The 112,876-nt window shown below is 39.8% G+C and overlaps 2 protein-coding genes across 7 annotated transcripts; both read right to left on the bottom strand.

The window, feature by feature from the left end:
* Positions 1–10,375: 10,375 nt before the first annotated feature.
* MSMO1 (methylsterol monooxygenase 1) lies at positions 10,376–25,610 on the bottom strand. Of its 3 annotated transcripts, none has more exons than XM_028152114.2 (6): positions 25,500–25,610; positions 19,538–19,823; positions 15,967–16,115; positions 15,101–15,227; positions 13,256–13,410; positions 10,376–11,472 (listed from the first exon to the last, which is right to left on the bottom strand). In XM_028152114.2, exons 2-6 carry the CDS (start codon positions 19,790–19,792, stop codon positions 11,280–11,282), a joined length of 879 nt encoding a protein of 292 aa, XP_028007915.1. In that variant the 5' UTR covers positions 19,793–19,823; positions 25,500–25,610; the 3' UTR covers positions 10,376–11,279. The 3 variants fall into 3 exon arrangements, with proteins under 3 accessions (XP_028007915.1, XP_054573648.1, XP_054573649.1); XM_054717673.1 differs by lacking the exon at positions 25,500–25,610 and adding an exon at positions 20,926–20,944; XM_054717674.1 differs by lacking the exon at positions 19,538–19,823 and having other exon boundaries at positions 25,500–25,606.
* Positions 25,611–27,598: 1,988 nt separating this feature from the next.
* On the bottom strand, positions 27,599–110,391 carry KLHL2 (kelch like family member 2). Of its 4 annotated transcripts, XM_054717668.1 has the most exons (15): positions 110,103–110,391; positions 96,574–96,699; positions 88,430–88,536; positions 81,797–81,918; positions 62,592–62,754; positions 55,961–56,070; positions 52,434–52,550; positions 50,551–50,700; positions 45,403–45,520; positions 37,602–37,799; positions 37,062–37,163; positions 35,661–35,789; positions 34,516–34,656; positions 29,873–30,016; positions 27,599–28,718 (listed from the first exon to the last, which is right to left on the bottom strand). In XM_054717668.1, the coding sequence occupies exons 1-15, from the start codon at positions 110,126–110,128 to the stop codon at positions 28,690–28,692; spliced, it is 1,782 nt and encodes a 593-aa protein (XP_054573643.1). In that variant the 5' UTR covers positions 110,129–110,391; the 3' UTR covers positions 27,599–28,689. The 4 variants fall into 4 exon arrangements, with proteins under 4 accessions (XP_054573643.1, XP_054573645.1, XP_054573644.1 ...); XM_054717670.1 differs by lacking the exon at positions 29,873–30,016; XM_054717669.1 differs by lacking the exon at positions 37,062–37,163 and having other exon boundaries at positions 110,103–110,390.
* Between the last annotated feature and the right edge of the window lie 2,485 nt (positions 110,392–112,876).

Below are 112,876 nucleotides of genomic sequence, written 5' to 3'. Positions count from 1 at the left end.
TTGTTTAGGCCCGATCCCACAGGGATCCCAGATTGAAGAGGGTGCAGGCTGGGCTAAGGGACACCCCCCGCCGTGCACGAATTTTGTGCACCAGGCCTCTAGTCCTATATAATAAAACCCTAATATGCAAATTGACCGAATGGTGGAATGACCGGTCGCTGTGATGTGTACTGACCACCAGGGGGCAGACGCTCAATGCAGGAGCTGACCCCTGGTGGTCAGTATGCTCCCACAGGAAGACCACTGTTGAGCCAAAAGCACAACCATGGTAGAGGGAACCTCTTCTGCCTCTGCGGCAGGTAGACATCCCTCAAGGGGTCCCGGACTGCGAGAGGGTGCAGGCCAGGCTGAGGGACCACCCTCCTGCCCCCAGTGCACAAATTTTGTGCACTGGGCCTCTAGTAATCAATAATCATATCTACTTGGATCTTTAATACTCTGGTCAAAGGCTAGATCATTGCTCATGTCCACTCTTATTCCCCCCATCCCCACCCCCCCAAAAAAATAATAAAAAATAACCAGCTTTTCCTCCCAGGCTAATTCATCTCAGAAATGGCCTCATTATGTATTCATTTAATAAAATTTCAATTTACCCCCTTGATCTGCCTCCTTTCCCCATGCCCCCATATCAGCACTTTCTATATATATTCCATCCCTTATTGCCAAAGCCACTGCCAGTACCCTAATCTAAGCCACCATCCTTTTCTCACTTGGACCATTGCAATTGCTTCCTAACTCATCTCCCTGCTTCTACACTTGCCCCTACAATTTATTATTCACACAGCAGCCCATTTTCAAAATGCAAATCAGATTATAGCACTCCTCTGCTTAAAACTTTCCAACAGCTTTCCAATGTTCTTGGAACAAAATCCTAACCTCTTACCATGGTTTTCAGTCTTATGAAATCTGTCTCCTGCCTGCCTCTCCCATCTCCTCAAGTACCACTCTCTCAGGCTCTGATATGCAATAGGCACTCCCAAGTACTACCTATCATATCTTCCTATTCATTTACCTCATCATGCTGATTACAAAATAATGTTTCTTCACTTATGTGTTTTTTTTTCCTTCTAGAAGATGAGCACCTTGAGAGTAACCCATAAAAGAGAGTCTATAATTACTTGTTAAAAAATTGGAACATATGTCCTAACATTTTAATTTGAGCCTATAAGAATTATATGCCTTTTAAAATTTAAAGATTTTTTAAAAATAACCAATATATCTCTAAAAGAAATCATTCCTAATAACCTTAATATCTCTAAACTAGGCATTGTACTAATTATTGGCTTTAATCTTCCACCTTCTGAACACATTTTACGAATAAGAAGACTAAAATTTAGAGGTTAAATAATGTGTACACTGTCCTATATAGTAAAAGCCTAATATGCTAAGTGTTCAGTCGTCCAGCCATCGGTTCAACCAATCAAAGTATAATATGCAAATGGTATGCTAAGGCTGCTCAACTGCTCACTATGACATGCACTGACCACCAGAGGGCAGACGCTCCAATGGATAGGTTAGCTTGCTGCTGGGGTCTGGCTGAGAGGGACTGAGCCCTCCCTCAGTCCCTCCCCCATTGCCCAACCTCCCTCGTCAGTCCCCAGCCCCAATTGTGCACCGGTGGGGACCCTCGGCCTGGCCTGCACCCTCTCCCAAGCCGGGACCCCTAGGGGGATTTTGGAGAGCGTTTTGGCCCAATCCCACGGGCCTCTTGTATATAAATAACAACTGATAAAGTCAGAATGATGGAGACATGCAGCATTATTTCCATGGTATATTGCAGAGCTTCTAATTCATTCTTAGTCATTCAAAAAAGTTTTATTTAGAACCTACTATATGTCAGGTATTTGGTAGTTACTGGGTGGGATGAGGAATATAAAATGGATTAGCATATAGATCCTGCCAAAGAGGAGCTCAGAGCTCAGTCTCCACTATGGAGACTCAAGGCTGCCTTGTCCAATGACAAGCGTGTTCTCTCAGTAGAACCAATCACCACACATAGGAAAACTTACTTCAATTGGGATTTAGCAGAAATGAAGTCTGGAGAAAACATACGCTGTTAAAAGTGACTTGGTGAGTATTTATTGTACTATATATACAATAGATGTCCTAGAACTAGATTGGTTAAATAATCAGTTCACAGATTCAGAACACACCACACCCCAGATTCTTGGAAACCCACTTTTGGCAAGAAGTGTTACCAAACACACTGAGTCATTACATCTTCCTGGTTGTGTAAAGAATTTAGGTTCGGCTGACACACTGCTCAGAATTCTCATGAAGGATTCCTCTAGGTTTCAACATTTTACTTGTTCTGTCTGTTTCCTTGCCTCAGCAAATAGTCTGACTCCTTGACTTGGCTTATAATTAACATAACACTTTCAGAAACTCTAATAGCCCAGCTGCTGTCCCTTCTTTAATCTAGTTTCACCTCTTCCTAGGAACTAGTTTCTTATCTCCTTATCTTGTTCAAGCTGCTTCCCAACCCCTTTGGTATTCATTAGCCATTGAGTTCATCCATCCCTGGATGTCTATGTCTAATCTATGCTTGGTTGGATAGCTAACAGCAGTGGTTCTCAACCTTTCTAATGCCGCGACCCTTTAATACAGTTCCTCATGTTGTGGTGACCCCCAACCATAAAATTATTTTTGTTGCTACTTCATAACTGTAATTTTGCTACTGTTATGAATTGTAATGTAAACATCTGTGTTTTCCGATGGTCTTAGGCGACCCCTGTGAAAGGGTCGTTCGACTCCCAAAGGGGTCACGACCCACAGGTTGAGAACCGCTGGCCAACAGAGGCCAAGGCAACAGCACCACCTGGGAAAGAGGCCCAAATGGTTCCTTGAAGTGATGGGGATTACCTAGAAGAGGAAATAGAGAGCAAGTGAGAATCAATCACAGGTGCTCTGATGGAAAATAAGCCACAAATCCCCATGGTCCTCCATTCTTCCACCTGGGCTTGCCTCTTATTCATGCCTCACAGCAGGGAAGCTCCCTCGTCTAAAATGCTTCAGAAGCAAGCTTCAGAAGCAAGCATCAGGAGCCAGCTTTATTTCTCCAGCTTCGCTCACCATCATCCCATTCATGCAGTATGTGTGGTATTCCATACTCTCTTACCACCAGTTCTCAGCACAAGCTGTTCCCTTTACTTGAATTACTCTTTCCTTTCTGCTCTCCTCCCTCCATTTCTGAGTAACTTTTGCAGTCGAGGTCTCAGATTAAACATAACTTCCTACAAGAACTTTCCCTAACAGCCTCCATCAAGCAAGAAAGATCCTGCTGCTATGTGATCCCAAACTCTCTTGTGCCTCTGTTCCTTCTTAGAGATTTTTGATAATTACCTAATCAACCATAATCTCCCATATACTAGAAACATTGAGGGCAGTAATCATGTCTCTCACGCCCCCTAGTGTAGCCTAGTGCCTAGCAGAGTTCATACATTGAAACTAAACAAATATTTCTTTGCTGAATGCATATATAAAGAGAGATCAAGTTATGCTCCTCAGTTAATATCTGATACTCCATCATTTAAGTCGAGCCTCAACAATTCAAAAACAACCGGCTCAAAATCAACATTTATCCAGCTGAACTCTTTTGAGCTTGAGGAAGAACCCATCACCACTGCCTACTTCTGTCGGTTCACATGGAAACACACCTTGTAACCAAAGGAAACCTGGAATATAGCTCTACTGACTTGAAGTCCTGAGCAAGAGAACCAGTCAAGAAATGCTTTGTTGCAACTAAAATAAACTAAATTCAAAATGGTATAATAAGAAGAGAGGAAGGACATAAGAAGAGAGGAAGGTATAAAAGGGAGAGAGGAAGGACACTTGTTAATTTACATAAAGAGAGCTGGCCTCTTTCCTAGTTCTTCCCAGGACTCTGCCAGCATTAGGAGTTTCCACCTGTCTAACCATCCACCTAGGTTACTTTCTTGCCTCAACCTCTGTGTTAGCTTCAATCTATTCAGTGAGAGGAACATTGACAGGGTTTTCTTTAGACACTTTCAGCACTCTCTCAATGTTCATACATAAAATCCCAAAGAGCCCTGGACAGTGTGTCTTGGTTGGCTGGAGTGTACACTGAAAGGTGGTGGTTCGATTCCTGGTCAGGGCACATATCAAGTTTCGGATTTGATCCCTGGCCGAGGTGCGTGTAGGAGACAAACTACCGATGTCTCTCTCTCTCTCTTTCTCTCTCTCTCCCTCTTCCTCTCTCTAAAATATCAATAACTTTTTTTTTAATCCCAAAGAAAGATTTTGGGATCAACCTGGTTGACTTGGGACAGGTGCCTATTCTCAGGCTAATCACTGGAGATAAAAAAAAAAAAAATGGGGTATTATGACAGATTATACCTAAAATTTGAGATCTAAAAAACAAGAACAAGTAAAATCTCAAACAGAATATCTATAAAGGCAAGAAACATAGGTAAAGATACATTATTTCACCAAGCACATATTCAATCTATCTATAATAATAGAAGCATAATATGCTAATTAGACTGGACGTCCTTCCAGATGACCTTCCAGATGAAGCCGGGGTTGCGAGGGCTGAGGCAAGCTGCTGCAGCTGCAAGGGCTGAGCCCCTTGCACAAATTTGTGCACTGAGTCTCTAGTCTATAAAAAAATATCATCTTTTTCCAGACTTTTAGACTTCTTAATATGCTTCTTAGACTAGAGTTGTTCTTTTAAATAATCCTACCTAATAAAAGAGTAATATGCAAATTGATCATACCTTTGCTACACCCACCAGCCATGCCCACCAGCCAATCAGAGCGAGTATGCAAATAAATCCAACCAAGATGGCTACAGCCACAGAGAGCAAGGTTTCCCAGGCAACGGAGGAAGCCAAGCTTTCCGCCTGCCCTTGCCGGCCTAAGCCTCCACTCAAGGCTACAAAGTTTCAATTATAAAAGGTAAACAAATCCAAACAGAAATGGCGGCAGCCACAGAGTGAGCAGGAGGCTTGGCTCCGCTCCAGGCTACGAAGTTTCAATTGTAGAAGGTAAATAAACCCCAGATACCGGGGCCTCCGCTTGGGTCACCAGGGGGCATGGCTGGCCTGCAAACCACCACAGACCCCTTGCTCAGGCCACCCCACGCCCCAAGGGAACCTCCATCCTGATCCGGGTCACCCTTCAGGGCAAACCAGCTGGCCCCCACCCCTGCACCAGGCCTCTATCCTATCTAATAAAAGAGTAATATGCAGATTGACCATCACTCCAACACACAAGATGGCAACCCCATGTGGTCAAAGATCCTGCCCCCATGTGGACACAAGATGGCCACCACAAGATGGCCAGCAGGGGAGGGCAGTTGAGAGGGACCAGGCCTGCAAGGGAGGGCAGTTGGAGGTGATCAACCCTGCAGGGGAGGGCAGTTAGGGGTGACAAGGCCAGCAGAGGAGGGAAGTTAGGGGCAAACAGGCTGGCAGGGTAGTGGTTAGGGGGTGATCAGGCTGGCAGGCAGAAGCGGTTAGGGGCAATCAGGGAGGCAGGCAGGCGAGCAGTTGGGAGCCAGCAGTCCTGGATTGTGAGAGGGATGTCCGACTGCCCGTTTGGGCCTAAACGGGCAGTCGGACATCCCTCGAGGGGTCCCAGATTGGAGAGGGTGCAGGCTGGGCTGAGGGACACCCCTCCTCCATGCACGAATTTCGTGCACCAGGCCTCTAGTGTTCATTATATAAGTAAAGATCAAGATATTTTTGTGACTTTTTAAATTCTCACCTGTGGATATGTTTATTTATGGGAGAGAGGGAGAGAGATTGAGAAAGAGAGAGAGACATTGATGTGAGAAAGAAACATCAATCATTTGCCTCTGATACACTCCAGGACAGGGGATCAAACCCGTAACCTAGGTGTGTGCCCTGACCAGGAATCGAATCTGCAACCTTTTGATGTATGAACCAATGCTCCAACTAACTGAGCCACCTGGCAGGGCTTTTTGTGACTTATTTTTATCTTGCTCTTTGTTTTGTAAAAGAACCACTTTCCTCAACCATCCCATAGCCAGTATTAAATGTTAATCGTTGCCAAATTCTCAATCTGGGCTGTTCAGGCTGTAAGCAAAGCTGCAGAGCTCAAGGGCTGCCATATTAAAAAGGAATATTTCTTTCTTTCTTTCTTGTTAATCCTCACCAGAGGATATTTTTCCTTTTTTTTTTTTTTTTTTTTTTTTTTGAGAGAGAGAGAGTGGAAGGGAGGGGGAGAGACACAGAGAGAGAAACATCCATGTGAGAGAAACACATATATTGATTGCCTCCTGCACATGCACCCACCAGGGCCAGGATTGAGCCTGCAACAGAGATATGTGCTCTTGACAAGGAACTGAACCCTTTAGTCTGCAGGCTAACGCTCTATACACTGAGACAAACTGGCTAGAGCAAAAGGGAATATTTCTTTTTTTTTTAATTCTTTATTGATTAAGGTATCATATATTTGTCCTCAAACCCCCTCCCCCGCCCCAAAGGGAATATTTCTTAAAAATGAAGTTTCAAAATGCTGTTGCCATCCTGTTTCATGCCCTCACTACACTGAATTAGTGCTTTCAAAACAATTATTAGTTGATCCTCACAGTCTTGTGTAAGAAATTTTAATGTGTAAGATTAGTGCAGTAAACTAAGGGATGGCTAGAGATTACCCTTGGACTAAATGGTAAAAATAAACTGAAATAGAATGAACATAATTTAAGAAGATCATCCACTTTGATAAACTAAATTATCTGGAGGAATAGCCACCTGGACCCGGATTATTTTATGCTTTCAATCCATCAGAGTACTTCTCAGAGCAGGGAAACCAATTTTTTTTTCCCACTGTTTACTCTTTTACTGATTTTGATTTTTCCCTCCTGCCTCTTATCACCAATAACCAGAAGGGTTAGGAAAACCAATTTGACAGATGTTAGAAGATGCTGTAAAATAAAACGTGTTTCATTTGGACTAAACTAAAAAAAAAAAAAAAAACTAAAAAAACTGATAAAATGGCTGATAAACACCATTTCAATGTAAAATTTCTAATCAAGTTGAAAAAAATTTTAAAGTCTTTGTTCTTAATAAATCTGCTAAGTTATGGTACTATGAACTACTAGTTATTTTAAGTTTAAATGTGCATTTGGTGCTTAATCAATTTATTTTATTATCTTTACACACATCTTACAGAAAAAAAATATTTGTAAAAGCTGTATTTATCATTGGTATGCACATGGAAAAATACGTTTTCAAAGAAATGGATAAATATGGCTCCAAAGTTTCCATATCCTTGACAGTCCACTTAATAAAATATTGGTGAATTAATTCAGAAAAACAAAACATTGGATGCCTTCTTTAATTTGCAGCTTTTTGTGGCTGCTGTTTCTATTATGTGTTAGGCACTTGGCCTGTTTTTGTTGTTGTTGTTGTTGCTGTTTTGAGAGCTGTGTTTAATCCTTGAAACCTTACAAGGTAAGCATTAATATTCCCATTTTACAGACAAGGAAACAGAGACTCAATTAGGCAACCTGCCCAAGGCCACCAGGCAGGCCACTCAGAAAACAGCAGTCTGGCTCCAAATTGAAGTCTATGCAGCTCCTGTGCTGTCTCTTTAGGCCTCACAGCTTCAAGCAAAACAAATATCATGAGCTGGCAATTAACTACTACTGCATGGTGAATTTCCTTTCCAGGGCTCAGCTCCAAGTCCCTTTTCATGTCTATTATAAAAAGGAGATTCATGTCTAGGTAGATGACTAAATTAAATGGCCTTTAAGGCCATTTTGAAGGACACAGAAACATTCTGAAATTTCAAAAACCTTGGAAAATATCCACTTTTTTCAGGTAAGTGTTCAAGCTAACAGCAGGTGAAAAATATTATCTCTCTGTATTAGTGTTAGTCTTTTATAAACTTATTTTTTTATTGATTTCTGAGAGGAAGGGAGAGGGAAAGAGATGGAAACATCAATGATGAGAATCATTGATTGGCTGCTTCCTGCGCACCCCACACTGGAATTTGCAACCTGGGCATGTGCCCTGACAGGGTTCGGGGAATCGAACCGTGACCTCCTGGTTCATAGGTCGATGCTCAATCACTGAGCCATAGAGAGAATGAGGTATGTTTTTTGGTTAATCTTCACCCAAGGATATTTTCCCATTGATTTTTAGGGAGAGTGGGAGAGGGAAAGACAGAAACATCAAATTGGGGAGGAACTTGCAACCAAGGTACACTGCCTTTGATTGAAATTGAACCTGGGACCCTTTGGTCCTCAGCCAATGCTCTATCCACTGAGCCAAACCAGGTAGAGTAATGGTGAGTTTTGTAATAAAGAACCAAGATTCTAGCATCATGGTCTATTATACATTTTTAAAAATATGTTCATAATACTTCTTAAGGGTTGAAATGTGTTTCCCCAAGATAGTCAAGTCCTACATGTACCCAGCTATATTTAATAAAGCTGCTCTACACTAGGCCTCTATATTTACTTATTTTGTGTATCATTGCTAGATTTTAAACTATTCCTGGTTATCTTAAATATTAGTCAAAATATGAGATAAAAAAAGATAATATGCTTTTCCATGTGCAGTCAACCAAAGCAGAGTAAAATGAGACCATTAACTTCTCTGCAATTTGTTTGCCAATAATTCAGCCTAAGATTGTCTATAAACGTTTGGGTATTAATAATCTACTAAAATTCTTCAGTTTTTCAGACGTATTTTGCTATTAATTCAGGCATCCTCCACTGTGCAGCTGAATTTTAAATGAAGACAAAATGTTTGTTGAATGGTCATGTAGAAGAAATCTTCTTTCCCTTTGCCATAATCATAAATTTGACTAAGCTTGCCTTCAGTGGCTCATCACAGGCAAAGCCTCATGTCACTACATGGGAAATTTATTAGTCAGGATAGTCTGGATTCAGTTGTTAAACCAGCTAAAAATTTAACTATTCCTGGTCAAAAGTGGAAAACTATATTCCTAGTAAAAACTGATAAAGGAGGTACACAAGTTTTTGATCCAGGTAGTAATTACATGGTTGTGATCATTCATCAATCTGTGTGCCTTTCTGTTTGTAAAATACACTTCAATTAAAAATTTGACACGGTATTGCAAAATACTGAAAACCAGCACTGCAATCTCATTCAAAACTGTACAAAGTCTTCAGGTCACAGGTCCCTTCCCCTAATCTGTATGGTCCATCACCCCTCCCATGGCATCAGATTTATTCTGTAGAGAAATTGAACAGAAGAGGCTCAGGACTCTTCAGGTACTGGGAAAGCCCTGGGTGAGGTGGGCTTAAATCTGAAAACAGGGATTCTGTGAAAGGGCACCTACTAAACTGGGGAATCTTAAGCCACCTTTTCATACTTGATTCCCAGAATTGATGGCATCTGGGCATATTCTTCCCCAGATACAGGAAGGTAACTCTCTGGAGAAACTGAACTTGAATCCAACCTACAGAAAAAGACAAAGTCTGAAATTACTAACGTGCTGCCTGATCATCTTAAATGGCTTCCCAATCACATTTGCAAATTCTTTCCCTCCTCAGCAATTCATTTGAACTTGGAAACTTCAAAGTTCATTTAAGGCTAATAGGATCTTGACTAAGTATCTCCTCCTATTAGGATGTTTCCTTTTTATTTTTATTGATTTCAGAGATGAAGGGAGAGGGAGATAGAAACATCCATGATGAGAATCATGGACCGGCTGCCTCCTGGACGCCCCCTACCGGGGATCGAGCTCACAATCTGGGCATGTGCCCTTGACAGAAAATCAAACTCGGGACCCTTCAGTCCGCAGGCTGACTCTATCTACTGAGCCAAACCGGCTAAGGCTGGTTTCCTCTTAACAACTATTTTGCTTCCTTTCAAAAAGAAGGGAGCCCTAGCCGGTTTGGCTCAGTGGATAGAGCAGCAACCTACAGTCCAAAGGGTCCCGGATTCAATTCTGGTCAAGGGCACATACCTCAGTTGCAGGCTCAATCCCTGGTCCGGGTTCATGCAGGAGGCAACCAATAGATGTGTTTCTCTCACATGGATGTCTTTGTTTTTCCCTCTCTCTTCTACTCTCCCTAAAATCAATATCCTCAGGTGAGGATTAAATGAATGAATGAATGAATGAATGAATGAATGAATGGAAAAGGAACTTACCAGAAAAATAATTCTAAATTTCAAAATAACGATTCAGTAAGTTAGAATTATCAACTTTCGATTTGAGTTAGAATCTACATAAGTGAGATTAAATCTGCCTTAAAAAGTTTATCTCTATTCTTCCATACATTTTCTAAGTACAGAAAAAAACTGCTTCAATACCCTCTACTGAAACAGGTAAATGGAATTTCCCACAACACACAGTCCGATAAATACATATTGAAACTAAAGAAAAGTTTAGCAAATAAAACACTTACAAAAAATAAAATCATTCCTTTTATTGCAAAACAATAATTTAACGATCTCTGTGCTTTTCCTTATAATAATAAAATAAGAAGTGACAGCTGATGTTCAAAACTGGAAACCAGGTAATCAGACAAAAAAACAGACATTTATTTTAATAGCTCAAAGTGCAAATACAAGTCAGTTCACAAAGTTTCAAGATACAGCTTTAAGTGTAATAAAAACCTGATTTACAAAAATTAAAGGGTAAAGAGCAGAAATAAAGCTTCATTTTTAAAAAAAAAATTCAAGAAGCATGAAAACCTTTACACGAAAATATTCCATATACATCAATTCAGAAATACCCTAGTTTACAGAGGCCAGTAGTACATTGGAATCCCAAAGGCCTTCTAAAAGAAAGAAAATCACCTCAAACTGGTCAGCTCCAGAGAAGATTGGAAATTCTTGGTGCTGGCTAGTCCTAATTTTGCAGCCTCATTCAAATTGTATCAATTGATGTCATTCAACCTATGATATTTTGATCTTTAGGCAAACTCTAAAAAATGTCACAAGTTCAATATAAGGCCAACATCCACTATTAATAGTTTTTGAAGTGGTCTCTATATATTTAAAAGATTTAAAGAGCTATTTTCACTTCAGGCCTATGGTGTTACTGGGGAAAAGACATAGATTAATACTTCTTCTAAAACTTAAAACCTTTTGGTAAGGTTAACAACATGGCCTTTAAAACTTCCTTACTTATTCCTACACATACAGAACTGGAATGGAAAGTAGAAAAAGTTCCCACTAGGAAGATAAAGGTTGTTAATTTTTAAAATCACTCAGCGGCCAAGACACATGTTTATTTCTGCTCCCCAGAAGCAATGTTAGCTACTAGTTTTAATTCAGGAAGATCTATATCTTCAGGAAGATTTACATAAATATTTATTCAGTCTTTTTCCCAATCTTCATCTTTTCAGTGTAGGCAACAAATTGAGTGTCTGTTCCAAAAATTCTGTCCCACCATGTGAATGTTGAAGCATAGTTTCCAATGAAGTTCATGTGGTGAAAGTCATGATGCCGAGAGCCAGCATAGAAAGGGATGAGGTTTAAAGGGTTGAGAGGAATATCATAACCACTGCAATAAAAATAATAAAGATTATGAAGCAATAATTGACACTTTCATTGATAGTCATATGTTTGTTAACTAATTCAAACAACATTCCACTTTACCTAGGTCACTTTATTTCTGACATGTTTACAAAAGACACAAACAACAGAAAATAGTGCAAATTCTAGAAAACACTAAGACATTTTTTAAAATGTAAAAGAAAATCTATGGAAATTATATGTTATCAGGAGATGAAAGAGAGGCATTATAGTAATGAACAGATTTTTCTCAAATTCTTTTTCTTTTCTGTTTTAGAGGAGGAGCTTTCTTACCATAGCCTTTGGGGGAAAATTATATGAAATCAGTATCAAATCTATGCTTGATGGACCTGCGAATCACTATTACAACTTCTTTTACTTTAGTCAATGACTAGCTGGAATTAAATGTACCAGAATTAATGAAAATACGAGTGTGCTTTCTGTAGTTGGAGGGACACATGTGATTTTAAAAGAATATCATTTAGAGTATCTTCCTTTTTCCTAGTATATATCTGAAATCTGACAGACAGAATTATACCAGTCCAAATCACCCCAATCTCTCTCTTTAGAAGGCTGAGAGGGAATAAGAGAGAAAAGAACAATGAAACGAAAGAAAGAATGTAAGAGACATCACTCATCATTTATCTACAGAAGAATATTCTCTGCCTAGAATTAGAAGAATTGCTTTGCTAATTTAGTGGTTTAAAAATAATTCTTAGAATTTAATATTCTGCTTTCATGGGTATAGTAATAAGTCCCAGGTCAAAATGCAATGAATGTATAATTTTAAAATAATAAAAAATTAGAATATTAGGCATATTAAAAGGCATTAAATATAAATAACTTACCACAAAATATCTTCCAATCGATAGAAAAGAGGTGAAATAATATTAAAAGCAGTGATTTCATCAGTGTTAGGCAGTGAGACTAGAAATATTCTTATTCAGTGAAGGCTAAATGATTCAATGTTTTTTTTTCAAATAAGAGGCTTAGATTCATTACAGAAGGATAAAGTAATTGCTAATCCTGAATTATGGTATTTAACCAAATCTTTAAAAAAACCACACAAATAGTTTCAGTTGAACAGTGTTTCAGGAAGACCTAAGCAAGGTGTGAAACTCAAGAGTCATAAAAATGACTCATTTTACTACAGGAAAATTAAAACTAGAAAAGAATCATCAGAAGTTAAAATTCAAATGACAGATGCAGAGAAATACTGAGAACATATATAGCCAATAAAGCTTACACAAACCAATAAGTTTTAAGACATATAACAGAAAAATAGGAAAAGGACATAAAAAAGTAACTCAAAGAAGAAAAAATACTATTGATTAATAAGCACACAAACTGATGCACAGCCTTATGGGTCCCTGGAGAAATACACACCGACATAGCACTCAAAGCTCTTTGCTCTCTTATTGACAAGCATGAAAAAGAGACTGCCCAGGTTTGGAAGGGTGTTGAGGGAGGAAAAGAATTCTTACATATTTCTGCTGGGAATGTAAACAGGGACCCTTTTAAAGAGCAGCTTTGAAGTACCCATCAAAATTTCATTTCGTTTAACCAAAAGAACTTATTCTCCCTGTAAAAATGACCACAGCCATAGACAGGGATATAAAAAAAATCTAACCAATCATTATGTTTCTTGTTTTCTTAAAAAATAGCAATATTAACAAGATTAACTTCTATTAGCCTACTTACATATAATCTTATGACCATGAAAATAAAGACATTTTATGATACCTCATGCCAGAACAGAAACTAGAGCTCACCTGTGGACATCAATAGTTTCCATCAAACGAACGGTCACCCATGCCCAGAGAAGAATTACATGATCACATAAAAGCATGATTCCAATGAAAAACCCAGTTCCAAGAATTAGGGTTTCCAGGGGATGTGCATATTCAGCTTCCATTCCAAATGGAGCCTAAAATAAAGAACAATTCCTTCATATATTGTGATGGTTAATGTTATACATCAGCTTGGCTATAGTGCCCAGTTGCTTGGGCAATCAATCTGGATGTTGCTGTGAAGGTATTTTTTAGATGTGGCTAACATTTAAATCAGATTACCCTTCATCTAACCAGTTGAAGGCCTTAGAACAGTGGTTCTCAACCTTTCTAATGCCGCAACCCTTTAATACAGTTCCTCATATTGTGGTGACCCCCAACCATAAAATTATTTTCGTTGCTACTTCATAACTGTAATTTTGCTACTGTTATGAATCGTAATGTAAGTATATGTGTTTTCCGATGGTCTTAGGCTCTACAGCAGCGGTTCTCAACCTGTGGGTCGCGAAAGACCATCGGAAAACACATATTTACATTACGATTCATTAACAGTAGCAAAATTACAGTTATGAAGTAGCAACAAAAATAATTTTATGGTTGGGGGTCACCACAACATGAGGAACTGTATTAAAGGGTTGCGGCATTAGAAAGGTTGAGAACCACAGCCTTAGAAACAAAGACTTAAGGTTTCAGAGGAAGGAGTTCTAAAGACTGCAATACAGAAACTCTGCTTGAGTTCCTAGCCTGCCACCCTGTGGAATTCAGATACAAGACTGGAACATCAACTCTACCTCTATTTCCAGCCTGTGGTCTCCCTGTCAGGATTTCAGACTTGCCAGCCCCCACAATCTGAGTGTGTATGTATATTTCCTATTCTTTCGTTTTCTCTGGAGAACCCATATACATATATTCTAATTTATTTATGAATATAGTTTTATAAATATATTGTTTCTATATATAAAATAGTATATCTAGCCATACATATGTAAATAATAACAATAATTCTCAATTTTAAAAAAAATTAGTTCCTACCAAATATCAAAAGGTCTAGTAGGGATGCCCTTAAAAATTTCTTAATGTCTTTGACGTTTAAGATAAAAGCATTAAACACTGACTTGAACTCTAATTTTGGTTTATGCATTTGAATTTGTATCCAGAAAGGAATACTTTCCCTAGCTGGTTTGGCTCAGTGGATAGAGTGTCAACCTGCGGACCAAAGGGTCCCGGGTTCAAATCCAGTCAAGGGCATGTGCCTCATTTGCAGGCTCCTCCCCAGCCTGGGCCCTGGTCATGGTTTGTGCGGGAGGCAACCAATCGGTGTGTTTCTCTCACACCGATGTTTCTCTCTGCCTCTCCCTCTCTCTAAAAATCAATGGAAAAATATCCTTGGGTAAGGATTAACCAAAAAAAAGACAGAAAAGGAATAGTTGATTTAGAATACCAATGTAGAACATAATAGAACCAGTTTGACAAATCTACGTCAAAAGCAGTTTTGATTAAAAAAAAAAAAAAAAGTCACTATTTTTAAGGCTCATAAATACAGAGAACAGACTGCTGGTTGCCAGAGGGGAGGGAGGTTGGGGAACTGGGTGAAAAAGGTGAAGAGACTGAGGAGTGCAGATTGGTAGTTACAAAATAGTCATGGATATATAAAGTACAGCCTAAGAAATATAGTTAATAATATTATAATAATGATGTATGGTGCCAGGTAGGTACTAGAAATATCAAGAGGAACACTTTGTCAAGTATATGATTTTCTAACCCCATGCGCACACCATGACATTTTGCCTCTAATAGAAAAAAGTATTAAATATAATCCTAACATACCTGAAACTCATGATGAACTTTATGAATATACTTATATATTTTTTTGTGGTGTAAGAGCCTGTGTAGGAAATAGTGCCAGGTATCCTCAATCACTGCACAACCAAAGCATCTTGCCAAAAGCATATACCTATAAGATGAAAACACTATCATGAGTATGAAGTACAATCTAGACTTTGTATCACTGCTTGAGATATATATAAAACCAAATACCTACTTTACAGTTTGATCTAATTGGATATATTGATAAATAAATTCTCAAGTGTTTAGACACAAGGTAGCTATATTATACCACCCAGAAGAGTTGAATAGAACAGACTGGCCACTACATCAATTCTAACTCATTCAAAAAAAAAAACAACACACAAATCACAGGTATAAAATCAATTAAGAAACAAAATTCATACCCAGAGAATCAACGATAGCCTGCCTCCTGCATGCTTCCACTGGAGATCAAGCCCACAACCTGACCAGGAAGTGAACCGTGACCTCCTGGTTCATGGGTCGACACTCAACCACTGAGCCACACGGGCCGGGCAACACATTTTTTTTTATAAACCTCTCAAACTATTCTCAATGTTTTCATTCACTTTAGATTTAAAATGTAATTTTTTTCTTAGTATAAGCACCTTCAAATAAAGTATTGCACTAAAATACTAGTAGAGAAAGACCTAAAAATGGTAATATTCTAAGTTTCTACTATGATTTACTTTTCTCCATTTTATTTACTTCCAAAGTTTAGAACAAATGAACATTAAACAAATAAAGAAAAAAGATAAACATTAAGGATATTTTAATTGGACAGCAAACGGTGACTGAGCAAACAAATCAAATCTTTACATATTAAAGTATTGTTTATATCTACATACCATCTTGGCATTCTTTCCCACCCATAAGGAATGTTGAAATACTCTGTAAAATAGTAAGTTCCACAAATCAAAGGAAGCTGGATACAAAAGTGATTAAAGAGAAGTACTTTAAAGCATTTCCATTGGTTTTCCCATGTTTCTGGTTTATCCTATGGAAAAAAAGCACAAATATTTAGTTAGTCTGTTATCAGTAGGTTAGCCTGGTATCCAGAAGTAAATTCCTAATTTTTTCTCTAATGGTTAATGAGACCTTAATTCTGTTTTGTGAATTCTATATTATAGTTACTATGTTACAGTAACTAAAGCCCAGGAATCACAACATCCTCCCCTCTAAATTCTTGACAACTACCATTACCAATTTAGGTGAAGAAGTTGTGAATAAACAAACTCTCGAATAACGAACGTAACATCTCAAACCTAAGAAGCATCACAGAATGAATAACTCCCGTCTTCCCTACCCACAGATCATTCACTTCTCGTATCAGAAATGTCAGAGAAGAAATGTGTTATGCAAAGATTATGGTTGGGTCTTCCAACTATTGAAGCAATTGTATCAGCAGCATTGAAAGCCATTATTACACAGGCAAACTGATGCTTCCAGACATTTGGCAGTTTTCATTCCCAAAAATTAGTGCATTTTTATTTGTATACAATAACAGAATTATAAACTCTCTGAGCTGGAAGAACTTCAGAGATGTGTCCCGTGGTTTCCAATGGAGAGTAACTGCCCACAGAAGTTCTAAGATTAAAGTCAAAATGAGTGAGATCAATGTAGTAAAATGTTCATTTAAATCTCATCAGGATACCTACTCACCTAGCAACTCATTTTAAAAACTAAATTTATTCAATTTAATGGGCTACACTTACAAAGGAAAATTGTTTTTGGTTTTATAAAAAGGTGATGCTAATAGTTACTTTGTTTTAAATGTCCTTACTTAAAAATTCAGAAAGCTGCTGATGGAATTTTTTTTCAACTGACCCACAATATCTCAAGTATGGGAAACATTGTTCAGCAGAAGCCCAAAGAGGTCCACTACCTTGCCCAGAGTGAGATAGGAACTGCAACTAACTAAAATCTAGGTCTCCAGTTCTGTTCTTGAAATTCTTTATCTTCCTTGACCAAAAAAAAAAAAAAAAAAAAAAAGGAAAAGCATTAAATTGAGAAGCAATCCAGAAATATAGAGTACTGGGTGGTCTCTAATCTCAGGGACACCACTAAGCAGTCAGTTTTATTAACAATAAAATGAGGAAATTAGATGAGATCATTTATAATTGTCTATTTCTGTTCTGAACATTATCACCCTACTCCTCCAAACTTTCAGTCTGTGATTGGGGACAAAATAAATGGGAGATTCCGGTTTGGGCCTGCAATGGCACTGTTTCCTATAGAAACTATGTTTAACAGACGTAATATCCTTACTAGAATCTGATACCTATGTAGTACAGAAATTAACACAAAAATTAATCAACTATAAAATCACTCACTATACTGTTTAAAGTATACACAAATTTCTTTAAAAGATAGTTAATCAAAAACTCACACGTAGTGGAATATCAGAGTTTACCATATAATACTTTATATATAACTGCACCCTAATATGAAAATATATTAGGCCATGGACTTCAGGAAGAATATTTTTAGTATGTGTATACATATATATAGTAGTATCTATACTAATAAAATAATATGCTAATTAGACCAGGAGACCTTTGGACGTCCTTCCAGACAAAGCCATGGTGGTGGGGCAAAGGCACAGGCAGTTAGGGGTGATCAGGCTGGGGGGGGGGGGGCAGTTGAGCAGGGCGAGCAGGGCAGCAGTTGGGGGGGCAAGCAGGCTGGCGGGATGGGGGTGGGCAATTGGGAGCAAGCTGGCCAGCAGGGGGGGCAGGTGGGGGCGAGCTGGCCAGGAGGGGTGGGCATTTGGGGGCAGGCAGGCAGGTGAGTGGTTAGGAGTCAGCGGTCCCGGATTGCAAGAAAGATGTCCGACTACTGGTTTAGGGTTGTACATCCCCCGAGGGGTTCCAGATTGGAGAGGGTGCAGGCTGGGCTGAGACACCCCCCCCACTCACCCCACCCCGTGCATGATTTTCATGCACCGGGCCACTAGTGTGTGTGTGTGTGTGTGTGTGTGTGTGTATACCAGTGAAGAAAATTCCTAGAGAATTATTAAAATGTGTGACTTTGTAAAAAGAAATAGATTCTACAAGGTATATTTTATTACTTGTTTATTCCTATAAAATTAATTCATAAATCTATAAGTAACTTGCAGTGATTTTTTTTTTTACTTGTTTTTAAATCCCGGCATATTGTGAGAACTTGTACTGATTTACCATTTCAATTTATTTTAGTATCAAAAAAGCTCAAAGCTTTTTGGTTGTAAAACTTAAAGGAAGAAATGCTGAGGACAGACTTGAGGCCACACTACCCAGCCTTTAAATCTGTTTATAAATAACTACCAGTAATCAACTACTGTAGATGATTGCTTATCCTTTCTTTGGCCATATTTTACTTTCAAACCAATCATAAAACAATGACTCGAAAAGGTTTTCCTCTCTTTGAAAAGGTTAACACCTCTGACCAAAGACTCAACTGTACAGGGATATAATGAATCAGCCATATGAACAAAGCAATGGGTGATACAGGGCAGCCTGAGTTAACACCCATGAGAACGAACTTAAGACATCCAAACTGAATCAAAGCATTTTGGAACTTCTGTGTCCTCACTTTAGGGTAACAGTATACTCTCTCTTGGGCCACATTCTTTATTCCCTCCCCCTTTTACTTTTGTTGTTCTGTCCTTTGGCTTGGAGTCTACAGGCACCTGACCCCTTGTACTTATCCCCAGAGAAGATTAATACCAGTATTGGCTTAAAGTGAGACTCACTGGGAGAGGCAATGAAACTGAGACTGTGAGAGACAGTGTGCACTGATTGCCAACCCACACAGATTCAGTGAGTGCAAATTTGTCTCTATAAACACTCTCAACATATCTACTCTCTACCAAGGCTATGTGTGCCCTTAAAAATAGTTTGGCATGATATATATATATATTTTTTTTTTTGAGAGAGAAACAGTGACTTGTTCCACTTATTTATGCATTCATGTTGCTTCCTGTATGTGCTCTGACCTGAGATCAACCCCCCTTGGCATATCGGGACGATGCTCTAACCCAACTGAACTACCTGGCCAGGGCCTGGCATGACTTTTTAGAAAAGTAAACAGTAAGCATTAGAAACTATCATAGGTTCACCAAGTACTGATAAATCCTTTCTTTAATAAGCTGGTCCAGATTCTTTCCTGGGAGCTATCAACTCATTAAGTACTTTTTAATTCTGATCACTTGTTGAAATAATAATAGTTTAGATTTACTGTGTTAAGTAAAATATTATTTTAAAATTAATTTTCCTATTTCTTTTCATGTATTATAATAGAAAATTTTAAATTTCATATGTGGCTTAATTATATTTCTATTGACAGACCTGATCTAGAGTCTCTCAAAATAAAGTTACAATTACTTTAAAAATATTCAACACTAATGATAATATTCCATTGCAAGTCCATCATACTCACCTTTTGAATTTTGTACTTTTTCATGTAAGGTATAAATTGAAACAAAAACCCAGGTAAACAGAACAAGAAATAAAGGGCCTCGTGAACTATCAGGGATCCCCATGTTGCTATCTGGAACTTTGTATAATTGTCCAACATATAGTTCCAAGCATTCTTAAATGGTTCTTGTAGAGGATTCTCGGGTAAAAGTGAATCTACATACTCCACAGCCAAGGATGCTGAACTAAAGATGCTGACACTTTCATTTGTTGCCATTTTTCAAATCTCTGCACACGGCCTTTTAATTCTGTAAATATAAATAAGTACACAAATAAATAAGCAAATTAAACAATTCTAAGAAAGTAGTTTTCAAAATACATCTTCAAATAATTTTAAAAATAACAATTAGTAGCACTAATTTCTCGGGTCCTAAACATGTAGTTAAAAAAAAAAAAAAAAAGTTTACTGGATGTCATCACCACCTTCATTTGTAGATACTGCTTTAAAAGACACATGTTAACTCTCCAGAGTAGGATCAAAGAGAACAACAGTGGATAACGAATTTCAAGCTATCCTTAAAGAGGCTTGTCTGTGTGGTCCCCATGGAAAAACTTGTCATTTCAGTGGGGAGTTTAAAAGTGTCACTTAATACCAAAAGAACCTATAAAGAAAAAGCCTGCCAAATAGGACCACACAAAAATTATTTACTTCTGATTGAGGAAGAAAAAGATAACCTATAATAATAAAAGTATAATATGCTAATTAGACCATACGACCTTCTGGATGAAGCCGGGGCTGGGAGGGAAGCCGGGGGAAGGAAGGCCTACTCTTGCACGATTTCGTGCATTGGGCCTCGAGTTATAAATAAAGTCAAAGATCAAATGACATATTCGAAAAATAACTCTACCACTTATGACAAAGGGCTATAAGGAAAAGTCAAAGGCCATTAACACTGGTTCACAGAAGAGTAAATGCAAATGCTCACTAAACAAACAAGCAGTTCAATTGGACTCAAATAAGGAAATGTACCCTAAAACAAAAATCTTTACGTTAAATAGGGCTCAGTACCCAGTACTGGTGAGGATGATAATTTGAAGAAACAGGAATCATTACACATTGGTGATGGAGTGTGTGGGAGGGAAATCACAGTATCTATCACAATTCAAAATGAATACACCCTTTGACCCAGCAAGTTTCTCACTCAAGTGTACAAAGACTGGTGCACTAAGGCAGAAGGAAGTGCTGACTGTAATAGCAAAAACAAAGAGAAAAGTAACAAAATAAAAACAAGTCCACCAACAAGAAATAAGTTAATAAATTCTAAGTCCTTCCATAGAGCATTATACAGCCACTTAAAAGTAAGTGCTTTATGTTCTACATAGAAAGATATCTAAGAGTCAGTGTTAAGCCTTGGCCAAAGTGGCTCAGTTGGTTGAGCATCATCCCATGCACCAAAAGGCCACTGGTTTGATTCCCGGTCAGGGCACATGCCAAGTTGCAGGCTCCATCCCTGGTATGGGTGTATATGTGGGAGGCAGCTGATCAATGTTTCTCTCTCTCCCTAAAATCAATAAAAACTATTTTTTAAAAAAGATTAAGTATTAAGTGAAATAGCAAGTTGCACAATATATATAGCGAGATCCCCACTTATGTTTTTGTAAAAAAAAATATGTATTTTATCTATGTACTTTCATGTGTATGTATGTACATACAGAGACATACACACACAAATATAGAAAATGAACAGAAGGATGCACAGGGAACAATTTAGAGTAGTGATCTTTAGGGAAAAGGATCAATAGGTATTAGGGGGTGTGTGTGTGCGCACCCCTATTATGCACACACAATGAGGGGTTGCTAGGAAGGAGAGGAAGGAAATTTTACAGCTTCTTAGTTTTTTTCAGGAGCATGTTTACTTATAAAATAAATAAGCTTAATAAGTTACCAAATAAAAAAATAGGGAAACTTATGAAGAATATCACTCTTTTAAAAATGCTCACTGCTATTCCTGATTAATGAATAATGATGGACGGACCAAGAAATATTTGAAACCTCAGAAGCACTCTTTTTTTTTTTTTTAATATATTTTATTGATTTTTTACAGAGAGGAAGGGAGAAGGATAGAGCTAGAAACATCGATGAGAGAGAAACATCGACCAGCTGCCTCCTGCACACCCCCTACAGGGGAGGTGCCCGCAACCAAGGTACATGCCCTTGACCGGAATCGAACCTGGGACCTTTCAGTCCGCAGGCCGAGGCTCTATCCACTGAGCCAAACCGGTTTTGGCAGAAGCACTCTTATTAGTGTTTAAAATGCTACCCCACCCCAGTTTATCTCTTATCCCACTCCTCATAGAGGATATTGGGAAGCTTAGCCAACTTCCTCAGGTCTGACTTCACTTTGCATCCTTATTCTTTTGTCTGACTAATTCTCAAATGACTTATACCATGGAGACTATTGTGTTACACCCTGTGCGTGCCAAGCTCAAAATTTCTCTTAGGCCGAAACCGGTTTGGCTCAGTGGATAGAGCGTCGGCCTGCGGACTGAAAGGTCCCAGGTTGGATTCCGGTCAAGGGCATGTACCTTGGTTGCGGGCACATCCCCAGTGGGGGGTGTGCAGGAGGCAGGTGATCGATGTTTCTCTCTCATCGATGTTTCTGGCTCTCTATCTCTCTCCCTTCCTCTCTGTAAAAACTCAATAAAATATATTTTTTTTTAAAAAAATTTCTCTTAGGTCACTCACCCTCTCCTCTAAGACTGACTAGGCTGTGTTAACTGACCTCATCAAGAACTCACCCATCACTCACTTTACCTTTTTCATCTTTTGTCTTTCCCTCTTCACAGAGTCTATCCCCCTTCAAGTTTAAAAACATATCCGCCGAAACCGGTTTGGCTCAGTGGATAGAGCGTCGGCCTGCGGACTCAAAGGTCCCGGGTTCGATTCCGGTCAGGGGCATGTACCTTGGTTGGGGGCGCATCCCCGGTGGGGGGTGTGCAGGAGGCAGCTGATCGATGTTTCTCTCTCATCGATGTTTCTGGCTCTCTATCCCTCTCTCTTTCTCTCTGTAAAAAATCAATAAAAATATATTTAAAAAAAAAAAATAAAAAAAAAATAAAAACATATCCAAGTCTTCTTTCTTGAGGAAAGCTTTTCTAACTTCTATCACCTTTCCCCCAAGCCAATGTCCCATTTCTCTTTCTTTGAACCAACCAATCAACTTCTTTCTTAAAGAATTCAATAGCCTCTGACGGCTTAATCCTCACCCACACAACTTGCTCAACTACTTGCAATCTAGCTCCTAAATCATGTCAAAATCTCTTCAAAGATCTTCTATATTGCAAAATAAAAGTAATTCCAATCCTGTATTCATGAGGTCACACTAGCTGTGTGACTTTGAGCAAGTTATGTAATTTCTCTGAGCCTGTTTTATCATCTGCAAAATATAAAGAATAGTAACTAGATAGAGGGAATCTTTTCCCAATGTCAAATCACCACAATGTACACTTAACATATCTTATAATTTTATCTGTCAATTACACCTCAAGAAAGCTGAAAAGGAAGGGAAAAGGAATAACAACAGTTCTTCCAATGAGTTCAAGAAAGAATGCATGTGAAACACTTAGCACAGGACCTGACACACAGTAATTCTAAGAAGCTACCAGTTATTGAGCATGTTCTATGTGCCAGGAACTGTATTCTAAGTGTGCTACATGTCCTCTACATATTAAAGACTTTAATCCTTACCACACTTTCATGAACTAGGTACTTTCATTATTCCCATTTTCTAAATGAAAAACTCAGGTTCAGAAAGATCATGCAACTTTCCCAAGTTACCAAAATGTTAAGTGGAGAAGCTTACGCTCTCATCCATTAAGCTATACTTTAATCATACATAATAATGAACACAATAAATATTATAGTAAGAGGAGAATTATTCCTACAGTTTACCCATCTCCTGAAAGAGTATTCTATACAGGCTGTCTTCCTTTTCCCACTTCCCATTTACTCTCCAGCAACTACAGTCAGCTTTCTATTATCATCACACTGAACTTACTCTTACTAAAATCACTAAGGATCTTCTAGTTGCCACACCCAGCATACATTTCTTCGAGTTTATTTTATTTAACCAGCCTGGAAGATTTGGTACTTCTCTCCTTGAAATACTTTCCTTCCTTGGTTCTTGGAATTCCCATGTATTCACTCCGACTGAATTTGTGCTAGCGTCTGCTCTCACCTCTGACTTCACAAACATAAAAATCTAGTGAGGGAATCAAGGAATTCACCACACTATCATAAAAGTATGTGATGAGAACAATAAAGCGTTAGAAACACAGAGTGCTATGAGAACACGGAGGACCAGAAAGAGTTCCTAGAGAAAAAAACGATACTATCTAAACTGGACCTGGAGCATGACGGGAGGAGACCAGATTAAAAGACAGTGAAATGGGGTGAAGTGGGAGGGACTAAGAGGATGTTTAGATTCGAGGGAACTTCCAAAGACCAAACCAGGACACGGGCAAGAAGACAGCACTTTCTGGTTCGGTATGTTTGTGGTATATAGCTTTTAAGAAAGGAAGACTTGAGCATTGAGGCTGGAAAGCTTCCAATGATGCTTCCCTTACTCCTTTTTCCTAGTATTCTTAACTATGTCCTGTTTTTAAAAATCTCCTAATATCCAAAAATCTCTATTTCCAGCCCTCTCCCCTAAACTCCAGGTTCTGTTTCTCCAGGCCAGCTCCAGTGAGGCAGTCCAGAGGCACAGAGAACTCAACACATCCCCACGTTCAGCAGCTGCGCCTCAGAGCCGGGTCCAGACACTCCCTACGCCTCCCTGAACACCTAATTCTGTGACCTGCACCTTCCCCTGTTTAACCTTCACCTGTGTAGTCATCGCTGACAGAATGCTCCGAGTCTTTCCCTGCTAACTAGGGTAAAAGTCTTCAAACTCTCACTCAACAGAGGGACACCTGGTTCAACGAACATTCCGGAGCGTACCCTCCATCCGCAAGAGAGGAAAACGGGCAAGCTGCTGTCAACCGAACAAAAGCAAAATAGAGGAAGGAAATAAAGAGGAGAGGGCAAGGGAAATCGTGGATTTCCTTTTGCTTTTTTTTTTTTTTTCCCTCCTCCTTGGACAACCGGATGGACTGGAAACCTGCTCTGAGCAGACTGACCAGGTCCTCAGAAAAAAAAAAAAAATAATAATACATTTTAGTTCCTTGTGGACTCTTTGAGAAGCCTCGAAGTTTCTCTTGACTCCCGCCAGCTAACGTCGTACCCTTTACCTTCGTAGGTAAACCCAGATTGCACCGGGTCCCTCATTTGGACTCGCCCTGCCTCCGGCGGGCCCTTTCGAACCCGACTTCTAAGGGCACCTGCCAGGGTCTATCGAAACCGGAGAGTCAACCCTCTCACAACACTTCAAGTTCAAAGTGCCTCCCCTAGGAACGAAAGACCGAGGCCTTCAGCTGTGGACACCAAGCAAAAACGGCCCCGCCACGCCTCCTGTCTCCTCCTGTCCAGCCTACACTTACAACTTCCACCCACGACATCCGACTTCTCCTGGCTCCTGTTGCTTCACCTCTCCCTGCCCACGGGAACAGCAGCCCTTTACCCGCGACGGCCTCGCTCCCACTCCTACCTACCCGCCGGGAACCTCCTCTCAGAAGCCTTCCCAGCCCCATTACCCCATCGCACACACACCCAGATCTAATCTCCCCGGCAGTGCTTCCGTCTTGTAAAGCTTTCAGCCTGTGCGGTCACTACCGTCTACCTCCAGTCTCCGGGGGACCGTAAACTCTTAAAGGGCGAGAAACAAGCCTCAGCGCAGATCCATCACCATTTTGCCTCCGGCCCCTCGCCGCCCTCCCCTAGGGGAAGGGTGCCCCCACCCGGCCCTGAGCGCGCACCCACGCCCGACCTCGCTCCCCTCAATCCCGCAGCGTTCAGGGCCGGATCCCCGACAATCCCCCTTCCTCACCTCCGAGCCGCTCTTCGGGATGCTCGCGCGGAGACTGCCGCTCACCGTATTCCACCTGGTGCTGGGGCCCAGGCAGGAACCCGCCTCCCCGTGTGAGGGAGTGTGGAGCGGCTCTTCCTGTGGTTATTGGCTTGCGAGGGCTCCCGTCCCGCCTTCTCCGTGCTGTGATTGGTCGGTGTGGTTGCCGGCATCGTGCGACTCGCGCAAGCGAATCACTGGCGGTCCCAGCCATTGGCTCCCCGGATGGAGTGAGGATAGTAAGACCCACACGCCCAGCCAGTGATTGGCGCCGCAGCGCGCCTGGAGGCGGGGCAGAGCCAGAGGGGACGGCCCTGATACCGCTACGTGCGGGCCGGGAGGAGTCGTCGCCATAGCAACTCGGGATTCCTCCAGCACTTTAGCGGGTGCGGGCACCGTTCCCGGGGAGGCAGGTTTACTAGCATATCACTCTGTAAGATTATGCTATCCTTTTACCTAATAAAATAAGCCTCCTAACTCATCATCAACTTAGATGATAAATACTTGGGTGCTCATGCTATCTATTAGTTTTATAAGGAGAAAATAAACCTGTTTTAAAAGCAAATATATATATATATATATATATATATATCCTCAAATAATTACATTAAATGGCCTATTGAATTTGGTTTTTTTAACCCTCACCACAGGGCATTTTTGCCATTGATTTTCAGATAGAGGGGGAGGTGGGAGACACACACCCATGGATTGGTTGCCTGCCGAAGCACCCCAACCTGGGCTGGGGATCGACCTCACAGCCAAGGTATGTGCCCTTGAATCCAATCACAACCCTTTGGTCCGCAGGCCAACACTCTAACCACTGGGAAAACTGGCCAGGCCAGTATTTTCCAAGTGCTGCTGAAATTTGTATGTGAAAAATGAAGATTTGAGTCTTGGCATACTTGATATTGGAGTGTTAATTTCTGAAGCAGTTGATCAACAGGTTACTTCTTGTGGTCTGGGGTCATTAGCAGAGGGGAGGGTTTTTGCATTGTCATCTTTTGTACCAGGATCTAGATCAGACTGTTTAGGTGTGGTTCAAGCTGAGGGGAGCTTTGGAAACAGTTGTATTAAATCCCTTTGGGGGTTAGAATATGCTCTGTGAAGTGCTCGTCCCTTCCTACTCCAAACATCTCTCCAATGGCCAGACAGTATGTTTATGTTGCCCCCAAATTCAACATAGGAATTTGAGGGAGACATAATCCCCAAAGTAATGGTATGAGGCACTGGAGCCTTTTGGAGGTGATTAGCTCAGGGGGACTAAGAGTCCTTATGAATGGGATTAGTGCGCTGATGAAATTGACCACAGAGATTCCCTTAGGTGCGAAGACACAGCAAAAAGACAGTCTGTGAACCAAGTGGGTTCTCACTAGACACTGAATCTGCTGGTGCCTTGATCTTGAAATTCTCAGCTTCCAGAATTGTGAGAAATGCAATTTTTGTTGTTATATAAAATGAATAAAAAAATATTGTTCTATGTTTAAATGTGAATACTCTATATTAAATAGATATTATATCACAGTTATAAATCTTTCCTCCCAACTGTTCTAGCAACAAGCTCATGCTAACCTTTTAAATTCCTCTCCTGAGGAATAGCCACCATATCCCACCACCTCCCGTCCTTCTCCCTTTCTTCTCTGCCCCTCTTGTGTCCAGCACCTCACCTGTCCACCCCGCTCCCCAACTCCCGTTTCCTTAATTCCTTTTATTTTATATCAAAATTAGTTTCTTTAGAGTATATCTTTTTTTCTTTGATTTTTTTTGGTTCAATGCTATTTGTGTTATCTTTACCTTGTGTCCTGCCCATTTGAGGGACAGAGGAATATAAAAACTTAAAATATCACCAGTCCTTGGGAGACTTCTCCTTGATAGTTGAGGTAACTTTTTCTTGGAGAACAATTTTCAGTGACTTCAGTTATTGATTTAACAGACTTGCCTAAGACGTTACTTTGGCAACAAATAAAAAGTATTGATTTGTGAAGTTAGAAAATGCAAATTTTACGAAAGAACAGAGAAACTGAGCAGGCAACTTTCTTAAAATCAAACTAAATAGATAAAAATTAAGGACAATGTAAAACAAATAATATACAAACTTTTATTCAAAGGTAATTCCAGAAAGACATGTTTTGGTCATTTTTAAAGTGAGATTAATTGAAGACCTCAGAAAAATTTTATCTGATCAGCACACATGGCTACTCACAGAAAGTTCTCTCTTCTGGTAATAGCAGCTAAATTTATACACACAGAAAAAATTCTTAAGACCATGCAAATTCAATTGAATTCCATACATTCATTATATTCATCAAAAACCTGCAGTAATGATCATGCCAAAGTGTTACTTTAAAAAAAATTTAAAAATACACACCGAAAACATGACCAAGATTAAACCAAAGGAAGGAAATAATAAATAAGCATAATTTACATTTTATTTTTAAAAAGTTTGGCATCACACATATTCAAGTGTGTTACACCATGTTCATTCCTCAGAAGTGGCATTTTAAAGTGTTAAGCATTGTTAAATATCAAAAAATACAACTCTGTTTTACAATGTAGTACTGGCATAATTCAAAGTACTGTGCCAATTATAAATAGTATAATCAAGTTTCAAACATCTTTTCAAACATATTTAAAGGAAAGCATATACACACACAGTTATATGCACACCATTTATTATACTCATGTAATCAAAGAATTTTATAAAAGCAAACAGTTTTATCCCTCAACTAGTTTGTATACTTACATAGAATTTAATACCTGTCCAAAGATTTTCAGTTCCTGTGTATACAGATTTTTAGGAGAAGGAATAAAGAAAAAATTAATTTTACAACACATATTCTTTTGTCCTCCTTCACAAAATAATCCATAGTCGTTCAAGGTTGATAATTAGTCTTTATGAAAGCAACTGTTGTCTAAAGACTCAAGAGTAAGTACTGCAGTCCAGGTTTTTTATTAAAATTCAGTCAGCTGCTGCTCATTGCAGAAAAAGCCTACACGGTGCTTCTACCAAAAATAATCTTCAGAATCTGAGGCCTCTAAAGGCAGCCGATCTTATTTTCTGCGGAGACTTAAAGTGCAGCTACAAGTGGAGAAGTGCTGGATTCTCAAGTCACTTCAGAAATACTTGTTGAAGTCTGTTTCTCATGTATAAATATGCCAAAAATGTCCTTCGGGCTCATAACGGTTTATCAATAACTGTGACCCCTAAGCAAAGAAATGAAGAAATAAAACAGAAGTTACAGGCAGCATTCTGTATATCTGAGAAAATACTGAATTCTTTATTACTCAAGCAACAGGGTCTGAACAAATCATGCTGTATCAAAAGTACTATCATTTTAATTTAAATTGCAGTGAAATCTGTTTAGTTATAGACCAAAACGTCAGACTATTTAATCCAGATTACTCTTTCGCTCTTTGTAGTTACAAAGAAGGAAAAATAAATTTACTCAGGAAATACTAAAATCCACCTAACACCCAAAGGGCACAAAGAAACTTTCAGGGGTGATTAATACTTATTTTCATTATTTTGACTATGGTATTGGTTTCATGGGTATATACATATGTCAAAACTAATAAAACTGTATGCTTAAATATATGCTATTTTTCCTATGTCAATTAGATATCAATGAAACTTTAAAAAATTTTCCTAATTTTCAGTCATGTTATTCTGGAATCCTATTGTATATAGTTCTATTAGATGTTGTTTGGATGATACATAAACAATAGTGATGGTTAATTAGTATAAACTTCTTTTTTCTCCACAACTGGATCAATATTAGCATGTTATTGAAACATTCTAATATTTAAAGTGATATAAATTCCTGTCATCAGAGTAATTAATATGAAACATACAGTTTTGAAGGCTCATCATTATATTTAATAAAGAGAATTACCATTTCTCTTACTAAGAGCATGGACCAAAATTATATTTTATAATTCAACCAGTGCTATTCTAAGTAAGAAAAATTATTTCACAGCCTCACTATAATACTATCACACAAGCCCTGCCAGGGGGATGTTGTAGGGGTCAAATTTCTTGTATCTGAGTAACGAAAGCCTCGCTACAGAGTGAATTCCACTCCACTGCATACAGATATTAGCCATGTTAAGTTTTAGTATATGATTCTGCAATGGAAAGATTTATAATTTTAAATACAAAGGACTGTAGAATGATAAAAGAATACCACTGCTTTATTTCAGAAAATACACATCCAATATTGTTTTAAGAATAAGAAATAAAATATACTTTGAGAAAAGACTTTCTTCTTATAACATTAAAAACTTTTAATGTAAAAATCATAATGGTGAAATTTTCTATGTTGTAATAGAAGACTGTAAGAAAAGTAGACAATTATTACCTGCATAACTTCTCCCTGTGCTCATACAAGATGACACAACTGTCCATTTATCAGTTGTTGGGTTATAATATTCTACTGATGCCAAGTTACAGGAGCCATCATCCCCTCCAACTACATATAACAGGCCATTGACAGCACAAACGCCTTTAAAAAAAATTAGAGAAAAAAGCAATTATTTTAAAAATTTAGATGAATATGAATATCCCTGCACATTTGGTGAGGTGATCCAGAAACACTTCCTTAAAGGAGGCAAGAAAAGAAGATGGTGAAGAGAGAAGGAATTGTTTTTATATGGGAGAGTCTAATACCACTTCTAAGCTCCTAGGGTGTCATTTATGCAGTAGCTGCTTTATTTTTTATATTTTTAATTTCAGATTTGCTGTTTCTTTTATGTTTTTGTGTTTGCTTTTTTAATTTTTATTGATTTCAGATATGAAGGGAAAGAGAGAGAGAGAAACATCAATGATGAGAATCATTTGTTGGCTGCCTCTTGCACGCCTCCTACTGGGGATCAAGCCCGAAACCCAGGCACATGCCCTTGACCAGGATCAAACCTGGGACCCTTCAGTCCTCAGGTTGATGGTCTATCCACTGAGCCAAACCAGCGAGGGCTAGCTGCTTTATTTTTGCATACTTTATTTAATCTTCACAATAATCTTACTTATAGGTTAGAAACAATGTGAATCCACATTTTATTATTAAAAATAAAGAAATTAGGGTCAAATAAGTTTAGTAACTCAAAGTCAATTTGTTAGGGAAACCTAAGGAAAAACTATAAAGGGTATCTCAAAAAACATGTATACACACTTTAATAGCTGATGGCTCAATTGATATTTTTTTTCTTTTCATCTAGACTAAGCTTTGAACAAAGGAAATTCATCCTAAAATGCTACAGGAAGTTTGAAAATACAGTTTAAGTACTAACACTGCCTTTATAATTATTCAAAGTGTGTAGACATTTTTTGGGGACAGAGGGTATATACACACTTTAACATCTGATAACTCAATTTTCACGCCTTTTCATGTTTAACTGATTTGAAATAATGGGAGAAGCCAGACTAAGCTTTGAACAAATAAAATTTATCCACTAGACTTTTTTATGGGGATACATAAAAGATAAAGTTTATGGTACAAAACCAGCAACAGTTGATTAATTTGAGGGCATACAAATACCGAACGAAACGATTCTTGATGTTTGCTATTCCAGTGCTTCGTATTATCAGCAGTGCCTGGACCAAAATGGTCATCAGTTTGAAAATAGGAGTTGACAAAAATATTATTCACTTCTGTGGATTCTTTTAAATTTTGAAAATGAACTGTATGTTAAAAAACACTGACTTTATAATCAGTCAAAGTGTTTATACATTTTTTTTGGTATCCTATGTTTTAGTAGAAGATAAAAATGATTCTAAATTTTAATTACTATACTCACTGGTTAACTATTCTTTCAAAAAGGGAGAGCAATATTTTTTATTTCATTATTATTAGATAACTCATGGGTTATTTTTTTTGCAAGAATTTAAAACATTTAAAAAAGTATAAAGAAAAAAAGATCACCTCTAATCCTATACTGCTTAGAATAATGACCATGAAATTGTGATCTCTACTCTTACCAACTGTTTTCTATGCATAAATACTCAGACACTTGTATTAAACCCCAAAGTAGCTCATAATACACATGCTACTTTATTATTCACCCATTTCCTCCAAATAATATACCTTGGACATAAGTTAATAAATATAGATCTCCATAATTTTAAGTGACTGCTTAGTACTCCATGTATGATAATACCATAATTTTATTAATTGTCTTTGATGGACAAATATTTACTAATGGATAATAAGTTATTCTTAGGGTTTTTTTACTCTTATCAATGATGTTGCAATGAATAAGGATCTCTCTTGCATACTTTTTTTCATCCTTGTGCAACTATTTTCTTAATATAAATTTTTACAAAAAAATTTCTGAGTTAAAAGATAAACACCTTTATTTCTGTCCTATCTAATAAGAGTAATATGCAAATTGACCATACCTCCACTACACCCGCAAGCCATACCCACCAGCCAATCAGGAGCAAGTATGCAAATTAACCCAACCAAGATGGCTGTGGCCACGGAGGGAGCAGGAGGCTTGGGTTTCCCCGGCAATGGAGAAAGCCAAGCTTCCCGCACACCCTGGCCGGCTGTGGACTCTACTCAAGGCTACAAAGTTCAATTATAGAAGATAAATAAATCCCAACAAAAATGGCTGCGGCCACTGAGCGAGCAGGAGGCTTGGGTTTCCCCGGCGATGGAGGAAGCCAAGCTTTCCACCTGCCCTGGCCTGCCCTAGCCTCCGTTCAAGGCTACAAAGTTGCAATTATAGAAGATAAATAAATCCCAGATACCAGGGCCTCTGCTTGGGTCACCAGGGGGGTATGGCTGACCTGCAAACCACCACAGGCCCCTCGCCCAGGCCACCCCATGCCCCAAAGGAGCCCCCACCCTGATCCAGGACACCCTTCAGGGCAAACCAGCCGGCCCCCACTCGTGGACCAGGCCTCTATCCTATCTAATAAAAGACTAATATGCAAATTGACCATCACTCCAACACACAAGATGGCTGCCCCAATGTGGACACAAGATGGTCAGCAAGGGAGGGACCAGGTCTACAAGGGAGGGCAGTTGTGGGGGATCAGGCCTGCAGGGGAGGGCAGTTAGGGGTGACCAAGCCAGCAGAGGAGGGAAGTTTGGGGTGACTGGGCCTGCAGGGAAGGGCAGTTGGGGGGAACCCAGGCCTTCAGGGGAGAGCAGTTGGGAGGGACCAGGCCTGCAGGGGAGGGCAGTTAGAGGCAATTGGGCTGGCAGGGGAACAGTTAGGCATCAATCAGGCTGGCAGGGAGTGGTTAGGGGTGATCAGGCTGGCAGGCAGAAGTGGTTAGGTGCAATCAGGAAGGAAGGCAGGCAGGCAGGCGAGTGGTTGGAAGCCAGCAGTCCTGGATTGTGAGAGGGATGTCTGACTGCCTGTTTAGGCCCAATCCTATTGAGAGGGCCTAAACGGGCAGTCGGTCATCCCTCGAGGGGTCCCAGATTGGAGAGGGTGCAGGTTGGGCTGAGGGACACATCCTCTCACCCCCTGTGCACAAATTTCGTGCACTGGGCCACTAGTATTTTTATAAAGTGTATTTAATAATTCTGAACAAGATTCAGAGCCATTACGAACTAGTACTAAAGGGCATCAAAAAATCCAGAAGAATGCTCACACACTGGTCTTTATAGTTGCATAGATAGTTTTACTGGTATAATTAATAGATGTTTACAGATTTTTATATTAACAAAATAATGAGACAACTCTACTTGTATATACAGCACTCAGAAGTGCAAATGGAGTGAATCTTCTGTACTAACACTAAATTGTGTTACTACACTAGTCTCTTGACAGGAAGTAAATTCATTCCATTTTAAAGTAGTTCAAATATTTGAAAGGCAAGAGCAAGGCAATGATTGTTCTACATAGTATGTCCTTATTCTTCTGGCTAGCAGAAATGAGCTTATTTTGATTTGAAAATACAACATGAGTAGAGGAAAATAATAAGATTATTCCAATCTTCAGGAAAATAATAATGAAAGTTCAAATTGCAGTATATGTCCTAATCTAGGGAAGGCATGTGCACATATTACTTTGATTTTTCTAACTTAATACCTATATACTGGGGTCAAGCACTCATTCTACCTATGGCCCAGATCTGTGGGTCTTACCATGATTCCGGATAATCTATAGCTGAGAGGTTTCTAGGACATTACCAAATACAATGATCGAATGAGGTGCAAGTTCATTGTTGTAGACAGTCCTTGCAGTCCCATTTACTAACATTAGGTTCCCCACAGTAATCACATTTAAATTGAGAAATTAAGAAGAGCATTTTGGAAGGTGTGGAGCATGCATCTTACAACATCATCCAATGGTATATAGTGAGTTTGAGATTCGTCAGGAACACATTTTGGATTATGGGAAATGGCATGAAGATAATGGCATTTTAAAGAAGAAAAGCATTTCCCAAAAGACTGGCTTTCCTGAATCTATTTCCATTTCCCTTCCATGGATTTTCTTTTCAAGGAGTTTAGTTTCCTAATCTGGAAGACCTCAGTTTTCTTAAAATTATTTGTTGTTGTTTTAGCTTTTCCACTTCATAGAAATCCTGAACCGTATTAGATTAGGGTTAGCTTCTTTGGGCTTCCCTCCAGATTCAGATAAACACTAGCTTTTTAACCCGGTATGAATATTTACTCAACTGGACTAAATTTCCTAAGAACTGGGTTTTGTAGTATGTGATACATGGTAGGCACTCCAAAATGTTTGGGTGAGAAAGAGTGAATCAATGTCAAATAAAGAGGGCTCTTCTTCTAATATAGTCTCTACATTCATCCCCCAAAATAGCCACTAGGACAAACTGTAAGTTAACTGACGTGTCACAACAACCTGCTACGTTCCAGATCCTATACTAAGCATTCAGTATATAGGATTATTACATAAAATTATGCTTTTAAAGACCTAGTCCATTAGAAAACCCAGATCAATAAAAGAACAATGGAAACACACAGGGATACTATACAACTGTAAATACAATTCATATATATTTTACAATTGTGAACTAGACAGATACCTGCATTTCTTCTGCACATGTTCATATCTGCAACCTGTCTCCATGTATTGGTGGTGGGATCATACACTTCAACACTTTTTCGCACTAAAGGGCCATCATGACCCCCTACAGCATACAATAAGTTGTTTAACACACCAACACCTATAAAACACAAAGAACCAAACTATAGAATAAAAGGAGCAATAAATTTATAGCATATTAGGGTTTATTCAAATGATTTATAACTAAAATTTTTGAAATTATTATTCATAGTAAAAGTAAGTGGATATTGTTTAAAGTGGATATTAAAAGTATACAACCTAAAAAAGGGAAATAAATAAAAATGGACAAATGAGTATCACAATAAGAACTATTATTCTAAAAAGAGAGGCCATTAATCATTTTGAAAACAACTTTCATGATAAATGCAAACCAGTCCTGTTGAGAGAGACTGTTCCCTGAGGTGACTGATGTTGGTGACTCTCTAGTCAGAAGATTACTTCTCATAAATTCCTTCAGGGACTGCTGACCCCTCCCCAACACCCCAAATGTGCTGCCTCTTGGAACATGTCTGTACCCGAGCCCAGGCAAACATGTAAAGCATTTTCTCCTTATCAGGGGTAGGTCATGCCCCAGGAACCCTATCCATCCTACCCTGTCCTATATAACCCCTTAGTGCCTGCCATGTGGCAGGGTAGGTATCCATGTCCTCTTGCTGCAGCCCAAGACACACCTTGTATGTAACCCCCCTTAATAAATGCGTAATGCTGGATTATCAACCTCTTTCTTTGGTCTCGCAACCCTGGGAAATTTTACATAACAAGTATTAAAGCACAACATTTGTAAGAAATGGATATGAAGAGACTTGATGATGAAACAAGTTCTTCATGAGCACTAAAAACAAAAAACTAAAAGAAATGCCAAACAATGTAAATAATTAACTGAAACAGAGAAGACGCCTTTAAGTAGCACTTGGAAATTTTACAAAGTGAAATTTAAGTGCAGCTACCTACCACTACCTGTGTAATTCAAAGGACACTTTAACAATGTTATTAGAATCAGTATATATTTTCTGAAAACATAAAAATATGTCAGTGAATCATTTCACTTGTTTAATTCTTTTCCATCATTTTCTACTTCAATTGCTAAATGAGGTTCCTATTCACCTGCTCCGCTCCGCCTGGTACTCATTTCTGCTATATAGGCCCACTCGTTGGTCGTAGCATTATAGCATTCGACGGTGCTGAGACACTGACGGGAAGCTCCATCATAACCCCCTACGGCATACAGCAAACCTAAACATGGGATCACAAAGAAAGCCATATTCACACAGAGCTTTTTTTTCAAGTCAGAAGGTAATATATTTTCCTCCATGGTAGCAGAGTTTCCCTTTAAAGTGTTACTGATTTGCCTAATGGTGATATGTAGAGTTACCAAATCATATTATGAAGATCTGAAGAGTATATATTATTGTATTAATGTAACATTTTCATCAATAATCTGACAGACAGAACAGAAAGTACACTCATTATGTCTTAGGGTAACACTATTTGGTAAGTAAACAATACCCTGGCAAAAAATTAAATATCAAAGTTATCTTAGTAAATTTAAAAAAAAAAAAGTTAAACCAAGAGTTAGTAACAGTGTAAAATAAAATGTTATTTGGCAACAAAAAGAAATGAGGTACCAGTAAATGCTACAGCACAAATGAACCCTGAAAACTGTCTAAGTCAGAGAAGCCAGTCACAAAGGACCAAATCCTGTGAAATGTCCAGAAATGGGAAATTTATACAGAGACAGAAAGTAGAGCAGTGGCCGCTGACAGCTAGAGAGGATGGAGGTGACAGTTAAGGGGAGTAGGGATGCTTTTGGGGGTAATAAAAATGTTCTAAAATGAATTGTGATGGATACATGCTGAATTGTACACTTTAAATGGATGAATTGTATAATGTAATTTATCTTTCAATAAAGCTGCTAAAGAAAAATAAGGTAGTGCAAAGAATTATATCCATAGTGGGGAGGGCAAGGCCACCCAAAAATTTACCCAAGCGGGGGGAGGGGGGAGACGCAGAATTCACACCAAAAAAATACTTACAGCCTTTCTTAAACTCCGCTGGGAGACAAAGTACAATACAAATAAATAATTGTGGCAATCCATCCCTTAAACGTTAAACAGACCTTCTCTAGATATAGAATTTTGCATATGTGCCATCTGATTTGTTCTCCCAAATAACTGCATTAATATCAGTTAACAGTTTTATATAGGTTACATATGCAAAGAGACAGAGAAGGGAGGAAAGAAGAAGAGGGAGACTCTGACAGAGGGTGTGAGGGTGTAAGAGCGGCTAGAGTGGGCATGGGAGGGCCATATGTAGGTTATATAGACAAGCTAACATTTTTTTTAAAGGATAATTAAAATTTTACAATACTACGTTCCCTTTTAAATGACCACTTGCTTGCCCATTTAGAGACTGGTGTTTAGATTATTGGAAGAACCGAACCGCTCCTAACAACCAAGAAGCCACATGTACCTGAAAACGCTCCCCGGCAGAAGCGTCTGCACCTACCTCCAACAACGCCGACGCCAACACTGCTCCTCCTCGTGTTCATGGGAGCCACGTGAAACCACTCGTTAGACTTTATGTTATACGCTTCCACCGACGATAAGCCTGTAATGAAACACAGTGCTCTTCCTTTCCTCCTCTAGAAAAAATGTAAGGTGGTTGCTCTTTTATACATATGTTGTTAGGAAACAATAGTTCAGGTATGTGAAACTGGGTTAAAATTAAAAGAGAAAAATGATGAATGTCAACGTATCGATTAAGTGATAAATAGGAATGACTTCTTTTCCAGAGGGCTCCTACCCAAACTAGTAACATTTTATTAGCTTTTTAAACTTAGTGAGATGACTGATACTAATGCATAGAAGGAAATTTTACATACTTACCACTCTTATATCACTTAAAAGAAATTCTTGATGGAATTTTTAAACTTAGCTTTATAATACCTGTTAAAATGCTCAGATATCTCATAATTGTGCCATGATTCGCTCTGTAAACACTATATTAATTCTAACAGCAATGTGAAAAAAATGCCAAGGAAATCACCTGTACTCCCATCAAAGCCTCCCACGGCATATAACAATCCATTTAATACAGCAGCCCCCAAAGTGCTTCTCCGGTCTCGCATGTTAGCAACACTGGTCCACTGATCTTTCACTGGGTCGTAGGAATCCACAGTGCGGACTCGTAAGGAACCATTAAAGCCACCGACAGCAAAAACCAGCCCAGCCATGTAGACCATGCCTGCAAAAGAAACACAGCAGTTTACGATGACTGTGTGACCACACTACCACCACTACCTAAAGACTGCTTTCAATTATGTCTACAGCTGTTATTAGAATAAGTTATTCTTAAGAGAATCCTGACTGAATAAATAGGTCCTAAGAAATGCTATTCATTAGCAAGACTACATAATGAATAAATGGTCCTCCTTTCTAAGATTATTAAAATGCAATGGGCCTGGCAGATTGAGCATCGACCTATGAATTAGGAGGTCAGGGTTCAACTCCCGGTCGGAGCACATGCCAGGGTTGCAGGCTCGATCCCCAGTAGGGGCTGTGCAGGAGGCAGTCGATCAATGATTCTCATCATTAATGTTTCTCTCCCTCTCCCTTCCTCTCTGAAATCAATAAAAATGTATTTTTTTTAAATGCTGAGGTCTAGGCTTTTTCAAAGACTTATTTACAGACTTATAACCTTTTGCACTCGGATGTCGAGTGCAAATTACTCTTTGAATGTATCAATAATTTGAAATATAAAAAAATCCAAATAAATAAGTTTGTATGAAAAGAAACTCCAGTTTTTTATTCTACTGCCACGCTTTGTAAAATCTGGGGTATTTAAAAAATTAAATCCCGAGTAGAATAAAGCAATCGAGAAAAAAGCAAGCGAGTGCAAAGGGTTAAAAATTGAGCCAACTCCTCTAACCTGTGTACTTATCCCATCGCTTTCAATTTTGAATCTTCTACTCTGTATGTCTGTACTTAATTTGCAGAACGTGCTCCCAGTTTGTCCTGCAGTGGGCTAAATCAGGAGTCAGTAAATTACATCCTGCAGGCTATTTTTGTAGAACCCGGGAGCTAAGAATGATTTCGCATATTTAAATGGTTGAAAAACAATTTTTAAAAAAGAATGTTCTATGACACATAAAAAATTATATGAAATTGAAGTTTCAGCATCCATAAATAAAGCTTTATTGGAACACAGCCCTACCCATTCATTTATATAGTGTCTATGGCTGTTTTCACACTACAGAGACATTTTAGTAATTATAGCAGAGACCATATAACCCACAAACTCTCTGATTCTGTAAGAAAAAGTGTGCTGATTCCTGGGGCTAATGAGATGTTAGGTGATCTCTGGACAGAAAAACCACATTGCTAAAGTTTTCAACCACCTTTCCACTTCCTGAGCTTTTTCTTCTGCTGTCCTTATCTGAGAAGCACCTCTCACTTAGTGATCTTCAAGTTCAAGACCCAGCGAAAGTCCCACAATCTCTATGAGGCCTTCCCCAACCACCTGTGCCTGAGGGATTACCTATAGCTCCTGAACCCTTACTGCAAATACACCTATTTGAAGTTTAATAAATCTTATACAGCCTATAATATCATTGCTTTAAATTGTTCAAGTTTTTGTTGTTCTTAAATTCTGTAATGTTTATGTTGCTAGCCCAGCTTGAGGGCAGGCACTGTGCCTCCGTTCTCTCAATCCAGTGGAGAAAACAGGAATCACCAGCGCTAAGTGTTTGACTAGCTCAGTGTTTCATATGATGTGATCAGGCAGGGTGTGCACCACTATCCGCGACTGTCTTATCCTCTGGTGCTTTTTCTCCCCAGTCCCCTAAATTACATGGATGTGCAATCCTTTATATGCCATCAAGACTCATGAACACAGATGCCAAAATCCTCAACAATATTCTAGCAAATCAGATCCAGCATTACATCAGAAAGATTATACACCATGACCAAGTAGGATTTATCCCGGGGATGCAAGGATGGTACAATATCCGCAAATCAATATATGTGATACATCACATAAACAAATTGAGAGATAAAAATCACATCATATCAATTGATGTAGAAAAAGCATTTGACCAAATCCAACACACTTTCTTGATAAAAACCCTCAGCAAAATGGGAATAGAGGGATCATACCTCAACATAATAAAAGCCTTATATGACAAACCTACAGCCAACATCATACTCAATGGGCAAAAACTAAAATCATTTACCCTAAGAACAGGAATGAGACAGGGATGTCCACTTTCACCACTCCTGTTTGACATAGTACTGGAAGTGCTAGCCATAGCAATTGGACAAGAAAAAGAAATAAAAGGTATCCAAATTGGAAAAGAAGACGTAAAACTGTTATTATTCGCAGATGACATGATACTGTACATAGAAAACCCTAAAGACTCCATCAAAAAATTATTAGACTTAATAAATGAATTTGGCAATGTAGCAGGATACAAAATTAATGCCAAGAAATCTATGATATTTGTATACACCAATATTGAACTTACAGAAAGAGAAATTATAAAAACAATCCCATTTACCATCACACCAAAAAAATTAAGATACCTAGGAATAAACTTAACTAAGGAGGTAAAGACCTGTACTTGGAAAACTACAGGACCCTGGAAAAGTGACAGAGGAAGACATAAACAGATGGAAGAAAATACCGTGTTCATGGATTGGTAGAATTAACATCATTAAACTGTCCATACGACCCAAAGCAATCTATAAATTCAATGGACTCCCCATTAAAATACCAATGGCATATTTCACAGACCTAGAACGAACTCTCAAAAAATTCATCTGGAATGAAAAAAGACCCCGAATAGCCACAGCAATCCTGAGAAAGAAGAACAAAGTAGGAGGAATCTCAATACCAGATATCAAGCTGTATTACAAAGCCACTGTTCTCAAAACAGCCTGGTACTGGCACAAGAACAGACATATAGACCAATGGAGTAGAATAGAGTCCAGAAATCGACCCAAACCACTGTGCGCAATTAATATTTGACGAAGGATGCAAGAACATACAATGGAGTCAAGATAGTCACTTCAATAAATGGTGTTGGGAAAATTGGACAGATACATGCAAAAAAAATAAATAAAACTAGACCACCAACTTATACCATACACAAAAATAAACTCAAAATGGATAAAGGTCTTAACCGTAAGACAGGAAACCATAAAAACATTAGAGGAATCTACAGGCAGCAAAATCTCAGACTTATGCCGAAACAGTATCTTCACCGATACAGCTCCTAGGGTAATGGAAACTACAGAGAAAATAAACAAATGGGACTACATCAAAATAAGAAGCTTCTGTACAGCAAAAGAAACCATCAACAAAACAATAAGAAAGACCACTACATGGGACAACATATTTGCCAATGTTATCACCGATAAGGGTTAAATCTTCAACATTTACAGGGAACTCATACAACGTAAAAGGAAGATTAACAACCCAATCAAAAAATGGGCAATGGACCTAAATAGATACTTTTTGAAAGAGGACATAAGGAAGGCCCAGAGACATAAGTAAACATGCTCAAAGTCACTAATCATTGGAGAGATGCAAATCAAAACAACGAGATACCATCTCACACCTGTCAGGATGGCTATCATCAACAAATCAACAAAGACAAGTGCTGGTGAGGATGTGGAGAAAAAAGAACCCTCCTGCACTGCTGGTGGGAATGCAGACTGGTGCAACCACTGTGGAGAACAGTATGGAGTTTCCTCAAAATGTCAAAAATGAAATTCCCATTTGACCCATTAATCCCACTTCTAGGAATATATCCCAAGAAACCAGAAACACCAATGAGAAAGGATATATGCACCTCTATGTTCACAGCAGCACAATTTACAACAGCTAAGATTTGGAAACAGGCAAAGTGCCCATCAGCAGATGAGTGGATTAAAAAACTATGGTACAGCCAAAACCGGTTTGGCTCAGTGGATAGAGCGTCGGCCTGTGGACTGAAAGGTCCCAGGTTCGATTCCGGTCAAGGGCATGTACCTTGGTTGCGGGCACATCCCCAGTGGGGGGGGGGGGGGGGGGGGGGGGGGGAGAGGTGTAGGAGGCAGCTGATCGATGTTTCTGACTCTCTATTCCTCTCCCTTCCTCTCTGTAAAAAAATCAATAAAATATATTTAAAAAACAAAACAAAACTAGGGTACATCTACACAATGGAATACTATGCTGCTATAAAAAAGAAGGGACTATTACCTTAGCATTATGCTAAGCGAAATAAGCCAGTCGGGGAAAGGTAAATATCACATGATCTCACTCATATGTGGGATATAATGATCAACATAATTTGATGAACAAGAATAGATCCAGAGACAAATGGCAGGGGATAAAGGGGGTTATAAAGCAACCAAAAGACTTGTACGCATGCATATTAGCATAACCAATGGACACAGACACTGGGGAGGTGGGGGCTTGCCCAGGATGGGAATGGCTGGTGAGGCGGGGGGTCAATTGGGGAAAAAGGAGACTTAAGTAAAACTTTAGATAATAAAAAAATATCTATAAAAACAAAACTGTGGTACATCTACACAATGGAATACTTCGCTGAGATAAAAAAGAAAGAATTCTTACCATTTACAACAGCATGGATGGAACTAGAGAGCATTATGCTACACTCATTTGTGGGATATAATGAACAACATAAACTGAACAAAAACAGATCCAGAGACAGAGAAGCATCGATCAGACTGTCAAACCTTAGAGGGAAGGTAGGGGAGTATAGAGGTAAGGGGGAAGAAATCAGCCAAAGGATTTGTATGCATGCATATAAGCCTAACCAATGGATACAGACACCAGGGGGGTGAGGGCATGGGTGGGGGTTGGTGGACAATGTGGGGATAAGGACACATATGTAATACCTTAATCAATAAAGAAAAAGCAAAGATTCTTCACAATTCAAATAAATCTGTGCATTGACAGCTCCCTTTCTGGGAAAGAAATGACTTTTCAGTCCCTGGTTCAATCAGGAAATGAATACTCAGGCCATTTCCAGGTAAATCGAGAGTGAGGGGAGCTGTGGGCAATGCACTATTTAGGTAGGCAGAGAACTAGCAAATGATTAAGGATAGCCACTAGATTTCCTGAGCACCCCCGATAGCAGGAAATGTAGTAGATCTCCTCAGAGAGCCTGGGCACTAGTCAGCAGTGACAAAGCAAGCATCATATTTCAGCACGAAAATGTTCTATATCCAAAATCATAAGTAACACTGGGGAATGTTCACTGTGAATCTGGGCCACTGAAATATTCATTTTATTTTCTCTACAAACAAAACAAAATAAAAATCTATCATAGTGACAGTATGGTATGTTTAGCAAGTGACAAGGAAAAATGAATCAATGTATGATATGAGATTCCCACCCCCCCCTCCAAACATTCTGGGTGGAGAGGGGTTTGAACTAGAAGAACTAGTTCCCCCAAAGTTACAGGGGACCAAAGCTCCCAGACGTGAGAGTAATTTGGCCAAGATTACAGTTAAAGGGCATCAGGTCTAATGTGAAGGAGGTGGGGGCCTGATGACATAATAAGGGTGAAATTTACTCATGAGCAGTACCCTTTGGAATGGGTCCAGTTCAATGACTTATGGTGCAATGAAAAACAAACTAATTCCTAAAACCAGGAATAAGATATGAATTAAGAAACCAATTATAAATATCATGGAAGATGCCATATCCAACAGTAACAATAAAGATAAAATATATAGCCCTAGCCAGTTTAGCTCAGTGGATAGAGCATCGGCCTGCGGACTCAAGGGTCCCAGGTTCGATTCCGACCAAGGGCATATGCCTGGGTTGCAGGCTTGATTCCCTCCAGTAGGGGGTGTGCAGGAGGCAGCCAATCGATGATTCTCTCTCATCATTGATGTTTCTATCTCTCTCTTTCCCTTCCTCTCTGAAATCAATAAAAAATAAAAATAAAAGAAGATAAGATATATATAAGAATAAATCTGTCAAGGAACAAACAGAAACCATATGAAGAAAATGTTAAAAATCTACTGAAGACATAAAAGACACGAGTCCTATCACTATTCCTTCTGACTGGCTTATTTTGCTTAGCATAATACTCTCCTGGTCCCTCGATGCAAGAGACATTCTTCAAAATACCTTCAAAAGAATCAAGGGAATGAAAAACAAGGAAAGACTAAGGAAATGTGACAGACAAGAAGAGACTAAAAAAGTATGACAACATGCAATGTGAAACCCTGAAACAATATGAACATTAATGGGAGAACTGTTAAATATGAACAAAGTCTATAGTTTGGTTAACAGTAATGTACCAATACTGATTTCTTGGTTTTGCAATTGTTTCACAGTTACATAAGAGAGGGAAACAGTATACCAGATCTCATTGTACTATATCTACAACTCTTCTGTAAGTGTAAAATTATTTCAACACAAAAAGTATATTTAAAAACATGTATGTATTAAACACACACACAAATACACATACACACATAACTTTGAAGTAAGGCTTTTTACACAAGAAACAAATTCTTCAGTCCTAGGACAAAACTCTGATGTACAGGACTCCATAAAGTGATAAAAAATTTTATGTGGTAAAAATAACAAGTCAAAAGAAAAAAGGTTAATACAAATAAATATCCACAGCATATATGATAAACAAAAAGGCTATGTTCCTTAACATAGAAATATATCTGTCAAATCACTAAAACAATATAATAAAAAAATGATAAAAATCATGAGCTGACAATTCAGAAAGATGTTTAACTTTCCTCGTAATAAAAGAAGTACAAAGAAAAATGAGGTCACATTTTTCACCTATCAGATTGGTGAAGCTCAAAATATTCATGACAAGGTGTTGTTGGGAATGTAAGGAGACTGGTATCTTCATATTTTACTGTTAGTGTAATAATTGGTGTATCATCTTAGGATACTTTTTAATTCCAATTCTAGAGTGTTTTATCTTGCTTTAATATATTAGCATTTGTACACAATGATGCATGTATAAGAAACTCATTTTATCATTGTTTATAACATAATATTATAAACAATCTTAATGTTCAATTAAAACCCAGTAAAATTTGTACTACATCCAGATCCCCCTCCCCCCAAAAAAATATTAGACGGTTCTTAAAGAATGTGGTAACTCTATGCTGATATGTAGCAGCCTCCAAGACGTATTGTTAAAAGTACTACCATGAGAGAAATGTTCCATTACACTTAGAATTTATTTTGCTATGGGAACTATGAATAAGGGATCCAAATTTGAGCCTCAGGAAGACTCCTTAGAGTTTGCAACTGCCTTTTCTGATTATAGTTTTGCTAAATAAGGTCTATTTTAACAAATGTTTATAAAATGGAGACTGGGAAGAAGGCAACTGTGACGTAGAGCTAAGTTGGGAATCTCCTAAAACTAAAGGTCCCAACCTAAAGATTCTTTCTCAACATGCCAGCAAAAGTCATTAAGAAAATTCCCAGCCATTTAAAAATTTCTCCAGGATCTAAAGTAGATTATGTGTGATCATGTGATTCTGAAACAGAAAGGACCATTACAACTTGCAAATTCTTAAGCTTCAAAAAGTGGATAAACTAGTAAATTTTCAAAAAAAAAAAAAAAATACCCAGCAAATTGCTACCTACTACACCTTATACTAGAGAAATCAGAAAGATTTGTAAAGATACAGGCAGAGCAGCTATTCACATCAGTGAGTTGTACGAGTCTCCTGAATCACTGTTTAACCATGTAGCCACTTTATCAAAGCTTCTCTAATAAAGATTCTTCTAATGAATAAAACAAGACCTGAGCAAGAAGCTCCCAAAGACCCGGCAGTAGGAAACTGCTTACCTGCCCTGCATCTCCTGGAAGGCAATTCTGCTACTTGGTGCCACCGTTCTTCTTTAAAGTCGTAGCATTCCACACTTCTGATAGCCTTTGGTGCCTGGCCCCCAACCACCACCATCAACTGGAAGGGCAGAAAGGTAAGCACTTGAACAAACAGCCATTGCACATTCTGGGATTTAAAAAGTCTTACGAAGACACTGATGTGGAGAGTGTTAGGATGAAGATGGAAGGGTGAGCTGGGGGATAACAACCACCTAATCAACATTTAATAAACATCAACAAAGGGGGCACAAGTTAGAACTACAATTCTATTCTGTAGCACATTTAGTCAAAAATAAGGATTTCAGAAACTAAAATAAGTTTCTGATCCTTCAAGCAAAAGCAGTATTTAAGCCAAAAAACAGCAGGCAGTCAGCACTGGCAAGGCTGCAATATGTCACAGGGCTTGCTATAAACCAGATCCTGGCCTTGTAACAATCAGGGATTAGACCTCCACAGTCCAAGAGAGCACACAGAAGTGAAATGTATGTTAGTGGGCAGGTGAGGTGCCAAAGACATCAGGTATTAAAAGAAAGATGGAAAGGGGTGGGGGAACTATTGAAAAAGAGAAGTTGAATTGGAGTTCACAAGAGAGCACAGACTCCTGGGGTGTCCAGTCAAGAGACCTCCCTTGATGCCCCACAAATAAACCAATAGGACAGATAATGGAGATACTAGAAATCATAATGGATGAATGAATGCACAATAATCTAGTGCTAAGAATAAATGAGGTCTATACATTTCTTCAATCAACTCAGTCCAACAACTATTTACTAAGTGTCTATCATCCGTAGTTGTCCAAACTGTGCCAGGTATTACACACAAGAAATATAAGACATGGACGCTTCCTACCAAGAGCTTCTAGGAGACAAGACACATAAAGTTACTCAAGGACAATATACAACTATATATGACGAAAAAGATATAAAATTACTATAGGCATTAGTTGCTACTGCTGATCAGAAAACGGAACACCGCCATAATTTAGTGAAAGGTTCTGGGAGGACTGGAACCTTGTGAGATAGATGGAATTTAGTAGTCACTGTGTTTGTCCTTTACTGAGTACAAGCAGGCACTTTGGCAACACTGAAAACACAGCCTTCTAATCAGAAGAACATAAAAGTTAAGGATGTCGTGTACGAAATACCGTAAAGAATGGCAAAGGACCTTGGGGGAAAGATGAGGTGATGATAGAAAAAACAGATGTTCAAAAGACACCAAAAAAAATCAAACAAACAAAAGATGGAATGAGTCACACATACAAAAAGGGGAGGTCTGCAACCTTGACTGAGCCATGACCTACCTGAACTTAGAACTATAGAAAGATGCACACTCAGAAAACATCATTCCTGAATCAGAGTAAATCCCGTTTCCAAAAAGAAGCCTATTTAGTAACTTATTAACTGGAGAGTAGAAGGAATTTTCAAGGTTTTAAAAAGAAGACAACATAGACCAAATTATATGATTATTTTTTCCCAGATCTGCCACTCTTCTAGTGTTGAATGAAAATAAATAAGAGAAAGAATTGACAAAGAAAATCTGCACTACCCTCCTATCCAATCACCAAAGGGGAAAAATCGCAGAGGTAATATACAACAGTAAGATGAACCCTGTATGTAGGGATTTATATAAGATCTATCTGTGTTTAAACTTCTAAACTCTGCTTGGAGGTTAGACAATAGTTGGCAGAGACTTGGTTAACATCTCTAATAAAAATCAACCTAAAAAAAAATTCTGAAGGGAATATTTTTCAAAATAATCATTGAGAAACAATACTGATTCTATTTCTTTGATTCTTAAGCTTTGAAGCTCATAATTTCCATGTAATAGTTCACTTATGCAACATCAAAATGAGAATGGAAGGGAAAATGTGCTGCTGAGTACAGAGAATGGTAGTAATATCTGTCCTTCACTCACCTAAGAGAAGAAAACTGAGGTGAGGTTTTGGGACTTCAGAAATCAGAAATAACAGAGACAAGGAAGAATGTTTAATGGGAAGACAAGAGAGCAGGGACAGTTGCATGAGATCAAGAAACTGCTAAAAACCACTGTGGTACTACCATCAAAATAGGTTCTCATGACTTTGACACCCCAGTTATTTGTTAAATATACCTGATCTCATTTGTAAAACACCAGACTACTTATGCTAATTTAAAGGAATAGAGATTTGGGAAGACCTGTTTGTATGGAGAAACTAAATGTGACATACCTGAGGAAGGCAAGGGGTAGGGAGTTAAACATATTCAAGTGACTATCCTGAATGTAGGCCAATTGAACTTCATTCTTTTATTTTCTGCACCTAGCAAATATTAGTTTAAAAACCTGTCCCCTAAAAAAAAAATCAAGTTCCATAATTTCCCAATTGCAAATCTCAATAAATATTCTGAGTAAAACATAAAAAAAATATGCAAAAATAATATTATAGCATTTGTAAAAATACAGATTACAAAGAGAAAAAGAAGCTAACAATGAAATCCAGTAGCAAAACATATATGGTTTTTCATTATAATGCCCAAATCCAAGAGTGCCTTATACAATCCCAATACTGTTTACTGAAGATGCAAACCTAATGTTTCATATAAAAAAAAAATTATCCATGTAAATTAGCATGAGTACACGGAATCAGAGCCTAATATAAAAGTACTAAGTCACTGTTGTGATAGAGATATCAAAACATTGCAATACTTTCCTCAGCACTAATGCCACAGTTGGTCTGATTTGACTGATGATTACTATGAAATATGTAAGCATAAGAAATCAATCTTTGTTTCATTCTTACCTACGTCCTTAGAATTCATCTTGGATATAACCACTCTAAAATGACAAATAGTGCTGTTGAAAGAGCATCTAACACAAGCACCTTTTCAAAAATACGTGTAGGTAAATAAATTCTGAGACGGATCGTGCAAGCACAAAGTCACAGCAATAGTGTAGCTCCCTGAGTGCTTTCTGCCACTTCTGCTGCTCCTCCTCCCTCGCCACCCCCTGAGAAGCAGAATAAAAGAGAACCTCATTGATCAGCATAACCACCACAAAATAAAAGCTAAGAACTGAGAATCCAAAGGTGTAATATTGGAAGGGCCACTCCAAAGCTACAACTAGAGAAGCCCAGAAACAATGTCAACTTAACAGATGATCACCACTCTAAAAGGAGGAAACAGAATACATGATGGGATTTGGCCAAAAACTTTAGAAGGTTTCAAAAGTGACATGTTTATTTCAGAATTTAAAAAAGAATTAGTTTTTACCCCCAAAATCTGCAGCATAGCTAATGATAGATAAGCTAAAGATTTCTTTAGAGGGCATATTTAAGTTAAGAAGAGATCTTTTACAAAGATGAACTGTTTAAAAAGTATTAAAGATAAAGCAAACTATTGAGAAGGAAGTTGAAAAGGCTAGCATTTTAAAAAAGGTCATTTAAATGAGCCAAAACTATGAATACTTTTTATAAATCTATAGATCTATTTTTTAAGAGCAAAAACTGACATTAAATAAAATGAACAAATATGAAGTAATGAAGACTTATATAAATGGCTAATTATAAAAGCAGGTAAAAGGGTATTTGGAAAATGTAAACATTTATTAAATCAGCAGACCCAGATGGCATGCATACTAAGGTGTTAAGGGAACTAGCTAATGTACTTACTGAGCCACTTACAATTATTTTTGAAAAATCTTGGAGAACTGAGGAGAGATCAGAAAATTTAAAAAAGGCAAAGACCAATTTTCAAAACGGTAGGAAGTGAATGCCTTGTAAATACCTTTAAAATTGATAATAATTGTCAGTAAAATTTAGAATATTTTGAGAAAAGCATTCAAACTTCTAGGTTCCAACAAAATGATGAACAACACACAGAGGGATGTTTAAAAAAATCATGCCAAATTAGAATCTATTTCACCCTGAATCTCATTAGACATTATATGCCAAATCACTTCTTTTTGGCTTTGATAATAAACATAATCATATGGACTGAAATGTTCTATAAATGGACTATGTCAGTGAGTGGCTATTTTTAATGAGGTGTCACCAGGCAGAGTGTTAAGGTCTATTCTAAATTAAAATATTTACTAATGATATAGAAAAAGTAAATAGCACACTGGCAAAATATGCTGTTACTTCTAAATTGAGAAGTGTTGTTAACACTGGGCAAAACAAAAAAAACACAATGATATAAATTTGAAGCAATTAAAAATGTAGATTCCAAAAATAAAAACTTGAAAAAACACTAAACAAAACATTAAAGTTAAATAATTTAAAGGACATAATTTAATGGAAAGGATAGAGTAATAACTAAAGATGAGGTTAAGAAAACAATGGGTAACAGATTAATTCTTATTTCTTCATCCATCATTGCCCAAACACACACACAAGAGCTAAAAATAAATGCATAAATAAAAGCATGATATCATGGATCATTCTGATTAGACCACACACAAAATGGTGCTTAGAGTGTTGGTCTTCTAGTACCAAAGAGAGGAGGAATTACAACCAGAGAGACAGAAATGATGGAGACTTAAAACAGTAAAACACGAATGGCTCCAATTAAAATATGAAAGTAGAGTATGAAACTTTCATACAGGAAAACATGAACACTGGAAATCTGGAAAATCATATGGGAAATCTACACTGAAATGGCAACATATGATGTATGGATGAACCATCAAATAATATACAACAGGGAATAGGATGGAAATGAACTAAACAAGCTGTTTTAACATCCTTAGTTCTAATATGTAATTCTGTGAAATTACTTAGTTTTCAGTTATTATCCACCCCATGTAGCTTACAGAGAATTTCTACCTAGCCTGATTTTCCTTTCTACTATAACTAGAGATAATAAAACTCTACAGGGACAAAACCCAGCTGCCATCTATTCCAGAAGAGTGACATAATGCAGCTTATAAAAATTAAATGAACCAAGCAATCCCCAAACTCCAGAGACAAAATTAATAGAGAAGTTGAATTATATACACAGAGATGAATTTCTAGGTACATTGTCTGTTGCCTGGAAACTAAAACAATAAAGCATGGAAATCCAGATGAGTAAAAATATTAACACCTCACTAAGCCTTTTAGATGAAATAATAACAAGTATAAACAATAGATCCTACTTTGGGAAGGTTCATGGGTGTCCTCAGCCGGGTCCGGACACTCTTCATTAATATACGCTGCTCTGTTGGCAGCAAATGATACTTCATGGCTTCAATGAGGTAATCTTTGCAAGCACTGCTATTCTTGACCAATGCTTCCTCTTCCACCCTCTGTGAGAAGAAATCACACAACCCCATGAGGGGACAGCTATTTCATAATAAAAACTGCCAAAGAAACAATAGTAAAGAGGAGGAAAAAGGCAAGTAACTATCCTCTCTAATTCAGTCTAAAAGTTACAGTTTAAATATCACTGAGAGAAATAAATGAAGCCAAAAATATGCTCAAGTCTGGTCTGCAGAGAAAAACATATCCTATATAATAAAAGACTAATATGCAAATCGACCGAACAGCAGAACGACCGGTCGCTATGATGTCCACTGACCACCAGGGGGCAGACACTCAACGCAGGAACTGCCCGCAGGCCACAGGCCAGCCAAGGTGGGTGCCAGTGGGGGCCCCCCCCAATCGCCCTGCTGGTGGCCCTGCAGAGGAAGGCGACTGGTGGTGGGGGGCGGGGCTGGCGAGCAGATGGTGCCAGGTTGGCCAAGGTGGGTGCTGGGGGGGTGCCCCCTGATCGCCTTGCTGGTCGCCCCACAGATCAGCCCTGATTGCCAACCAGGCCTAGGGACCCTACGCATGCACAAATTTCGTGCATCAGGCCTCTAATATAAATAATAAAGAATTGTAATGAAAATTATATGTCAATATCAGTTATAGACTAATCTTTAGATAATGCTATATCCACCTATTTCTTATCTTTAAACATCAAGCCAAATAGTACCAAAACAAGAAAAAATAATTTGGATGAGTCCTTCAGGAGGGGTAGGCAATAGTAATAAATTAAAGACAACCTTTTTCAAACTCAAGATGGCAGCTATTCAGAAAAGGGATTCAAAATACTTTATAACAATGGGCCTATACCACAAATAAGTCTTGTCCTTGCTATCCTTGACCTCAAATGCAGAACAGGTTTTTTCTGTTCATTTTCTTAACAGCAGAGTACCAATGATTTCACAAATCACAAAAATAATGAGGCTCTGAGAAAATCTAAAATGCTCAAATCTAATCTCTTAATAAAAAATGCTTCTTTAGATGGGTTCAATTATAAAAACGTGGAAATGTACCTAGTAGGATGCCAACAACAAAAAAGTAAACTTAAAATTTGTTTAGAGACTACTAAAGACCCATTTATACCTATTTATTTCAAATAACCTGGTTTTTCTCAGCTTAGGAATAAAGATAGAAATCAAAGGCATGCCACTGTGAAATTACGAAGTAGAATTTAACAGTATCGGTATAGAGCAGGCGTCCTCAAATACGGCCCGCGGGCCACATGCGAGTGTTTTTGCCATTTTGTTTTTTTAACTTCAAAATAAGATATGTGCATTATGCATAGGAATTTGTTCATAGTTTTTTTTTAAACTATAGTCCGGCCCTCCAACGGTCTGAGGGACAGTGAACTGGCCCCCTGTTTAAAAAGTTTGAGGACCCCCGGTAGAGTGTCGAAATTCCCTTTCTGCACAGCAATTAGAAGAAGCTATCAAAGGGAAAAAACAAGATGCAGAGCAGCTGGGCAGAGCCATAGGTTTTTATTTACATATGTAAGTAAATGCCCACAAATACCACCTGGATAAGCTCTAGTACTTGTTTACCCAATTAGAGAGAGGGCAAACGAACGTACAAGAATGGGGTTGGCCTAAAAGAGAGCAAACCAAGGACTGCATGTGCCTTGACTGCTCTCTGTCCTTCGCCCCACCCTCACCATTTTGTAACAGGGATCTACATGCAGTCAGCCCAGTGCCACGGTGCCACGTGTATTCATGTGTTCTGCAAATGCTTTTACCTGAACTAAATATTCCCGAGGGAGCAAAGGTAACCGTACATGTTCCATCAGCCGAGCCATAAATTCTTGCCTTACATCCTTGTCGTGGTTTACCCAAGCTATTACTGCTTCAAATACCTTGTGGAAAATATGGGGAAAAGGAAAATAAGTAATGAGTTATGTACCAAGGCAACTGAATAAAATACGATAAGACTACATTTCATAACACAACTTTTGCATATAATCCAAGTTTAACCCATGGCTCAGTTTTTTCCAAAATCCTGACTTGTGATACTTAAAAAGCCATTCACTCGAATTCTTTCCTTTTTTTATTTGTTGTTTAGCAAATACTTTATTTTTCTGGATTTACTGAGATTTTGATAGATAACATTGTATAAGTTTAAAGTATACAATCTTAAGGTATTGATTTGATATATTTATATATTGCAAAATGATTTATATATTGCCGTAGCTTTTGCTAATACCTCCATCATATAACACAATTACCATTTCTTTTTTTGTGGTGAGGACATTTAAGATCTGCTCTTAGCAACTTTCAAGCATAAAATACAATATAGTTAACTATAATCACCATGCTGTATATTATATCCCCAGAATTTATTCCATCTTTTTATAACTAGAAGTTTGTACACTTTAACCAACATCTTCCCATTTACCTTCCACCCAACCCCTTGTAACCTTCACTCTACTGTTTCAGAGTTCAACTTATTTAGATTCCACATACAACACAAGTGATATTATACAGTATTTGTCTTTCTGTGTGACTTATTTCACTTAGTATTATAACACTCTCAAGGTCCACCCATGTTGTCACAAAAGGTAGCAGTTCCTTTTTTCTCAGGGTTAAACAATATTCCATTGTATATATACACCACATCTTCTTTATCCATTCATCTGTTGATGGACACTAAGTTGTTTCCATTATCTTGGCTATTGTGCATAATGCTGCAATGAACATGGGAGTGCAAATACCTCTTGGAGACCCTGCTTTCATTTTCTTTGGCTATATACCCAGAAATGGGACTGCTGGATCAAGTGGTAGTTCTACTTTTAATTTAATAAGTACTTTAATAGTACTTTATATATTTAGTGAGTACTTTTCATTTGATATTTACTAAGCCAGACAAATGAGTGAAGGACCATCTTGGATATTCCAGACACAGGATACAATGTACAGAAAGGCTACAGCCCCAGATATATGGCTCCAGTAGGACCATGCCAGACATCTGAGGCCCCCGACACTGTAGAGCAGGGACAAGCTGTATATGCCCTGTATGAATTCTGCCCACAGAATTGTAAGCATACTAAGACAGTTATTGTTTTATGTCACTATATTTTAGAGTGGCTTGCTATGCAGCAACAGAAAACCACAAGAGCCTTCATTTCTCTAACGCAAGTATGATGATGGTACTCTCTTAGTGCTTAAACTTTTTAAAGGTTCTGCATCACTAGGATGAAGTAATTTTCTTTAATATGCCTGAAAAGATATTTTATTATGTCATGTTCCCATCTTATCTCCTACCATTTGGCCAAACATATTCTAAACTCTAATCCTACTATATGAAATTATTCGTTCACACCTCTTTAAACCTACATGTTCTGTTCTCTCTACCTGGAATGTCCTTCCCCTTCCCACCCATCCTCAATTCCATGGCAAACTCATACTCATTTTTAAAAACTTGAATCATGTATCTAGACCAAGCTGAACTCTCACTACCATCCCCATCACAGGAATAATTAAATACTACTATAGTACCCTCTAAAGCAAGCATGTCAAACTCGCGGCCAAGCCAATATAAGGGTACGTAAGAAACGTTTTAATAAAAATTTCATAACTTAATTTTTACAATATCCTGTTATACATAATCCTACCTAATAAAATAGTAATATGCAAATTGACCACACCTTCGCTACGCCCACCAGCCAAAGCCATGCCCACCAGCCAATCAGGGCGAGTATGCAAATTACCCAACAAATATGGCGGTTAATTTGCATACGCTGAGGGAGGGGGGAGTGAAGACTGAAGACAACTTAGAAGAGGGAGGAAAAGCGGAAAGCAAGGTGGCTGCCAGAGGGAAAGCCCGGGTGGGGCGGGGCGGAGCAGGGCAGAGCGGGGCGGAGTGGGGCGGGCGGCAGAGGCTCATGGGGGAGGCCGCTTACAGGATTCTTCCTGCAAATGGGCTACTAGTTATTAATAATGAGCTACAACGTTCACTAATGACTGATTACTACAATTGTGTTACATTCATTTCCCTTATGCACCTTACACACAGGTGCACCATTTCTCTCCACTAATACTGACAGCGAATATTTTAGCAGCTGACTGCCATGTCATTAGTCTTGTACTGACTTGCTTGGTGTGCGCAACAGGAAATACTTCGCTTTTAGAGAACAAGAAGAATAGGTTTACTTGCATTACACGTATTAATTTGTGCAGTTATTCAGTGTCTGGTAAGTTAATGCTCAAGAGAAAAATAATTTTATTAAAATATTCTATTATTTTATGTTAACGATTACTCATATATTTCAGCCCTCTGTATTCAGCATATCTCTATCGAAATAAACCTATGTTTCTATGAAAATTGAAGCTTTTGTTTTTTTGTGGCCCACATAAACTTAAACGTTGTTTATTTGGGCCGTGTTAGCCTTTGCGTTTGACATGCTTGCTCTACAGCATTCTGTACTCATTTACCCCACTGGTTGTCCCTCTAATCTATAAGCCAAGAATTCTATGTTGTTCATCTTCTTGTACCTAAGGCTCTATGACAGTTTCTGGTATGAGGAATAGAACTAAAGTTTACACAACTTTAGATGCAAAGTACACAAAGAAAAAGTTCCAGTTTTACTTCCTCCAAACATAGTATGTTCACAAACTTTTGTGCCCTGATTCTCCTAGGCTACAAAACCTACCCAAAGGGAAAACCCACTAGGAGAAGCTGCTCCAACCCCCCCATAAGAACGGTGCAGGTGGCTGACAAAAACAACCCAAAGCGTGGAGAGACAGAGGCTACAAGCAGATGAGGCGCTGCACGGTGCTCTGGAAGGGAGGGCAGAGCCCCGGGAGGGCTGGGGTGTAAGTGACAGGGGACCACTCTAAAGGAAGAGGACAGTCAAGGATGTTCAGTCTGGAAGCAGCTAAACCTTGACACCCAGGGTAACTTCTTCCAACGTACATGATGGTACAATTACTTTGGTTTGAGAAATATTGCCTTTAGATCACAATTCTTACAGGCATCTAGCTGTGGGAAGAAACCCAGTTCCCAAAAGGCACTTGTTTTAGACAGTTTAATGTGTGTAAGTCCTTCCCATAGAAGTCAAGTACAAAACTCTAATGCCTAACAGTTTTCAAAATCTCCTAAGAGTGAAGAAACATAGTAATTTACACAGACAATCAACAAATTTTGTAACTTTCAGATCAGAGATCACTGGCTGGCACTACACATACAGGATCACAAAGTTACCGAAGTGAAATAAAGAAAAGAAAAATACGACATCACTATACACTGGGGGGGAATATATATACTTACCTTCTCTTCTGAGGATATGGTAAGTTTGTCGCTTGAGATTAAGCTGCATACTTGTTCAATGCCGAGATTGAGAAATTCTTCACTAAGTACAACATCTGCAAAATGTTGCTCTGTTTAGAGGTTAAAAAGAAAATCTATTAACACCAATATTCCATTATCATACTTTCAAACTGTTGGAAAAAGAAGGGGTTTTGCTTAATCTAATCCAATAATGAAAAAACAACAACTGTTCTTCCTCAAGGCAAATGATCTCAACTTGGGTGCCAAGACCCCTGAATGGGAAATGAATACTCTCTTCAACAAATAATGCCGGGAAAACTCGATATCCACATGCAAAATAATGGAGGAGGGCTCTTATGATGAATTTGATTGGTGACTTATGAGCTCCATGAATTTAAATATCCAAACCTCTTCCCAGATTTGGGAAGCTGTCAAACATTTTTCTTTCAATAAGCTTTCTTTCAATAGCCTTCTACTTCTAGAACTCAAATGATTCACAAATTGGTCCTTTTGGTATCCCATAGGTATCAAAGGCTTTCTTACTAATTGTCAATGTTTTTTCTTTTTTCTCCTCTGACTGGAGTTTCAAAGTTCCTGTCTTCAATCTAACTGATTCTGCTTGATCCAATCTGCCACTGATGCTCCCTAGTGCAGTTTTTATTTCATTCACTGAATTCTTCAACTCCAGATTTCTGTTTGGTAAACTTGTCCTTTTGTCATGTACTGTTTTCCTAATTTTGTTGAATTGTCTTTCTGTGTTTTCTTGGAGCTGATTAAGTTTCCGTAAAATAGCTATTTTGAATTCTTTATTGGGTAAATCATAGATCTCCATGTCTTTGGGTTCAGTTACTGGAAGACTGCAGTGACTTTTTTGTGGTTATAGGTCCTTCATTTTATGTTCCTTGGAGATTTGCAATGCTATCTTTGCATTTAAAGTAGTAGTCACTTCCTCCAGTCTTCACTAACTGCCTCCGTGAGAGAGATGCCTTTCAACTGCCCTGTTAAAGATTCTGAGGCTTCCCCTGGGATTCAGTTCATCCATCTCTCTCAAAACATGTAACCTGAAAATGAACTCGATTTCATAGATATGATCTAATATGGGCAGAACAAAATGTGACAATCATTTTACACCTTTCGGGACACAATTACATTATCGATTTCTGTTGAATACACTATGAACTAAAACCTTAACATCTTTGGATTGGTTTGGCCAATTGAAGTCTAATATTTGTCACAAAGCTGAGATAAGAAATTCTTTCCTTTTACTAAATGAGTTTTTATTCAGCTTACCATACCTCAGTAAGGTACAGTCAAAATTAGCAGCTATTGTATACTGGCAATACATACACACAAACTAAAATGTAGCTAACAAAGCATTTACTTAAAATGTAATGCTAAAGAGCAAGTCATCTCAGCATTTAGTCTTTTTCCTCTACTTATAGCCAGGGTTAGTTCCCATATCCACAATCTTGCTTCAGCCACCTCCTATCTTCATTACACCAGTTCGGTTACCAACCTCATCTATTGTTTCCACTCCTTTCACTCCCAAGTTGACAGATTATTCTGTTTCTAGCACAGAGCTTTCATGGTGACACTAGTAATTTGCCTTTAATGGTTTACCACTGTCACTAAGTAAAGCCAACCTAGTTATACCTCCATTCAATAATCAATTCCATCTCTCTGAACAAATCCTATCATTGCAAAAGGACATAATTCCCATAAATATGTAAAATGCATTAAATACACACACACACACACACACACACACACACACACACACACACACACACACATATGCATTCTTCCTTATATAGAACAGAAGGCTTCTCCTTATTCTCTACAGCTGTTGAATGTTCCTGTTTGCTTCCCTTCTGAAAATAAGATAACCTTACCAAGAAATGTAAGACAGCCCTGGCCAGTTTTGCTCAGTGGAAGGGTCTCGGGTTTGATTTCCGTCAAGGGCACTTGTGGGAGGCAACCAGTCAATGTGTCTCTCTCATGTTGATGCTTCTCTCTCTCTTCCTCTCTCTTTCCCTCCCTCCCTTCCACTCTCTAAAGATCAATGGAAAAAATATCCTCAAGTGAGGATTAAAAAAAAAAAGAAAGAAATGAAAGACAATCCCTAGGATTTATCATACCAAGTTAGGTCCCTTATCCCAAATTAAGTCAATGAATTCAACAACAGAAGTCCAAAGTTTTGCTTGTTCTGTTTTGTATATACCTGGTGATAAGGTACAAATACTCTGATTTCTAAGCACCTTTTTTATAAAAATTAAATGCCATGTGGGATTTCTTAATTCCTCTGTACTCCACCTAGATTCTCATCTGAGAAGTGAGGGTAAGTGCATGGATAACAACAGTATTTTAGACCCACAAACAGCTCACCTCTGAAAGACAAAGTGTTTGGGGGAAAATAAAGATATCTCTAGTCTTCATTTTCCTAATTAATAAAATGTAAGTGTTAGACTAGATAAATGCTAAGGTTCCCTACAAGTGCTAACACACTATAATTCTTTGATTATGAATACTATTAGTTTCTAGGGGGAAAAATGCATTTATGTATCTCTAGCAGTTTCATTAACAAAAAACAGCTCACTCATCTCAGCTAGAAAAACTGTCAACAAAGAAGAGCAGAAATAATGCATGTGGTTTGCTAGGGCGTAAATGAGTGCCATAATGAGTGAGAGAATATAAAAATGATTAATCCTTTTAAGAAGTGCCATTCAAGTCTACAGGAATTCAATCTAGAAGTGCTATATATCAAATGCGTTCACAGTTCTCCAAAGAATCTTCTGTATCAGTCAATTAACATTACAATAGACCCTTGAATAATCAGCACCTATTCTTTGGTATGCTGATTATTACTAATATCACACCGTGAAGATCAGTAATGCTGTTATTAAAACCACTCTTTCAACATAGAGGGCAGCTTTCAAATGCATGAGCTTGTTTTGACAGGTGTTTACCTCACACAGTGGTTCCTAGACTAAATTATGGAAAGGTGGCACATGATTGAAGTAAACTGATTAAAGAAGAAAATAGGGCACAATCTGAATATACTAAATTTAGGTGTGAGTTGACTATTACTGGCCTATAAAAATCCTTGTAAGCAGAGGTTAAATTGTATTGAGCCTGTTATCACCCACAGCCGTTTGGGTAATGCCAGGTACATAAAGAAGGTAGCTAAGCAATGACTGACCATTGGGTCCCGGCTGAGCAGCTAAGAGATAGCTGAGCACAGGTTTATGAAGAAACACAAGCCCGGGAGAAGGGAGGAATATGGTCAGGACAAAAGATGAGACCTTGGAATTCCAAATCCCAACCAGGTCCTTTGTGACCTGAAACTGTGGTCTAAGGTGGCAAGTATGTTTGTGGAGGAAAGACGGTGGTCACAAGGAACTAGGAAAGGGGCAAGAGAGCCAACAGTACAGATGTGGAAGTTGCTGATGGCAGGGGAAATCAAGTACAGTGGGAAAAGGCAATCTAAGCATCAAGGGCAAGTATGCCTGGAGGCCTAGAGAGAAAACAGGCTGCAGAGAGAATGCTGCAGACTGAAAACCAGCCAGCCAGTGCAGAGCCCAGGATGGTGATACTGACAGAACAATAGACTGGAGGTGATACCCTTTGACCCACCTCCCCAGTACGTTAATATTATCCATGAGTTGACAACTCTTAAAATTGGATAATGAGTATTACTCTATTTTTTATGTGTTGTAGCTTTTCGTAATAAAAGATATTATAAAATATTGCTTGTAAACTTAAGAAATTCAAGCAAATTTAAGATTCTGGAGCAGCTTCCTACCTGGTGAACATGTGGCGATGTGGGTGCACCCCGAGAGGGAATGGAAAAACTCTGTGCCCTTTCCCCATAACTTGCCCAGTGCATTTCCTCCATCTGGCCTGTTCCTGAGTCATACATATCCTTTCGTAATAAACTGAATTCTAGGACCTAACTCAAAAGATACAGACTCTGACCTTCAGGCATTCCAGCTCTGGGAGACTTGCTGACCTTCAACCGTAAAACCAGGATGACATGCTGCACACCAGACCACTGCTTGACCAGTTTCGGGTCTTTCCTTATCCGAACAGACTGTGCTGCTCTGCATGCAGAACTTTTCAACCCTCTCTCCTTAATCTCTCTGTCCTGTTTTCTCTCTCCCTCCTTATAAGCCTCTACCTGCATTGAGATGTTAAGATGGTCATTGGGACAAGAGTCCTCATCTTCTCAGGCTGCTGGCACTTAAATAATCATTATTCCTTACACCAAAAAACAAACAAACAAAAGACTCAGGAGCATGGTTTAATAGCAGCACATCCTTTAAGACTAGACTTTGATTGAAAAGAGTGCATTCAAAAAGAAAATCCAATTTTTCTTTATAATTTAGCTGAAAGTGACAATAATTTTTCCACAAAAAATTCTTGGCATAATTACAAAGAAGGACTCTAGAAACTAAGATATGGAGGTGTTTTAATATTGATGGAAAACTGTTCATCTTTTATAGCATACTGTAACCAATTTAAGATTTTAAATAAAAGAATTAACAAAATCTGTTTCCTGAAAGCACAGTACATGAGTTTTTTTTCTGACAGAGTAAAACTATGAGATCTAGTAAGTACATCATGTAAACCATGTATGGACATCTTTTGCATTAATCCTGCTTTATTCATTCTCTCCCTAGCCCCTCTCCCCATCTCTTAATAGTCAGTAATGTTTATCAAGCACTTTGGAGACAACTAGCAGCCCATGGAAGATACAATGTTAAATAGTGATTACTTTATGCAGAAAAATTATCAAAAAATATATATGCTTCCTTGGTTTATCTGATATAAATCACTTAAAACAGGCACATTATGTCTAGTAGTTGATGGATCTTATGGATTTAGAAGAAATATTTTCTGTTTAGCTGAATAAGAGAATTGGTTGTATGGAAACACATCAATGGATTCTAATTTGTCTTTGGTTTTTCTTAAAATGCCTCATCCCACGGATTTCATGAATATCATTATACATTCCAGGCATTCCCCAACTTACAAAAGGTTTGTATTCTAAAAGTTTATCTGTAAATAAGCATTCTGGAACTCAGATCACATTTTCCTACTGAAACAATTTTTTAAAGGGCAGTCAGGCCAATCTACAGAAATCTATAAAGCTCAAATTTATTGGACCTATTATGTTTTACTGAAGCACTGTGGCTTTTTGTTTTCAACTAACCACCTTATACCATTATTTCTTGGATAAATGCAAAAGGAGTTCTGTGACTAATTCTCCTTTCCAATGCTCTGCATGTGCATGTGCACGTGCACGTACACATACCCCCAGACTCCCCCACACACATACCCCTTGCCCAGATCCATGTGCCAAAATGTCCCTGACTCATCAAAGTAAACACGATGGAGCAGAGTTTAGATGAAGGGCTCTCGCCTTTGAAGGCTAGAAGAAGTAGGGGTTACAGAGCTAATTAAGGGGCAATGGTTATGGAAGGTCCTATAGTAACTGTCCCTATTGGTCTCACAGATACATAGGACTGATGGTGGACTGTAACTTCCACAAGGTTTATCTTCCAGAAAGATGGTTAAAAAAAATACAAACTTCCTAATAATCAATTTTAATATATATATTTAAATGTTTATAAACTCAAAGCAAACTAAGTTATTGGTTACTTTTGTGTTCTTTAGCTACATCCAAAGCTATAACAAGAATCTCTCCTCCCCAGAGAGGGGGATCTGAGGGTCCTGCATAGCAACCAAGCTATGGCTTCCTTGACAACAGCAACAAGCCCTTCCTCTGCCAAGGGAGAGGATGCCAGCACAAGATCCTAGAAACCACTGTCTAAGGAGAGGGCTGCCTATGTTGGATCTACTTTTCTTTTCTTTTCTTTTTTTTTCTTGTTAATCCTCACCTGAGGACATTTTTTCCATTGGTTTTCAGAGAAAGTAGAAGGAGGGGAGGAGAGAGAGAGAGAAAGAGAGGGAGAGAGAAACATCAATGTGAGAGAGACTCATTGACTGGCTGCTTCCCTCATGTGCCCCGACCGGGTGGCAGGAAATGAACCCACAACCCAGATAGGTGCCCTTGACCAGGAATCGAACCCGATACCCTTTGGTAGGCGGGCCGACACTCTTAACCACTGAGCAACATGAACCAGGGCTGAATCTACTTTTCTTTTCTTTTCTTCCCAGTTTTTTGTTTTTATTGGACCTACTTTTCTACTCCACCCAAAGGCATCTAGATCTTCATTGCTTTAAAGATTTTTAAGCAATAAGGTTGTTTTCGTGTATTCAAGAGGAGGGTGTAAAAAGCCACAAAGATAAAATGACTTCATTTCCTATGCAAACAATGACTATTAATTTGAAAATTTGAAAGACAAATACATAGGGATTCAAAACTTATATAAAATCAGCTATTCTATTACTTAGGCCCAATACCAATTTATAGTGTTTTTCTTCTCAAGTTCAGAATTTTATGAGCATGATTCAATTATACTGCGCTACCATTATAACATTTTAAATGTCTTCTTATAAAGTCCAGATCCAGAAACAGGACATGACTTTCCAGAAATCACTATAGATTCACTTCAAAATTCAAGTTTTCCAGATTCCTCCTGACTCAGCAGAGGTCTATTTGACTTGCCTGCATAGGTGTTGGCCTTGTTCAGGAGGTCTGTGCATGCATGCATATCAGCAAAAGCCCGGATTCCTAAGCAGTTGACAGGGTGAAGCTGAGATTCCAAAAATTCACAGCAAGTCTTCTTCACATCCTGTAACTGTAACAAACCAGCAGCTGGAAGAAGCACCTGTAACACACAAGTAAGCATGGTAAGGCAACTGGCTGGAGGAACACTGTCACTATTTTATTGCTTCTACAGAGGGCACAAGAGGTCCAGCCATAGCTTATGATTTGCATCCAGACCCATACACAAAAAAGTAATCTAAAGGTAATTTGCAACAAAAAGAGTGATGCCTCTTTATATTCCTCATAATTTTTATAGAATCTGTCAAAGGTCCTTTCTTAGTCATAAGAATACAAGAGCAATTAGATCATATTAGATTTAATGGTTCCTTTTATAAGCATACAAAATATTCTTTTGAATTTTAAAAATATAAGTTGTTAGGATGCTAGGGGGTGCTATGGTTCAGTGAAAATGATTTTGTTCCCTTGGTTGGAGCAGTCATAGGATGAGCTTCAGTGATTTGTGGAGCAGGCATGAGCCCAGAGGAGTACGTACCATAACAAAGCCTCATTTTGCTCATCCACTGTCTGAACGACAAAACAAATTGCTTCCCTTGGGGGTAGCACAATTTTAAATTCAACACTCTCTAGCTATAAGCAGACAGTGTCTCTAGAATGTAATACATGTGCTAAAAAGGAAAACATAAAAGGTAAGTGCCTGGTAACTTTTTAATTAGTTTTTATTTGAATAACTCCAAGGAATTTTCTTTAATTATAGGTTATTCTGTAGGATTTAGCTAGTATCTTCACTATAAGTACTATATCCAACACTACAACTGCTTTTCAAATAGGTCAATGATGAAAAAGTTTTTCCTTGTAAGTGAATTAGTACAGTGCTATGTTAAGGACCACATTTGAAAGTCAAATTTAGGAGAAAAACTTCATAAAAAGAAGTTCTTGAGCATCTGTTTTTCTTTTATAAAAGCCAAAAGGAAAAAAAAAAAAAAAACCAACCTCAACTGAACAATGGTCAGTTTTAGAAAAGATCACGTTAGCATAAAAATGAAATAAGACCTCCCTAGCTGGGTCGGCCTGCGGACTGAAAGGTCCTGGGTTGGATTCCAGTCAAGGGCACATGTCCGGCTCGATCCCCAGTGTGAGGAGCGCAAGAGGCAGCCAATCAATGATTCTCTCTCATCACTGATATTTCTATCTCTCTCTCCCTCTCCCTTCCTCTCTGAAATCAATAAAAATATTTTAAAAATAAATAAATAAGACCTAAGTTACTTCAGTAATTGACTTTCAGATATTCCACCGAGGAAAAAGAAATAATAATTTTGAATATCTTTTACAATTTTCCTAAATGTATGTTAGTCATCCTAAATGTGGGAGAGTGCATCGTGTCTTTCTGTAACACAAACCACTTTATTTTCTTAAAGAAACCATGTAAGTTTTAACTCTCAGATCTATAGACTGTGTATGTGCCCACATGAACTTAATCAAATGGTCATGAATTAAGGACTAAGAGGATAACTTATGTTTCAGTCCAAATCCATCAACTAATATTCGTTTTTTAAAAAAACACACATAAAACAGTTGTATAGGTAATGACTTTTCCTTCTAATTTAAGAAAAATAAAGTGCAAATAATGCTGTTTACAGCCAAACCTTTTGTGTAATATGGATAGTGTGTTTCATTATGTTATGAGAATGAATCTCCATGGAAGACTTTAGTCGAGATAATTTGCAAACTGGAGGATTTCCTACACTGGTATAATTGTGCTCTGAAGCAATGTAAAGTGCATTCCAAGATGCTTAACAAATACAGCCATTTAATTCAACCAATACGAATAGTTAAGAAAGTGGTCTTCAGCGTAAGATTCAATCTCTGTGAAATTTGCACAAATAGCAATGAATACCCATCTAGTCAGCATTTTCCCAGAAACAACACAGTGTAGTACAGTAGTAGTCAAATTGTTTGGCAATACAGAAAAAGAGATATTTGGGGGGGGGGGGGGGGGGCGGGGGAAAGTGGCTGAGCAGAAACAGGCTCACTCATACATTGCTGGTGGGAATGTATACAGGGGTTGGCAGAAATAGGTTTACAGTTGTGAATACATGAAACACAGTTTATTCTTGTATTATTATTTCTTAATTATTGTATTATTTTCCATAAAAACAACTGTAAACCTACTCTTGTCCACCCTATATTGGTTCAGCCCTCATGAAGAGCAATTTGTCCATTTCAATTAAAATTACAAATGCCTATATCCTCTGACCCAGCAACTTAACTTACAGGTACACTAACATATGCAGAAAATCTCACATGTACAAGACATTCATTAGAGCATTATTGTGGGTAATAGCAAAAGTTAGAAAAAAAGCCTAAATGTCCATCTTAAAGAGACTGGTTACTTATAATAATCTATTCAATGGACTATTCTGCAGTCATTCAAAATAATAAGAATGGGATATATGAATGAGATAATTTCTAAGATATGTTAAATGAAAAAAAAAATCAGTGTTCAGTTCATAGTATAATAACATACACATATAGACCCACATTTACATATGTATCCATCTTAAAAAAAAGGCAGCTACAACGGGCTTTAAAATTTTTAATTCTGAGTAATTTCAACATCACTATCAAACCCAGGTCTACCTTATGAAGAGACTGAAATTTATAAATTTGTAGAATCTCAGATCTGAAGAGGATAAAACAAGTCAGGTAGGCCAGGAATATAAAAGTTATTTATCTGTAGGCCATCAGTCAGAAATTCACAAATAGTTTTTTGTTGATGTCAATAATGAGTCAAGTGCCTCCATGCTTGGCAAACATATATTAAATATAATTGAAGTGTTAGTCAAAGGTATAAAACAAGTTTATTCATCTTTTCCTTTTGTCACTAAATCCTTTAAAAATACCTTGGTTTTATGATGTGATTTTACTAGGATTAAACTTCAACAGCTCATAATTATGAAATTCATGACATACAGCTTCAAATACAATTAATAACTGGTCCAGGCTTACTAACATGACCTCTGGTGACCATCAGTCACTCATGATGAAAACAGGAAAGCAGCTGGGGACACATCAAATTTCTAATTACTTTGCATATTAGTTGGATAGCCAGCTAAAGAAAAACAAAATAAAAAATGCTCCATGGGGGGAGGGGGGCGTGTTGGGAGGGAGGACGGACATATGTAATACTTTCAACAATAAAGATTTTTTTTTAAATGCTCCAAATTTGAAATGACACATATCCCATAATCAGAACCACTCAAAACAGCTGGCAGCCTATGAGCTTGATGCCCTGGAATCAAATAAAACCAAACATCCTACTTATGTCTGATAAAGAAACCAAACACTAGAGAGGCAAATGAGTTGACCAAGTCATGTAGCTGGTGAGTGGGAAGCTAGGGCTACAATCAAACTCACCAACTCTTCTGTCTATTGTTTGTTCCATTATCTTGAGGCCCTTCTCAAGGTGCAGAATAGAAGTGCTGACCTAAATTCTATTATTCTTTCAGCAAGAGTAATAAAAGATAATAAACACCTCCACAACATGTTCTTACAGCTGTTTCCATTTACTGAGTATTTAAATGAGTTAGGCACTGTGCTAAGCACTTGGCAGATAACAATATCTCATTATTCCCATTGTATACAAGTGAATACAGAGGCTTGGAGAAGTTGGGTAACTTGCCCAAGGCCACAGACCTAGTCTAGGATAGGCCTGAGTCTGCTATGAGTACAGTATTAACCAAAGCGGGTAAAATGTTTTTAGAGGACACACAAACATTTCATGTTAATAGTTAGGAATATGTTTTGCAGTTACCTTCTATTTATTTTAATAATATAAATTATTTCTTCAGTAGATTAAAGCGAAGATTGAGTCAATGTAAAGAAAAACATTAACTATGTAATAGTATCAGCAGTATAGAATACAGCAAAATCATGGAGGTGACACACAAATTATGAACTTTAGAGAGACCTGATTTGGTAGATGATGAAAGGAATTTTGGGGATAAAATAGGCAGGTTTAGGGAATCTATAACCTATAATAATAAAAGTGTAATATGCTAATTAGACCATAGGTCCTTCCTGACGAGGCCAGGGCTGTGAAGGAAGCCTGGGTCCTGGGTGCCTGCTGGTGGCCGGAGGAAAGCCGGGGTCCCAGGTGCCTGCCAGCGGCCAGAGGGAAGCCCGGGTCCCGGGTGTCAAAGGGAAGCTGGTGCCGGCAGCCGGGGAAGGAAAGCCTCCTCTTGCACAAATTTCGTGCATCGGGCCTCTAGTTTTAGGAATAAAGAGGGTCCATGGGGTAGGAATGCATAGGTGAGGGCTTAGAGCCACCAGAAGGCACACATTCACAGAGAATAAAAAGGGTGCCCACAGGATAAGGGGAGAGGAAGACATACATTTACAAAAGATAAGGAAAAGCCACAGAGTGTGGGAGAAGAAGGAAACAAACTTTCACAAAGGATAGAGAAATGCTGACATATGGCAGAAAGAGGAGAACAGGAGCTAGAGAAATGTTACAAGATAAGAGGGAGAGAAAGAAGGGAGCACTACATGGGTTTGGGGCTTTGAAGCTGATATTCTACAAAAAGAGTGACCAATTAGAAGAGGATCTATAATAATAAAAGCATAATATGCAAATCGACCAAACGGCTGAACAGTGGAATGACTGTCCAGTCGTCCTTGCAGATAACCTTCCAGACAAAGCCAAGGCTGCAGCTGCGGGATTGAGACAGCCACCGGGGCTGCGAGGGAGGGACTGAGGCAGCCGCCGCAGCTGCCAAGGCCTACTCTTGCATGAATTTCGTGCATCGGGCCTCTAATCTATATATATATAAGGCTAATATGCTAAGTGTCCGACCATTCGACCGGTATCTACGATGCACACTGACCACCAGGGGGCAGACGCTCAACGCACAGGCATGGAAACACGGAACAGACTGATGAATCCAGAGGGAAGGGGAGAGGGGCGTAGACGAGAAGAGATTAACCAGAGATCTTATATGCATACTAGAGACCCGGTACACGGATTCGGCCTGCAGGGATCAGGCCAAAACCGTGCACCGGGCCTCTGACATCCCCTGAGGGGTGCCGGAGTGCAAGAGGATGCAGGCTAGGCCAAGGGACCCCACCGATGCACGAATCTGTACACCAGGCCTCTAGTAGGATCATAAAGTGAGGAAGGGGTCCCAATAGAAGAGAGCATGAAGTGACAAAGAACTACAGCCTTTATAAACCTTAGCGAAAGACAGCTTAAGTGTTTACCCCCTTGGGACTCCCTCCCTATGTGGGAGTCTGTATTTGCTTCCAATAAATTTCCACCCTTTTCATCTACCACCTTTTGTCCTGCCTTCATTCTTCGAATACATCTGGACAAGGACCCAGGAAAGAAATCACCCTTCCATCCTGCTCAGGAAAACAACCTGAATCAATTGATTCCCTTGAATCAATGAGATTTAGTATTCTAATCTTTCAATATCTGACATCATTCTGATTCCAGAGGTTTCTACATAACACTGGAAAGGAAGAATGTGCTTTAATCTTGGGCTATCATAATCCCATCACTTATTTTCTATAAACTATATTATTAGTAACAAATGTGGGAAACACCTAGCAATGTAAAGAGGTGATTTCTTAATTTTCTATTTAGGTCACAAAAATATCTGTAACCAAGAGGTCTGAAGAATTACAAAAAAACAAGAGGTCTGAAGAATAATTTATGTCTTTAAAACTGATTTTTCAAAGCTCTGTAGAGCAAAGAAACAGTTGAATTAGTGCTGCTTCTTATAGGAAGTGGAATTATTTTGATACAGTAAACCTCAGACACAGAGCATTATGATCTAACTGGTGCAGGAATTCGTGCACATTGAAAGGAAATTAATTAGAAGGTGGCCGGTGGGGCCAGACTGGGTGAGATGGGCCGGACACACCCTGGAGCCACCTCCCGTGGTCCCTCCCTGGCTGGCTGCACCTGGGGTGGCGCCGGGGCTCGAAGGGCGTCTGCGGACTGAGCGGGATCCCTCTGGCAGGTGGGGGTCCCTTGGCCTGGCCTGCAGGAATTGGGCCGAAACCGTGCACTGGGCCTCCAACATCCCCTCAGGGGTCCCAGAGTGCGAAAGGGCACTCTGCAAAGTTGCTGCCGCTGGGCAGCTCCTGCATTGAGCGTCTGCCCCCTAGTGGTCAGTGCACGTCATATTGGCCAGTCCCTTAGCCTTTTATATATAGAGATGGAAAGTTCCAATTGGCTTCATTTTCCATATGCTTCACTGGTATTAACCCTGAGCCTGATGAAAACAACCTTAAGGCACTCTTAGATCCTGAAGTGTATTCCAAAACATCAAAGAAAAAGCAATTATACTAGCTATGTATTCTGAATGTTAATGATATAGTTTAAGAATCAAAAAGTGGTTTATTCTTATATAGTGTATATACTGAGAAAGGGAGGGCCACATTCCAAAAGCTAAAACATATCTCTCCAGTCTGTGGAGCCCTAAGAAAAAATGTAAAGCAGGCAGTTGGCCTTGGGGCCCAGCCATCATCTCCCCTTCCTGTAGCCTCCTCCCCACAGTAGACCCTCCTGTTCTCACCATGGTCTCAGACACCTTCTGGTCACTACTAATAGCATTGCTCCATTTCATTTGCTTCATAGCACCACTCTCAAAACTGACCTTATGCATTTGCTCCTATGTTTATTGTCTCTCTCCCTGCAAAAGAATATCCACTCTATGATAGTGGGGCCACATCTATTTTACACCTAGAAGAATATCTAGGTGCCTAATAAATGAATCAACCTGAATGTAAATTAATTTGTTACTCTTGTGAATGTTTATATTTTAAGAGATACAATTTTAGATGGCCTTTGACCCAGAAACACAAAGTGGATTCCTAGAATGTATCCATACGAGACTCTTGTGTCCTAATGCAAAGCCTCATCTCCTACTCAAGTTGACACTACAGCTACCAGGTCCAAGTAGGCTTTGATGAACTGTGTGAAGAGGTCACCTACTAGTGACTCACCAAACCCCTACCAAACCTCTCTCTGGCTTCCCACCCAGAATGCACGGAGGATTCACACCTGCCCAATCTAGAAGCTCAGAGGACATAATGCTTGTCGAACCACTCTTGACCAATCAAGGATAGTCCAAAGAAGATGACAGATAAATACTCCCCTTTTTTATACTCTAAGCAGATAGTTCTGAGACAAACTTCATAAAGCTCCTCAAAAGGTCCTGGTCAGAATAAACTTGTTACATTAGCTGTGGCCAGATTTATACCACATTTTGAACTGGTTTTCCCTCCTTTCCAATTCAAATCCTCCATTCACTCATTATTGCTCTTTTGGATCACTTTCCAAATAAACTAGCTGCACAAAAGCCTTTGCTTCTAGGGAAACCATGAGACAAAGTTGAATATGATTAGTTATAAAAGTAAGAATATTATAGTGCTGTGTAATCTATCGAAAACTGGACGAACTTAATGTCCAATAACAAGAAGCAGATGAGGTAAATTCTATAAATATCAATAAAATGGAAGATTTTGTAATAAAAGAGATTGTAGATAAATATTTAAGACTTGAAAAATGCTGATTTCTAAACAGAATATACAGCATAATCCCTTTTTGTAAACACATATGCACATAAATAGAGACAGGATTAGAGAAATATATCACAGTTGTTAATAGGAATTATCTCTGGATAGTGGTAGCATGAAGGCTTTTTACTTCTTTCAATTAATTAATTAATTAATTTATTTATTTATTTAAATCCTCACCCAAAGATATTTTTTCCATTGATTTTTAGAGAGAGTGGAAGAGAGAGAGAAAGACAGAACTATCAATGAGAAAGAAACACATCAATTGGTTGCCTCCTGCACGTGCTCCGACCAGGGCCAGGCCAGGGAGGAGCCTACAACCGAGGTAAGTGCCCTTGACCAGAATCAAACCCGGGACCCTTCAGTCTGCAGGCCGATGTTCTATCCACTGAGCCAAACCAGTTAGGGCTACTTCTATTTATTTATTTTTATTTTCTAAATTTTTTATAATGAATATACCCCATTTAAATGATCACATATTATGTAAAAGAAAGTCAAGAAAAAGAAAATAAAGGAATGCCTTTCTGGATCTCTAGGATTCCAGCCAATATAGAAATGGATAAGGGGAAGCAATTTATTTAATGACCATCACCCACTTCTCACCAGAGCCTGCCTCAGTTTGGCCTTTCTTCTGAGTACTACAAGTCTCAACTGTTTTTGATCATCAAGCTAGTGTTTTACCTATATACTACAGGCCCAGTGCACGAAATTCATGGTCCCCAGGCCTGGCCGATGATCAGGGCCAATTGGGGCCTTCCGGCTGCCAGCTGGGGCCTTCCTTTATTCCGCACCACCCCTGGTGGTCAGCGCACGTCATAGCGAGTGATCGAACTCCTGGTCTCCCAGTCAAACTCCTGAGGGGACACTTTGCATATTAGCCTTTTATATAAATAGACTACAGGCCTGGTGCACGAAATTCGTGCACAGGGGTGTGGGTGTGTGTGTGTGTCCCTCAGCCCAGCCTTCACCCTCTCCAATCTGGGACCCCTTGAGTGATGTCCGACTGCCCATTTAGGCCCGATCCCAGGATCGGGCCTAAATGGGCAGTCGGACATCCCTCTGACAATCCAGGACTGCTGGCTCCCAACTGCTCGCCTGCCTGCCTTCCTGATTGCCCCTAACCGCTTCTGCCAAAAAGCCTGATCACCCCTAACCACTCCCCTGCCAGCCTGATTGATGCCTAACTGCTCCCCTGCCAGCCTGTTTGCCCCTAACTGCCTTCCTCTGCAGGCGTGGTCACCCCTAACTGCCCTCCCCTGCAGGCCTGGTCACCCCTAACTGCCCTCCCCTGCAGGCCCGATCGGCCCCAACTTCCCTCCTCTGCCAGCCTGGTCACCCATAACTGCCCTCCCCAGCAGGCTTGATTGCCCCCAACTGCCCTCCCTTGCAGGCCTGGTCCCTCCCAACTGCCCTCCCCTGCTGGCCATCTTGTCGCAGCTATCTTGTGTCCACATGAGGGCAGCCATCTTTGACCACATGGGGGCAGCCATCTTGTGTGTTGGAGTGATGGTCAATTTTCATATTACTGTTTTATTAGATAGGATAGAAGCCTGGTGCATGGGTGGGGGCCAGCTGTTTTGCCCTGAAGGGTGTCCTGAATCAGGGTGGGGGTCCTCTTGGGGCATGGGCCAGCCTGGACGAGGGGCCTGTGGTGGTTTGCAGGCCGGCCACGCCCCCCAGCGACCCAAGCGGAGGCCCTGGTATCTGGGGTTTATTTATCTTCTATAATTGAAACTTTGTAGCCTTGAGTAGAGCCAAGCCTCCTGCTTGCTCCGTGGCCACAGCCATTTTTGTTGGGATTTATTTATCTTCTATAATTGAAACTTTGTAGCCTTGAATGGAGGCCTGGGCCGGCCAGGGTGTGCGGAAAGCTTGGCTTCCTCCATTGCCGGGGAAACCCGAGCCTCCTGCTCTCTCCGCGGCTGCAGCCATCTTGGTTGGGTTAATTTGCATACTCATTCCTGATTGGCTGGTGGGCATGGCTTGTGGGTGTAGCAGAGTGATGGTTAATTTGCATATTGCTCTTTTATTAGATAGTATATAAAAGCCTAAACGACCCGTTACCACCAGTCGACCACTCGACCCGTCGCTATGATGCGCACTGACCACCAGGGGACAGACACTCAACACAGATGCTGCCCCCTGGTGGTCAGTGTGTTCCCATAGCAGGAGCACAGCTACAGCGGCGTGAGCCTCTCCCACCTCCACTGCAGCACCACCACACAGTGGCAGCGGCAGGCGCAGTGGGCTGGTATGAGCGGGAGCGGCAGCCTCCCCGGCTGCTTGCCGCTTCACACACTGCTACATCCCTCAGGGGATGTCGGACTGCCAGTTTTGGCCCGATTCACAGAGGGATCAGGTTGAAACCAGCAGTCCAACATCCCCTGAGGGGTCCCAGATTGCAAGAGGGCACAGGCCAGTCTGAGGGACCTCACCGGTTCATGATTCTGTGCACTGGGCCTCTAGTAGAACAATAAATAAACTCTACACATTACTCTTCTTGTTCATGTCAATAGCAATATCTTAAGCACTGGAGAAACATGAAGCAAAAGAACATGGCCAGCTAATTAAATAAACAACTTCAAATGCTATCATTTTGTTAAATAGAAAAAAAATATTTTCTTCTAGATATGTTGATTTCCAACGTAAGGAGACACATAAAAGCCTGAAAATTTCGTTCTATGGACTTGTTTTCTGCAATGAACAAAGAAGTAGGGGGAAAGCTACCAGTGATTAGTGAAGACAAGCTGAACATTAGACATGGAAGGTAGCCGAGCCAAATGATTAGCACCCGGTGACACTCTTACACCAGCTGCACGTTGTAAAGTAAGATGCTTTCATCCTACTTCATGTTGTTTGACAAGCCAAATTACACATAAGATGTTTCACTTAGACAAGTACACTCCTTCTGCTTAGCTATTAGAATCTGTAGTTTATTTTCAGCTGGGGTATTTATTTACTCCATTGAGGGAAATAGTTTATATAGTACGTCTTTTAAATCCTGAGCCATTAGCCGTATATTTAGAGAAGATATGACCAATGGGTCTGAGTGCTCCATTATGTAAGATTTCCAGATGTCTATGAAAATATGCAAACATGAAACTAACAACTCAGTCACTGTTAACTTTACAGTAAGTGCAGATTTTTATTAATTTCCAAGCTATTTTATATTCATATCAGAAGCACCTGTTTATTTAAAGTGGAAGGACCTTGCATGCCAGCAAGGACCTGAAAAGAAACAAGGAAATAGCTGTCCAAAGGGCATGCATGAGCAGATAAGGAAGCTATTTGTCACTGAATTTAAAAAGTCTCATTGTGAAATATAACCTATAACTTTCATTAGCATACATCTTCTAAAATCGGCATTAGGTCCCCAATTTACAAATAAGTTATGTTTCACAAGTTTATTTTCTCAGTTGGCTGCTTGATGCTCATTGCACACTTACCCACAGAAACCGTATTACAAACAGTCATAAACTGAAATATCAATGAACATAACACTGCCACCTGACTGCTGTGACCTCAGGGGTGCAGCGGAGAAGGAAGAAGACAGTTTCCTTCCTCTTTCTGGGATGTAGGCCTCGCCGAGTACAGTTTTGAAATAGGAAGTGTCTGTCCTTGGCATCTGGCCACCTCATTCGCACTTGCACATCTCACAGTCCTAAACCTCGGCCACCAGGAGCCAGCCCTCTGCTCTGTGCACCCAGCAATGGTTCTCTACTCAGATCTGCCTTTCCTGGTTGCAAGGGTTTCATCCTCTAAATACACCTACCTCACCTTCCCTCCCCGACACCCGTACCCAATGTCCATCCCTCGGGATAGCTGCTGCCAGCAAGGTCAGAAAGAAAGCCATCTTATTATTCACTCACAAGGTTAACAGCGCATCACCTCCAGGACAAATCCCTTCCAGAGGTAAAGTTTTAAGAGAGACTAACCCTTATGCAGAATACATCTGTAATTAATGTCATTCCCAACAGTATAAAAATGAAGGGGAAATGCCAAGGAAAAAGCGGGGGCCCTGCCTGAAAGCCATCTCTCCAATATTATCTTTTTACAGCTGTTTTTCCATTATTTTTAACCCAAGGTTTCTCTAAATCTCCAACTTATTTAACAGTGGCTCAAATGTATATTGAAAATAGCACCGACCTTACAGAATGTTGAAAAAATTAAACAACATGGTCAACCATTCAATACAGTGCCTGGCACATGACCAGAGTAGTGCATTAGTTCTAGTTCAAGGATTTGTTTCTTGGATTGAATTGAACATTCAACCCTTTGACAATGAATGCCAGGATTTCCTCTCTCCCTCACAAGGTGATATTCTATGCTGGTTCATTCACAATAAACATAGATTGTTTTCTTTTTTGATCAAATATTACCAAAGTCAAAGATATAATCAGGGCCAATTTGGAAAAGAATAAATACAGAATACGAACATAGGGAAAATATTTGATACCTTACTAATTATCAGACAGACATAAATGAAAATAATGAAAGAGCACATTTGATCACTATAGATACAATTTTTTTTAACAACATCCATTCAGGTCAAGGTATAGTAAGCCTTGGCCCCTAGCACATTTTTTGCTACCATTGTAAACTAGCCAACTCTCCTAGAAAGCAAACAGGCAACTTTCATTATGGGCTACCAAAAACATATATATACTAGAGGCCCGATGCACGACATTCGTGCAAGGAGTTCAGCCCTGGCAGCGGCAGCGGCTTGCCTCTGCCCTCACAGCCCTGGCCTCGTCCAGAAGGTCGTTCGGCTGTCCGGTCTAATTAGCATATTACGCTTTTATTATTATAGATATAGCTAAAATGCAGTGTCCCCTCAGGAATTCAAGAAAGGAGGCTCCAGGTGGCAGCCGGCAGCCGGGAAAGGGAGGCCCCAGCAGCTACTAGGGACCCTATCCATGCACAAATTTCGTGCACTGGGCCTGTAGTAAAAGTTGAAAGCCTTTGACCCTGGGAGTATGTTTCTGAAAATCTACCCTGAGAAAATAGTTCACAAATTGGAATAGGCTACAATCCATGAATTTTATTTTAGCATTACTTATAAGGTGGGGGGTGGGGGGGAGACAGGAACAACTAAAGATTTAAACAATGCAGAAACATATGCAGCAAAAGCACACTTTGCCAACCTTTGCTCATCTACCCACCTGATTAACCAACTCTCCCCATGTCCTCTGTAAAGTATACTCTTTAATATGCGTGCACACTTCTGCCCCTCCATCTGAGTTGCACTTTGTTAATTCATACATGTTGAATTTGCTCACAAATCTGTTTATGACACTTGCACTTGTTATTGAAATTATATAACTTAAATAGATATGTGTAATCCAATAAAATGTGAGTGTAAAAAGAGAGCTGTTCCTATGGAGACTAAGTTGATTGCTTTATAATCACTTGACCAATGTGTTAATGCAAAAAGGAATGTTTTAATCAAATTAGACGTGAGAGTAAGGAAACAGAAATTGTGTAATTTGAAGATGACTTCACACTGATATTTCTTTTTTTTTTTTAATATATTTTATTGATTTTTTACAGAGAGGAAGAGAGAGGGATAGAAAGTTAGAAACATCGATGAGAGAGAAACATCGATCAGCTGCTTCTTGCACACCCCCTACTGGGGATGTGCCTGCAACCAAGGTACATGCCCTTTACCGGAATCGAACCTGGGACCCTTGAGTCCGCAGGCTGACGCTCTATCCACTGAGCCAAACCGGTTTCGGCTGATATTTCTTTTTAAGTCTCAGTTCTTGCTGTAGTTAAAAAAAACTAGAAAAAGAGAATCAATGCATTATTATGATGTGGTATGTGTGTAAGAAAGAGTAGCTGACCATACTTAGTTTTACAACAAAAGACTGGCATGCAATTGTACGGTTACATGTTTTAGGTTAATATAAAATATTTAGCCTGGCTGGCATTGTTCAGTGATTGAGCGTCAACCTATGAACCAGGAGGTCACAGTTCGATTCTGGTGAGGGTATGTGCCTGGGTTGTGGGCCCGTTCCCCAGTGTCGGACATCCCCAGTGTGGGATGTGCAGGAGGCAAATAATCAATGATTCTCGTCACTGGTGTTTCTAACTCTCTCTCTCCCTCTCCCTTCCTCTCTGAAATCAATAAAAGTGTATTTTTTTAAAAGAAAGAAAGTAAAAATATTTAGAGTATACAGTACATGTATTATTTTTTAAATGGTTTCTCCACTTTACAGCCTTTTTTGATTAAGTGGTCAACCACATCAACAGGCCTCCTTCCAAGGGAGTCCCTCCCTGGGGTGCCCTGCTTTTAGGAATGACTCATGGTTTAAAACACTATAAACCAACATACTACTGGCACTTCCTGTCTACAACAAACAAAACCAACCTGTTCTACACCACCAATAAAGTGGACACACTATATTGAATTTTCTACTGTACTGAGATTGTGTTCCTTACCAAAAATTATTTTTAAAGGTCTCTTGGAAAACTCTCATTTAAATACTGTTCCTTTTCTAAAAGGATGAGATTTCCTACCTCAAATCATTTCAATTTATGCAACATATAAGTTTCATGAACTGTTTAAAACTCATCCATTCAAAATTACAAGATGCTTATTAAGATCCTCTTGAGATAATAAAAGTTCTAATGTAGATAGAACCTGTGGCTGAACACTCAAAACACTTGGGCATAAGAGCATTTACTTACATTTTTCATTGTCTATTAACATCCTTACCTTTGTTTTTCACACTGACATCAAGTGAAAAGCTCGTACCTACTTTTAGCAAGCCAAAACAAATACCCAAAGCTGAGAAGTAAAAACATATGTTACAAAACCACAAATTTAGCAATGAAGTAAATGTTTTTAAAAATTCCAAACTCCTTTAGAATTTTCCAAAAATGTTCATCAGCACACCAAATAAAGAAAAGTAAATCTTCAATAATTTTTGGAAAATAAAAAAATACTTTTTAGTTATAAAAGTATTTTTATTTTTGAATTTATAAGCTCTCTTTTTAAGCAACACTAGTTAATTACAACTTAATAGTTGTCTGATTTGAACTAATAAACCTTCAGAGCTTCCTCATTTGCAAAATAGAATAATACCTACTTAATTTGGTAGTGAATATGTAAAATGCCTAGCACATAGCTGAAAATAAACCCATGTGAAAACTCTTCAGATGTATATAAAGCCAAGTATTCTTAATATTGAGGGACACAGAGAAACAACCAAGTACATGAATTCTCTCAAAGCGTGAGCAAACCTTGTGATATGCTTACGTGCACTTGACTTGGGAAAGGATCCAGTTTTTCTTCAGATTCTCAAAGGAGTCCATGACCCCAAGAAGTTTGAAAGCCTGCTTGATAGTTGCCTTTGGCTTTATTTCCTCTGTCCCCAGATTCATAAAGTTTACAAAATTTGACTGAAAACTCTAGAAACAAGCTAAATTTAAGTTACTCAAAGCAACAACAACAAAAAGTTCAATTAAAAGCATGGTCATGGTAAGATCTGTATTCTCCTTTTATTTCTCTCTTAAAAATAAACTTATCTGTGAAGCTGCACCACAGCAACAACTGTGGCAATTCATCTGCCACCCAGAGGAATGTGTGATAAGGACTCAAAATCCAGGGTGTTGTAGCCCTCCAAAAGATATGTTACCCCAAACCTGTGAATATGACCTTATTGAGAAAAAAGGGTGTTTTCAGATGTAATTAAGAACCTCAAGATGAGATAATTCAGGAATTAGGATGCCCTTATAAGAGGCAGAAGAGGAGAAGAATTACAGGGGAGAAGGTGGTGTGAAAATGGAGGGAAAGATGGAGTGAGGCAGCCACAACCCACAGGATGCCTGGGGCATCTTTCCCTAGAATTCTTAGAGCGTGGCTTTGCTGACACCTTGATTTCAGACTTGTAGCTCCAGGAACTATAAGATAATAAAGTTCTGTTGTTCTAAGCCACACAAAAAATAAAATAAACAAACTTAAACTCACTTGGCTCAAATTATTTCCCAGCCTTACCATAAGTAAAATACCCAAGTGCTAAGCAAAAGAACAGCAACACACACACAAACAGGGAAACCTTAAATTGCCAAGAATTAAAGCCCAGTATTTGTATAATACAGTAACGTATTTTAATGTGCTGTGATACGCAGACTATAAGTATCACAGAAGGCACCCTAACCTAGGAATCAGGAAACCAGGGTTATGATCCTGCTCTGTCATTGACTGACTCTCACAGCTGGCCCTCAGTATTCTAGGTACTGTAATCCTACATAAAACATGCAATCCCAACCTGAAACACAGATACCTGCTATCCTAAAACTGCAACTTATTACTAAAACAGAAACTTATAAAAGAGAGGTCACCTGACAGGAAGTTTGATTCTAGGTCTAATGAGAAAATATACCTAAAGTCATAAACCTTTGAATTACAGACTGTTCTGTCCCCACTGTCGGCACTCTCAAGGCAGAAATACTCAGAGCAGGGTTTATGTTGGGGCCATTTCACACTTTAGCTTAACATGAACAAGAACACCAGTCACCTCCCACTACACCATGCCTTTCCTTAAGGTGAACAGCACTTACAAGGAAGACTTAACGAAGTACAGACAGACAAAAATATTGATAGGTAAACCCTTATTCACATTTCACTGAAAAATTCTTATTACAGAAAAGACAGCTTATTTTAATCCATCTTGTTTCCAAGCTGCCTTTTCCAAAACAAGTATTTTTCAATGGAAGATAAGTTTTAACATACCAAGATAGCCCTATGTTGAGGAGACAACCCTGCTCCCACAAAAAAAAGCAACTCTACGAACGTTAAGTATTTAATAAGTGGGTCAAATACAACTCTTTGAATATATTTCTGTAAGAGCTACAAAATATACACAAAAGGCAAATTAGCATGGCAAGAGATTTTTCTGAAAGGCTGTGGTGACTAATATTTCAGGACTAGAACATGATACTCATTAAAAGAAACATGAGAGTCGACCTCCACCACAAGAACTACTACAGACAGCATTCAGAGCTGAACTCGCAGGTTAGTCTCTGAGACCTACATCATCTATTCCAATTTCCCCCCTTGTGGTACATTGTGTGATTCAAAGAAACCAAAGCAGTAATTCATTTGTTGGAAGGCCAGATATACAACACAATCGAGGCCCGCACACTCAATTTTTTAAAAAGAAGGAGCAAAAAAACACCCCAAGATAAGATCTTATTGAAAATAACATCATAGAAGCCAGCAAATAGCATGACCGTACAGAGAAGACCAGACTGAGATTACATATCGGTGCTGCTATCGCATGACACGTCCCACACACTTTCCTCCCTGTTAAAAAAAAAGGTTCACCTCGCACCTAATTCACAATTTCAAACACAACTTCAGTATCAACCAAAGTTTTTCTAATGCTTTACCTCATGAGCAAGACTTCCAAGCAAAGGTTAATGAGGCCACCTGGGAAAGATCACCACTGCCAATATTTCAGATCTAATAACAGCAGGTTTTAACAAGTTAAAGTGCAAAGATTTGAGTCTCCACATTCAAATATCCTGCAGCGCATTTCAACTAATTACAAGGGACTAAAGACTGAAACCACAACTTCCTATCTGTGCAAGTAGAATTTAGAGATTATTTCTTAAGAAGTTAGTCCTGCCCTGGCCGGGTGGCTCAGTTGGTTGGAGTGTCACCCCATACACCAAAAGGTTGCGGGTTCGATTCCTGGTCGGGGCACATACCTAGGCTGTGGGTTCAATTCCCAGTAGAGGAACATAAGGGAGGCAACCAATCGATGTTTCACTCTCACATCAATGTTTCTCTCCCTTCCTCTCTCTAAAATCAATAAAAAAACATATCCTCCAGTGAGGATTAAAAACAAAAGTTAGAAGTTGCGGCTAATTCTTTTTGTGGTCCTTAAAACACATTTACCTATTGGAAGGGGTACAAATAAATAAAAACTTTTAGATAGCAATTTAGCATATCTATCAATAATTAAAATACACATGTACCTTTTGGCCCACCAATTACATTTTGAGGAACTTATCCTATGAAATTTTTTAATGCAAATTTTAAAATGTTGATCCACTACAGCATTTTGTAAAGGTGAAAAATCGTACATGCTGATTAACATATGAAGTACCACACAAAAGAAAAAGCTGGACCCATATGTATTGATGTGTAAAGAATTCCAACACACTTTGTTCAGTGAAAAAAGCAAGTTACACAACAACAGGGATAGTGAAAATATACTTATGTCAAGAAAATGGTGAGTGTGTGTGTGTAACTCCATAGACAATGTGTGAAAGAATTCACAGTAAACAGGTTACCCTCTGAGGAAAGAGAGCAGTAGGTCAATGTGTGTGGGCTGGGGTGGACATGAAGGGAAGGGCAATTTTTGTTGTTGTTAATCCTCACTCAAGGATATTTTTTCCATTGATTTTTAGAGAGAGGGAAAGGAAGGGGGGAGTGGGGGGTGGGAGAGAGAGAGAGAAACATCAATGTAAAATAGACACATCGACTGGTTGCCTCCCACACAAGCCCCAGTGGGGGTGCAGGATCAAGCCTGCAAACCAGGTATGTGCCCTTGACTGGGAATTGAACCTGCAACCCTTTGACCCTTCGGTGCGCAGGCTGACACTTTAACCACTGAACCACACCGGCCAGTGCAAGTGCAAATTTAAAGATGCATTTTCACTTTCTACTTCATATACATCTATATTATTTAGACATTTACATTATACCCATAAAACATTTGTTCTGTATAGAAAGTAGGAACGATGCAATGTCTAACTTCAGCTAAACTCTAGAAGTACTTAAAGAGAATCCTATATAATAAAAGGCTAATATGCAAATCGACCAAACAGAGGAACAACTGGTCATTATGACATGCACTGACCACCAGGGGACAGACGCTCAACACAGGAGCTGCCCCCTGGTGGTCAGTGTGCTTCCATAGGGGGAGCGCCGCTCAGCCAGAAGCCGGGCTCACAGGCTGGCGAGCGCAGTGGCAGTGGCAAGAGCCTTTCCTGCCTCCAGCAGTCGGACATCCCCTGAGGGCTCCCGGACTGCGAGAGGGTGCAGGCCGGGCTGAGGGACCCCCCAAGTGCGTGCATTTCATGCACTGGGCCTCTAGTGGTACATTAATACAAGAAGTAAAAAAGGCTGTTGGTAGTCAAGAACATCCTTTGTAGATTTTAACCTTCAAGAGAATAAAGACAAATGTGGGCAGCATCAATCAGTAGTTATAAATGAATATGACAGTGTTTTCATAAAAGAATGAGTGTCATTCCGAGAACAGAAAGATTTGTGTCTTAGAACTTTAAGAATATAAAAAATACTGAAATCAGAAAAATTACTAAAGAGATATAATTATTCCAAATGTCTCTCAGAAATACAGTTTTAACAACGAATTATATTACTTTGGTACAAAATGTATTCTGGATGGTTATGCACTTTTGATTTTAAAAACTGGCATGGAAAATGGAGGACATCTGCAATAGTGTCAACATTAAAAATTTTTAAGAAAAGAAAGAAAAAACCTGTCATGTATAAAGCACTAAATGGTATGGGGTGTTTATCTTACCTGTACGTTTTCTTCTGTAACCTGGATTTCTGCAGTGTAAACATAATCGATTAGCATCCTCAGGGTCCAGCCATCTACCTCTTTTATTCGGACTCTCTTTGCTCGGCTCTCACTCATCTCACCTAAAACACAAAGGAGTAAGAGTGACACTACAGCAAAACACTGCTTCATTGCAGCATAATTCATGGTGGCCAAGACCTGGAGACAGCTTGGATCCTTCAATAGATGACTGGATAAAGAAGATGTGGTACATATATACAATGGAATACTACTCGGTCATAAGAAAAGATGAAATATAGCCATTTGCAACAACATGGATGAACCTTGAGATTATGCTAAACAAAATAAGTCAGTCAGGAAAAGCTAAGAACCATACGAGTTCACTCACATGTGCGCTAGGAAACTGAAACTCCCAGACACAGACAACAGTATGGTGGTTACAGAGGGAAGGGGGTGGGGGTAAGTAAAGGGTAAAGGGGCCCAAATATATGGTAATGGAAGATTATTTGACTTTTGAGTAGTGGGCACAAAATGCAAAAGATCATGTACCATAGAAATGTACACTTGAAACCTACATGATCTTGTTAACCAATGTCACCCCAATAAATTTTCTTTTAAAGAAAAGCCTAGGGGAATCCATAATTACACAAAATCCCTTTGCAAACACAAACCCTGGGAGAAAGGAAAAATAATAGTGACATACATTTAACTAACTGCCTGCTTTCCGGGGGATTATCTCTGACAAGAGCTCAGAAAGAAGCTGTTCTCCTAAGAGCTAAAATACCTCAAAAACTTACCTGCTACTTCCCAGGGGGGAAAGCATACATCAGTATCACAGGGAAGGAGAGATAAGAGAAAAAGGTACATATGTCTTTACAGCAGGAAGACAGGGGACTGGGTTATGTGTCTGCTGTTATATCATGTTTCTTCCCCCCACCCCCTTAAAGAAAAAGGGCAGGGAAGGAGGATTGAGGAACATGGAAAAATAATCCTTTATCTGCATATAAATCACCCTCCCCTATCCTACGCTCTCTGGATCTTGTGGATAGACTAGATTTGTATAATCTGGAAGCTCTTTTGTGTCCAAAGTGAAGATACTTTGGTGATTCCCATGAGGACTTTTAGAATTAGCCACATCTAATTGATCTATAAGTGAACTTTTAGAATTAGCCATGTCTGATAGACCTATAGGGCCCCTGTGATGTGCAAACCCCTGCAGGGCCTGGATTCATACAAGCATAAAGCCATAGTTCTCAAGGAGTGAATTCACCCCCTGGGATTTAGGCATCACTTAGCTTAGGCAAAAAGAAGTCTAATTTATACATATAACTGAAAAACAGTCCTCTGCCAAGCAGTTGTTAATATTACATTTTTAAAGTACTGCTCTAAGCTACACTTTACTAATTCATATATTCCTTACGTCATTTTTATATAAATTATCTCTCCCCAGAAAAATGTGTCACTGTCAACAAATTCAATGCCAATCATATACTGCCTCAGAAACTTTTTAATCTTTATTTTTCACATTAATTTACAAAAACAGTTTGCCACAAATTGCATTACAAGTTTAAAAAATTCCAGTAACCACTAAGAATCAAATCACATATTCAAGAGTTGTAAAAGCTATTTCGATCTAATTCTAGTTGTAACATATCACGTTAGTTACTGCCCTTTGCTGTATTCATAGAAGAAATCTTTAAACAGTATGGTTTTGTGAGATGTATTTCTGATAATGCATTTTTAAAAAGATATCCAATGGTACTGTACAGAGTTCATCTTGTGTCAATTTTAACGTCCCACAGTTTCTCTCTCTGATTAGTGTTTGGTTTCTGTGTTTTGATCATGTAGCACTCTGAAGCTATTAACTAGGATATCCACACAGACACAGTCACTGACAACCTGAGGGTCATTTTTGACTCTCCCTTCTTTATTTAGCCATCCATCCCACTGTTCACCAAAACCTGCAGAATTAACTTCAGACAGATCTCAAATCAATTTCACCTCCCCATCCCTTCTGCCACTGTGCCACTGGGGCTCCCATCACCTCTTGCCAAGCCCTCTGCAGGAACCTCCTAATTCTTTCCTTGCCTCCAGAATGGGCTCCACAGACCTGACAGTAGCACCCAGAAGCCCTCAGCAGCTCCCACACAGACATGCAAATGCAACCCCCTTCCACGTCCACCCTTGCTTCGCTATCTGACCTCCTCCCTCTCTCCTACTTATAGTCTTAAAATATACCAAGAAGGAACTTTTCGTACTTTTCCCCACACACCAAGCAATTACCTACCATGCTTCTGATGAGCTTTGTCCTCCTTGTCTCCCCAAGCCCTCCTTCCCCAGGCTAATTCCCACACATTCTTTTAAGATTGACCTGGAATCTCTCCAGGTGGCCTTACCTATTGGTGACCTAAGGCTGGGTTAGGCTCTCACCATGAGCACACTTGAGTACTTCCTGCATGTCTACTCGTCATAATAATACCTAGGTCTCCCCATCTGGATTCTTTTTTAAAAATATGTTTTTATTTATTTCAGAGGAAAGGAGAGAAACATCAAATTGGCTGCCTCTTGCACACATACTCCCTATTAGGGATTGAACCCGAAACCCAAGCATGTGCCCTGACCAGGAATTGAACCAGCGATCTCCTGGTGCATGGGGCAATACTCAACCAACTGAGCCACACCGATGGGGCCTCACCTGAATTCTTGACCTCCAGGAGAGCAGGGATAATGTCTTTCTTATCTCTGTATCTTATAATGCCTGACACATGGTAAATACCCAATAAATACTGGTTTGGTGAATGAATGACTAAAAGAATGAAAAGTAAAACAAGTGCCAATTTAAGATGTAGCATCATTACTTAATATAATTAATAACACTTAAATTAGTCTTGAAGAAGGGCATTCTTGAACATACACCAAACATTCTAGGCTGAGCTAAGCACTTTCACTAGTGAACTCATATTCTAGCAAATCTGAAATGAATATAGTATGCACAATAAATTACCAAGTCTCCATATCTTCTCTACCTAATCTCTGTCAAACTGCTGACTATTCAGTGGATTCAGAAGAAAACATACAAAGATTGCCAGATAGATAAACAACATCTATTACTGAAGAACCATAAAAGTCTAGACTATTGAGCACATGAAAAGATGCTCAATATCATTAGTTATTAGGGAAGTGCAAATTAAAATTACAGGAGATGTCATTTCACACTCATTATAATAACTACAATTAAAAAAAACCACAGAGGGTAACAAGTGTTGGCAAAGAAGTTGGAGAACCCTTGTGTACTGTTAGTGGGAAAATAAATGGGTGCAGCACCATGAAAAACAGCACAGCAGCATTTTTGTTTTGTTTTAATATATATTTTTTATTGTTCACAGTATTACAGATGTATCCCCTTTTGTCCCCCCCTCCAGCCAGCCCCTCCCCCACCCCAGGCCTTCACTACACTATTATCTGTGTCCATGTGCTATGCATATGTAAATTCTTTGGTTAATCTCTTCCTGCCCCGCCCCCTTCCCTTTGAAATATATCAGTCTACTGGATGCTTCAATGTTTCTGGATCTTCTTTGTTCATCAGTTTATTATATTCATTAAATTCTTCATAAAAGTGAGATCATATGACATTTGTCTTTCTCTGACTGGCTTATTTCACTTAGCATAATGGTATCCAGGTCCCTCCATGCTATCTCAAAGGGTAATAGATCCTTCTTTTTTACAGCCTCACAGCATTCCATGGTATAAATGTACCACACTTTTTTTTATCCACTTACCTACTGATGGGCACTTGGGCTGTTTCCAGATCTTAGCTATTGTAAATAATGAGCATAGCAGTTTTTTAAAAAGTTAAAATATAAATTTACCATACAACCCAGCAATTCTACTCCTAGATATCTACCCCTATGAGAAATTAAAATATCTGTCCACACGAAAAACTGCACATGAATGTTCACAGCAGCATTACTCATAACAGCCAAAACCTGGAAACAACTCAAATGCCCATCAACTGGTGAATGAACAATCAAAATATGGTATATTCATACCATGGAACCTATTCAGCAATAAAAAGGAACAAACTGATGATACATACTGTGACATGAATAAACTTCAAAATTTTTATGTAGGGATAAAAATGTTCTAAAATATATTTATGGTGATGGTAGTACCATTCATTAAATTTACTAAAAATCACTGAACTCCACACTTTAAATGGGTCAATTTTATGTAAACTATGCCTCAATAAAATTGTAAAAAAAAAATCCATACCCAATGGAGGTAATCAGTTCACATTTTTTATATGTGCCAGAAATTAACATAGTATCCCTGTTTTGCATCCACCTTAGCACACAGCAGTCTAAAATTTGACCAAGTATTCTCAGGCAGAAATAAATTGAACTGCAAGAAGTACCCATCTGTAAGTAAACTGAGATACACTAGGAATAAAAGATTCAAATGTCTTATCAGAGCTTTGAATAATTAATAGACTCAAAGCTCCATATTCATAAATTGCATGTCAACTAAAACATGAAGAGTTGAGAACACTGGACAAAAAAAAATTTTTAAATAAGGGAAACTGAAGTGTAAATTATAAAGGAAACAGAAGAAAGATAAAGACAGAATGCCATCTCCAGCATCCATGTCTCTGGATATCTAAGGCTGAGAAAGTGTTGCCTTTTAAGAGGAAAGGAAACTAACCTTAATCTTGTAGTTTTAAGTTGATCATTATATTTCTGTAATATGGAAATGACAATATTTATCAAAATTGTCTAAGACTTTCTCAATCTTCAATTCTTACAGAATATCCTATTTAGGAATTGAGAGTAAATAATATTCTATATAATAAAGAGCTAATATGCTAATTAGACCAAACAGCCAAACGACCTTCCGGACATCCTTCTAGACAAAGCCGGGGCTGCAAGGGGCTGCGAGGGTCGGCTGATGTCGCCGGGGCTGCAAGGGCCAAGCCCTTTGCACGAATTTCGTGCATTGGGTCTCTAGTTAATAATAATAGGCATGATAATTATTACCAACATTGTCTATGTGCCAAGCAAAGTGCTACAAAATTTACATATATGATCTCACTTAATCTTTGCAAAAACCAAAGATTAAGTGAGATCATATATGTGAAAATCATCCCGATTTTCCAGATGGGAAAACTGAAGCACAGATTGATAAAGCGACAGAGTCAAGCACAGACTGATAAAGTGACTGATGATCCCAAAGGTCTGGTAATTCTGACAAGGAAGTGGCAATAGCAGTGACATCTGAAGGAAGGACACTTACAGAGAACAGCACTTTATTAGGGAATTCCTAAATTAAACCAGCACGTTTCAAATCGAATCCTCCTCTTATAAGCCTGGAGATTCTGTTTACTAAAGTGTTCAAGAGTAACGAACAAGATGTAAATCAAGAGACTGAAGGGACCACTCCCCGCCCCCGCCCCCGCCCCCGCCCCCGCCCCCCAGGACATAAAAATTTGACTATTCCACTTTGTAAGTATTGCCTTTTCAAATCACTCAGTAAACGCATCTTTCCAAATCACTATCCCAACCTGGCTCACAGCTGCTCAGCCATCCTTCCTACGTTCTGGATTATTTGACTCAGTTCAGGAACAGCAAGACTTCAATAGGCTGAAAAGTGAGGGGACCTCCAGACTTCTCTCTATTCCCAAAACACTAAGCCCATTCTCTCCACATGGCCTTCTACACTCATCTTCAGCTGTGTAAACCCTTTATTTCCATCAGTTTTCAGGTAATGTCAGATCCCCCTCTCAATGCTGCCCATCTCAGTCCTCCCCATCTGCATCACTGCTCTGGGCACACAGATAGATCTTCCTTACACTATTACGTATTTAACTGTGCACACCTCATCGCCCCAGTGACACAATAAGCTACTGGGGCAGGAAGCACTCTTACATCGTCCTGTAACCTAGTAACACTGTTAAACACAGGAATTACATAATAATTTCTAAAGCATGAATAACTTTGTGTTTGTGCTCTTTTGTACTGCTACACTTGTATTTATAAGTACTTTATTGCACCTACCAGTACTCTAAGATTGCATGCTCATTGTTGGAACTTCATTTATTTGTTTAAAATTTTTTATGTTTAAATTTTTTTAAAAGAATGAAACTAAAGACTTTAAGTGTGGCAGGCACAAATTACTTTTTTCCCAGAAGAACTAAAATCATTCTATATATTTTTACAGATGTCTAAGTATACACACTATTTTCTAAGTTTTTCCAAATCAAAGGACATTAAATAAACATCTCTTTGGATGAAACTAACATGAGAATCAATTGAAAATTTGTAAAATAGTGAAAAGATTTTTTTGCCAAAATAATAAAATGCCAAAAGCTGTTATAAATGGCAAGAAGGTAAACTGAGTTGACATTATGTAAATATAAATGTACAGGAAGAAAATGGAGGGTAAAATTGTATGAGTATGTAATGTATGCATACACAACATGATTACAACAATGAAAGATGAGGAATCTGGAACAAAGCAAGAGTTCTCTTGCATTACAATGCTTCACTTCATAAAAGTAAATGTTAATTAAAAAATACAGAAAGAAAAGCCCAGATCTGCATACATTTTAAAAGTACCCATAACTAAAATATTTCATACCTGTAAACATGGCGTGAAAATAAGGACTACAGGCGGCCAGCACCACTCTATGAGCAGAGATTTCCATGTCTTCTGCCACAATTGTGACATCACACAGCAAATTTTGACTGTTTACAAAGCAGAGAGAAAAAAATTTAATGATACCAATAATAAATGTCCTGAGCATCCTATGCAAAAATGTTACAGGAAAAGCCCATTTTTTTTTAAAGTTGAGACTAACTAAAAGCTACCATCCTTTAGAAAAGGATTCCTAAACAGGAAGAACGTAGAAAACTCTTGTGGCAAAGGCCCGACATGCCTTGGCCCTTACTCAGAATCTTGCCTTTGTTTAACAGAGAAGTATTTCCAACCTTGATTACTGATTCCACAAATTAAAGGAAATTACTGGCAGCAAACCATCAATGGACTGTACAAAGAGAGAATGTTTAAATTAAGAACAGCATCAGCAGAAATGGCAAATGGCAGTCTGACATTAAGATAAAGACAAGATAAAACACATGTAGAAAACTAAACTGGGTCGAAGTACCAAAAATACACATATTCAAAATGACCCTGGGTCATCACGAAGGTAAAATTAAATATAATTTCACCTGCTGCTTTAAAGGCATTTGGACATTTGAAACTTAACTTAATCAATGCAAAATATCTCATGCCTCAAGGCCCGAAAATATTTCCACATATAAAATTAAAAAGCATTCTGTTATCCTAAAGCATTATTTTACCTTAAGCCATTATTCAGCAAACCTGCCTCCAATTCTAAACTATCCATTTTAATTAATTCACAGGTATGTGGGGTAAGCACTTTTTACATGCTATACAAGCTGCTTGGTGAGATTCTTTTGCTAAATAAAAGTGTCTTTTTGGCAAAAAAAAAAAAAAAAAAGAAAGAAAGAAAGAAAGGTTGCTGATGCTTATTCCAGAACAAGCAAGAAGGCACCAACTCTAAAAGTGACTCATAGTCATGTTACCAATGGCTGAAACAGGTGTGGGGAAACCAAGTCCTTTCATAGCACCTCAACTCTCTGAGCACTGAATTTGTATGTATAGCATGCATAAGTCACACATGGCCCCGCCTCTACTATTCTGCCTATTTCCTTCAAGGGTGGCCTGCCTGCTTCTGTAAGTTTCTAGAAGCATATTAGCAACATTTTCACAAGAGTTTAGCCAAGCCGAAACCGTTTTGGCTCAGTGGATAGAGCATCGGTCTGAGGACTCAAGGGTCCCAGGTTCGATTCCGGTCAAGGGCATGTACCTTGGTTGCAGGCACATCCCCAGTAGGGGGTGTGCAAGAGGCAGCTGATTGATGTTTCTCTATCATCGATGTTTCTAACTGTCTATCCCTCTCTCTTCCTCTCTGTAAAAAATCAATAAAATATATTTTAAAAAGAAAAAAGAGTTTAGCCAAGTCCTGTTAGTTTTCCACTTTTCCACACTGTTTACAAACTTGTTTCTGTGGAGTTCATGCAAAAAACTTTCAGAGAACTTATTCGCATCTATTTTCCCTCCAGTGCAGGAGAAACTGTTAAGAAACATCATGGCCCCTGGCACCGGTGATGACTGCTGTCGTGGGCCTCACCGGCAATGAGCCTGCTCTGCCCTTCAGATTGAAGTATAGCTCATGGGTGGTGCTGATGTAATGGCTCACGATGCTGTATGAGACATCAGGCAGGTCCCACGTTAGAGTCATAAAAGGTGGCATAATGTCTCACGAAGCTGTCATTCCTCCACATCACTAATCTGTGATTCTTCCGTCAGTGTGGAGAACTGACAACGTCTACCATCTGCTCTGAGAATATACAACCACTCTGCAATTCTACGAATTGCATGGGTTCACAAATAACCAGGGTGAGAAAAATCAGCAGTGTTTTCAGGAAGATGCTATGCAAGAGCTTTACCTGCACATATTATCTCATTCAGACCCCACCACAATCTTATGAGGTAGATAGGACTGATTTTTACCCCAAAAATGTACAGCTGGGGAAGCCAAGGTTAAAGATGAATAAGCAGCCCTAGCCAGTTTGGCTCAGTGGATAGAGCGCCGGCCTGCGAACTGAAGGGTCCCAGGTTCGATTCCGGTCAAGGGCATGTACCTTGGTTGCAGGCTACTCCCTGGCCCGGGCCCACGTCAGGGCATGTGCAGGAGGCAACCAATCGATGTGTTTCTCTCACATCGATGTTTCTGTCTTTCCCCCCTCTCTTCTACACTCTCTTAACAATCAATGGAGAAATATCCTCGGGTGAGGATTGAAAAAAAAAAGATGAATAATCAGCCTAAAGTCTATCTAGTGGCAATACCAGGATTCAAATCCACACAGACAAGCTCCAGAGGTCTCATAACCACTACACAAATCCATCTAAAGTTGTGTGGTTTTAAGATGTGTTACAGTTTGAATAAAACAGGGAATTGAGAGTATAAATTAGCCCTCGCCAGTTTGGCTCAGTGGAGAGTGTCAGCCTGGAAACTGAAGGTTCGATTCCAGTCAGGGGCAAGTGCCTTGGTTGCAGGCTTGATCCCCAGTCCTGGTTGGCGCACATGTGGGAGGCAGCCAACTGATGTGTCTCTCTCATGTTTCTCTCTTGTCTCTCTCCCTCCCCTCCACTCTCTTTGAAGATCAATAGAAGGATATCCTCAGGTGAGGATTAACATAAAAAAGAAAGATTGTATGAATTATAAATGTGTAAGTTATAAATAACACCAATTTATTATGTGACACAATATATACTAAAAACTATTTTTAAAGTTGTCTATATAGTATAGTTTATAAAGGCCCAATTTTAGGCAGTTTTTAGCACTACCTCTACAAGAATATTTAGAAAAATCGAAGTTTATTTGCTCATTCAACAAGACCTTGCAGGATCATCTCTGCTTGAGACTAGCAGAAAGGACTGAGAATCAAAGATTACAGAATAGAGTGGAAAGCACCATTGTAAAGATGCTTTGGAAATAGGGGAGTATCTAAATCAGACCGAGGGGCAGAAAAAGCTTCCTAAAGTTACTGACCTTAAGCTGATTTCTAAAAACAAGTCAGTGTTAGCTAGATGAAGAAGGAGCAAGAGAACTCCAAACAGACAGAACAGAATGTGCTGCTGCATGGCGACCTGAAGCAGCGGAGCCCAATGGGGACGTGTGGAAAAAGAAGTGTGAAGAGGCAGAGGGTGTGAACAAAGGAGAGGAGGGGGTGGGACGGCAGGCAGTCTGCAGAGCTGCACAAGTCTCTCAAGAGGGTCATCTGCATTTTCCTACTGTAGGGGGCGGGAGGGGGTATCTGGACACAACTCAAACATCAGTCACGTGCATCTTTATGCCTGTTTTCCTCATCAATAATCCCACTTAGTGCTCTAGCTTCAAGATGGAACTTAAGTGGAATTACATTTGAACACCTCAAAATCACATAATTAATTATATTCAGTTTCAATTACAATTACTCATTGATCCAATCCTTGTAGCATAACACTGCTGGGTGTCACATAATTAGCTTATTAACTGATGTTAACTAGTAAGGTAAAAACATTCCCAAACTAGTAGTGTTAAGCCACACCCTGGGTGAGGTCACATGGAGTCTAAGGGCCACATTGCAAATCAAAGACATAGTTTCAGTCCTAAATGGTTTGGCTCAGTGGATAGAGCATCGACCTGTGGACTGAAGGGTCCCAGGTTGATTCCGGTCAAGGGCATGTACCTTGGTTGCAGGCACATCCCCAGTAGGGGGTGTGCAGGAGGCAGCTGATCAATGTTTCTCTCTCATCGATGTTTCTAACTCTCTATTTTTCTCCCTTCCTCTCTGTAAAAAATCAATAAAATATATATATATTTTTTAAAAAGACATAGTTTCAGTGTTCAATTTTTGTTTTGTCTCTAGATTTTAAAACTGCACTCAAAGACGAGAGAGATCTGACCCATCTTCTTAGCTTTCAGCCAGTTTGTGTCGACTGAGTCTGGCCCTTAACTCTTTCCAAATGTGCATGCTCACAAGTTGAATGACTCTGGGGTGAGGAGAAAGGAGCAACAAACAAAAAGTCTGGCAATAAAAATAAGAGAAACTTGTTTCAGCAGCCCATGCCCAGTCTACATGGTGAGTTTCTGAGTTTATGTTCCTCTATTTTATGTTATTACTTAAAATCTAATGAGTGAATGGACTGTGGAAGGAAAAGTCTTTCAAAATAATGAGATACAGTTGCTATTTAGCATAATTTGCATTTACCCATTCATATCCAGTGTGGCTATCTGGGCGCCAAGCACTATGTCAGTTTACCACAATAAGCAAGATAATGTCCATGATAGCAAGGAATTTACAGTCGAGCAGGGAAAACAGACAAGCTAACAGGTAATTACACAGTAAACTGATGACTATTAAGATGGCGCAAGTTTGGGGTGTTTGGGAACACAAGAGAGGCCAACTCTATGGGGGCTTTGGAAAGAAGTTGCTTCAAGCTCAAATCTGAAGAACAGGAGTTACACAGACCTTATGTAAAACTCAGATGGCACAGAAAAATAAAAGGCACTCCATCTCCTAAATGAAATGACATCATGAGAATGGGTCCTTCTCGGGGTGGTGGGGGGGGGAGAATAAAACTGCTTTGAAAATTAATAAAACATGCCTAAACATACCAAGACATTCTTCGATTTTCTGATATAAAATGAATGAATTCTTAAGACTAGAAAAACTTATCACTGTTGTATATATATCTTCTTAAAGTAAAATGTGCCATCAGGCTCTGAGATATCAAAAAATAATTAGTAGTCACATGAAACAAGAATTTACTTTCCACTGGAAGTGGGGGTGGTGGGCAGCTGACATAGCATCTGTCCACCTTTCTTCCTTGGGTGCCAAAGAAAATCTGGAGGCACTTCCTGCCACATGGCAGGGAATTCAAGTAACAATCGAGGTGCCAGGCTGGTGAAATGCGCTCTTAGTCAGAGTCCACAAGGCAAACACAGACCACAGCCTAGAAATGTGCCCCAGGACATCTTGGAACAGTATCAGGTGTTAGGACAAAAAAAGAAGGCAAGACATTAAAAAAAAAAAGAAGAAAAAAAAAGAGGCAAGAGCTCATTTTGCTGAAAAGCATTCTCACAGGAGAAATCCACCACCTCATCCCCTTCTCTGACTTCTCCTGAAGTACTAGACACTGGAAGGGGATGGGCAAGTCTGACACTGTTTTTGGCTCCCATGCAGCCTTTTTGGGCATGCTAGCTGATTTCGAAGGAGAACTGTGCTTACAAATACTTGTTGAATGCACTGTTTAGTAGTGACTGCAGGATTTCTAAACCAAATAATTTTAAGTTATTTATGGTCACCTGGGGCTGGGAAAGAGAGCTATATCTGGGCCTCCTGTCTAAAACACCTCCAAAAACTAGTCCATATTAATTCTTTAACTTAAACCTTACAAAACTCCTGTTCAACTATAATTGGAAGAAAGGTGATTTTTACTCCTCAAATTTCACTTCCATCAGGCAAAAATTCACAGGACTCTCTGGCAGACAACTGTTATTCTACCAATTAGAGGGGCAGCCCAAGAGCAGAGTGGCGAGAACAAGGAAGCTCTTTCCCAGAAGTCAGGAAACCACTCTCAGCCACCCTTTCCTGGCAGCAGGAAGTTGATGCAAGGACAGGAAATAAGAAGTGATTTTCAGCTGTACAAGGAGTAGGCCTTTTCAGAGATTTTTTTTTTTTTTAAGAATTACTCCAATGCCTATAAGGGGTAAGAGAGAAGAGAATGGCATCAAATACACACACACAAAAAAAAAAGCGGGGTGGGGGGAGGGAGGAGGGCTAGTGAATCCCAAAGAGAGTTCATTTTTTAAAACACTAGCAGTTGATGACTTCTTTATACAATCCTGGCTATACACCTGGCAGCCAACACTCTCCAGCTATTCAAAGGTCATTCTTTGTTCTGAAAATCAGTATCAACTACCCGCCTGGTGATACACTAGCTCCTGAAATGGTGCAACACAAAGAACATGAAGGTACTACTTCACAGCCATATAGTTCACGCCCAAAATGAAACAAATAGGCGAATGAAAGCTACAGCTAAATAATCCTAGCAGGAGGCAAGGACACTTGGCCTGCAGGTAAGCAGGAAAAAAATCTCATGGGCTCCGGGAATGTCAGTCACAGTGAACCTTAGGCTGCATCCCGTCCAGCCCCTCACTTTATAGTTAAGGCTCAAAGAGAGGCACTCACACAACACTGGTGAAGGCCACAGCTACCACACGCCAAGGAAGAGGGGAAGAAATGTGAATAGGACTATGAAAAGTCAGTCTTGCCTGGTTGGCATGGCTCAGTTGTTAAGCATCCATCTATGAACCAGGAGGTCACAGTTTGATTCCCAGTCCCCCAGTAGGGGGTGAGCAGGAGGCAGCCGATAGATGTTTCTCTCTCAATGTTTCTCTCTTATGGATGTAGCTATCTCACTAACCCTCTCCCTTCCTCTCTCTCAAATCAATAAAAATATGTATATTTTTTAAAGCCAGTCTTTCTAGACTTTTCAAAGGAAAAGAAAAGCCACTAAAGATCTGTCTTAACCTATATTCTTACTTTTCTTTCAATTCCACTTAGGAACCACTGCATTTTACATTCTAATAATTACTGGTGCAATGGGATTAAAATACTGAAACAGCATGGCCAAACGTGCTGGGTAATCCCAGCTACATTTTTTTCCCAAAGACTAAATGAAAACCTGCTTATTGAAAATGTTGTCAGAGTAAGACTAGGAAGGAAGCAAATCAAACATCCAATATTCATTTTAACTTTTTCTTGTCCCTCTCTCTTCAACCCACTCTCCACCCAGAAGCCAGTGTGCTCTTTGCAAAATACAACTCTGATCATGTCACATCCCTGCTTAAAATTCTTTAATGGCTTTCTCCCAGGAACTCCTGATTAAGAACAAAATGCATAAGGTCCTAAGAACGCTGGCCCTCACCTACCCACGCAGCCTCCTCTCTTGCCATGACCTCCTGGCCATCTGTGCCCCAGCTGCTCCTGAGTCCTCCAGTGAGGCCAGCTCCCGCCCATCATAGACTTGAGCACTGCCATTCCCCAGCTAGAACACAGTTCTCTAATCTCTCTCACTCCATCTGGACTTTATTTCCTTACCTCTATTTCTTTTCAGATCTCAGCACAATTATGCCCATCTTCTCAGGGAAGCCTTCCATCATAGCCTTGTTATCTGCCTCCATATCCCTTCTTATAGCACTTACTGCCACTGGAATTATTTATATGATTCTTTGACTGATTAATGCCTGCTTCCTACAGTCAACCATAAGCCCCATGAGGACAGCAACCATGTCTGTTTTGGCTCACCATTGCATTCCCACCAGTAGATAAAGTTATTAACTCTTTAATTTAATTAAAGAACAAATGAACAAACAAGACATAGCACAGAGACATTAAGGGAACGTTTAAGTCACTCCCTTTTTAGCCCAAACTTTTAAATATGTGGGGGGAAAATGTCTTCCACAAAATGCTAAGAAAACAAAACCAATACTGTTCATACATACATTAGTCTCTTAATTAAAAAAAGAAAAGCTACTCATATTTCAATCCACTTTTAAAGTCACTCTTTTCATTACAGTGACTCTTAACACATTTGAGAATTACCTAAGCAATGGGTAGGTTCCTAAAATTACTACCACCACCACCAAAGAGAGAGTTACATTCTTCTCTAAACTTTCCTTTCCATATTCTTTGTGATAACAAGTTAGGAACCCTAGACTACCACTGTCCAACAGAAATATAACACAAATCACACTTTTTTAGTAATTACATTTAAAAAGAAACAGTGAAACAAATTTCAATAATAATTCTATTTAACCCAAAATATCCAATATATTATCATTTCAAAATGTAATCAACATTTTAAAACTCATTAGTAATTATTTACCATTCTTTCTTTTTTACTAAATCGTGGAAATTCATTATGTATTTCCTGCTTACAGAACATCTCAATTCATAATAGCCACAAGGTCAATATGGCTACCATTCACACTTCTAATCAATTATTTGCTCTCTTTCCTCCTTTAAAACACTTGCAGAAAAGGCTTTTAAAAAGCAACAATGAGGCAAGAGGAGTGTATTTACTATAAACAGCTGAAAATTAAAGGGAAGACACCCATGTTTACATGTATGTTAATGTAATGATACCTTCTTAATTCGTTCATGACTTTAAAAGCTTTCTTCACGTGCCAAGGATTCACTGTCACTGGGCAGTGTTTTTCAGTACTATCATCTTTTGAATCGACAGGCTTCTGGTGACCCTGCTTTGTGCATCTGTAGATAAAAGAAAAGAACAAAAAACAGAAAAAGACTTTATTAAAGATAATTTAGGTTAGGCTTTTCAGGCTGCAATACAGATACAGTGAATGCCCCCTCCCACACTTCTTTAGACGTCTCACAGTATAGTATATGCCAATGTAGGATTAAGAGGCAATTCAGAACTTTCTGATGGTCACTATGAATTTAACAAAAAAGTGGGAAATTACCTCCCTGGTGTCAAAGCTCTGTCAAAGATGAGCACCAAAAATTCAGTAAACATGGTTCAGCAGATACCTCCAAATAAAATGCTAAGAAATGATCTCCTCTGTTGGATAACTTGATAAATGATAGAGCCAGATAAGAGGCATGTCTGACTCTCAAGCTCATCTTTTCATTAAGTTTCCACATCATTTCCTGCATTTAGCAATGAATATTTAATTTCATGTTTAAATTTATAATTTTTAAGAACACAAGGCCATATTGGTATTACTGTATAAATTATTCTTCGGAGACTTGGAAGCCAAAAAATAGCAAATAAAATCAGGGTACCTAGGAGAGGAGGTGAAATTAACTGCTAATGGACACAAGGGAACTTTGATAAAATGGCTGTACAACTTTAGAAATTTACTAAAAATCACTGAAGTATACAATTATGTGGGTGAATTTTATGACATGTAAATGATATCTCAGTAAATTCATTAAGTAAAAAAATCAGGTTACCAAATTAAGCCTTACAAAATCTCTCTCTATATATATCTCACATATATATATATATCTCACATAAGAACAGCAGGCAAACATCATTAGTTATTGTGTTTCTCTTCATAACTCTTTCCTGACACATTTCTGAAAGGCTGATTCATTTTTAAAAATACTATCTTTCACTAATTCATTCGGCAAATATTTCTTGATGGCCCACTATGTACCAAGAACTGTTCTAGGCTCTTGGAATACATCAATAAACAAAACAAAGATCCCTGTCCTCACAGAGCTTGGAGTCTACTGTGTGGAGTTGGGAGAGGGGGGAGATACACATAACAAATCATGAAAGTATGAGGCATGTTAGACAATGGAAAGAGCTATGGAAATAAGAAAAGGGGCAAGGTAAAGAGAGTCAGGAGTGCATAGTGAGACCAGGACTGGGGCAGACAGGGACAGGGGAGTGCAGATCATGTAGGGCCTCATAGGACATTTTAAGAACTTCGGCTTTTACCCTGGAGTGAAATGGGGAAGCACTGAAGAAGAGTAACACAATCCAACTTATATTTTCAAAGGATCATTTTGGCTGCTGGTTGGGAATAGTCTATATGGGTAGAAGATGAAAGGGGGAAAGCTATTTAGGAGAGTAATGCAGTGGGAGATGAAAGTCACTCAGAGCAGAGTAGTGGCAGTGGAGACAGGAGCAGTGATGAGAAGTGGCTCAGTTCTGATATATTTTAAAGGTAGTGTCAATAAGATTTGTTCATAAAATGAAAGATTTGTTCACATATGGCATGTCAAGAAAGTCAGAATGACTCCAAGGTTTTTGGCCTGAGCAACTGGAAGGACTGAGTTTTTGTTTATTGGATGGGGAAGGCTGTAAGTAAAACCGGTTTGCAGGTAAGAAGATGAAGAACTCAGTTTTAAACATGTTGGTTTTAAGATATAAGACCTTGAAGTGAAGATGTCAAAAAGATATCAGATGGATACCGGAGCCTAGAATTAGAGAGAAAAATCTAGCTGCAGCAATGTGGACATCATTGATTACCTAGATCAGAGATTTTCAACCTTATCCATCTCATGGCACACATAAATTAACTAGAGGACCAGTGCACAAATTCGTGCACGGGTGGGGAGCCTTTGCATGGCCAGCAATCGAGGCCTATTGGGGCGCTGGCCGGCCAGAGGGGAGGGTCTGCGGGAGGTTGGCTGGCCAGGGGGAGGGGCCGCGGGAGGTTGGCTGTGGGAGCGCACTTACCAATAGGGGGAAGCTCCTGCATTGAGCGTCTGCCCCCTGGTGGTCAGTGCACATCATAGCAACTGGTCAACTGGTCATTCTGGTCTTTCAGTCATAACGATCACTTAGGCTTTTATATATAGAGATTACTAAAATTCTATAGCACACCAAAAATATATTTTTTTGCCAATCTGAACAAAAAATAGGTATAATTTTGATTCATTCACATGGGATGGTTTTGTTGTGTTGGGTGTTGTCATTTTTTTTTATTTGACAATGTAACAGAAAAAGAGGCCAGTGCCCCTAACTAGTCAGGTATTGCATGTTTTTAAAATTCTTGTACCAGTTGAAAATCACTGACCTAGACCAGCGGTCGCCAACCTTTCGGACCTCACGGACCACCAGTGGTCCGCAGACCACCGGTTGGCGACTGCTGACCTAGACGGTACAGGAAGCCATGAAACTCAGGCACTCAAACATTCAGGTAACCTCCAACATGAACCACATGTTATCCTTGCTCATTCCCACATGCCCCCAGAATCTACACTGAGACAGCTGATTCTTCCAGAGCTTACCTACTAGAAGAGAGCATCAGTCCTGCTTCCCCACCATGTAAGTTTTTAAAGGGGCCTTACAAATGACTTCATGCAAGGCATTGCACCTAGTGGATGAGCCCACAACTGGAGTGCACTCTACTCCCCGTGGCCTCGTGTGTGCGTGCGTGCATGCGTGCGTGCATGCGTGTGTGTGTGTGTGTGGAATGAGTTACACCTGGCCTAAGAAAAAGAACTAGTAAGTCTAGAAGTCAAAAGATAGCAGAACATCTAGATCTGATGAGATGGCTGAGGAAATACTTTATGGTATAAGACATATTCTCAGAATGCCACCTCCTTTCTTTCTTTCGTAGAGAAAACAGTAGGAAAAAGGAGAAATGTGTAGATATATGCAACCTATACAAACTGTCTGACCATGTAACCCTGAATGTTCACATATACAACAATTTAGTAATATTTACATCAGCTTCTAGTTTAATAATTTGGAATTTACAACACAGAGAAAATATAATATTGAGGATCAGCAAACTACATAGAAAGTTTTTCAGAAAATGCTCAAAATAGAAAAGTAACTCTGCCCTAGAAAGAGTATCATTAAAAGTCAAGAATGCTTATATTTACTTAAGAAATTAGAAATTAAGACTTCTAGTATTAGAGAATTAACTTTAAGACAGCTACCACACAACCAATAATGTCTATATTGGTGCTTTCTGAAAGCTATTTTCAGCTCCCACTTTCTTTATGTATTCCAGGAACTCTACAAAGAAAAGGCTTTATTCAAATGCTTAAAGAAATAAGAAATAACATTAAAATTTTTTTAGTGTTCTCTGTACTGACAGCCACTTAAAAACAGCACCCTGCTGCACAAGTCTACATCTGCAACACTAAAGCCCTTTCCATATTTTTCCATTTCCTATGTGGTTTTGTGTTAGATGGTCTCTCATTCAGAAACAGAAATGAGAAACAGAACATTACACTTCATGTCTAAAACTACAGATATGGGAAATGAACACATACTAGGAAGCAGCTAGGTGGAAAGTAACCCTTTAAGTTATACCATTGTAAGTGCAGAATTATATCTTGTCCCTGCTTCTTTTGCTCTTCATTCTGAGAACTGTCTTCTTTAAAATATCTGGAGGAGATACTTTTCCAAGGTTTTCTGCTTTTAAGTCTTTGCCTAACTCTACATTCCATAATCAGCCTTAAAATAATCCAATGGTCTATTGTTACAAAACATACTCTAAAATAGTTGAGCCTTCCAAGGGTTTGGTTTCCAGCACACTGCTATGTTTTGTAATAGATAATCCTAAAGCCTTCTTTCAATGACTGATTCTTCTGCACATTCCCAGCTGTGGGGAAAGGTGGCTTCTCAGACCAGCTAACTTTCTAACTCTGGCTGAGAACACATTACTGATAACAACTGAATTCTCCAAGAAGAAGCAAATAGAGACTGGGCTGTCCCCTTCGAAGAGTCAAGACTCCACCATGAGGCAAAGGTTTAAACCTACGGCAAAAATTTTGAGGGCACTTTAAAAATTAGGTCCAATTTCTTTAACATGTGCATCATTTACTTGAGCACAGTGATGTCCAGTGGAAGGGGACAGAAGAATCACAATGACCCTAGCAATTTTTTCAAACTACACTTAACCATCCCACTTCGCATGAAGATTCAGGCAAGCCCTTTTCATAGGACTAAGAATGACAGCATCTCCAGGAGTAGGGGTGAATGGAGGCTATGCATAATTTTTTTTTAAGTGATGTAATGTGCCCCACCACCTACTTAACTCCCACTCCAGGACAATCATCTCAGATTGAGAACAAACACTAGAAAATATGGGTTGGTTATGTTTTTTACGCTTTCTGGCAGAAACAATGCTATAATTCATGTGAATGATGCAGCTGCAAAATTTAACGGGGGACTAGACATTTTCACATTCAGAACACAAATACTTAGCCCCTGGGTGACCACCATCTCTGCTCTCCCTTTTGCCTGTTCACCTCAAAAGCTGCAAGACTCCCCTGCCTGCAATGAGTCACCCACCATTACTCACAAATTTCTGCCCAGTTCACGTCAGCAGCTGTTGTTTTCAAAGTCAGCACCCATGCTGTATGGCTCTGAAGTTTCTCCATTACTTTATAATATCGCTTTGGTTTTCTTTGCTGTCTTCCTAGCTAAACTTGGATTCTGATGCTGGTTATAGTACTAACATTGCTTCCATACACAAGTCCAGGATATCAGAACTCTAACTAATATTTCAACTAATATGTGTCATGTCACTACAGTTTTCCAACAACATAGTCTCACATCCTTCATCTCACCCAAACAACCACCACACTATTATAAACTTTTACAGGTTGTAAAAGTAGAGGGCTTTCTCTCTTGCAAAACCCTCCGTGAGGTAGAGTTGTGGTTTCAGTTTTTGCAATTAACTAAAGGCAAAGAGAAGTGCTTTGCAAATTTCCTACAAGCGTTTAACCAGTAGACCAACTGTGACCTATAAACATATGGTGCTATTACACAAATAAATATAGCTTAAAATGTTAATGTCTGGCCCTGGCCAGTTTGGCTCCGTGGATAGAGCATCAGCGTGCAGACTGAAGGGTCCCGGGTTCAATTCTGGTCAAGGACACATGCTGGGGTGTGAGCTTAATCCCCAGTAGGGGTGTGCAGGAGGCAGCCGATCAATGATTCTCTCTCATCATTGATGTTTCTATAGCTGGCTCCCTCTCCTTTCCTCTCTGAAATCAATAAAAATATATTTTTTTAAGTGTTAATATCTACCCTGGACATGTAAGAACTTGAACTATACCTTCAATATATAGTTTTAGAATTGTATATGAAGCATCTTGTGAGATTAGCAAAACTTCCTATCCAGACACAGAACATCTTACAGACAACATCAAAATAATGCCACTGAACAGTTCAGTATAATACATATATCGCTAAAAGTTACCTTTCCGATTTCCCAGAACTGGAAAAGAAACATCTAGAAAAACTGGAAATGTCCAATGTTACTAAAATGGATTAGCCCTTGGCCTAGGCAGTTTGGCTCAGTGGATAGAGCCTTGGCCTGCAGACTGAAGGGTCCCAGGTTCGATCCTGTTCAAGGGCACATGTCCAGGTAGCGAGCTCGATCCCCATTAGGGGGTGTGCAAGAGGCAGCCAATTAATGATTCTCTGTCATCATTGATGTTTCTATCTCTCTCTCCCTCTCCCTTCCTCTCTGAAGTCAATAAAAATATTTTTAAAATAAATAAAATGGGTTAGCCCTTAAGGCAGAGTACTGAACCTATTGGTGGACAGAGGGAGGTATTACATGCCACCCCTCTTCAGCTCCCAGGACTTGGCTGTGTGGCTTTCTGGTAAGCTGTGGGGAAGCTTTGGCAGAAGGAGGTGGTTGGGATGTCTGAGGTGGAGAGGTTGATGGAAGCTGGAGCATAATTGCTCTCAGATAGAACAATAGAGCTGTATAAAGCTCTGCTTCAGTTCAATTCGGCTCTCTCTCCTTCTTTCCCTCCCACCTACATGACAAACAGAGCACAATCAGGCACTTTTTGTCCCTGACAGTGCCTGTTACCAGGAAAGGGACCAGGGTAAAAACATATCTTATGCAAGATCATTCTTATTTTAAAGAATATGTTATAAACAATTAACAAAGCACTGTCAGAGTGGGATATTTATGAGGTTCTACAAGAGGAGGAGGTTGATGAGCCATTTCAAACATTTTCATGTCTTTTATCACTCATATTTCTGATATTGTTTTGCCACTTTTCCTAGTATTGCCATCACTTGGCTGGTAAGAGAGGGCAGCAATATGACTTGGCAATTCAGTTGAATGGGCTACATTTTCCAGCGCTTGAATGCAAAGGCACTAGAAGAGGGCCAGAATCAGCTGGATGACCCGGATTGTACGCCTGCCTAAGCCAAATACTAACCAACTGACCTTGAATTAATTACTCAGCCTCTCTGGGCTTCAGACTGTTTAATTATAAAAAAGGTTTTGTTATTCCACAAATATGTCTAATATAAGCCATAACATGAAAGTCAAAGGTAATAATAACACCTCCCCCACTTACCTCAGGGAGCTACCCAAGTACTAAACACGACCGAATGTAAACAGAGTTCCGAAGAAAAATGTTAAAGTAGGGAGCTAAACTGAATATGGAGAGATATTTTTACGGATTTTATGGGTCTTCCTCATCTTTAATTGCAATAGTCAATTAAAATTATTAATAATACTCCAGATGACCACCACTGTTAGTAAATCAAGGTGGTAAGCCCTGACTAGATGCCTACTGCGTGCCCTGTACTAAGCAGGGGAAGGGATAAAAAGGAGGCTGAACACAGCAGCCTTCTCCAGTTACCATCTAATCGGGGAGGCACATCTGAAACCATCGAGGAAGGGCACAACCATACAGGTGCAAGATTACAGGCTACTAATTATAAATACCATTGGAACGCAAAGAGAGCTGGAATGAGTTGAAGGAAATAAGCAAGACTTTTTGAAGGAAATGGGGCTCCAACTCAGTTATTTTAACTGGGGGCAGGAAAAAGTCTGGCAACTCCTGGCTTGTGATAAGGCACACACATAAGATATCTGAACACATAAGATATAGCCCAAATGATGAAGGGTTGTGACTACCTGACTGAGATAGCTAGTTTTGACATCACTCTAAGATATTGGGGGGGGGGGGGGCAAATAGTAGATGGACTAAAAGGTGAGGAGAGAAAACAGAGCTCAATAGGAGAAAAATCCGGTATCACGTGATGAAATCTGTTCATTAAAATAGTAGCAGTCAGAATGGACACTTGAAACCAAGGCTCTACAGTTCCTGGAAGCTGATAAGATGTGGAGGGTGACGAAAGACAGAAATCAAAGACCACTCCAAGGATGTGGGTAGATTGATTATTCCACTGAATAAGTAGAGATGTTATAAAGGGAAATCAGTTTTAGAACAAAGATTATGAACTCAGCTTTAGAAATGTTAAATCTGAGATATGAGCTAAGAGTAGATTCAAGTTTGAAGCACAGCTCTTGAGCCCAGTCTTAAGAAACAGATGGAGCCACAACTTAGCAATTAATAGTTGATTGAAAAGAAGAAGTGGCCAAGGCCTGCATCTGTGAGGAACAGCTACTGCCAATGAACAGTAACAGAAGAGAAGCCACGGAAGACAAAAAAGTGATCCACAGAGAGAGATTAGAGACCCAGTTTCTCCTCTATGATAAGCTTGGGAAAGTAATTTAACCTCTGAAAAAAAGGTAATTATAAGAGACCTGCCCAGCCGGTGTGGCTCAGCATTTGGAACCAAGAGGTCACTGGTTCAATTTTCGGTCAGGGCACATGCCTGGGTTGCAGGCTCAATCCCCAGTGTGGGGTGTGCAGAAGGTAGCCGATGGATATATTTCTCTCTTTCATCGATATTTCTCTCTCTATCCTTCTCCCTTCCTCTCTCTAAAAAGCAATAAAAATATATCCTATATAATAAAAGCCTAATATGCAAATCGACCAAACAGCAGAACGACGGGTGGAACGACTGGTTGCTATGACGTGCACTGACCGCCAGGGGGCAGACACTCAAAGCAGGAGCTGCCCCCAGCCCCCAGGCCAGCCAAGGCAGGTGCCAGTGGGGGGGGAGGGGGGGGGGGGGACAACAGTGATTGCCCCACAGAGGGGAGGCAACCAGCAGCGGTAGTGTGGGGCAGGGCCAGCGAGCAGGAGGTGCCAGGCCAGTCAAGGCGGGGCCAGCGGGGGGCCCCGCCAGTTGCCCCACCAGTCGCCCCACAGATCAGCCCTGATCACTGGCCAGGCCTAGGGACCCTACCCATGCATGAATTTCGTGCACCGGGCCTCTAGTTTTAGATAAATAAATTTGCGAAAAACAATTTAAAAAATTATAGGACCTACACTTCAAGGTAGGTTGTTGATAAGATTAAATGAAATAAAGTAATAAAATAAAGTAAGTCACATTTAGCAACCTAAAAACTAGAGGAGAACCCAAGAAAAGGTAATGTCATGGAAAGCAAGGGCTTGTTTTTCAAGGCAGAATCAGTGAAAAGAACTGGTCCAAAAAATACATTAGCAAATGCCAAGAGTCTGAAATGAAAAAGTACATAAGACAAAGTATACTAACCCACCCACTATAGTAGTTGTGTTATATATTTGTTCCCTATCAGTTTCAACCACGAGGAAAAGGACTTTGTTTTGTTTTCTGAGTTTTTCCCAAAGCTGGGTCATAGTAGGTACCCAATAAATCTGAACAAAGCCTGAACTCTCTCATTTCGAACAGTAGATACATTTAGAATTTGGAAGAATTCTATCAAAAAGCATTCTGAAAGGCAATTTTCAATTCTTCATATCACCTTGATCTTAAGAAAGAAAGAAGTTGAATTGTTTTCATAAACACTCCTGGTGCAGTTCCATAGCAATCACAGATGAGTACATTTAGAGTCACCTTCACAAAAGCATAGTTATTAATATTTATTAAATGCCAACTAAGCGCACTAGAAAATATTAACCAGAAACAAGAGGTTTTGGGGGTTTCTGATGGGAGGTGGAGCAGTGATTTTCCAGCGTCAGAAAATTTTAAGACTACTACATAAATGCTACTATTCCAGAACCCACTTTTCAAGTTCCCAAATGCAGTTAGAAATTTTCTTTATATATTACACTTCCTTCAATACACAAGGATTCATTTGTCTTCTTTCAACATTACGTAAGTATTTTAAAGATTTTTGTCTATCATTGAGGAGGTTCACCTATCATCTGAGAGATGCCCAATTTACTTAGGACTAGTTAGACAAAAGCTAGTTCAACTCTTATAGCCAGAGGGCTATAAAAGACAAACAAATGGATAGTGGGATAACCAATGGCAAAGTTCCAAATTCAAAGGAATTGAATCTTAGAATTAGAAAGAGCATTAAAAGGTCATCTGGTCCAGTGGACCGCAAATGTCAGACTTCAATGAACTTTTAACTGGTCTGTGATAAAATGAGGGCAATGTAGTAAGTATTCATAAAACTAAATTTATTCCACTTAAGAACTATCCTTTATTCTGAGATTATGTCCTTCTTTGAATTGGAAAGGGGTACTAAAATGTCCTTTCTTTTACAAAAAGATGACAGTTGATCATTAGTTTATCAATAATTTCTTTGCTTGGCAAAACAAAAAAACAAAAAACTCAGCAATTCTATGTTGGACTTCAATTTTACAATCTTCTGCTTAAATCCCTTAGAACTCAGTCAACAAGATGTTTGCCAGCCTATGCTTGAACACCTCCAAAGTTCAAGAGTGTCCAGTGATGTGGAATCGACTGAAAAAAGGTATGGTTGCATCTGAAGCATGTTTGCTTAGTTTTGAAAAGGAAAAGCAAAAGAAACAAGGTCTGTAGAGAGAAAGTCAGCTTGTGAAAGAAGAGCCAGCAGGAAAACAAAGACCACGAAAACTGTTCAGTGAGGGGAGGTCAAAGGATGAACTGTGTCCTATACCCACTACCGAGGCTTCCCTTAACCATTAGGAAAATCCTCTCAAAAATAACTCTGAAAGTTAAAACACATAAAACATTCCTGAGGTCAGGGCTTACCCGTTTACATTTCCTTTTGTACATCTCAGTTGATGGCCGGAAACTCCTTTACTAATTTCCATCTAACTTTTAGTCGCACACCTTTCAGATTCTGAGGCACATGTCCCATGGTCATACTATCACCCAGAACTCAAAACGCAACAGCATCTAACTACTCTGTGTACCCAAGGATGCAAAAACACAATAAGCAGAGATATTAAAGCCCAATAACAATCCCTATGAAAATCAAAAGGGATGAGGAGTGGGAAAAAAGAGAAGAAATCAAAACCTGATTTCAACAAGCCCAAGGTGAAGGAACAAGGGAGCCTGGGCACAGGCGCCTGCGTTCCTCCACGACAATAAGCCAACAGGCAAGAAGGGAGCAAGGGGGGATCTGAAAGCAATGTCAAACTGACTGCTAAGAGAGAAGTACGAGCAAAAGTACCACACACAGTGCCAGACAGAGAGTCGGGCACTCTAATATTGGCAGAATGAATGAAATAATAAACAGACACTCGCACCAAGAGGATCGGAGTCCCTGGTTCCTACGACATCATCCAAAGCCCACGTCAAACATCTTGAAGCCCACGTCAAACATCTTTCTTTGCCTTAAAACCCAGGCTGCACATCTAACCTTATGAAAGGCTGAGCCCTCCCAATAACTTTCACCGGCCTCTGTCCTAGTCTAGCTCTAGCCCAGTGAGGCCCAACGAAACTGCTTCCCAAAGACTCTGCCTGCATTTCTCAAATCCAGCGCCCATGATTCAGAGCAGAAGGAAAAAACAAGTTAGTGGGAGTGGAAGCACACAGGCCAAGGGGCGGGAAGGAAGGCTATTTCTGATTTACAGAAAGGTAAACAACACTCTTAAGGATTCTGGAATGGGAATTAATCCTAGTTAGACCAAGAGAAAATAAAACCTACTTGTATGTATTATTAAATGAACAGAAACAATGCAAAAGTCTCACCAACTCTGGCCACCCATGATGTAAAGAAGTTTTAACAATGCTTTCATCGCTGCGGGCATTCCGGGTTTTCCATTACCTCTCAGCCTATCATTGTTAAGGCACTATTGACGGAGTCTCAATACCAAAGAATTGTGCAAGACACCAAAACTATGATTAGCTGATCCTTCCTAGATTCCGTTTATCAACATTTGCATGCAAACATCTATTTCATTTTTTTTAAAAAATTACAGTTTACATTCAGTATTGTTTTTTTTTAATATATTTTTATTGATTTTTTTACAGAGAGGAAGAGAGAGGGATAGAGAGTTAGAAACATCGATGAGAGAGAAACATCGATCAGCTGCCTCCTGCACACCCCCCACCGGGTATGTGCCCGCAACCAAGGTACATGCCCTTGACCGGAATCGAACCTGGGACCCTTGAGTCTGCAGGCCGACGCTCTATCCACTGAGCCAAACCGGTTTCGGCTTCAGTATTGTTTTGTATTAGTTTCAAATGTACAGCATAGTGGTTAGACCATCATACACTTTACAAAGTATCCCCCCAACCCCCGGTTATTTTTTATTATTTATATTTAAATCATTGTTTATGTCTCTACTCCCTCCCTCCAGAGCCTGCTTTTCCACGCGCATTTTTTTTTTCAAAGAAAGGATGGGAGAGGGAGAGAGGGATAGAAACATCAATGATGAGGTTCATCCATAGGCTGCCTCCTCCATGCCCCCCACTGGGTATGTGACCACCAGGTTCGTGGGTCAATACTCAAACACTGAGCCACACTGGTAGGGCTTTCTCTTTCCTTTAGGTCCCTCTGCTCAAAAAGCAAAAAGGGATTGTAGAGAACTAATATAAAGGGGGCAGCTTTGCTACAGAAAACATCTACGTGGTTTATTGTACATACTGTGTGTTGTCTATACACAAGTAGCAATCGCTGCCTTCAGTGCCTCTAAGCCTGGACGTAACTTGTGCTGGTGCTATGCTCACGCTGCTGATGTTAACAATCCACCATCATGTTTCCTAGGAATCAGGAGCTTTCCTGAACCTGCTAAGGGACAAAAGCAGACCCCAAAGCCCTCAAAGCCACAGTGATCATGAAGCAACTGAGCCCTCATTTCTATCAGCCCAGGAGGGTCAATTCAAGAGGCTTATCATCTGCTCCTTAGATCCCCATGACCTGTTCCACTCAAGCTAAAATCCATAAGGCACTTTTAAAAATTGTAATTCCAGAATCCTATTAGATTTCCTAAAAGGGTTCAGCATCAAAAGAATTATTCAGCAGAAGCCCAATATCCATATTGTGGCCGGAATGCTACCAAATAATCACAAGAGGCGGATGAGGCACAACTGCCATGGAATGAAGCTGGCAAAAAATCGAGGTAAAAAAAAAACAACACGGCAAGACTCCATGGATAAACTCTCATGAAAAGGTAAGCCGTTCTTCAGAACGAGGTGTGTCTGCGGTTTGAAAAGTCAGATTCAAGGGGCTCCTGTTCCTTCAGAAAGGTTCGACAAAGGGAGGCACATCAAATGTGAAAATGTCAGAACTCGGAGATTTATAGTTCACTTTCACCAAAACGTTCTTTAAAAATCGTGTACTCCATAATGTAACATCTTCCATATAATGGTTCAGCTGTGATTATTCCTAAGAAGTAATTCTGTTGTAGGTCATCTTGAATGAATCTGGGTACCAAGAAAGAAAAATAAAAAAAAAAAAGACACCTGTGCCTGGCAGGTCGCTACACCAGGGATGTGTCCAGGGTACCAGGGAAACAGAGGATGCTCTGGTTTCTGGGTACAGTGCTCTGCAGTGCCAGGTAAAAGAGGTCACATGCCCTGAAACAGCCGAACGGCTCCCTCGGCGATGTAAATGCTCCCTCAATTAATTTTACTAGAAATTCGGGGAAGCAAGCCACCGAAGATCATCAATTCACTGAGACGCCGGCGTCTGGTACTTCCCAGGACCCTTTGGCCGGCGGACTCGCGAGCATCCTCACACCTCCATCCCCGAGGAAGGGGTGGGCCAGCTGGGCACCGGCAGCCCGTGCATCTCAGGGAGCTACACACGCGGGGCAGAGTCCCCCAACACAGCCCCAACCCCGAACCTCCCCTTCGCTGGGCACCGGGAAGACCCTTCCCAGGAAACCCCTGGGCAGCGTTTTAAGTCACCGCCTGGCCAGGCTGAGTTTCCGTCCGCGTCCGCCTCAGGACTGCGGGAGCCGCGCCTCGTCACGCCCCGCCGGCTCCCACCTCCCGCCGCCCCCGGCGTCGGCTCCCCGGCGGCTCCCGGCGGTCCAACGCCGGCGAGCACCCGGCGGCCGACCCCGAGCAGCGCCCGCGATCGGCGACACGCGCCGCAGCGGCGCCCTCATCCGCAGCGGCACAGCCCGCCCGCCCGCTCACTCACGCGGGAGGCAGCGGCGGCGTCTCCATGGTGGCTCCTCTCGGGCTTCAGAACGCAGGCACCGACCGCCGCCGCCAGCACCATTCCAGCCGCGGACGCCGGCACTGCCCGCCCGCCGAGCCGCGTTCCATCCGCCCCGGGCGGGGAGCCGCTCGCCTCACCGGGCGCCACCACCTGCGGCGGCGGCCCCCGCGGCCATGGCCCGCTCGGCCGGGCGCGCTCCGTCTGACTGCGCGGCTCCCGCGCTCGCCCGAGTGCGGGGCGGCGGCGGCGACGGTGGGACGGGCGGGCGCGCGGGCTCGGCCACTTCCGGGTTCGGCCCCGCCGGCGCCGGCGCCGTGACGGGACGGCGGTGCGGCCTCCCGCGGCGGCCGGGGACCCCTCCCTCGGCGCCTCCTCTTCCTCCGCCTCCTGCAGCTGCTGGGGCGGCGCGGGCGTGCCCGGCGCGGGCCGGCGGGGCGGGGAGGGGCGGGGCGGGACCGGGGCGGGGGCGCCTGCAGTGGGTGCTGAGGGTCCCCGGGCGGGAAGCTAGGAAATGGGAGGTGGGGTGTTGTCTGTGCAGGAAAAGGGCGCCCGAAAGCACAGCATAATCGCGCTCGCTATTCGCTGATTGCTCGGCTTCACACGCTTGTTCACATGATTCTCTTCTGAGCTGAGCCTCTGCCCAGGGAGGTGGGAAGGCTCAGCATAACCAACCAAAAATCCTTTACAAATGGTGACACTGAGGCAAGAAGAAATGCATTTGTCTATCTCGTGTCCCAGGCCTCCTTCCTCAGCAGATGGTCCACTCGGGTGAAGTGAGCACCTCCTCAGCGAGGTTTCCATACCAGGGATACCAGGGAGAGCAGAACCAGGTCTGTCCAGGTCTGTGAGTGTGTAAAGCTGGCCATCTAGACCGATAAGAGAGACAAGAAACGACGCCTACTATGAAGAGGGAAGAGATGGGATGCTATTTGAGGAGTGCTCAGGGAAGGCCTCTCAAAAGATACCCTTTAAACAGAGATGACATCAAATGAATCTTGAGTAATGCAGAGACACTCGGGGCCTAGGGAAGAGCAATGCAGAGACTCCTAGGCAAAATCTTGCCTGGCCTGTTGAGAAAAAATGGAGAACAGTGTAGCAGGTGGATCTTCAAGTACGCCCGCTGGGCAGCAACAGTATCTGGGAACATGTTAGAAATACGAGTTCCCCAAGCCCACTTCAGATCTGCTGAATGGGAAACTCTGGGGGTGGGGCCCAGCAGTCTGCGCTGTAACCAGCCTTCCAGGTGATGCTGATGGCAGCGAAGGTTGGAAAGTCTGGAGTGGCTGAAGCACAGTGAGGACAGAAGAAGGTGGGCGGAGATGGTGTGGGAGGAGAGGTGAAAGATTACATAGGCTTTATAGGAAGCCGTAAAGGATTTGGCTTTCATTGAGAAAAGAAGCAACTAGGACGTTGTGAGCAGCTTGATCTGATGATTAAAAGGATGGCTTTGCTGCAATTTGTTTTAAACTATTCTACAAAAAAAGTGGGGGAGGGAATAGAAAAAAAGAAGATAGGCAAAATGTCAATTTTGGATGCTGTGTGATGGGTGCATGGAGGTGATCACCATTTATGTGTGTTTCAAAAGGTGCATAAGGCCGAAACTGGTTTGGCTCAGTGGGTAGAGCATCAGCCTGCGGACTGGAGGGTCCCAGGTTCGATTCCGGTCAAGGGCATGTACCTTGGTTGCGGGCACATCCCCAGAAGGGGGTGTGCAAGAGGCAGCTGATCGATGTTTCTAACTCTCTATCCCTCTCTCCTCCTCTCTGTAAAAAATCAATAAAACATTTTTTAAAAAGGTGCATAAGTTTTATGTGTTTTTTTTTTTTTTAATGACTGCTTGCTATATGAGCAACATATGTAGGGAAGCAAGAGAGCAAGCAAGGAGATTAGCCTGGTGGGATGGAAAATAAGCATGACCTGGAATTAAGTCAGAGTGATGGAGAGGAGTGGTCAGATTCTGATTCTATTTAAAAGATAAAGCACACAAGAATTGCTGATAGATTAGCTATGAGTATAAGAGAAAGAGCAGAGTCAAAGATGATCCCAAGGGTTTGGTCTGGGCTCTTGGGAGAGTGGAGTTGACATTTACTGAGATTGGGAAGATAGAGAAGAAACAGATTTGGGGCGTGGGGGGCGATGGGAAGGGAGTATTTGTACACTGATTTAGACATGGTAAATTCGAGATGCCTATTACACATCCATGTGAAGATAGGTATAGACAGATAGGTATCTGCGGTGGACTGAAATGTGTAGGTTGTCAACATATAGGTAGTATTTAAAGTCAGGGACTGGTTGAGATCAACTAGATAATGTATCCGGAAAAAAGAAGAGAACCAAGGAGTGAGCCCGGGGCACTCCAACATTGGGACAAAAAGATGAGGATTCAGCAAAGCAGACAGAGAAGGAGCAGCCAGAGGAGGATCAGAAGTGTCTTGGTGGCCTAGGCTTACATTTAATCAGGCATCTCAACTGAGCAATTTGAAAATGTTAATTAATCTACACTGAGCTTTTGTTGTTTTCTGAAAAGACAGTGAGGAAACCTCTGGCTTTGAGACATGAGCAGGCCTGCCTAAGATTCCTAGCAATTTATGAGGCCAAAGTTTCCATTTTCATCTTTGTGTGGGCCAAGTAAGTCCACAAAACTGGCGCTTGGCCAGATGCAGCCTCAGCACTTCATCCTGTCTCACCATCCACAACAAAAATGCTTGTCAGGATGAACAGAAATCATCTGTGGGGGGGGGGGGGAACTTTTC

The sequence above is a fragment of the Eptesicus fuscus genome, chromosome 6, assembly GCF_027574615.1.
Source record: "Eptesicus fuscus isolate TK198812 chromosome 6, DD_ASM_mEF_20220401, whole genome shotgun sequence".
NCBI lineage: Eukaryota > Metazoa > Chordata > Mammalia > Chiroptera > Vespertilionidae > Eptesicus > Eptesicus fuscus.
The sequence above is the reverse complement of the archived record's forward strand: the minus strand, read 5'-3'. Positions and strand labels throughout refer to the sequence as shown.

Coding starts and splice junctions, on each gene's coding strand:
- MSMO1 (XM_028152114.2), bottom strand. CDS start 19,792: ATGGCAACAAATGAAAGTGTCAGCATCTTTAGTTCAGCATCCTTGGCT. Junction 16,116..19,537: donor AAAAGTACAAAATTCAAAAG/GTGAGTATGATG, acceptor TTTTTTCCATAG/GATAAACCAGAAACATGGGA. Junction 13,411..15,100: donor AAGTTCATCATGAGTTTCAG/GTATGTTAGGAT, acceptor TCTTTATTTTAG/GCTCCATTTGGAATGGAAGC.
- KLHL2 (XM_054717668.1), bottom strand. CDS start 110,128: ATGGAGACGCCGCCGCTGCCTCCCGC. Junction 62,755..81,796: donor TTACAGAAGAAAACGTACAG/GTAAGATAAACA, acceptor TGTGTGTTACAG/GTGCTTCTTCCAGCTGCTGG. Junction 30,017..34,515: donor CATGTGCAGAAGAAATGCAG/GTATCTGTCTAG, acceptor TTTTTTTTAAAG/GCGTTTGTGCTGTCAATGGC.